General features: G+C 37.2%; 3 protein-coding genes across 8 annotated transcripts; 2 read left to right on the top strand and 1 right to left on the bottom strand.

Annotated features, from left to right (window-relative positions):
* The first annotated feature begins 18,423 nt into the window (after window positions 1-18,423).
* Window positions 18,424-19,740, top strand: LOC131145923 (aspartic proteinase CDR1-like). The gene has a single exon (XM_058095098.1). The coding sequence runs from the start codon at window positions 18,424-18,426 to the stop codon at window positions 19,738-19,740; it is 1,317 nt and encodes a 438-aa protein (XP_057951081.1).
* A 7,499-nt stretch (window positions 19,741-27,239) lies between these two features.
* LOC131146110 (protein MIS12 homolog) lies at window positions 27,240-65,337 on the bottom strand. 5 transcript variants are annotated; one of them, XM_058095457.1, is made up of 9 exons: window positions 64,892-65,331; window positions 64,153-64,291; window positions 64,018-64,075; window positions 55,353-55,472; window positions 46,807-46,872; window positions 35,314-35,409; window positions 35,071-35,209; window positions 27,559-27,696; window positions 27,240-27,457 (listed from the first exon to the last, which is right to left on the bottom strand). In XM_058095457.1, exons 2-9 carry the CDS (start codon window positions 64,272-64,274, stop codon window positions 27,387-27,389), a joined length of 810 nt encoding a protein of 269 aa, XP_057951440.1. In that variant the 5' UTR covers window positions 64,275-64,291; window positions 64,892-65,331; the 3' UTR covers window positions 27,240-27,386. The 5 variants fall into 5 exon arrangements, with proteins under 5 accessions (XP_057951440.1, XP_057951442.1, XP_057951441.1 ...); XM_058095459.1 differs by lacking the exon at window positions 46,807-46,872 and having other exon boundaries at window positions 64,892-65,328; XM_058095458.1 differs by lacking the exon at window positions 64,892-65,331 and having other exon boundaries at window positions 27,559-27,675; window positions 64,153-64,440.
* Window positions 65,338-114,783: 49,446 nt separating this feature from the next.
* On the top strand, window positions 114,784-119,933 carry LOC131146112 (enolase 1, chloroplastic). 2 transcript variants are annotated; one of them, XM_058095462.1, is made up of 7 exons: window positions 114,784-115,404; window positions 117,080-117,387; window positions 117,611-117,765; window positions 117,851-118,168; window positions 118,914-119,060; window positions 119,149-119,199; window positions 119,459-119,933. In XM_058095462.1, the coding sequence occupies exons 1-7, from the start codon at window positions 114,977-114,979 to the stop codon at window positions 119,522-119,524; spliced, it is 1,473 nt and encodes a 490-aa protein (XP_057951445.1). In that variant the 5' UTR covers window positions 114,784-114,976; the 3' UTR covers window positions 119,525-119,933. The 2 variants fall into 2 exon arrangements, with proteins under 2 accessions (XP_057951445.1, XP_057951444.1); XM_058095461.1 differs by having other exon boundaries at window positions 119,149-119,933.
* The last annotated feature ends 21,262 nt before the right edge of the window (window positions 119,934-141,195 follow it).

A 141,195-nucleotide genomic window follows, 5' to 3' on the forward strand; every position in this document is an offset into this window, starting at 1 on the left:
GATGTGCTCAAAATATGTCTTCAGGCATGAAGACCAACTGAAGTTGAACACAACTTCAACTTCTCTATAGTCACCGCCTTAGTTAACATATCTGCCGGATTTCTATTACCTTGGATTTTTTCAAGTATCAACACACCGTCCTCTATCAGAGATTTGACGAAGTGGTAAAGCAATCCAATATGATTAGTTCTGGAATGAAATGCTAAATTCTTTGCCAGATGTATCGCACTCTGATTGTCACTGTACAAAACATTCATTTCCTGCTTTAATCCAAACTCCGTTAACAAACCCTGAAGCCAAATCATCTCTTTACTGGCTTCTGTCACTGCTACATATTCAGCTTCTGTAGTGGATAAAACAACAATCTTCTGTATCTGTGACATCCAACTAACAACTGTTGAGCCAACAGTGAATATGTACCCGGTGGTGCTTTTGCGATAATCAATCTTACCTGCAAAATCAACATCTACGAATCCTCGGATTTTCATATCACTTTTTCCAAAACATAGGCACTTATCAATAGTGCCACGAAGATATCTCAAATCCACTTTACTTCTTCCCAGTGTGTCTTCCCTGAATTTGACATATACCTGCTGACAGCTCCCACTGCTTGGCCAATATCTGGTCTGGTACCAACCATAGCATATATTAGACTTCCAATGGCTGAGGCATATGGAACCTTAGTCATGAAGTCTTTCTCTTCATCTGTATGGCGAGACTGATTCTTTGAGAGACGGAAATGACCTGCCAATAGTGTATTTACAACCTTGGCGTTGCTCATGTTGAACCTCTTTAAAACACGGCTGATGTACTCTGACTGAGATAACTGCAACGTGCCCAGTTGCTTATCTCTAGAGATCTGCAACCCAAAAATTTGTTTTGCAGGACCCAAGTCTTTCATATCAAATTCCTCTAACAGTTGCTTCTTCAATTTCCTGATCTCTTCTATATCTGATCCTGCGACTAGCATATCATCGACATATAACAGTAGAATAATATAACTAGCACGATACCTTTTGAAGTAGCAACAGTGGTCGGCATTACATTTCTGAAAATTGTTCCTCTACATAGAGCTGCCGAATTTCTTGTACCATTTTCTAGAAGCTTGTTTGAGAACATACAAACTCTTTCAATTTGCATACAAGATTTTCTTTGCCTTTTTTTGAGAAACCTTCTGGCTGTTGCTATAGATTTCCTCATCAAGATCACCGTGAAGAAATGTCATCTTCACGTCTAACTGTTCAAGATGTAAACCCTCTAAGGCAACAATACTCAAAACAGATCTGATGGTTGTCAGTTTCACAATTGGTGCAAAAATGTCGGTGTATTCTTTTTGCTCGAAGCCTTTAACTACCAACCGAGCCTTGTACCTCCTGGGGCCGTCATGCTCCTCTTTGATTCTATAAACCCATTTGTTGTGAAGAACCTTCTTACCATTGGGCAACTTAGCTAGTTCTCATGTTTTGTTGGAGTTAAAAAACTTCATCTCGTCTTTCATTGTAAGCTCCCACTTGCTCGCATCTCTTGCCTGACATGCTTCAACATAGCATTCAGGTTCTCTTCCATTTGTAAGAAGTAAATGGTTCACATACCTCCTGTTTAGTATGTGTTGCCGAGAAGATCTCCTAATCTCTAGTGCTGGAGTAGGAGGTGGTGGTGCAACAATCTACTCCACATGTTCCTCTTCCTGAGGAATCTCGGTAGTTTGCTAAGTATTCTCTGTGTTCTACTGACGTGTCCTTACACCTTCTAAAACATCATCCACATCTACAAAGGTTGTTTCAGACTCTATAAACCTGGTTGTGTGTCTATCCTTGTATATCATCTTTTCATCAAAAATCACATCTCTGCTTCTGATCACCTTTTTGTTTTCATCATCCCAAATGCGATATCCAAATTCATCTCCACCATAACTGATGAAAATGCATTTCCGGGATTTCGGATCCAACTTATTCCTAACATACATGTACATATACGACACAACCAAAAAATTTCAAATGTGAAAGTCTCACCTCTTTGTTACTCCAAACTTCTTCAGATAAACTGTAGTCCAATGGTACTGAAGGATTTTTATTGATCACATAAGCTGTTGTGTTGACTGTTTCTGCCCAAAACATTTTTGGCAGGCCTGACTGCATACGCATGCTTCTGGCTTTCTCTGTTAACGTTCTGTTCATTTGCTCTGTTACGCCGTTGTGTTGAGGTGTACCTGGCACAGTTCTTTCCATTATGATACCATGCTCATAGCAGAATTTCTTGAACTCGGTGTCAACATACTCTCCACCGTTATCTGTTCTCAGCTTTTTGATTTTCAAACCAGTTTCATTTTCTACCATCGCTTTCCAACTTATTAAAGCATAAAAAACATCAGATTTATACTTCAGGAAGTAAACCCATACCTTCCGTGAATAATCATCGATAAACGTGACGAAGTAATGCTTTCATCCTGTAGACGAAATGGTTGTTTGTCCTCATACATCTGAATGGACTAGCTCAAGTCTTTCTTTCTTCGGGGTACTGATATTTGTCTGGAAACTAACTCTATTATGTTTCCCAAATATGCAATTCTCACATGTGTCAATCTGAACTGACCGTAAATCACTAAACTTACCCTTTGAGTGCATTCTCTTGAGTCCTTTCTCACTCAGGTGTCCAATTCGTTGATGTCATAAGTTGCTATCATCATTTCTTGTAGTAACTATAATAGACATACATATATCAGGAGTTACATAAAGAGTACCACTTTTCTTACCTCGAGCAATTGTCAATGCACCCTTCGAAATCTTCCATTCATTACCCATGAAAGATATGCTATAGCTTTCATCTGCCAATTGACCGACTGAGATCAAATTCTTCCTCAGGTCTGGAATATGCCTAACATCTCTCAGTTTCCATACTAACTCATTCATTTTGATCTTTACTGTCCCTTTACTGGCAATGTCGCACGGTTGATCATTGCCCAGATAAACTTTACCAAAATTACCTGATGTATATCTCTCCAGGCAATCTCTACTGCAAGTGGCATAGAATGAAGCTCCGGAGTCTAACACCCAAGACTCCTGCTTGCTCTCCGAAGAGCATATCAACATCTCATCATTTTCGGAAGCAATATTTGCTTCTGTCTTTGCCCTCGTCTCGTACTCTTTCTTCTTACTTCTGCACTGGTTCTTGTAATGACCAGTCTTTCCATAGTTCCAGCACTCAATAACTTTTGTGCTTTGAGAACCCATGTCCTACATACCTCTAGGATTTCTAGATTTAAACTGCCTAGGCCTAGATCTGCCGTGGTTGTTTGATCGTCCATGCCTGTTTCCTCTGCCTTGACTCTCCATGTTCAAGGTTGAACTTGAAGTGGAGCCATGGTTCGACTGCATTCTTATTTCCTCCGTCAAAATCATGCTGACGACCTCATCGTATACAAGCTTCGATTTTCCTGCGGAGCTACTGATGGTAGTAACGACACCATTCCAACTTTCAGGCAGCTGACTGAGAATCAGTAGGGCTCGAATCTCATTATCAAACGTTATCCCGATTGAGGCGAGTTGATCAGACAACTCATTGAAGTTATTCAGATGCATGCTGAAACTTTCACCTGCAGACATGTTCATCGTAAATAGTCTTTTCATGAGACGTACCTTGTTTGCGGGTGAAGGTTGCTCGTACATATTAGAGAGTGCATCCATCAGAGACTTGGTGAATGTTATATGCTTTATATTGAATGTCACAAATTTCGACAACGTCATTCTGATGGCTCTGAGGGCTTTTCGATCAAACAACTCCCATTCGTCCTCATTCATGGATGTTGGCTTACCCTTCAATGGTAAGTGAAATTCCTTCCTAAACAAATAATCTTCTATCTGAATCTTCCAAAAACCGAAATTGTTTCCATTGAACATTTCGATTTTTGAGCTCTTTTCATTCGACATCTCGATTCACTGATCTAGAGATGGAATTAAATCAAATGGATAATGCGGTTGGATCTAGAACGATCGAAAACCCTAGAAATGGTTCAAGTCGCTAGAAAAACGGACCCAAAACGACTCCAAAAAGTTCAGTCAAAGTTTGGTCAAATATTATAATAAATTATTAAGATCTCTTTATTATGAAATACCCAAATAATATATTTTTTTCATTATTTATTTATTTATTTTAAAAAACACGTGTTTAGTCATTTTACTTCTATTTTCTTTCATTTTGTAATTTTCTAATTATTTAAGTGTGCAGCTCACTATTAGCAAAGGTATCATAAGGCCATTAAGCATTTTGCTTAGGGGGCCCCTAAATTTTTTTTAATGTTAACATTATTTATGATGTCATCTCTTCTCATACGCTTTTCTCTCACACTTTCCCACTATCTCAAAAGTAAATGAAATTGTATTTTGGAAAGTAAAATAAATGCAATTTAATTCTTTCTTTTTCAAGTCTCAATGTCTCATGACTATTTTTCACAACTATTGAAAGTTGAAACTGACTACATCTATTATGTCTTTAAATATTCTATTAACTATTACACTGCCCCTCCCTCACACGATCTCAGGCACTCTCTCTCTCAGTCATTCTCGTCTCTAATTCTCCATTACACTCATTTTTTTTTTCTATGTCTCTCTCACTCTCTGTGATATTTTCTTTTTACTTCAACGTTTTTGATTCTCTGATTTTTTGTGATTTTGCATCTCAAAAAATTAGAAAAATTAATTTTAAATAAAAATATAAAAAGCTAAATATAAAGAGGTTCTAATTAAAACATTGGCTTAGGACCCCATATTGTGAAGAGTTGACCATGGCAAAGGTTATCGAATCTTGGGGACCGAATGTTGAGTGTGTAACGACCCAAAAAAAAAAATAAATAAATAAATAATAAAAAAATTATTATTATTAATTAATTAATTACTATTAAGAAAATTAATTAAATTAAGAAATTTGAGGATTGTGGATATATATATATATATATATATATATGTATATTTAATTTTATATATATAAAAGTATATGATAAGGTTAAAGAAAGGATAAAGGAAATAAAAAAAAAAAAAAAAACCTTAGTGTTTAAGTTTTCTGCTAGAACAAAACAGAAGGAAAGAAGAGAAAAAAAAAATTCACGCGCACATAACAGAACAAGAAGGAAAGAAAGAGAGAGAAAGAGAAAGAAAAATTAAATATATTCTCTCACTCTCCACTCCTCTTCTTTCTACGATTTTGCGGTCGAGTCTCGTCCAATTGAAAATTCGAAGATACCACCGAACTCCATTCTTCGCCACCGACATATCTACCGAAGTGGATTTGTCGTAGGAGTAACGTGGGCATATCTCGTGGGGTAAGCCAAATTCTCATTCTTATCTCAATTTTTCCTAAATTTTAAGCCAAATGGGCGATCGGACACCACCACAAGAATCCAGGAATGATTCTCTAGAAGTCTAGCGGAGTGAAATTCTCGTGAGGTTATTGTAGAAATAGTCCAAAATTAGGATAAATGTGTTATTTAGAAATTAATTATTATTTAATTATTATAAATTAAGAAATGTTAAAATAATATTTTATTGGGGTTGATTTGATTGAATCAGGGTTCGGGTAAGCGTCGCGGGTATAAGTTTGGGAGCCCTGCAAGCGTAATTCAGGGAATCAGGTAAGGGGGAATAAAATTATATCAGTATTTTATTAAGGTGAATCGGTTATTTACGAGCATACGAAATTTATTATTTATCTATATGATTTTCATAATAGCCTGATTACTGGGAAAATGATGATTTTGGTTTAAGGTTATATTTGGGATAATTGTTTATGATATTAAAATCGTGTGGCATGAGAACAATTACTTTCTAATAAATTGAATATGAATTTCTGTGGTATTTGGGCTTACATGAGGGGTTGTTTGGAATGATGATGACATGAGAAATGTATTGTTATGTTTGAATCCTATGTGGAAATGTATTGATCTGTGGGGATATTGTGTGGAAATGTATTGAACTGTTGGATTACTGTGTGAGAATGTATTAATCTGTTAGATTCTTGTGTGGAAATGATTTGATGCGTCTGTGTGAACTAACTGGTGTGGTTATTCGTATGCATCTCAATATAACGTTGGCATGAGGAGGTTATTATATTGCCTATATATAAATGATGATGTAACGTTGGCAGGTCGAGGAGCTCGTTGTATTGTTATTTATATGGGGTAGGACATTGGCAGGTCGAGGAACTTGTTCTACTGATGTATGACGGGTAGGTCATGGGGATTGGATATTGGTGAATAATGGCACCTGTGTGGGCCATGTTATATACCCTATGTGGGTAGTGGTGCCTGTGTGGGCCACGTTATATCCTGTGTGGATAATGGCGCCTGTGTGGGACATGTTATATATCCTGTGTGGGTAGTGGTGCCTGTGTGGGCCACGTTATATCCTGTGTGGATAATGGCGTTTGTGTGAGCCATGTTATATACCCTGTATGGGTAGTGGTGCCTGTGTGGGCCACATTATATCCTGTGTGGATAATGGCGCCTGTGTGGGCCATGTTATATACCCTGTGTGGGTAGTGGTGCCTATGTGGGCCATGTTATATCCTGTGTGGATAATGGCGCCTGTGTGGGCCATGTTATGTACCCTGTGTCGGTAGTGGTGCCTGTGTGGGTCACGTGTAGATAAGAAGTACGTAGGTGCCTGTGTGGGCCACGTACTGATATGTACGCAGTTGCTCTGTGTGGGCCATGTATTGAGGATATTGGAAGATGAAGTATGAGATGCATGATTCCTGTGTAGATGTGTTGTGCACATGTGAATTTAATTATAGCATAAAAATAATGGTATAGCATATTGTGAATGCAGGTGTGTGCATGCAGCGAGGTAAACATACCACCAGGGGCTTGCTGAGAAAGGCGAGTGCTCTGTTAGGTAGTTTCTTGGTATCAGTGCAAAGGGATGCTACTTGTATGGGCGGGTAGACATCCCGATCCTCGGAAACCTTCGCCTTTGAAATAATAATTATCTGTGGGCTGGCGGCGAGGTAATACTTCACCTAAGGGCTTTCTGAGTAAGGTGAGTGCTCTGGTAGGTAGTTTTTAGTATCAGAGTAGAGGGAAGCTACTTGTATGGGCGGGTAATCTTCCCTATCCTTGGGGACTTTCGCCTACATAAAAATTATGTACTTGTGCATATTGGATGTGTGTATGATATTAGGGGCTCGAGTGCCACGTGTTCCAATCACCTACATCTGATACCATAATTATCATGCACGCAGCGGAACATAAATAAATAACCTCAAAAAAATACCAGAGTTCTATATAGTAACCCAAAAACAAATACTACAACATCCAGATATCTATACATATATCAATATCTCACAATACCCCAAAAAAAGAAACTACCACAAAGACAGTCCCTGCCTAAGCCTTCAAACTCGGTCTCCAGAAGAACCTGAAAATTTGTTAATCTACTAGGGTGAGACACTTCTCTGTAAGGGTGGAATAAATTATAACAGTGTGTGACAATTGAGTTTTAATATTTACATATCAAAATAAACTTCTTCTCATATAATATCAATAAAAACTGAGAAAATATACCATTAATAACATCCCCAATATCTAATATCATACACACATCCAATATGCACAAGTACATAATTTTTATATAGGCGAAAGTCCCCAAGGATAGGGAAGATTACCCGCCCATACAAGTAGCTTCCCTCTGCTCTAATACTAAAAACTACCTACCAGAGCACTCACCTTACTCAGTAAGCCCTTAGGTGAAGTATTACCTCGCCGCCAGTCCACAGATAATTATTATTTCAAAGGCGAAGGTTCAAGGATCAGGATGTCTACCCGCCCATACAAGTAGCATCCCTTTGCACTGATACCAAGAAACTACCTAGCAGAGCACTCGCCTTTCTCAGCAAGCCCCCGGTGGTATGTTTACCTCGCCGCATGCACACACATGCATTCACAATATGCTACCGACATAGGGTACATAACATGGCCCACACAGGGGCCATTATCCACACAAGATATAACGTGGCCCACACAGGCACCACTACCCACACAGGGTATATAACATGGCCCACACAGGCGCCATTATCCACACAAGATATAACATGGCCCACACAGGCACCACTACCCACACAGGGTATATAACATGGCTCACACAGACGCCATTATCCACATAGGATATAATGTGGCCCACACAGGCACCACTACCCACACAGGGTATATAACATGTCCCACACAGGCGCCATTATCCACACAGGATATAACGTGGCCCACACAGGCACCACTACCCACACAGGGTATATAACATGGCCCACACAGGTGCCATTATTCACTAATATCCAATCCCCATGACCTACCCGTCATACATCAGTAGAACAAACTCCTCGACCTGCCAATGTCCTACCCCATATAAATAACAATACAACGAGCTCCTCGACCTGCCAACGTCACATCATCATTTATATATAGGCAATATAACAACCTCCTCATGCCAACGTTATATTGAGATGCATACGAATAACCACACCAGTTAGTTTACACAGACGCATCAAATCATTTCCACACAAGAATCCAACAGATTAATACATTCTCACACAGTAATCCAACAGATCAATACATTTCCACACAGTATCCCCACAGATCAATACATTTCCACACAGGATTCAAACATAACAATACATTCCTTATGTCATCATCATTCCAAACAACCCCTCATGTAAGCCCAAATATCACAGAAATTCATATTCAATTTATTAGAAAGTAATTGTTCTCATGCCACACGATTTTAATATCATAAACAATTATCCCAAATATAACCTTAAACCAAAATCATCATTTTCCCAGTAATCAGGCTATTATGAAAATCATATAGATAAATAATAAATTTTGTATGCTCGTAAATAACCGATTCACCTTAATAAAATACTGATATAATTTTATTCCCCCTTACCTGATACCTTGAATTACGCTTGCAGTGCTCCCAAACTTATACCCGCGACGCTCACCCGAACCCTGATTCAATCAAATCAACTCCAATAAAATATTATTTTAACATTTCTTAATTTATAATAATTAAATAATAATTAATTTCTAAATAACACATTTATCCTAATTTTGGACTATTTCTACAATAACCCCACAAGAATTTCACTCCGCTAGACTTTTAGAGAATCATCCCTAAATTCTCGTGGTGGTGTCCGATCGCCCATTTGGCTTAAAATTTAGGAAAAATTGAGATAAGAATGAGAATTTGGCTTACCCCACGAGATATGCCCACGTTACTCCTACGACAAATCCACTTCGATAGATATGTCGGTGGCGAAGAATGGAGTTCGGTGGTATCTTCGGATTTTCAATTGAACAAGAATCGACCGTGAAATCGTAGAAAGAAGAGGAGTGGAGAGTGAGAGAATATATTTAATTTCTCTTTCTCTCTCTTTCTTTCCTTCTTGTTCTGTTCTGTGCGCGTGAATTTTTTTTTCTCTTCTTTCCTTCGGTTTTGTTCTAGCAGAAAACTTAAACACTAAGTTTTTTTTTTTTTTTCTTTCCTTTATCCTTTCTTTAACCTTATCATATACTTATATATATCACTTACATATATACTTTTATATATACATATATATATAATTAATATATACATATATATATCCACAATTCTCAAATTTCTTAATTTAATTAATTTTCTTAATAATAATAATTTTTTAATTATTTATTTATTTATTTATTTTTTTGGGTCGTTACAGAGTGCTTGCGCATGGTTGAAGGCAACATATTCGATTTTAGGACAATAAATTAGTGTGCTTCAATTCCGTCTATAATTTCTACTATTACAAATTACAGGTTTTAGTTGATTGCATAATTCATGGGAGAAAATATATCTCCTAAACTATATAATTAACTTACTAAAAATATTGACTTCAACTTGTAAAAAATGATAATTATATCTACCAAACTATCTTCCCTTAACAAACAATGTAATGGATAATTATAATGTATACGCCCCATGAATGGTTAGTCATAAATATTTTTTAGACAAAATTACCTTTACAGGTCGAAGGAATATGAATGAGATGAGATGTACATGGAGATGGATGGAGATGGGCAGTTGAAAAGCATATTTAAGTACAATTGCCGCACACAGAGTAGCCAAAGAGTAAGAAGGTAGTACGCCAGACTTGACCATGTTAACATTGTTGTAGAGGTTGACGTCAGCGCGTCATGCTGACGTGGGCTACCTAAGCCAATTACAACAATTACATTGTTGTAGAGGTCCACGTCGGGTTAGATCCTTCTTATATCTTCTAGAAAGTTAAATTTATTATTTATTATTTAACTAACTAATATACATTTAGTCCTTATTTAGGAGTACTTAAAACAGTGTTTATAGCACTTATCACTTAAAATAAGCACTTTTACAAACAAAAATAAATAAATATGGCTATTTGAGTGGAACATAGCTATTATTCTGATTTGTGTTTGAATATATCCTTGGTTGAATTGGTTATTTTGTTCCATTGAATTTCTTTTTATTTCGTTTGCATCATTATCGTTTTCTTGACTTCTTTTTGTCTTTCCTTCGTTGTTTCGTGGCTTGATTTAATTGTTTTCATTGATTTAGTTGCGTTTGATTTGTTTGAGATTAGTTCATTAAAGAACTAAAAGAGAAATCCTGAGTGGTAAAAGGCACGAGTGTGTGAGCGTATCAGAGGGAAAAGCCAAAAATATATATATATATATATATATATATATATATTGTGTCAAAAACATAAGCGTTGAGTGTCATTGTTTGGAGGGTAAACACGTAAGAGAGTGAGTGAGGAATTTTTTTTTTTTTTCTCTCTAATATCCTTTTTGCAGGTTTGAAATTATGAGTAGAATGGTGGTTGGCGCTGAAACTTCCAGCAAAGATAGCAAGAATGAGAACCCTCCACAAGACTCATTCTTCACCTTGTAAGCCATTCAACGGCAATTTGAAAGACTCAATACGGTTTTTGGGGAGTTCAGAGATAGATTGGATAAACAAGACTCTGCAATTGATGGACTGAGAAGAGGGCAATCCAATGAAAGACGGCGAAGGCCACATACTCCTCTGATTGCTGAATTTGAACATGATATAGGTAGCAATGAAGCAAGTGATGATGAACATGACGGTATGGGCAAATTTGCTTATCAAGGTGCTAGGCAAGAGAGACAACCTCGATGGGAGCCAAGGGGTCAAGATAACATCAATAGAAACATTGGAAGCATCAAAATGAAGATTCCTCCTTTTCAAGGAAAAAATAACCCAGATGTATACCTTGAATGAGAGAGATAGGTTGAGCTTATTTTTGAGTGTCAAAACTACTCCGAAGAAAAGAAGGTGAAATTGGCAGCTGTGGAGTTCACTGACTACGCATTGGTATGGTGGGATCAAATTCTTCTTAGTAGGCGTAGAAACATGGAAAGACCTATTAAGACGTGGGTTGAAATAAAGGCGATGATGAGGAAGCGATTTGTACCAAACCACTACTACCGAGACTTACACCAACGTCTTCAAAGCCTTACCCAAGGTACCAAAAGTGTGGAGGACTACCACAAAGAGATGGAGATGGCTATGATTCTGGAAAATATTGAGGAAGATAGAGAAGCTACAATGGCACGATTCTTATGTGGGTTGAACCAGGAAATTGCTAACATAGTGGAGCTGCAGCACTATGTGGAGTTAGAGGACATGGTGCATATGGCAATGAAAGTAGAGAGGCAACTCAAACACAAGGGTGGAAATAAGCATGCTACAACAACTTCGGCTTCCCATTCCACATGGAAACTGGATTGGGGGAAATCAAAAGAAGAAATGGTTGTTTCCAAATCCAAGGAGGAGAAGGGAAAAGGCAAAGACAAAGTCGGCAGCCATGAAAAAGGTAAAACTTCTTCTCAACCTAGTAGGTACATAAATACCAAGTGTTTTGGGTGTTTGGGGATTGGCCATATTGCATCACAATGCCCAAATAAAAGAGCAATGATTATGAGAGATGATGGTACTATTGAGACCGATGATGAAGAGAGTGATCATGAGTCTATGCCTTCACTAGAAGATTCAAGTGATGTTGAGTATGCTATTCATGGCGAGGCATTAGTAATTAGGAGAGCTTTAAACATGCATGTTAGCTTTACCGTGATCCCAAGAGGGGGGGGGGTGAATTGGTATTTTTAGAATTTAACCCCTAGGTGTTCCTCCTAACAGCAGTATGTTCACAATCCTATGGTTAATCTAATGCGAATAATGTAAATATATTAGAAATTAAATGAAGCAGTTTAATTAATCGCACAAGCACCAGAAAGCAGTAAATAAAGGGTGACACGCAAATATGTTATCGAGGTTCGGCCAACTGCCTACGTCCCCGCCTTGGCTAACCAGCTCAAGGATTATCACACTAACTTGCTCACTTGAACGGGTGGAGCGGCACCTATACAAACCAGGTCAAATTATCACAGGGCTAACCTCAACCTTTACACCAATCCTTACCGAGATGGATTACCGCCCCCTCAGACCACGCCTGAAATCTCTCAGATATATAATCAAAAGGTACAATATATGGGTGCTTTCACGTAAAGCAAATTTGTACCACAAATGCGCACAAACACAAACACCACAAATGATTTAATAATGTAAGCTCAGTGTGGTCTAAGTAGTTCAACTTTCAAACAATTTTTCTATCAGTGTAGTGCGCACGTGAGAGTGTCAATAATAATCTGTGTATTTCAGAGTATTCAATCAAACGTGTTCACACAGAATATCAAACAAGCCTTAAGAATGTCAATCAGTAGAATATCTCAATCGCACAAATATGTATATGCTTGGACTTGCAAATTATATATGATCTTTGTTTTCAGCAAAAATATACGAGTAAATATTGCAACAAAGATGTTTCACCTCAAACAAAAATATCTCCTCAAATGGTTTTCAAAATAAAGAGCAATAGATATTTGTAAATGGTTTTAAAAATATTTTGCAACCAAAAGCAAATATGAGCTTCTCAAGCTATTGCAACAAATATGCAATCTCAGAAGGCTTAGTAAAGTTTTCTTAGGATGAACTTATTGGCTAAGTCCCCTAAGAATCCTTTTGGGTCAGCTCTCAACAAAAATAAATCAATCTCACAACCAAGAGAGAGCAAACCTTCCTATCTAAACATCAAGAAAACTTACAGATGATTTAATGAGTTTTGAATGTAAGCTAGAGTGTATTTGGAAGAATATGAGCAAATGGGAATCAAAAGAGAGTGTTTTTGCTTGAGAGAAATTTTCTTAATCTTTTTACTAATCGAATGCTTAATTCTCCCAAATGAAATAGTATATATAGACATACCAAAATTTTTGATCGTTGGGGACCTATTAGGGATTGTTGGAAAAGTTTAATGACACTTAAGGCATTTTAACTTTGTTTAAAATTTATTTATCCGTGGTAAAAATTATGGCAACCCGAGAGGTCCGGTCGACCAAAAATGTTTCGATCGACCAGGACTCAAATGGTTCGGTCGACCAGGAGGTTTTTGAACTGAGGGCTCGGTCGACCGGAAGTGGACGATTTCCCAAATTTCTGAGGTTCGGTCGATCGAGCCATTTTGAACTACCTGGTTCGGTTGACCAGACCACTGAAAAATTTCCCGAGGACCCTCCGGTCGACCAGGTAGTTGGAGTACAAAAGTGGTCGGTCGACCGGGAGGTCAAAATGTTGACTCTCAGGTGGTTTGGTCGACCGGGGTCAAATGAACTGTAAGGGCTCGGTCGACCGGACCGTGGTCAACATGTTGACCCGGATCGGTTTCGGTCGACCAGGAGAAAATGACCTGTGTGGGTCAGTCGACCGAAAGTACAAGACTTGCACATTTTTTTTCCTTTTTCAAGCATGCAATCACCTAAGTCAAATATTCAAACATATGTATGCATGAGTGAGTGTCCTAGGATCATTTTGTGTCCTAATCTAAGACACCGAAAAAATCTGGTGTCGGTCGACCGATACTATTTGGTTTGAGCTTATAGATTAAATCATGCATGTGTTGTGTGTGCTTATTACAAACCAAATAACCTAATTTACTATTACAGGTCAAATAGACCACTAAATATATTACAATTGAAAATATGAACTGGTCTTCAAGCTTTGAGCTTTCTTGTGCCATTGATGATATGCTAATATGAACCTGCACATGAGTTAAATATTTATTAAATACAGGAGTATTTGTCATTATCAAAATCGGGCGTGACCTATAAGGTCAACAATGCATGTGGTGAAAGATGAAAATGTAGAGCAGCGTGAGAATATATTTCATACTCGATGTTACATCCATGATAAGGTGTGTAGCATGATCATCGATGGAAGGAGCTGCACTAACATAGCTAGTACCACATTAGTAGAGAAGTTTGGGTTGCAATGCATAAAACATCCTAGGCCTTACAAACTTTAATGGTTGAATGAGTGTGGAGAGGTTAGGGTGAATAAGCAAGTGCTGATTGTATTTTCAATTGGAAAATATTCTGACGAGATTCTATGTGATGTGGTCCCTTTGCATGCTAGTCACATCTTATTGGGCAATCCATGGCAATATGATCGACGTGTCACTCATGATGGGTTCAAGAATAGATATTCCTTTATAAAATATGGGGGGGAGTGTGACTCTTGTACCATTGACTCCTAAGCAAGTGTATAAAGATCAAGTGAGATTGAAAAGAATAAATGATGAAAAAAAAAAAAAAAAAAGGCTGAGAATAAAACAAAAGGAGAGGCAGAGAGCATTTAAATTATAAAAAAAAAAAAAAAAAGAATGGTAAAAATGAGGGAAAAACAACGAGAGAGAAAAAAGTGAGTTTGTATGCAAAAGAAAAAGAGTGTATGAAAGCTTTTTATGCACAAAGACCTCTAGTTGTACTCATGTACAAGGAGGCATATTTGAGCACTAACGAACTCACCTCTTCCTTGCTTAGTGCTGTTGTTTCTTTGCTGCAGGAATACAAGGATGTCTTTCCTATAGATGTGCCCAATGGTTTGCCACCAATTAGAGGAATTGAGCATCAAATTGACTTCATCCTCAGGGCTACGATTCCCAACCGTCCAGCCTATAGGAGCAGCCCCAACGAGACTAAGGAACTTCAAAGACAAGTTGAGGAACTGCTTGCCAAGGGGCATGTGAGGGAGAGCATGATTCCGTGTGCGGTACCCGTGCTACTGGTACCAAAGAAAGATGAATCATGGAGGATGTGCGTTGACTGTAAAGTCATCAATAAAATCACTATAAAGTATCGTCATCCTATCCCGAGACTAGATGACATGTTAGATGAACAGCATGACTCTTGCATCTTTTCTAAAATTGATTTAAAAAGTGGCTACCATCAAATAAGAATGAAACTGGGTGATGAATGGAAAACTGCATTTAAGACAAAGTACGGTTTGTATGAATGGATGGTTATGCCCTTTGGTTTGACCAATGCACCTGGTACTTTCATGCGCTTGATGAATCATGTGTTGCGTGCATTTATAGGCAAATTTTTTGTTGTCTCCTTTAATGATATCCTAGTGTATAACAAGAATCTTGATGATCACTTGGATCATTTGAAAGGTGTGTACTGGATGTTCTTAAAAAATAAAAATTGTTTGCTAACCTAAAGAAATGTAATTTTTGCATGGAAAATGTTATTTTCTTGGGTTATATGGTGAGTGCTAAAGGCGTAGAAGTGGATGAGGAAAAGGTGAAAGCAATTGACTCGCTCTGAGTTGTAGTTCAAAGTGCAGAAGTGTCAAATTGTATCAAGGATGAGTCCAGGATCGTATTCCACAGGGACCACTGAGTATCAAAGTATTTATGAAAGTTTAGTGAAATCTTATTGCTGAAAAATGGGGTTTGAAAATCTTTTTGATCTTTTACGATTTTGAAAACAGTAAACAAAGTGAGAGAAGCTTGAGTAAACAAACTATCAAAATGAGATTGAAATTTTATCAATTTTTCAAAAATGCAAATCTAATAACATGACCAAAACTAAACAGATTAACCAAAATAATTTTACCAAACACTCGGGTTACGAGTTCAATGTATGTTTGCTTCCACGGTTTACTAATTTCCTAGGCCTTACTCCTCTTATTGTTAATACAATCAAGGCATTAATAAGATAAAGTTTTATTACTAAAGTTCGAGTAAATTTGCCACATCCAAACGGAAGAAAATAAAAACTCTCATTAAGTTTCAACTAAATTTCATGTAAAAATTAGTTGATGAAAATCTTAGATTAAATCAAGGTTTTAATGTGTTTAACGTCAACAACAAAACAAGAAATAAGAGTCAGCGATTTATCAACGATGCCTTCAAATTTTCGGTTTTAACCAAATAAAAGTTTATCAATAATATCATAGGAGAACTAACAAACCATGAAATGCAAACAACATTGACCCACAACCCGAGTTACCGAACTTAGCCCCTCATACTTGCGATTCCAATTTTTCGAGTCAAATTAATTCCACAAACCATTGCAATAATGAAATAAAAAAATAAATTAATTAACAGAACAATATTTTAGATGTATACTAAAACTAAAGAACTAATTAATCTAACCTAAAATCATTCCAAACATTATGCTAAATGCATACTAAATAACAAATTAATTCAACATTGAAAGCATTCAACATAACAGAATAAAAGAACAAGAATCTAGTTAAACCATAGACTACTCAAATAATAAAGTGAAGAAAAATATTCAATCTAATATTAAACTAGACAAATAATGTATTCAAACAACCATAAAAAAAATATTAAACAAGAGAGAGAGAGAGTTCTCCAGAGAAGGAGGAGGCCGTGAGGAGTTCTCCAACACAACAGCTACAGCTGCTGTTCTTCCTCTTGCAGCAGTGCGCAGGCCCCCAGCAACCCCCCACACGGCTCCCCTTGAAAACCTCCCAAAAAAGCCAACTAGTTGCATGGCCGGTCAAATCAACTCATTTATTTATTTTATTTTTCTTCTTTCTTCTTTTTGTTAATACCTAATTCATTCTTAACTTTTAAAGCCAATTTTGACCTAGTAAATGTTTGTATCTCTCAAAACTCAAAACATGAAAGTTGTAGAGCCCTTTTTCATATTTCCCTAGAATTTTGAATCATCTTGATCAGAGTTTGGACGAGAAAGTTACGCACAAATTACGAACTAGTGCCGGTTTTGGCTCTCGAAAATTTTTCTACGATAAAAAATTACAAAAAATTCATAAATTGTTCAATAGAACTTAAAAATGATAAATAGGGCACATTTTTAAAATATTAAAAATAATTAGGTATTTAATTAAAAATATAAGCCCTAATTACCATATTAAGATGTCTAATTATGCAGTTTTAGTGCATAATCACATCCCCTAACTAACGTTTTGCTAGTTTCTAGCAAATAACGTGAATGAATTTCAAGGTAATGCCCACAACTACGAACTCCAGCAATCATGAAATCAATACACATGCAACAAAACCACACCGTTTCATATACAAGAATATAATTGAATTTCACACAAGCTCGTCCATATTCAATGCACACGACTCCGAAGAACGTCACTCATGTAGGTTTCATCGTTTAAATGTTATTCAAGAACAGTACACTCACATGAAGTTAACCAGTATCGGGAAACATGCACCTCAGTTTTTCCTTTTTAAAATTTAGTGATCAAGTGAAATAAAAAAAAAAATATTAAGTAAATAAATAAAATTTTAATTTTACATATCCTTAATATTTGATGTATAGTAACCAATATCAGGAAAGTGAACCATACATCGAATTGTATCCGACATCGAGAAACGTGAACCGCACATCAAACCATACCAGGTATTGGGAAATATGTATCTCAATATTTGATTTTTTTTTATTTTTTAATCATATTAAAATAATTTTTTATTTTAAATAATATTTGATATAAAAAATAGTAAAAAATAAATTTATTTTTTCAAAAAATTGTGAATGATGGAGAATTATTTTTTTAAATAATTTTTCTCATTTTTTTATTATTATTGAATTTAATTATAGGATAAAAATATTATTTTATAAATTTATAATTTTTTATTATAATATTTGAACATATAATAATAAATTCCCCACGCCCCCCCCCCCCCCCCGGGCGCGCGTCCTTTCCCACCACCTTTTTTCCCCCACGCGCCATCCCTTTTATCCTAAAAATTAATATTTTGTCTACAAAATATTACTAAACGACAAAACGCGGCCGTCCATACATGAAAATCAACACTCAAGGTCAGAGTCGATGAATGGGGATGGATGCCATTGCCAACAATGTATATCCGGCTTAACAATTTGAATATGCAAGTTGGGATATTCCATTCTCAAACCGCCTCAAGGTCGAGGCCCTGGATAGAAATTAGAGCCTACTCCATCTATATATATATATATATCATCATCATCTTCTTCTTCAACCCTCGTTTCTATAGCTACCCAGCATGGAGTCCAAGGCAATCATAGCACCTCTCTTCATCCTAATGATCTTCGCCGCCTCTCTCACGGAACCCGCCACGGCCACTGGTGGTTTCGCCGTCGACCTCATCCGCCGTGACTCTCCGCAATCTCCCTTCTACAAACCCTCCGAAACTCCCTATGCCCGCGTCCGCGCTGCCCTGCGCCGCTCCATCAACCGCGCCAACCGCTTCGCCGCAGCGGTCTCGAAGCCGCTGGCCACCTCCGACGGCGGCAGACTCTCCCAGGTCACCCCCAACAACGGTGAGTACCTCCTCAACATATCCATCGGCACGCCGCCGACCCAAATCCTCGCAATTGCCGACACCGGTAGCGACCTCATCTGGACGCAGTGCGCCCCTTGCACAAACTGCTACAAGCAAAACGCGCCGCTCTTCTCCCCCAAAAAATCCTCCACGTACAAAACCATCTCATGCACCGCCACCGCCTGCACGAACTACGACTCCCACCAGTGCGGCACCAACAACGGCTGCGAGTACTCCGCCCAGTACGGCGACCAGTCCTACACCATCGCCGTCCTCTCCACCGACACCGTCAACGTGGACACCGCCGGCGGGAAACCGGTTTCGCTGCCCAATACCATATTCGGGTGCGGGTACAACAACAACGGTACTTTCGACGAGAACGAGTCGGGCATCGTCGGCCTCGGCGGCGGCTCTTACTCTGCCATCGCCCAGATGAACTCCATTATCGGCGGCAAGTTCTCGTACTGCCTCCTGCCCATCGGCTCCGGAGGGTTCAGCAAAATGAACTTCGGCGACGACGGGGCGGTCTCCGGCAGCGGACCGATTTCCACCGCCATTGTTTCGAAAGCGCCGGACACTCACTACTACGTGACTTTGGAATCCATCAGCGTGGGAAGCGAAAAGGTAGACTTCGTTTCGAATGCGGCGGCGGTGGCGGCGGAGGAGGAGGGGAACATAATCATAGACTCCGGTACGACTTTGACGTTTTTGCCGGAGGAGATGTACGACAATTTTGAGAAGGCGGTGAAGGCGTCGATTGATTTGGATCCGCTGGAGGGTACGGAAGGGCTGCTGTGCTACAAGAGCGAGAAGCACATTGATGTGCCGGTGATAACGGCGCACTTCGCCGGCGCTGACGTGGAGTTGAATAGCGTGAACACGTTTGTGAGGACGGCGGAGGACACGGTGTGCTTGAGTTTTGTTTCGAGTTCGTCGCCGGCGATATTCGGGAACTTGGCGCAGGTGAATTTGCTGGTGGGGTTTGATTTGGATGCCAGGACGGTGTCGTTCAAGCCCACCGACTGCTCCAAGTTGTGATTCCCCTTGAATTAAGTTGTTCTGCGTACGTACCTCAATTTTAGTAGTTAATTATTGGGTACTTTAATTTAGAATAATGCAATGTTACTCATTTGTGAGTTTGGAATTGATGAATTGTATCTTGTTTGGCAAGCTGCATGATTGTGAGGGTAGTCTTTCCCGGACACACTAGTTTAATTAGAGAATGGTCTTTGTGGAAGAAATTGTTATAATAGCAACTAATCATTTGATTAATATTGTTGCTATGATCTACCGAGAGTAGATTTTAATTTTTTTTAGTATAGTGTGATTTGTCACGCCAAATATTTGAATATATATATATATATATATATATATATAGCTTTTCGATCAAAAATCAACATTCATAAATTGCTTATTGTATTTTATGGGAATTTTAAAACCAAAATCGGAGTTTTAAGAAAAAGAAAAGTCTAATTAGGTGCCACAAGTTGCCCCCGGCCCTTACTAAAATCGTGTCACATATATTTGTGTAAAGTCGAATTGTTCACACACCATAATTCTAGTGTCATAAATTATTACAATATTGAGCACAATGGGTATGCTAATATTCATAAATAAAGATAAATTAGGAAAAAACACATTTGCGCTCTCTAAATTATACCTTTAATTACAAATATTTTCTCAAAATTTTTAAAAATGTCACTAATATTTTCTCATGGATTAAAGATTTGAAGACTTAAATAATTAATCTTGAAATCTATTAAGTGTATAAAGACACAAGTGAAGATGTTAAAGTAAGATCAAGCTCAAAACTCATGTGACCCCGCACGATTTTATGCTTTATAGGTCACATGGTTTTGGCCTTCCTTTTTGGCACATGTTTGGTCTCCAAGTTGAATTGTAATAGTTTAAGCATGAGTGTTTATCTAGTAAGTTGGAAAGCATTAATTGTGTTAGAATTGGCAAGATTGTTTAATGTTTTGTCGAATAGTGAGAATGTTCAATGTCTATTTATTTAAACATGGCTCTCCTTCGTGGTAAGAGAAGGTTGGCCCTTCCTGACGGGTTCTAGATACTCTCTTCCGTGGCGATTGGCAACTGCCAACTGCCAACTGCCAACCTGCGATTGGCACTGGCGACTGACGACTGGCAATTGTCCACCGGCTGAGGAAATATTAGTCAGCCCGTTACCGCACAACTGGATACACTGTACCAATCAATTCTTGCCATGTGGAAGGACTTATTTATTTTAACTCAACAGAATATTATTAACATACTTGAGACACAGATATACATCATTCGCCTTGGAATATTAATTAACATGCTGTCTGATATACTCACGGAATATTTTATTCTTGAAATAAAATATAGAAAAATAAAACGAAAAATATACTTGTCACAAGTTCATAATTGGAAATTTTTCTTAAAATCCTTCCTATGATTTAATTAAAAATTTTAAAATTATCTTATAATTATATTATAATTATCAATTTTTAAAAAAAAATTTAACACTATGAAAAATTATAATAAATTATAATGTCATTAGTTTTTTATATAAGTATTATTTTATAGATAAAAATACTCTTAATGATAATATTCTTTGTTAAAATATTTACAACTACACCTATCAAAATGAATAAAAAGTCATTAATCCGAACCGAATCCAACCCGCCTAAACCAACTTATAAGCGATCCGCACATTAATTGAGGCAAATAGGGTTTAAACCTTTTTTATCTGCCTCTAATTAAGTCGTTTGGCAAATTTAATATTTTATCTAATTGGTATCCGTTGTGAAACAGAGTGTGTAGCAGATTGAATACAAAACAATGGAGAAAATTAACTTTCTATTATTTCTCTCTGATCGTATTACAGACTGAAAACAATCTCTGTATATATAACTAGAAGAAGAAGATAGAAAAGAAAGAAAACAAAAGAAATAGAAAAACAGAATGAAAAAAACTAACTCATAAAACTAACATAATTGTTGTGCTATAATAGTCCCGCTCAAGATGATGTGTAAATATTGTGCACATTCATCTTGGATAAAAGTAATGCAAAAGCTTGATAACCTAAAGGTTTAGTCATTAAATCTGCAATTTGATGAGTGGAAGAAACATGCAAAGTAGTAATAAGACCCTTTTGCAATTTCTCACAAACCAAATGGCAATCGATTTCAATATGTTCAGTTCTCTCATGAAATACTGGATTACTTGCTATGTGAAGGGCTGCTTGATTATCACAAAACAAGAGAATCGGTTGATGATGAGAATGAAATAAGTCGGCAAGTAAATTTTTTATCCAAATAATTTCGCAAACTATGAATGTCATTGATCTATATTCAGCTTCAGCTGAAGAACGTGAGATTGTTTGTTGCTTTTTAGATTTCCATGAGACAAGAGAATCCCCAATGAAAACACAATATCCACTGATGGATCTGTGAGTATCCAAACAGCTAGTCCAATCTGAGTCTGAAAAAGCTTTTATATGAACCTTTGATGATGATGGAAAAAATAATCCTTGGCCAGGAGCAGATTTGAGATATCGCAAGATTCGCATAGCAACTTGTAAATGAGGAATGCGAGGGTTATCCAAAAATTGATTAAGATGATGCACAACAAATGTAATATCTGGTCTAGTGTGAGTCAGATACAACAATCTTCCAATAAGTCTACGATAAGCTGAAATATCATCTACCAAGTCACCAATATATTTAGATAATTTGGTATGAGGATCCATAGGAAATGAAATAGATTTTGCAGCTAGCAATCCAGAGTCTTAAATTAATTCTAAACCATATTTTCTTTGTGATAAAGATATGCCTTTGTTCGATTGGGCTATCTCCATTCCAAGAAAGAACTTTGTAGGCCCCAAATCCTTCAACTTAAACTCAGCACTTAGTGAATTTTTAACCTATTGAAGAAGAGTTAGATCACTGCTAGCTAGAAGTATATCATCAACATACAACAACAAGGCAATGAAGGAATTTCTAGCTTTCTTAGTGAACAAAGAATAATTAGCCTTAGATTGTGAGAAACCCAATGTGAACAACACATAAGTAAACTTAGAATTCCACTGCCTTGAGGCTTGCTTCGAGCCATATAAAGATTTTTGCAACTTATACACTCTTTTGTCCCATTTGCTAAGAAAACCTGGAGGAGGCTTCATAAAAACTTCCTCATCTAAGTCTCCATACAGAAATGCATTGTTGACATCAAGATGAAATATATGTCAATTGTGCATTTAATCTTTCTTGTGACAGTTGATTGCAAATAATTTTTTATATGTTTTAAGTTTTGAAAAACTTCTTTTTGCAGAAACTACTGTCACAGGTATCGTTAATAAAATTCTATAAGCAATAAATGCATTTGGAAAATGCATGGGGAATAGGAGAGAATAAAGAGGGCATGGGTTGAGTGCGTTGGGAATTAAATGTGAGAGAGAAATTTGTAAGTTGCCATGAGAATGTGAGGTTTTCGCGGAATGCTTTTTGAAAATTAAATAACTAAGAGATTTGGTATCTTTTAAGATTTACAAAATATATTAAATAATCCAAACCTACTTAATATAAAATATATATAATTATGGGGCCCCCAAAATTTTGGGGCCCTAGGCAAGATATCCAATGGCCAATACCGTGAGTCGGCCCTAATCATATCGTTGCTAATGCACGCTTACTAACAGATAGTAATAATACTAAATAACTGACACTACATAACTGCTAACCAATTACAACTTTGATTCTCAATGGAATCAATACTAGCGATTTGTTTTAGAGTAAGCGAAATAGAGCACTCTCTTAATATCTACATGCTTTGTTATCAGAGCATGATATTTATTTTTTCCCAACTCTTCTGCAGAACTGAGTGTGAGTTTAGAGTATGTTCAGTAATAGTTAGAAAATTTTAAGGAAAAAATTCTTATAAGGAGGGGAGATTGTAGGAACCCAACCTGAAAAAAAAAAAAAAAAAAAAAGGAAATGAATATAAAAGGGAAAAATAAAAGAAAAAAGAAGGAATTGGGCAAGTCGGGACCAAAACAGGCAACGGTTTTCCAAGCTGGAGGAAAACCGGCCATAGTTTTGAGTCAACTGGGTCAGTCAACCACAAAACCGGTGACGACTTTGTGGGAACAGGGAAAATCGGCACCGGTTTTCTCCTAGGCTGCCCACCTATAAATAGAAGTGAGCTCATTTTTTTAAGAAAACTCCAAAAACTCTCTTTTGGAGCTCTGCTATGGTTTCGGGTTTTCTTCATTAAAAGACTCCTACGGGCCCCCTAATGCTCCCGGATCACTCTCTTACCTTTTGACGCATAGGATCTCGTAGTTTCACCAATTCGAAAAGCTAGGGTTTGCGGTTCTTCGTCCGTTTCAGTTTCTATTTCGAAAACATGTAAGGGGATTATGTTAATGCAGCATTTTAATGATTTTGAATCAATGGAAATGTTTATAGAGTATGTATATTTATGTTTTCTGTTGAGGTTTCTAAAACCAACCGTTCAAAAGACCTTTTTCAAACCTAGGATATACGGTATTCTATTGAAGTACAAATGAACGGTGAGAAGACTGGTTTTATATTTTTAAACTATAAATATTATGTTTTCATGGTTGCCTACGGGCTATGTTTTTGTTATGGAAAATTGTGTGGCAGGTGAATACTGTTTTGAGATTTATGGTAATACTGGAAATGAGATTGAGTAATACTGAACTTTTGTGAAACATACTGGAACTATTTGAGGAATGCAGGGACTTTATGAGAGGGCTGAGGCCCGAGGTTGTATAAAATGGCGCGAGGCCGAGGTTTATAAAATAACAAAGTTTTAATCAGAGGCTGAGAGTCGAGTTGTAACAGAGGGCCGAGGCCTGAGGTTGTATTAAATGGCGCGAGGCCGGGTTTTATAAAATGACATGTTTTATGTGAAATGAGTTTTAAAATACAACTTAAATTGCATGATATGCTCTAGGAACCCTAAGGACCCAGTTGTTATGTGCACGATATCGTTGCTAGAGAGAGAGGTTCACCATTTGATCGTGTGCGCCCACACTAGACTCTAGAGTGGTGTAGGGTGGTCATAGCCGATTGACCCAGGTAGAGGTGTTACCTTCCCTGGAAGTAAGTACCAAGGAGCGGTAAGGCAATCGGACCCGCAAGCGAGCTTGCGGAAGCCTACAAACGTAGTTAGCAAGGAGTGACTTGGCTTGGATTGATCCCCCAGGTTTTTGTCCAACCTTCGGGCAGCACAACCCTAACCACGGGGGTTTATACATGGCGTTTAATTCCAGGGAGAGTTTTTTACGCATATATGTATATTTACGTAAAATGTGGTAATTGTTTTCAGAACTGATTTCATACTATGAGAAATGAGTAATGAATATACATACTATTTTCAGTTAAAAGAGAGAGATGCAAGATTACATGTACACTGAAACGCATGTTCACCACACACTGTCATTAACTTAATCTTCCTTACTGAAAGGCGTCTCGCCCTGTATACAACATATCTTTTCAGGGAATCACAGAGATCGAGTGTAGCAGAACCAGGGGGGTGGAGACTAGAAAAAGAATTTTCGAAACTCCCTTTATTTTTTACTTAGACCATTTTTTTCACCCAAAAAAAAAATCCAAAAATGAACCAATTTGATTGCTTTGCCTTTGTTAATTTGGCCTCTTTGACATGAAAACCTCTGGCTGAAGAATAATTTTCAATTTTTGACTTAAATAGGCTATTTCAATGTTTGAGTGTCAAAAATATATATGAAAAAAAAAATCATTCTTTTTTTTCTTATCCTTTTTTCCTTATCTTATTAGTTGCTCTTTTGTCTGATTAGGGTTTTTTTGCATTCAGTTTTCATCTCCATTTTTTTTTCTCATTTCACTCCTGACTCATCCTTTACCAAAGCAAAATAAAATATTCATAATGTCTTTTTTTCCTTTTTCACATGTCATCTAGACGCATCTTCAACAAAAAGTGTATCCATCCAAAGCATAAAGACCTTACCATGAGCAGTTTTGTATTTATAGAAATGATCAACGTGACATTACCATGTTTAATGTAAGAGAAGAGAAATTTTGTATCGTAAAATCAATGTTACTTCTAGTTCATACAATCTTGACCTTCAATTTCAAATGTATCTACATGGTAAAATTTGAAGGGGATTCGACAGATGATCAAGTGATGTGGCGTGATTAGAATATTTTTTTGGCTGGGCATATATTAGGGTTTGAGTATGTCAATTTTAATGTCTCAACTACCAGTGCTGCATTTGAATCAGAGCTGGTAAACCCTAAAATTGTGGAACAGTCATAGGCCTTAGCTGCGGGAATGCTGACACTTGCTGCAGCGTATAACCAACCTCATTTCCCATGGGTTATGGGGGCCTGCTGCCTTCAACTATAAATAAATAAATAAAATGCAACAACACAGGATGGCCTCCATAATCTGAAGTTCAAACTGATTTCGTGTTTCCCAAATCACAAGAAAATATTAATAATAAAATGGCAGATCAATCTCAGGACCTCAGCTTCAAAGCTGGTGAGGCCAAGGGCCAAGCTCAGGTGAATTCATTAATCAAGCTTTACTTTAACTTTCTTTGTGCCTTCCACACAGACACACACTTACATAAACATTTGGCTATTCCTACTAGGATTATTGGTCCGAGTGACGTTAAATTTTTATGATAAGCCAAAAATAAGAAAGCCGAACTATATTTCGCTACATCTTCTCCATATCAAATATTGTTAAGAATACAAGGATTTCTTTCTGAAATAACTAAACATGAAAAATAAGTTTCTCCGCATGTCTCTTTCCTTTTCCTGAAGTTTTCAAGTTACAAACAAGATTTCAATAAATAGAGAGGACAAAAATGTATGCATTAGCTTAAACATGGTGATGATTTGGTGATACTCGCATTACAATAGTTAACATTGGTGATGATTTGCCACTCTTTCAGGTCAGGAAGGACCAGATGAAGGACAGAGCAAGGGATGCTACTAATGCTGCTAAAGAATCATGCCAACAGGTTTAAAATATGAATTGATCTGAACCCAAAAAAGATATTAACTGAAGATCTTAAATTATGTTAGTAGTGTAATTTAGGTCCTCTTTCAGCTCTAGAATTTTTACTTTCATTTCTAGCAGACCATTCAAATACCTTATTTCTCATGAATCATGTTAATGATGCGGTTTATCATAACTGTAGGCTGGCCAGGCTATTAAGGCCACGGCACAAGGGGCTGCTAATACTGTGAAGAGCACAACCGGGATGGACAAATCAAACTGATCGATGAACTCACCTATCCATTTATAATTTTATTTATTTATTTGGTGCATTGAATTCTTTCATTATTCGATTTGTCTCTGCATTTTTTTTTTTTTTGTGATTCCAACCTTTCTTTTTCTGGTTATTGCTCAGAAAGGCTCATAACAATCTCGTCCTTGGACAAACAGAGCGCTGTGTTGCAGAATTTTATTCATAATTAGCCCTTGATGCTTTTATGTGCCTTTTCTCCCTTAAAACTCATCACTGGCAATCAGAAAAATTAATCAAATCATAAAATTTACTCCACAGCCCATGGGCAATCACAGTTCAAATCATCCACTTGGATAGCATGAAGAATATTTTCTTAGCTACAGAAAACATAACATATTTCCAAGTGCCAAACAGATTACACAACAATACATACAGATCATGACTCTCCTAGTTTATTTATATCAGCCATGAATTCTTGAAGATCTTCCAACGTTGCTTTGAATGGTCCTAGAAATCAAATAATCACAACATAGACAGGGATTAGTCTCACTGAAATTCAATCAACTTGAAGTGCCACAACAGAAACATCAAGCTGCTGTATTAGTTACCCTCATTATAATTTATCATAGGCAAATCATTGTTTCGGTTGTACATCTGTGCTGGTTTCATTTGTTCAATCACTTTCTCTTTTCTGGTCTTCCGCTTCTCCATTTTTGTACGAAGCTCTGATGCACGTCCAAGCATCTCTATCAGAAACAACAATGTATTTATAGATTTGTCTCTACAATAAATGACCAACTGAAGACTCAAAAATAATGAAAACCAGAAAGTACATGAATGTGGAAATTAATGCAGTACACAAAATGATCATAGCAGCATAATGGCAGGTAGTGCACAGTCACTAACCCAAAGCTCGTCTTTACAGCAGTATAACAAATGGAAAGGTGCAAGAATCAGCATAAGATTTATGCCACTGGCCCAGGAGTTAATGGCACAAGTCAAACAGACAACTCATTTAACAAACTCTTAATACATAGACATATGTGCATGCCTGCAAACACACACACGCGCACGCGTACACACAAATGTTCCCAAAAAATTTGTAAAACATTAAAACATGCATGCATGACTTGATTTTAAGTTCATAAAAATTAATGTGCATGCATATACACACAAAACAGTTTTCTCCCAGTGTTCCTTCTCCCAAATACCTTAAAGCAAAGGTGGCATACTTTCAGAAGGTGGTCAAACCTAATGCACCAAAAAAATACCAAACGAAATGTTCCAAATAACATATGGGAAAAAAGAAAAAACATGCAATTTTTTTTGAAAAAAAAATATCCTGCTCTGATAACAAAGCATGTAGATATTAAGAGAGTGCTCTATTTCGCTTACTCTAAAACAAATCGCTAGTATTGATTCCATTGAGAATCAAAGTTGTAACTGGTTAGCAGTTATGTAGTGTCAGTTATTTAGTATTATTCCTATCTGTTAGTAAGCGCGCATTAGCAACGATATGATCAGGGCTGGCTCACGGTATAGGCCATTGAATATCTTGCCTAGGGCCCCAAAATTTTGGGGGGCCCATAATTATATATATTTTATATTAAGTAGGTTTGGATTATTTAATATATTTTGTAAATCTTAAAAGACACCAAATCTCTTAGTTATTTAATTTTCAAAAAGCATTCTACAAAAACCTCACATTCTCATGGCAGCTTACAAATTTCTCTCACATTTAATTCCCAACGCACCCAACCCATGCCCTCTGTATTCTCTCCTATTCCCCATGCATTTTCCAAATGCATTTATTGCTAATAGAATTTTATTAACGATACCTGTGACAGTAACTTCTGCAGAAAGAAGTTTTTCAAAACTTAAACAAAAAAAAAAAATTATTTGCGGTCAACTGTCACAAGAAAGATTAAATGGATTGACTATGTTATCAATAGAAAAAGAAATACTTGAAAATCTTGAATATAAAACTTTTATTAGTGATTTTGCATCTCAAAAAGTTAGAAAAATTAATTTTAAATAAAAATAAAAATCAAATAAAATATTGAGGGCCCCTAATTAAACCATTCGCCTAGGGCCCCATATTGTGAAGAGCCGGCCCTTGATATGATGTCATTGAGATGTACACAACATTATACACAGAGAGAGAAGAGACCTGTCATCTGTGATTCGATTTCCAACTAAACACTCTTAACATGGTACCAGAGCATTGTCCCAAGACCAAAGTAGCCCTTAAAATTTCACAACCCTGTGCATGTCAGCCACCGTAGGAGGTTTGTCCACACAACTGGAGGCCTGGAACAGCTTCAGCAGTAAAACACAGCAGTTGCAGAAAAATCTACATGACACTGCAAGGTCAGAACCATAAAAACCCTTGAGATTGGCAAAACCAACTCTACAATTGCCCACAAACACTTCCAAACTCTAGATCCTAGAATCCCATAGCCAGAAAGTCCCCCACATGCCCTCAAGTGCCAATCAAAGGCTGACGGTTCCGAAGCCACGACTGGCACGTGAGGCTTCATTAAGCACTGGCTTTGAGCTGATTTATTCACATGGTTTGAATCCCTCCACAAACCATGATATCAGATAATGGGTCATGGATTTTACTTCAAAGATCCAACCCTTTTAGCTGTTCACTCACTGCACTTTGTTAATGATTGTTTGATAACATTGCAGGTTGTCCATCAGTGGTAACTGAGTTCATTAGGGCAGTGGCAGTTATGTCGTTGTATTCACAATTCATTCTAGTTGTTTACTTTGTTCATTGTTGGGTGTGTTGGGATGGAGTGCATGAAACCCAAAAGTATGTTTCCCTCGTTGTTGACAACCAAGAAATTAAATACAAGTAATTATCTGTAGTGGTCTAAAGCTGTCAAAATATATTTGACAAGCTTAGGCAAGTCCAAACACTTGTTTCAATATGGACATAATGAGGACAAAAGGAAAAGAAGCATTGGCTCAGGAAGATGTGTTGATTGTATCCTTTCAGTGGTACCCAATTGAATCCATGACTGCATGGATGTGTATGCATCTCTAGATGTATGCAAGGAGTTTTGGGATTATGTCAAACTCCTATCTTCCACTAACATAACTGGAACATGCAATCTGTCCCTGGAGTACTTCTAGCTACAACAGGGAGACAAAAGTTCCAGAGTACATTGCAAAGATGAGATGTATCCATTGAGGAACTCAAAATTGTGCAAGTCTGCAAGATTCGAAAGCAGAGGGAGCATCTGATACTTCTTTGGATTTTGGTTTATAGTAAGTCTTAAACCGAGTTTGAACTCATATGGTCCTAGATCCTCATTTACTAGTTCAGCTATTGGAGAGCAGTATACCATATTTGGTCTTAGAGGAAGAATGTTTAAATATCTTGCAGCATCAGATGTCCTCGCAAGCTTCTTTGCCCATTGCATCTCTTCCTCAGATAGGTAATCCTGCAGCTCGTTTGTCATCCTACATCCTTCACTAGTTCTTCAGTCATTGATTTTGCCGCCACTAACCATATGAAGATATAACCAACTCCTATTCTAAAAATCTACCTCATGTTATCCTTGCTGATGGGTCCACTACTACAGTTAAGGGAATAAGGATAATATATCCTACCCCCTCTATATCTCTCTCACTGCTCATATTCTTAAGACCTTTTTTTTAATCTCATGTCTATTAGAAATATTTCTAATGAATTGTTCCATAATATTTTCCTCATTCTGCTGCCGTTATTCAAGATTTGAAGAGAGAGACGATTGGGCGAGGACATGATGCTGGTAGACTTTACTACTTTGACTCATCATTCCTACTTTGAGCTTTTTTAATATTCTTTACATGTGAGTCCTGTTAATTAGGAAAGCGCCATCATGTTCCATGTGCTTCCCATGCTAATAAAAGGACAGTTAGCCTTTCATGTTGGTTTATTTGATGTTTGGAGTACTAGTTGCATTGCATCAAAATCAGGTTAAGATATTTGTTGATGAATACTTAAGGATGACTTGGTTTTACTTAATAGAAGATCATTCTGAGTTTGTGCGGCTGTGCCTTCTGTTCTGAAATAAATTTTTGTTTGGATTTACAATTCAGATACTTCATAGTGATTATGCTAACAAGTATTATACCAAATTAACTACCTAGAAGGCTAAAATCAGTATGATTCAAAAATCATCTTGTGTCATTCCAAAATAAAATGGAGTTGCAGGGAGGAAAAACAGACAAAATGACTAATACCTACCGTATCAAATGAATGTCCCCAAAGTGTTTTAGAGTGATATCATGCTCACTGATTGGCTCTATTATTGGCAGAAGATCATTCTCCTTGGTGTTAAAATACCCTACTCTATTTGCTTAAAAAATGCTCCATTGTTCTTGCCACCTCCCCATATGAGTGTGTGACCTTTGTCCATCAGTTAACTCCGGGAGTGGATAGTCAGCTCCTTGTGATATCAAATTTATTTTTCTAGGCTACTTTTGTACTCAAAAGGGATATAGTTGTTATAGTCCTGCTTTGCATCACTTAGATGTTTCTAGTGATGTTACATTCTTTGTATGTACACCATATTATTCTGATTCATTGAGTGCTGGTGACCTTGATGGGTCCTTTCCTCTACCTAGCCTTCCAAAATCAGGCCTATTATCTCTGCGTAGTCATCCTCCTTGGTCCCCATCTCTCTTGAGTCATTCTAGTCATCTGGATCATCCTAATTTTGCAGGTTTACGCACAAAAATGACTCAAGGGAGGAAAGCTTGCTCTAGATCCTAATGCTACAGCTTTCTTTTCCTCATCTAAGGTCTAACGATCTAGCTTCTCATGATATTGACATTCCCATTGCTTTCTGAAAAATGAAACACACATATTCCCAACATCCTATCTCTAATATTGTCTGTTCATGATTTCTTGTCACCCTGGTTTTGTTACTTCCATTCCCAGGTTTGTCTTAAAGCAGTGGTTTTAAACAGCGGTAGTGGGTAGCATAGCATAAAGGTAACAAGCATAGTGGGAAGTGAGAGTAGCAGCTGTAACAACCATGATTTTTTTTTTCAAGCATATATAGTTATGTATATTGATCTATTTGCACGTTTTAAGCTCTCAATCCTTCTTAAAAAGAGTTTTAGTGCATTTTGGATCATTTAGCTTAACTTACTAACATTGTTTAGTACAGGCAATAACTTTTACATTTGTTTTAAACTGCCATTGAGAGAAAAATTATATATTCTTTTCACTTTTTCATTAATTATGTGTGATAGATTAATTAATAAAATAAAATACATTATACACTCCATTAATCTATTAGAGACATAAGACATACAAATAATACAATATTTTAAACCAGTTCTGTTATATTATTTGTTAAGGTAATAAAAATCTAATAAATTTAGACTAATGAGTTATATTGTATAACTATATCCTAAAGGCTGAAGTTGAAAAAAAATAGAAAAGAAATATTAAATTGCTAATATTATCAAAATATTTTTTGAACAAAATAGTGTTCATAACTTCATATTAAATTTTTAATTAATGCATCTCTTTGAATGTTAATAAAAATAAATAATTTTGTTGCTCAAGGCAAGTCAACATTGGTGTGTCAACTCAAAAATATTTAGACGTGAAGCAAATCAGCAATCTCCCAAAGCATGCTTGGGTAGGTTAAATGCAATACTGCTTGAGTTTGACCATCAGCGATGTATGGTATGTCACTCTACTACTATTGGTAGGGTTTTCTGGTTGTGTAAGTGGATGACATATTGATTCTTGTGATGATGATCAGGGTATCCAAAGTTTCAAGAAATTTCTACCCCAAAAAAATGTTAAACTAAAACATTTGGACTATTGAAATAATTTTTGGACAAAGAAGTATCCACAACTCTAATAAACAACTCTAATAAAGATCATCCTGTCAGATGAAGTACATCATAAATATTTTAAGATGACAGTGAATTGTCGGATATAAAGCTGTTTATACACCTGTGGATCCTAACAGCAAATCATTGCCGAATGTGGGTGATTTGTTGGCTGATCCAAGATGATACTAAGGACTTATCTTGAAGTTAAACTACCTCATTGTTACACATCCAGATATGTCTTTTGCAACAAGTGTAATGACTGAGTTTCTTGATCCTCCCTGAAGAAGTCACTAGGATGTTATTCATTTCTTGTGATACTTTGAAATTCACTAGGGAGAGGTCATACAAGGATTGAAGTCTTGCTTGGGCTAAAAAGGCATACAAATGCTGATTGGGTTGGTCATCCTTTAACAAAAGGTACACAACAAGGTCTTTGTTGGAGGTAACATGATATGATATGCATCATATGCCAAAAGAATAAGAAATAGAGTGTGGTGGCTTGAGTCATTGTGGTGTCAGAATATAGGGCCATGACCCACGCTGCATGTGAACTAGCTTGCAGAAGAACATGTTGGAAGAACTGGTTTTCTGCATTTGCAGCCTAAGGAGTTGATGTGTGATAACCAAGCCATTATTCATCTTGTCTTCAATCCAATCTTCCATGAGAGAACAAAACACATTGCTACCCCTCATTTGAAGTCCAATACCAACTTTCTGATTTGTTCATTAAAGCCTTGCGGGTGCTCGGATTAAATCCATTTGTAACAAGCTAGGAGCATTAGTATTTTTATGGTAGGTTTGTGAGCGTGAGCTATGAAGGGTATGGTGGTCATTGTGATGTATATGGCATATGAATGGTTTATAAATAGAGTGAAGAAAACTTATCACTGATTAGGTTTTCTAATTTACTAAACACACTTAACACAAGTGAAAGCCTGTATTTTTAGAGGGAATCTTTAGTTTCCCAAATAAAAGAATGCAAGATAAAAAGAAGAGCACTAGAAAATCCAATCAATAGGAAAAGACTCGCAAGAAAATTTCCAATAAGCAACCAAAACCCAGTCATCCCCCCCCCCCCAAAAAAAAAAAGAACAACCCAATACATTCAATAAAAGAATCAAATTGCTGGTCGCTCTTTGATTCTCATTGCCACTTCATGAGTCAAGTAATTGATAATAATAGTAAAAGTCTGACACAAGGATGGATAACTCAATGAGCTCTTTTTAACATAATATTATTAAATATATACCAATTTTATTTTTTTCCCAAATTTCACTCAAGCTATTATTAAGGAATACAAAACCATAATCATGAAAGATGTGCAGCTATCTTTTAATTTTTCCAATTTTATTCTCTAAGAAAATTAACATATATCATGAATAAATTGTTGCCCTGTTATTTTTAGCAATGTGCTTCAATGATTAATAGCTCTTGCTTGTAGTTGAACATCATCAATCATTTTATCTTTTTTAATGACTTGAAGTCAATGCTTTTGATAAAAAGGATCAAGTGAAAGTACAGAATGAGTGAATGACACCAAGGACTCACCAAAGTAGGCTTACTTTGGCTTACACTCTCTAGATTTTTTGTTAGAATACACGCGCGCGCATATTCAAGTTGCACCTTATCTGAATTTAAGCATGAACTACTTCAAACCATCAACCAACCAAAACAAATTAAAACAACAGGATGAGGGAAAACTTTGGAAACTTCAAAGCCTTGTTTCAATGAGCAAAATGCTCTCTTAAGTTATTATAGTTTAGAAATGCATTGCGCGTTCCAAAGAGATAATTGGAATTGGCAAATCTTTTTGTACTAATGGTGTCTGAGAAAGAAAAAGAGATGGGAAGAAACCATTTGAGCAAGGGATTAAAAAGGAATAATAGAGAGTATGCAAGGGCATAAATAGATTAGAAAATAGAATTACATATCTGGAAACTCTTCCACATATCAATAGATTTCAATAGTAAACACATTACATCATATGCTTAAACATAGGGATAGGAACAACAAAAGCTATCAAAACATAGCGAGTTTATAAATAATTTCACTGCCCCCCAGTGCACAGAGAGGGGGATGATGAAAGGAGAAAATACATTGGAAATTGGAACAAACAGACACCAAAAAAACTAAATCCTATGACCTTTAATTTAATCATTTCCTGAAGTAGAGGGCTTGTTCCTTAAATATTTCAAACCAACATTAGCTAAAGCACTTGCCCAAGTGCATTTAAAATACCAAAAAGAAAATCTCTATATTTTATTTACCTTGTAACATCTCATGAGAGGGGTTTTGTTCATACAACTGTAATTCCTCATTGATGGAGGCATCACAGTGATTGCTTATAATAGATTGTTTTTCTAATGCTTGAAGTTCACAGTCGAGCTCTGCAGATTCCTTTCCAACCTGAGTAGAAAATTTCCATTTGGAGGGAAATTAATGTGGAAATAAAAAAATAAAAAAAACAAACAGCTAAAAAGAAAAGAATTGGCAGAGTTTGTTTATGTTACCATGGAAAGCTTGTCCCTCAAGGAATCCAATTGCGCATCCAGCTCTGGGTCACAAAAGGCATCTTGATCTATTGAACTGTCACCGGGAGATTCATTCTAGAGACATTTTAAAAAGTTTTTTAATACAAAATTTAATATAAAAAGATAATATCAAGAAAAGAACATTTATTCACAGTAAGTCACCAGCATTGCATTATTTCTCAGAGACATTTTACATAAATTCAACTTATTAATACCATTTGCTGATAGCAAAGCATGAGATGCCTTACCAAACTTCCCAACTCTTATTGCATACCCAATCTTCCATATGTTTGTTGTCCTTTCTTAAACTATGTACCAGCCCCCAAAATTTGCTGAATGGTGAAGAAGCCAATTACTATTTTCTTTTTAATTTTAAAGTCCAAACCAACCTATCACAATTTCTGTTAAATATTTTAGTTGAAAATGAAGTCCACAGGGCAACAAGACAATGTATTTGAACGTCAACAACTTAGCACAGGAAGCCAATATTTTTTTTTTTTTTTTGAAATAGAAGAATTATTAAGAAGGTAAAATAGAGTACAAACGAGGAGAACAAGAACACCTTCAAAAGGGGGAAAAATACGTACAGACAACCCTTCAATTAATTCCTTTGCAAATCCTTCAAAGAGAATGTAAAATAGAATGAAAAGCAAGGAAGACAACCCCATTTCCAGCCAAGTGCCTTGGCAGGACTTAGTCTTAAAAAAGTCAGGATTATTTGAATATCTCAGAGGAGTTTAATGATAACGACACTAAATTTGGATGGAGGATTTTGATAATTATTTGATATTGTATATAGAATTACAAGCTCAGAGTACACATGACTTCAAAGTGGGCATTGGTTCAGCTGAAACAAAGCTAGCCAAGCCAGGCCCACAACAAAACCTACAGCCAAAGAATACACCAAGCTCATCCTAATGGACATTACCCAAAATAGGCAAAGCTCAAGTCACCCGAACTTTGGGTAAATCTCAAGCCAAACCCCTGCCATAACTCTGTATCCCAACTCACCCATCTGCAAGCTTCATGTCACCTCAAAGTATCTAAAGATTACACCAGGTAATTCCCATTCTTCTTAATTTCCTTCTTAATTTTTGCTGGGGATAACTTGATGATTGTCAAAACTGCATGAATAACATCTTATTATGCAATTGGCACTGCTTTGGTTCTTTGGTGGACAAATTTGGACTGAATGTTAACAGAGACTTCTCATTGTTGCTAAAGTCTCCAGTATCATAAAATAAAAATAAAAAAATAAAAAATGGCTTTTGGAGTTGACCAAGAAACTAATCAGCTTCTGTTGTTGAAATTTGAGACTGTCTGAACTTCTTGCCTAGACGAAGCTAAGCTTCTGTGAACGGTTTCTTATAATAACTCGTTTAGCTTTGCAGCCTGGAACTTGACCAAGAAAAGCACCCTATAGTGGTCTGGTACTCTGCTGTTTGGTCCAAGGAATCTATACCAAGATCCTCTTTTGAAGCCTGGATTGCTTCTTGGAACAGGTTGGAGTACCCTGGATAGGATCTCAGCCTGGGGAGAGCACTCCTCTCTCTTCCATTTTTGTCATCATCTACTGAGAGTAGAACGCATCTTTCCTTTGAATGCAATCTGATAGGAACAATCTACAGGAAGGTTTCTTCAGCCCTGAAAATTTCCAATATGAATTACCTTTGGGAAGATTAACTTCTTAGACTTTCTGGTTAGGGAAACAGCAATCTGCAACTATAAGCAAACTTTCTCGGGCAACCAGTATCTACCATGTTTGGGGAGCTGGAGAGTCTAATTTTTGAGCCCCCTGCAGCCAGTCCTCAAGCTATTCTTTATAAGATTGTTGCTGATGTCAATAGTAGAGATGATGGTGTCAGGAAGTTCGCAAATTTCTTTTGATCTCCTTTGTTGGCTATTCGTAGTATGTTGTCTCCCCTTGTGCCAACAAAAGGACAGTTGGAGACCAAAGAGCCTTCAACAGGGCTTTCTATATCTAGTTATCTACTCTCTCCAGATGCCTAAACGGGCCTCACTGATGAAACAAAACAGGTAAAAGGTAAGTCTTTAGTCCGTCCCCTATCAAAAAGTGGGAAACATCTCGCCATCAGTTATCTGAATCGCATAGGTGATAACACCAGAGGAGCCATTCGGTGACATAAGGAAGGAACATGAGGAGGTCTATACCTACAAATCTACTTATACATGTCCAGAATTAGACCCCTTTCTTATCATTCATAAGATCTTAATTAACATAAACTCTTTGCCATTCACATATTGAAAGCAATGTCTAGTCTACATTTATTCAATGTAATAGACACCATTTAGTCACATTATTGTTCGGTCGGAAACCCGTGGAACTCATACTAGGAAACACAGATAAGTACAATATTTTAATAAAAATCAACAAGCAAGCGCCCAATACTGCAGCCATAAACTCATCAGGACTCCCATTAAGATGATGAATCAGTGCTCCATCTTAATGTCAATTCGCCTTTGTTCAGGAACCAGAACAAACCAAATTACAGTACTCATCAGTATGACACTCAATTAATCATGTCCAAAGGTTATAAATTCCATAATTTTCTTGTGAGTAGCCATAATTTTCTTAAGATTATCCCATTCATGAAGCCAGGAGTACCAGGAGTCTTATCAACACTGACCTCCTAACTAATATTAGCAGGTGAAAAGCCCTTTCAGAAAATCCCACAATTCTTAATAATGAGACAAACAACAACATCCAAATAAAACTTCTAATGGAGCTTGATTACCAAAACTTCCTTTCATCAACAATAACAAATCAGCTTCACGAACAACAGCTCCTTCAACAATCACAAAATGTTAATGCTAACTCAAACTGGTGACTAATTGACAAGTAAGTCTCATACCAGCTGATTGCAAACTAGGCTTAAGAAACCTTGGACCATACTTGGTCATATAAAATTCTCATGTGATTAATTACCACCCACAGTTCATATCAACTGTGCGAGAAGTTTTTTCTACAGAAATAAATCATGAAAATTTGCTGCTAGTCACAGAAAACTCATGTGATTAATTACCACCTAGAGTTCTCCACCCTATCACTGTGCACGAAGTTTTTCTACATAAATAAATCATGAAATTTTGCTTCATCCATTAATGGCAATCAAGATAAACCCTCAAGTCATTCACGGAAAGAAACTGTCCTCACTAAAGTCCCAGGTTTTCAAGGGAAATAAGTCAAATAACACAAATGCAAGCCCTGAGAGTAGCCACTTCAATGTTGAAGGTTAGGACTGTGTCCAAGTCACCCCTCCAATGACCCCAATTGACTGCAACTGATGGCAGCAGGATCAATTGAGGGCAAGAGGTCCAGCCAATTAATAAATTTGAAATTCAATGATTGAATAAATTCTCTCATAAGGGGAAAACAGTGGTTACTGCTTTTGAAGAAACATGTTTCTCAATTGGGATATCTACCAAAGATATAGGTACTTGAGCTCACTGCAAATGTTCAGTAGTTGTTCCAAAAAACTGATAACCAACTCAAGCTTCCAGATAAACAAAAATCTGGGCATTAAACAAATCCAAACTATTGTGTGGTTTCAAACATGATGTGCTTCGGAAACTGTATGTAGGGATTCTTGAAAGGTTGGATAGAGCTTGTATTGTACATAAGTAACTGATGATCTAGAGAGGGTATGGGGAGGAGAAGTAGGCAGTAGGAAATCCCTAGGATGCTAAAGAATGAGAGATGGCAAGTAAAGGAACCATCCCGAGCCAGAGAAGGTCCAAGGTTGGGGAGATTCCTCACTCTCTCTCCCTCTCTCTCTCTCACACACACACACACACACAAAAACACAAACACAGAGAATAATTGCTCAAGTGCCAAAAAAGAACCCAACTCAAGCACATGGAGATACATAAAGGAGAAGAAAATGTTTTGGAGTTATCTTCCAATAACTAAATGCCATGTTGAGTCTTGATCATTGAGCAGGAGATGAATTGTTGATTCAACAGGGTGGCAGTATATGTTCAAGGTAAAAGAGTATACGAGGAATGCATGTCATATGACACATGAGGAATGTTTAGGCATCCTAAGAAGAGGTTAAGGGGTTTGAGACCCCATGTAACGAAGCTTAGTTTAAGCCAACCAAGCGAAGACTATCTGGAACATCCCTAAGAAGGATTGGTTTGGCCTTGCCACATGTAGAAACCCGAACCCAAAAAATAAAGGAAATCAATAAGAAAGAAGAAAGGAAATTTTAAAAAGGGAAAACAGTAGGACTCGTCAACGAATCCCCTGTTTTCATCGACGAGTGGCCTTCTGTGTCTCATCAACAAAGTTCAGGCGTCGTCGACGAGGAAGTACCAAGAGGAATTTCAGGCATAAGGATCGTCGACGAACCCCTTCTCTCATCGACGAACGCCCTTCTGCAACTCGTCGACAAAGGCTCTAGTTCGTCGACGAGTTTGGCCAAGTCAACAACCTATAAATATGATTTTTCATTTTTTCTTCATTAAGAAATCAGATATTTCTTTCTCTCTCTCTCTCTAAACCGACGTCCCTCACCTTCTCTCTACGATAGTCCGCCGTTAGTTGCCCAAATCGACGATCGGAAGTTACCACGAGGATCTGGGGGAAATTCTCTACAAGTCTAGCTGAGCAAATTTTTGAGCAGGGTCTTTCCGGGCATCACCCCAAAGTTGAGGGTTTTTGGGCTCTGTATCGCTGTAGGGGGGGATTTAGGAGCGTTTTGGGAACTCTCTCAGTAAATAGGTAAGGGGATTAAGTTAAGTCAAGAGTTTATTAAAGTTGAACCGATTAAAATGCTATATATGTATATTTATGTTTTCAGTTGTTATTTCGAAAACCAACCATTCAAAATGGATTTTCAAACCTAGGATATATGACATGGTATTTTGAGTAAAAATGAACGGTGAAAAGTTTGGTTTGACATTATAAACATGATATATTGTATATTGAAATTGTGTGGCAGATGAATACTATTTTGAGGTTATTGTATAATCGACTTTGTGAATGTTTGCGAAATATTGAAACTGTTTGTGAAATATACAGGGATTTGATATAGCGGCTGTGAGCCGAGTTTTATATGACAGAGGAGGGCCGGGAATTGAAATAGCGGCTGTGAGCTGGGTTTTATATGACGTTTGAGGGCTGAGTTTTATAATATGACAAGTTCTATACAAAATGAGTTTGAAATACAATTTTCTTACTTAAATTGCATGATATGCTTTAGGAACTCTGAGGACCAGTTATGTTATGAGCATGGTACCGTTGCTAAAGATTCAGTATTTGACCATGTGCGCCCACACTGTTCTGGATAGAAGTGTAGGGTGGTTTCAGCCGATTAGCTTCAATAGAGGGTGTACCTTCCTTGGAAGTCCGGATCAAGAAGTGGTAAGGCAATTGGACCCGCAAGCAAGTTGCGGATGCCTGAAGTCATAGTTAGTGGCAGATGGATGATTTGACTTTGTCTGGGTTGATCCCCCAGGGCTTAGTCCAACCTTCGGGCCACACAACCCGTACCATGGGAGAAGTAAATGGTGTTTAGTCTCAGGGAATATTTTTTATGCATATCTGTAGATTTATGTAAATGACGTTACTTATTTACTGAACTGTTTATACTATGGAAATAAGACGAGTATTTTCAACTATGTAAAGTGAGTACAATGTAAAATAGTTATTTTCGGTTAAATGGAGGATGAATGTTTTCTGTAAACACTAAATGCATGCTGACCACACACTGGTGTTAACTTAATCTTCCTTGTTGAGAAGTGTCTCACCCCAATATAGAAATTATCTTTTCAGGACCATCTCAAGGTCGAGTTTAGCGAACTCCGGGGCGGGGTGATAGCCAGTTAGTTTTTGTGAGTGCCAGTAAGAACTCTACTGTATTTAAGTTGGGTTTGAAGCCCTTAAGTATGTAATATGGGTGTATGGACTGAGTTAGTTTTTGGTATTGTATTACAGTTTGTATTATGAGCATCGGGAGAGTCTAATTTATATTAGGTAATGGATGTTGGAGAATGTTTTATTTATTTCCGCTGCAATTATATAATGTATATGGTATCAGGTACACAGACGTCACTAAAGTAGCACCCCGAGCCCACGTGGCGGGTCAGGGCGTTACAAGTGGTATCAAAACCTAGGTTTGCTAGGTTCAGCAGACTTGGAGGATTAATGATTACTAGAGTATAAGTTGAGATAGGAAGGGGTAGATTAGGCAAGTTTTGGTCTGGAAGCTTAGAGACAATAATCCTTCGACAGTCTTCTGTGTTTTTCCTGGAATGACGATTTCAGGAAAACCATGGTAAATCCATCGATAGTTTCGTTTCTGGGTTGAGAAACTGAAACTTGGAAATTTAAAGGGAACATTAGGTTGGTTGAGTATATGCGTAGTGCCAGTGTTATGGATAGAGGCCGGTACCTTGATGGCTTTGTAGCAAAATTGTGTAAATGATCCCTTTAATTGCAAACTCACATGTTATATTATTTTGTCATTCCATACTTGCATCAACCATGATAAATGTGGAATTTCTAAGTCGGTTTCTATCCTATCTTTAGGATGGATTCCAAGGGAAAGGATATCATGGTTGGAGGGGATAATCACGTGGATACCTCCAGTGAAGATGACGTCGAAGCCTCGGCAGTGCTGCACAGTATAGCACGACAGGCTAGGAAGGAAATCTGGAGGAATTCCTAAGCAGGATCAGCTATCGGCTAATAGAGGCTGCATGTTCCAGCAATTTACCCGGATGAATCCGCCGGCGTTTCCAGGAGGAGAGAACCCGATTGCAGCTAAAGATTGGGTTCAAGAGATGGAGGAGTTGTTAGGTGTACTGGAGTGCCCAGAGGAACAAAAGGTGTGGTTTGCCACCTTTAAATTGATGGGGGAAGCAAAGAGATGGTGGAGATCGGCAAAGCTGGTGGAGGAACAGCGCCCAGGGCATGCATCTATTACCTAGAGCCGTTTCAGGAAGGGTTTCTTCGACAGATACTTCCCTATTGCCACCCGAGAGGCGAAGGCAGAAGAGTTCTTGCATCTGACCCTAGGGCCCATGACCGTGCAGCAGTATGCATCCAAGTTTGTGGAACTATCTTGTTTCGCTCCGCACATGGTCCCAGACGAGTCAAAGAAAACTCGGATGTTTGAGAGAGGTCTAAGGCAGGGTGTACAATCACAAGTAGTGGCGTTATTGACTCGGAGTTTCTCTGAGCCGATAGACAGGGTCATGGCAGTCGAGACTAGTATTCAGGAGTGGGAGAGAGCAGCAAACCAGAAGAAGAGGCCCTTGCCTAAGGGGTTTCAGTCTAGCACTAGCCAGAGTTCATGGAGGCGGCTTGGTAATTTTACGGGCCAGCAATAGGATATGGGATCTCGAGCCCTTCCAGGGAATTCTTAGCATTCTACCTGTCCCAGGTGCCATAAGAGGCATTGGGGCAAGTGCAGGATTGGATCAGCTAGCTATTATCAGTGCAGTAGGGGGAGGACATTAGGCGCGGGACTGTCATGCAACATTGAATTCACACCTCCACAGCATCAGTATGGGAGAGGTAACCAGGCACCACGAGGTGGTCACCAAAGGGGCACCTTCCAGGCATGGGTGTATTCTATGACTCCAGGTGACGCCGAGCACACAGGAGATGTAGTTACAGGTAACATTTATGTGCTTTCAAATAAAGCTATTGTGTTATTTGACTCAGGTGTGACACACTCATTTGTATCTCAGGGATTCATTAAACTGAACAGAGTAGAAACACAACCGTTAGATGCCGAGTTAGTTGTGATCACACCGACAAGGTCAGTGGTGGTGTGTAACAAGGTGATCAGGGATCACCCAGTGGAGATTCAGGGGAGAAGGCTACCTGCTAGTCTAATCGTTTTCGATATGCATGGATTCGATATTATTTTGGGGGTGGATTGGCTAGCATCCAGTTATGCGAGTATCGACTGTCACAGGAAGGAGGTAGTGTTCAAACCCCCAGGGGAGCAGAAATTCAAATTCATCGGATCGAGTGTGCACTCTGCACCACAGATCCTTTCAGCGATGTAAGCGAGAAGGTTACTTCTGGAGGGTTGCTAGGGGTACCTTGCATATGTGAAGAAGCACCAAAGGAATGACTAAAACTGGAGGATATCCCAGTGATAAGGGTGTTCTCGAATGTGTTTCTTGAGGACTTACCGGGATTGCCTCCGAATCATGAGGTGGAATTCACCATTAAGTTAACTCCAGGGATGGCGCCAATTTCTAAGGCTCCATACTGAATGGCTCCGGCTGAACTAAAGGAGTTGAAGGAGCAGCTACAGGAACTTCTTATAAGCAGAAGCTATTGAATCTTTTCTACATTAATTTGTTCATATGTACATCCCAATATATAAAACGATTACCTATTCTAAACAAGGAAACAATTCCCTTACTGAATAATATCAAATCCCCCATATTTACCCACTTTCTTAATTTGTGTATTATTTACAATGATACTTGGGATTGGGATTTTAACGCTTCCCCTCAAGTTGGATCATAAATATTAATCATCTCCAACTTGCTAATAAGATTATCAAAGCTCTGTCGTCCCAACCCTTTAGTGAGAATATCTGCAGTTTGTTCCTTGGTTGGTACATAAGTCATACATATAATTCCTTCTTCAATTTTCACTTTAATAAAGTGTCTGTCCACTTTCACATGTTTAGTCCTGTCGTGTTGAACTAGATTGAGAGAGATGCTGATAGCTGCCTTATTGTCACTGTAGAGTTTGATAGGAAAGTTCATCGGGATCTGTAATTCCTCCAAGAGTTTTCGTAACCACAATCCTTCACATGTCCCTTGAGCAACTATCCTGAATTCAGCTTCAGCACTACTACGAGCCACCACATTTTGTTTTTTGCTTCTCCAAGTTACTAGGTTTCCCCAGACGAATGTACAATAACCTGTGGTGGACCTTCTATCTTCCACTGATCCTGCCCAATCTGCATCTGTAAAGATCTCTACTCCCTTGCTTTCACATTTCTTAAAGAAGAGTCCTCTTCTGAGGGATCCCTTGAGATATCTAAGGATCTTGTATACAACATCTAAGTGGACTTCTTTTGGTGAATGCATGTGTTGACTTACTACACTGACTGCAAATGCAATATCTGGTCTAGTATGTGATAGGTAGATTAGCTTGCCAACCAATCTCTGATACCTCTCCTTTTCTACTGGTTTTCCACAGTCTTCAACCCTTGTTACTGTTTCCATCAGCGTTTCGCTGGGTTTGCATCCCAGCATACCAGTTTCAACTAGGAGGTCAGTAACATACTTTCGCTGAGAAACACTAATTCCCTTTTTCGTTCTCGCCACTTCCAAGCCCAAAAAATACCGCATCTGTCCCAAGTCTTTAATTTCAAATTCAGCAGCCAAAACTTTCTTCAATCTCTCCATTTCTACAGTATCATCACTAGTAAGGATTATATCATCAACATACACTAGTAGAATTGTTCTCTTACCTACTTCAGACTGTTGGAAGAACAGTGTATGGTCTGATTGCCCTTGTTGATAACCTTGATTCTTTAGTACTTTTGCGAATCTGTCGAACCATGCTCTAGGAGATTGTTTGAGGCCATATAAGGATTTCTGGAGTTTACACACTCTGTTTTCTTCACCTGTTTCACTGAATCCTGGTGGTATAGTCACGTATACTTCCTCTTCTAATTCTCCATTTAAGAAAGCATTTTTAATATCAAGTTGTTGTAGTGGCCAATCTAAATTGGCTACTAAGGACAAGAGAACCCGAACTGTATTTAAGTTTGCCACTGGTGCAAATGTTTCAGTATAGTCAATGTCGTAAGTCTGTGTAAAATCTTTTGCAACAAGTCTGGCTTTATATCTTTCAATTGTACCATCAGATTTATATTTCACTGTGAAGACTCATTTATAGCCCACTGGCTTCTTCCCTTTCGGTAGATTTGTCAACTTCCAAGTTCCATTTTTTTCTAGGGCTCGCATTTCTTCCATGACTGCCTCTCTCCATTTCGGTATTTCTAGAGCTTCCTGAATGTTCTTTGGCATTTTCATCCTGTCAAGGTTAGAGACAAACGCACGATATCCTGTAGACAAACTTTTATAAGACATGTATTTAGACCAAGGGTATTGAGTACATGACCTGGTTTGTTTTTTGATTGCAATAGGTAAATTGATATCATCAGGTGCAGGATTATCAGAGGAAGACTCAATTACCAAATTGGGATTGGGCATGGGCTCATGGTTATTCGGAGCCATCACCGGTTCCAACGCTCTTGGTGCCTCAGGTATGAAATTCTCCCTATCCTTTGTTTTCAGCTTTCTTGAGAAAACGAGTATGTCTGCGTTGTTTTGCTCTCCTGTATCTCCCCCTGAGGGTAAGTGTTCTATTGTGTTTGGCAAGTCAGGAAGTAATGCAATGGAAGGCTCGATAGATGGGTCAGGGAATGGAGTAACCAGAGGGAATGACGCAGATTCAGTAGTAAAGAGGTCAAAGAACCGATCTTCACTCCATTTGTCCCCTTGAAGAGAGGGCTTTGGGAAATAAGGAGTAGTTTCAAAGAAAGTGACATCAAGACTAACAAACAGTCGTTTTGAGACCGGATCATAGCATTTGTAGCCTTTCTGGGTAGGCGAATAACCAAGGAAGACACATTTAATGGTACGAGGATCCAATTTATCGCGATGGTGTGCATGAACATGAACAAAAGCAATACAACCAAAGATTTTCAGCGGGAGACTAAAGGGGAGTCGAGAGGAAGGAAAGTGTTCCTGGAATTTTTGAAGAGGGGTGACAAATGAAAGTGCTCAACTCGGCGTTCGATTAATGAGATGTATGGCTGTTAAGATGGCATCACCCTAAAAATAATGTTTCATATTGGTAGTAAACATTAATGTCCGGGCTACTTCAAGTATATGTCTATTTTTTCGTTCAACAACCTCATTTTGTTGAGGGGTATCCACACAAGAACTTTGATGAACAATCCCATTTTCTTGAAGATAAGTGCCCAGGATAGTATTAAAAAATTTCGTACCATTATCAATATGTAAAATTTGATTATGAGTCTGGAACTGTGTATGAATCATGGAATGGAAACTGATGAAAATGAAGCGGACTTCAATTTTTTCTTTCAGTAAGTAGACCCAACAAAGACGAATATGGTCATCAATAAAGGTAACAAACCATTTTGTATTGGTGCGATTGAGGGAACGTGAGGGACCCCACACATCACTGTGAAACATAGTAAATGGGCGAGATGGTTTGTATATGGATGATGGAAAAGAAGTACGACAATGTTTGGCAAGCTCACACACTTCACATTGAAACTCAGAAGCCATTTTATTTGAACAAATAGAAGGAAACAAACGTTTTAAATATTGGAAATTGGGATGACCCATCCTTGAATGCCATAACAAAAGTTCACTATTTCTAGAAGAAGATGCAAAATCACAAATTGCAGTATTACATAGTTCACTCAAACTTGCCTCCTCAAAGTAGTAAAGTCCCTTATATGCTTTAGCAGTGCCAATCATCTTCTCCGGTGATAGGTCCTGAAAAACACAATAAGAGGAAACAAATTTAGCCGAACAATTTGAGTCTTTTGTTAACTGACTGATGGAAAACAGATTGCAAGATAACTTGGAGACATGTAGAACAAATTGTAAAGTTATAGAATCAGATATGCGAATACTTCCTTTTCCAGCAACTGGTGAGAGAGAGCCATCTGCAATTTTTACCCTCAAATTCCCGACATATGATGAGTAGGATGAAAAACATAGATAAGACCCAGTCATATGATCGGATGCACCCGAATCAATTATCCATGGAGATTTGTAACAGGATGTAGTATTTAAAGCTAACAGATAATTACCTCGGTGAGCCAGGGAACCAGAGGAAGACTGACCCAATGTTTGAATTGACGAAATCATTTTATATAGCTGATCCAATTGTTCAGGACTGAATGCAATACTGGGAGAGGTATTGGTATCTCCCTGTAATCTTTCAGTTGATCCGTCAATGCTGGCCTAGTACCCACAATTTTTTTGGTATTGTCTCGACTTCCAGTTTGCCCGTTTTCCATGAATCTCCTAGCAGGTATTTTTTAAATGACCTGTTTTTTGGCAATGTCCGCACCATAATATACCTTTTTGTGGTCGTTTTGATACAAGAGCCGAGACATCTGGCCCAGCATGTCCAGTGTGCTCATCTATTTTTTGGGCGGATACGGGTACAGGAAGGTCCAGCCCAGCAGGTTCATTTTGAGGCCTTAGCATCACACGCCTCCTGTTCTCCTCCCTCCTAACCTCTACGAAGACCTCTCGAGTTGAAGGAAGAGGTCGCCGGCCAAGGATCCGTCCCCTCACGTCGTCGAGCTCTCGGTTCAGGCCGGCAAGGAACTCAAAGACCCTCTCGTTTTCGAGCCTCCTTCGGTATCGTGTACTGTCGCCGGAGCACTCCCACTCCTCGTTGATGCTCAGATCGAGCTTGACGAACCAAGTTGTGACCATGGAGTTTTCGAACCTCCATCTTTGCAAGGCTACAACGTCAGTAGGGTCTGGTTTCCTCCGTTCACCGATAAGATAACCTAGCTTCCCTTTTCCCTCAATCACCAATTTCATGGATTGAGCCCACTCACGGAAATTTTTTCCGTTTAATTTTTCCAAGGAGAGTGGAAAGGTTGTGTTATCTAGCCCATTCGAACCCCCAACGGATGTGGCCTCTAAGTCACCATTGATATTTGCAGAAGAGGTAAAGCCTCTGTTGTTAACGGTGTTGTTGGCCATCGTTTAGCTAAGGTTGAGAAACCCTAACTCTGATACCATATAAGCAAAAGCTATTGAATCTTTTCTACATTACTTTGTTCATATGTACATCCCAATATATAATACGATTACCTATTCTAAACAAGGAAACAATTCCCTTACTGAATAATATCAAATCCCCCATATTTACCCACTTTCCTAATTTGTGTATTATTTATGATACTTGGGATTGGGATTTTAACACTTCTGGACAAGGGTTTTATCAAACCGAGTGTATCACACTGGGGAGCGCCAGTGTTTTTTGTGAAGAAGAAGGATGGGTCAATGAAGATGTACATTGATTACAGGGAAATTAATAAGGTGACAGTGAAAAACAAGTACCCGTTACCTCGTATTGATGATCTATTTGACCAGCTAAAGGGCACTCAGGTTTTCTCTAAGATCGATCTGCGATCTGAGTATCATCAGTTGAAGGTGAAATCAAGGGATGTATCGAAGACTGCCTTCCAGACCTAGTATGACCATTATGAGTTTTTGGTTATGTCGTTCGGTTTGACGAATGCGCCTGTAGCATTCATGGACCTAATGAACAGGGTGTTCCACGAGTACTTAGATTAGTTCGTGGTGGTGTTCATCGATGACATCCTGGCTTATTTGAGGAGTCCTGCAGAGCATGAAGCTCATTTGAGGCTAGTACTTCAAGTACTCAGAGAGAAGAGGTTATATGCTAAATTTAAGAAATGCGAGTTCTGCCTGAAACAAGTGGCATTTCTGGGACACATAGTGTCCAGGGAAGGAATTTTAGTGGACCCAAGCAAAGTAGAGGCAGTAGTTGATTGGGCAACACCAAAGAATGTGCATGAGATTAGAAGTTTCTTGGATCTGGCAGGGTACTATCGCCAATTCGTCGAAGGTTTCTCCAGGCTATCGGTCCTTTGACACAGGTTATGAGGAAAGACGGTAAGTTTGAGTGGATTAAGAAGTGCGAGCAGAGTTTTCAGGAATTGAAGCAACGACTAGTCACTGCTCCAGTGTTGACCATTCCACCAGGGTATGGTGGATTTGTAATCTACAGTGACTGTGTCTTCATGCAGCAGGGAAAAGTTATTGCGTACGCTTCTCGCTAACTCAAGGAGTACGAAAAGAACTATCCTACGCACGACATGATATTGGCAGCAGTAGTGTATGCGTTAAAGATCTGGAGGCACTACCTATACGGTGAAAAGTGCGAGATCTTCACTGATCATAAGAGTCTTTAATACTTTTTCACTCAGAAAGAATTGAATATGAGGCAGAGGAGATGGATGAAGTTGATAAAGAACTACAACTGTACAATTAGTTACCGCCCAGAAAAAGCTAATGTGGTAGCTGATGCTTTAAGTCGGAAGTCGATGGGTGCGTCAGTTTCAGCGGTTGTGGCACAACATCAGATCAAGATGGACCTGAAGAGGTTGGGTGTAGACATAGTGGACGGGGATTCACAGGCGATCATGGCCAGTCTAATTATTCAGCTAACCTTACAGGAGAAAATTAAAGCCACTCAGACAAAAGATGAGCTAATCGAAATTATGGAGAAAGTACGAAGTGAGCAGCAACCAGACTTCAATATTTCAGAGGATGGAGCTCTTAGATTTCACGCCAGGTTGTGTATGCCTAAACGACGCAGGGATTAAGAGGACTATTCAAGAGGAGGCTCATCGCTCTCTCTATACTGTTCATCGTGGAAGTACGAAGATGTATAGGGATTTGCGAGAATCATTCTGGTGGAGTAACATGAAAAGGAAGATTGCCAGATTCGTGGAACAGTGTCTGATATGTCAGCACGTAAAAGTAGAACACCAGAGGCCAGCGGGACCACTTTAGCCACTTGATATTCCTAAGTGGAAGTAGGAGCATATCTCGATGGACTTTGTGTTGGGGTTGCCTTCGACGGTGCATGGGCAGAATGCTATTTGGGTTATTGTGGATCGGCTGACGAAGACTGCACACTTCGTCCCGATCAGAATCAGTTACTCTATGAATAGGCTGGCAGAGCTTTATGTGCAGGAGATTGTACGACTTCATGGCGTCCCGATTTCCATTGTTTCAGATCGAGATTCACGTTTCACTTCTCGGTTCTAGAAGAGTTTGCAGGACGCTTTGAGATCTCAACTCACTTTCAATACTGCGTTTCACCCGCAGATGGATGGACAATCCAAGATGACCATTCAGATTCTAGAGGATATGTTGCGGGCGTGTGTGCTGGATTTTTGGGGTAGTTGGATCCGGTATCTACCGCTCGTTGAGTTTGCGTATAATAATAGTTATCAGACCAGTATCGAGATAGCACCATATAAGGCTTTGAATGGTCGCCAGTGCCAATCTCTGTTGTACTAGGATGAGGTAGGCGAGCGGCAGATTTTGGGAGCGAAATTAGTTCAACAAACCTCTACAAAGGTCGAGCTTATTAGGGAGAGGATTAAAGCAACACAGAGTCGGCAGAAGAGTTATTCGGATACTCGCCGACGAGAGCTGGAGTTTGAGATTGGTGACATGATATTTTTGAGGATTGCTCCGATGAAAAAGGTGATGAGGTTTGGGAGGAAAGGCAAGTTGAGCCCCCAGTACATTGGACCATTTGAGATCTTGAAAAGGATTGGTTCAGTGCCTATCGAGTGGCGTTACCCCCAACATTGTCTAGAGTTCATAATGTTTTCCACGTATCAGTGTTAAGGAAGTACGTGTCAGATCCTTCGCACATGATAAGTTATGAGCCTTTGGAGATTGGGGATGCTCTAGCATACAAGGAGGTACCAATTCAGATTCTGGATCAAAAAATATAGGAACTGCGTACTAAGAATATATCGTTAGTGAAGGTACTATGGCGTAATCATGCTATTGAGGAGGCTTCTTGGGAGTTAGAGACAGAAATACGCCATAAATACCCACAGCTTTTTAGAGAGGTTTAACTCCAAACAGACCAGTACGGTTGCACAGGTAAGTGTTAGTTTTATTTGCAGGTCAAGTAAAGTAGGTGTTAAGTTGTTAGTTGTTTACGATTTTGTATAAGGATGGTCTTTGGAAGAGTTTTGTATGATATTGTAATCTCAAGAGACATTACGTGTAACCACAGTATTCCTCTGCCATAAGTGAGGGTATTTAATAAACTTGGGACGGGCCGCTATGAGAATGGCTACCGACTTTTCGATAGAAAGGGATTGCAAATTAAGATTATGATCGGTATCAGTTAGCAATTTCAAGGACGAAATTTTTTTAAGGAGGGGAGATTGTAGAAACCCAAACCCAGAAAACAAAGGAAATAAATAAGAAAGAAGAAAGGAAATTTTAAAAAAGGAAAACAGTAGGACTCGTCGATGAATCCCTTGTTTTCATCAATGAGTGGGCCTTCTGTGCCTCGTCGACGAAGTTCAGGCATCGTCAATGAGGAAGTACCGAGAGGAATTTCAAGCATAAGGTTCATCAACGAACCCCTTCTCTCGTCAATGAACGCCCTTCTGCAACTCGTCGACGAAGGCTCCAATTCGTCAACGAGTTTGGCGGAGTCAACAGCCTATAAATATGATTTTTCATTTCTTCTTCATTAATAAATTAGATATTTCTCTCTCTCTCTCTCTCTAAACCGGCGTCCGTCGCCTTCTCTCTATGATATTCCGTCGATCGTCGCCCGAATCGACAATCGGAAGTTATCACGAGGATTTAGGGGAAATTCTCTACAAGTCTAGCGGTGCATATTTTTGAACGGGGTCTTTTTAGGCATCACCCCAAAGTTGAGGGTTTTTGGGCTCCGTATCGCCGTAGGGTGGGATTTAGGAGCGTTTTGGGAACTCTCTCAGTAAACAGGTAAGGGGATTAAGTTAAGTCAGGAGTTTATTAAAGTTGAACCGATTAAAATGCTATATATGTATATTTATATTTTCAGTTGTTATTTCGAAAACCAACCGTTCAAAATGGATTTTTCAAACCTAGGATATATGATATGGTATTTTGAGTAAAAATGAACAGTGAAAAGTTTGGTTTGACGTTATAAACAGGATATACTGTATACTGAAATTGAGTGGCAGACGAATAATATTTTGACGATATAGTATAACCGAGTTTGTGAATGTTTGCGAAATACTAGAACTGTTTGTGAAAAATACAAGGATTTGATATAGTGGGTGTGAGCCGAGTTTTATATGACGGCCGAGGGCCAGGATTTGATATAGCAGCTATGAGGCGAGTTTTATATGACGACCGAGGGTCAGGATTTGATATAGCGGTTGTGAGCCAATTTTTATATGACGGCCGAGGGCCGGGATTTGATATGGCGGCTGCGAGCCGAGTTTTATATGACGGTCGAGGGCCGAGTTTTATAATATGACAGGTTTTATACGAAATGAGTTTGAAATACAATTTTATTACTTAAATTGCATGATATGCTTTAGGAACCCTGAGGACCAGTTATGTTATGAGCACGGTACCGTTGCTAGAGATTCAATATTTGACCATGTGCGCCCACACTATTATGGATAGAAGTGTAGGGTGGTTTCAGCCGATTAGCCTTAGTAGAGGGTGTACCTTCCCTAAAAGTCCGGACCAAGAAGTGGTAAGGCAATCGGACCCGCAAGCAAGTTACGGATGCCTGCAGTCGTAGTTAGCGGCAAATGGATGATTTGACTTTGTCTAGGTTGATCCCCCAGGGCTTAATCCAACCTTCGGGCCACACAACCCGTACCATAGGGGAAGTAAATGGTGTTTAATTCCAGGGAATGTCTTTTACACATATCTGTAGATTTATGTAAATGACGTTACTTATTTACTGAACTGTTTATACTATGGAAACGAGACGAATATTTTCAACTATGTAAAGTGAGTACAATGTAAAATAGTTATTGTCAGTTTTAATGGAGGATGGATGTTTTCTGTAAACACTAAATGCATGATAACCACACATTGATATTAACTTAATCTTCCTTACTGAGAAGTGTCTCACCCCAATATACAAATTATCTTTTCGAGTTTAGCGAACTCCGGGGCAAGGTGATAGCCAGATAATTTTTGTGAGTGTCAGTAAGAACTCTACTATATTTAAGTTGGGTTTGAAGCCCCTGAGTATGTAATATGGGTGTATGGACTAAGTTTTTGGTATTATATTACAGTTTGTATTATGAGCATCGGGAGACTCTGATGTATATTAGTAACATAGAACTCCGCTAATGGATGTTGGAGAATGTTTTATTTATTTCCACTGCAATTATATAATGCATATGGTATCAGGTACACAGACGTCACTAAAGTAGCACCCCGGGCCCACGTGGCGGGTCGGGGCGTTACACCACATGCTTTTATAATCAATATCTGACACATGCATTGCAAGTCCAACCTCTTTTAAGAGTGCAAGCATTAGATTCTTTTGGCAAAGTTAGGAGTTTATCTCTTCTTTTGCCTCAAAATCTCGTTAATTGGAGAAGGAAAAAAGTGGGCCTTTTCTTCCCTTTTTTTCTCTCCCACTCCTCTCCACTTCTTTTCTCTTCTTTCCTTCTTATGTGAACCAAACAAGAGAAGTGAGGAAACTATTTTTTTTTCTTCTCTTTTTCCACCTCTACCCATATGAACACATTCTAAAAGAGAAGTATGTCTTCGATCAAACAAATGTTATAAAATAAATGAAGTAACCGCACCCAATACAATATGCTGCAAAGGCACATCATTTCACCCCAAGATATATAGAAAAGAAAAGTGTGACATTCTTTTATTCCATGATAAGCATGTGACCTCGTGTCCTTAAATTTAATGATCAGATGAATCCTGAATTTTTTTTACAACCATTCCTAACACCTGAATACACATACACAAGTCCACATAACATAGATAATCGTCACTTACCTAGTTTGGTGTTACTCAATCATTCATTCAATGCTGCTGCAAGGGCAGGCTATTGTCTAGTCCAACAGCAATTAGATGTCCTCTAATACAGACAAACAATGGAGATTACCAATGACACAAGTTCACTAAATCAATTGATCTAGGAGTGATAGTACATTAATGAAAACAAAGAAATCACAATCAATCCAATGGTTATCCTCAATCCACGCAAACCACTTAACATCATTTTTTGAATTTTCAACAAGTATTGTTCTCCTAAATGAAGATCATAGCATTGTCATTAGCTTCATATCAAAAGACATTTCTACCCACTTCTCCCATTAATATCTCCTACTTATTACTCAATGTAAAGAATTGCATCCCTTGGCACTTCTTTCTAAGAGTTAAGGTTCATGGCTCATCCCCTCAATTGAAGGGAGCCAATTCATCATGGCATCATTTATGCTCTAGAAGCATTTAAAAAATGTTGAACCTCTCACATCATAGATAAAGCCTAGTTCATCCATGCCCCTTCCATTGTTCTTTGTGATGATTGTCATTTTGTCACATGGAGCCCATGGTACTCAAAACTCAAAAGAAATTATTGGTTATGACAACTGTCATCCACTCTCTTTCAATGAATATATGGCCAGAACTTCTAATGCTAAAATATCTAAATTGCTGCTAAGCTAGTGTACCACTACCACGCAATGAATTTTCATTGTTTCACATCCTGCATCCTAGTGTTCCAAGAATGATTAGAAGTCTCTCACTGCAAAGTTAAGGTGAAATTCCTAGTGTTTGTTTTGTTAAACAGCTCGACTTACCTACAGAATCTTCGAACATGCATAGGGTCCAATATCCACCATTCCACAGCCGCAATTACTCCCTCTGTAGCAGCATATGCCACTATCTCACCACTAAACAATTATATGCCTCTGATGCAAACACATCGAGATTAATTCTCATACAGTTGTGCAACTAATACTTTAATTGTTGTTTGATACATTTAACTTCATACAAACAATATTTTCTGAAAGATTTGAAGTATAATTTGTTCCAGTCTTCTGTTTGATACATTTAACTTCATCCAATCAATATTTTCTGAAAGATTTTAAGTATAATTTGTTCCAATCTTCTAGTGCCTACTAATCCTAGAAGCCTACACAAATTCAAAGGTTAATAGCAGATATAGATGCACCACAGACAACTGCTTAATAGAGAACTCAACTATTTTACATAAACCTACCTATTTGATAGCCAAAACTGTTCGATAGCATAACCATCATTGCTAGAAGGGGGACTACTCCAAAGTAAAATGAAGGCAAAGGCATTATATAGCTGCAGAGGCAGCTCAATAGAAAATGCAACAAGTACTATATTCATCTTGCAATACACAAACGAGTATGACACAGAAAATTTACAGCTTTGGGTAATGCAAATCCTTCAGGGACAACAAAACAATTCCGGAGGCAGTACTTCTCCCACATGCCCAATCGCTTGTCGAAAGCTTCTTGAATCATGTTGCGAATATATGCAATACCCTGCAAATGAATTTACAAAAATTACAAGGACCAAATTTTAGAATGGAACATTAAATAACTATAACCTAATATATGAAATCAATCCATATTTCTCATTGGGTACACGCAGACCCCACCAAGAAATTATCAGCAGTAAGAAATGGCATGGAATCTGTACTATAATTATCTAGATCAGATGAGAAATTGCATAAATAATGAATTAATGATCAGACATGTTAACGTCAATAAGAAGGGAAATCACAGTCAACACGGGACAAAGGAGAAAAGATTGGGTTTCAAAACAACCACCTTTGGTCTAAACAAGCTTCAAACTTTCTGGTTTCAAATCATTACCATGTGAACTGAGAACTCCTAAGCTTTGTAATATATTGCCACATCCAATTTATCCCAGTGCCAAAATAAGCACACATATCCATGTATTAAAATCATAATTATTTTTTAGAATACAGAAGAAATATTATTGGAATAAAGGATCAATTACAAGGATCAGAGGACAAGCAGTCCTAAAAAAGAGTAAAAGAAGAAAAATAAATACAACTAAAGATAAAGCCCTCCAGTCTCACAGCACATCAACCAGCTACGACTAAGAAAACGTGCCAAGAGCTAAGCACCATAAAGAAGCCAAAATAAGAACCCTACTCCACAACAACTTAGGTGCCAAAACCCTTCCCTTAAAGATACTAGATTACATTCCAACCAAATACACTATAGCAAAAGTAGCACATCTCCTAAGAATTTTCATTTCCTTTCAACCTCCAAAACCTTTTTTTTTTTTTATCAGTATAAGATTGTTATTAAAAGGCATTGTTGATGGTATCTTAGTCATTTAGCATTATTAGTAAGTGTTACTTTAATAAGTGAGAGTTTGTAAGGGTATTATGATCATTGGTATGTACTTTGACATATATTATAAATAGAGGGAGAGACCTACCATTGTGATTAGGTCTTCCATTTTACCCAATTATTCAACATGATATCAGAACATGAATCTAAGACCTAAACCCTAATTGTCACAGCCACCATCAAAATCGAAGCCTAAAACCATAAATCTGCTGCATGTCTACCATTGTAGAAAATTTCCAGCAACAATATAGCCCTAAAAAAACAGCCAGCAGCTGCCAGAAGCCAGAGCAATCGCCAGAAATTTCCTGGGTGACGCTGCCAGCTCAGGAACACAAAATCCACTCTAGATCTTGCAAAAGCAACACCATAAACACCCACAGACACTGCCAATCTGCCTCCCACTGCAATCCCATCTCCGGACAGTACCCCACCACCCTCACAGGCTGGTCAAAGGCTGCCAAGGCCAACCCCATGCGCCAGCGCATGAAGCCAATTTCAGGCATGTTTCGGGCCTGAATTCATCCAGCATGCTTGAATCCCTCTATAAATATATTATTAAAGTTTTTTGTGATGTTTTTTATCCATATATCTCACCTTTAATAGATGCTCTTGTGCAACACACAAGGAATGGTTGTTTGATGCTTCTTGAAGCTGTTTGTCAATGTTTATTGAGTTTATTGGGCCTGAAACAGTGGGAGTTGCTGTTTCTTTTTTATTCATATGTCATGAGCTTGTGGTTTGCGTCAGTTGTCAAAGATTATGTATGTTGGTATCGAGTTGGTGAATTCAAAAAACATGTTGTCCACTGTGTATTTTTCATCTGCTGCTCTATTGAGGTCGTATGTGTGTTGGGAAGAGTTCCCAATTCCCAAAAGTGTGTCTCCCTTGTCAGTTACTTGTTTGAGTGAACAACGTACTGTAACTGTCTCAAAGGAGGAGCATTCAAAGTTCCTACAATATGAGGCATCCCAACAAACATCTCACCACATTACATCTTTGGCTAAGAAAAGTACCCGCACCATTTGTATGTCATTTGGTATTTCTCCCACCAGTCCCTAGGTTATCGACTCTATTGCTACTGATTATATGATAGGTGTCACCAACTTCTTTCCACTCTCCAATATTTTAAAAATCTACCTCAAGTTACCCTCACTAATGGGTCCACTACTATTGTTAAGAGAATAGGAACAATAAATCCTACTCCCTCCATCTCCCTTTATTCTGTTCTCTACATTCCTAAATCCCCCTTTAATCTCATGTCTATTAGTAAAATTACAAGGTCACTAAATTGCTCTACAACCTTCTTTGCTGATTCTGTTCTTATTTAGGATTTGAAGACGAGGAAGAGAATTAGCATGGGACGTGAGGTTGGCAGACTTTACTACTTTAAGTCGCTTTCTTATCCTATTGCCTGTAGTGCCACTACCACACCAATCAAATCCATGGTTGCCCAGGTCATCCATCATTGGACAAGTTAAAACAGCTAGTTCCTACTTTGAGTTTGATGTCTAACCTTGACCATGTGTCAATTAGGAAAGCATCATCGTGTTCCCTTTGCCTCCTGAGTCAATAAAGGAGTCATTAGCCTTTCATGTTAAGTCCATTTTGATGTTTGGGGTCTTAGTCGTGTCACGTCAAATTTGGGGTTTCAATGCTTTGTTACATTTGTCGATGACTACTACAGAATGACATGGTTGTATTCAATGAAAAATCATTCTTAGTTGTTTAATATCTTTTGTGCCTTTGTTCTCAAATAAGGACTTAGTTTGATATGTCATTCTAAATACTTTGTAGTGATAATGCTAAGGAGTACTTCAATACTCAATTCACTACCTATATGACTAACTTTGACATGATCCATCAGTCATCTTGTGCCCACACTCCATAACAAAATGAAATTGCGGAGTGGAAAAATAGACATATTCTTGAAGTCACTCGAACCATATTTTATCAAATGAATGTCCCCAATGTTTTTTGGAGTGATGTTGTGCTCACCGCTTACTCTCTCATTAATAAAATGCCATATTTTGTCCTTGGTAGTAAAATCCTATACTTAATTATCTACCCTAAGGCTCCTTTGTTCTCCCTCCCTCCTTGTATATTCAGTTGTGTGTTTTTCATTCATCAAATAAATCCAAGAAGGGATATATTGGATCCTCATGCAATCAAATGTATTTTATTAGGTTGTTCGTATACTCAAAAAGGATATCAATGTTATAGCCCCAATTTACATCAATTCTTTGTCTCTGCTGATGTCACTTTTTTTGAGTCTACACCGTACTATTATGATTCCTTGAGTTCTATTGACCTTGATGAGTCCCTTCCTCTACCAAACCTTCTCAATCCTAACTTATTTCCTCCATCCAGTATTCCTACATCTTCATCCAATTTGAGTCCTTCTCGCCACTTGGATCATCCCAATCTACAAGTGTACGCACGACGACTCAAAGGAGGAGAGCATCCTCCAACTTCCACTTCGAGCCTCCAATTCCCTCGTCAAATGATCCTCTTACCCCAAGTGGTTGATCCTTCTATTATTGTTCAAAAAGTTAAATGCACTTGTACCCAACATCAAATCTCTAATTTTGTTTCTCATGATTTCTTGTCTCCCTCAAACTACTGTTTTGTTAGTACTCTGTCTTTTGTTGCTCTTCCAAAGTCCATTTCTGAAGCCTTATCCCATACTCCCATTCTGCCTAGAGGAATGCAATGATAGAAGGGATGCATGCGCTACAAGATATTGATACTTAGGAGTTGGTACCTCTTTCTCCTGATAAGTATGTAGTAGGTTGTCGTTGGTTGTACACAGTGAAGGTCAATCAAGATGGTTCCATGGCTTGATTGAAGGCTAGCGTTGTTACTAAGGGATATGCTCAAGTGTATGGCTTGGACTATTCAGACATATTCTCCTCGATTGCCAAATTTGCCTTAGTACATTTGTTCATCTCCTTAGCCACCACCTATCACTAGCCTCTACACCAGTTAGACGTAAAGAATGCTTTCCTACATGGTGATCTTCACAAGGAGGTCTATATGGAGCAACCATCTAGGTTTGTTGCTCACGGAGAGTTAGGCTTAGTGTGTTGGATCAAGAAGTCGCTATATGGTTTAACCAGTCTCCCAGGGCAGGGTTTGGTGAATTCATTGTTGTAGTACTTGAGTTTGGCCTTCAACGGTGTGCACAAGTTCATTATGTATTTTATTGTCATACTCCACCTAGAAGGATTCTACTTATTGTGTATGTGGATGATATTATGATCACTAGTGATGATGATCAAGGTATTCAAAGCCTAAAGCATTTCTTGTAGACTAATTTTCAGAGAAAGGATTTGGGACCATTGAAGTACTTCTTGGTATAGAAGTATCAAGATCTCGTATGGTAACCATCTTGCCGCAGAGGAAGTATGTTCTTGATCTTTTAGATGAGACTAGACTATACGAATCCAAACTTGTTAATGCACCTACGGATCCTAATATTAAGCTAATGTTAGATATGGGTGGTTTGTTGCCTAACCTGGGACGATATCATAGAGTTGTTGGAAAGACGAATAATCTCATGGTCACTTGACTAGAAATATCTTTCGCAACAAGTGTTGTGAGTCAGTTTCTTGATTCTCCGAGAACAAGTCATTGGGATGCAGTAATTTGCATTGTGAGATATCTCAAAGGTAACCGTGGAGAGGTCTCTTATATCAGGATCAAGGTCACACTCATATTCAAGGGTATACTCATGCAGATTAGGTCAGGTCACCTTTCGACAAAAATCCACAACCGCGTACTGTATCTTTGTTGGTGGAAATTTAGTTTCTTGAAGGAGTAAGAAACAAACTGTGGCGGTCAGGTAAAGTGCTAAGTCAAAGTATAAGGTCATGACTCATACTACATGTGAACTTGTTTGGCCAAAAAACATGTTGGAAGAACTAGGATTTCCACCTTCTCAATCTATGGAGTTTATGTGTGATAATCAAGCTACCATTCATATTGCCTCCAGCCCAATCTTCCATGAGCGGACAAAACACATTGAAGTTGATTGCCACTTTGTTCGAAACAAACTTGTGCAAAAGCTCATTACCACCACTCCTGTGAAGTCTGATTTGCAGCTTGCTAATTTATTTACTAAAGCCTTGGGGGGTGCTCGTGTTAAATTCATTTGTGACAAGCTAGGAGCATATGATATATATGCTCAAGCTTGACGGGAGTTTTGACGTTTATCTTATTCATTTTAGCATTATTAGTGTGTTAGTGTTATGTTAACAAGTAAGAGTAAGGGTATTATGGTCAATGGAATGTACTTTGACATATATTATAAATAGAGGGAGAGACCAATAATTGTGATTAGATCTTCTGTTTTACCCAATTATCAACAGGCATCAAGGGGGCATCAATCCGAAGTATAGACAGTCAACCACCTAGTAAGGTGTCACAGAAATCAAGAATTGCATTGTATTCATTCACTACAAGCCCACTATGCCAGCTAATAACTGCAGTAATCCACTGCTCTTTACTGATCCGAAAAGGTGTAATTGAATAAACACTCTCTTGTTCTTTTCATTCCAAGCACACCAAAAAATTGTGAGAGGAATGAGAGACAGAGCCTTTCTCTTCTCCTTGGTTGCCTAAATCCCTTCCCAAACCCAAAGCTCCCCTCCCAAAGAGCTGGAAGTAGCCCACCCTTGTTTGACCTCCAAAACCCATAGATATCTTTTTTTTCAAAAAAAAAAAATCTCTCAAAAGAATTGGATTGAGGGCGGACTTTGGATCAACGGTAAGGTTGCTCCTTCGTGACCAATTGGTCATGGGTTTAAGTCCAAGGATATAGCCTTTCTGCATAAAAGTAGGGGTAAGGCTGCGTACACTGTGACGACCCTCCCCTTACCCTCGCAAAGCGGGGAGCCCTATGGCCCGGGTACACCCTCCCGAAAGAATTGGATTAAAATCATAATTTTGACAAAAATATTCAAAAAAAAATTGGATCTCAAAGCAACATATCCATCTTGATTTAGCATTGAACAATGGACTGATCATAGATGATCTAAGCTTTACTAAATCGCAGTTGCATGTACAGCTCAGGTGCAATCTGCATTGAGATTTCAATGTTTGAACAGTGTTACAGTTTTGGCACAAATAAATATGGTTTATTACACCACTATACAACACTAGAAAGCAAATGCCTCCTGAACAAGACCAGATATCCGCATATAATCAATGTTCATAGAGATCATGGAATCACAACACCATTCAATGTACTCATGTAGTTTATTTAAACTGTTCCACACATTAAAAAATGGTGGCAGTTAGTGTAAAGACTAAAGAGGACATTATGCAACTAGTAACAAATATCGCGTCTGCGAATTTATTTTTTGCATTAACGAACTTGTATTTTAGAAAAAATAAAATTGATAAAAACATATATATTCACCCGCTTTTGATCCCAGAATCCAACATACTAGTGCTTTAAACAATTTTCAGAAAAGTTTAATCAAACTACATATAACATATCAAAAAAAGGATTGAATGTTATCTTAGTTTCTGTGGTCACTATTGGCAAAGAAAAGGATTGTATTTACTACTTTTCACCACTATGTTGACTATAAATTGAAAGTAAGAAATCATAAATATAGCAAAACATAAAATAAAGAATGTTCATATTTCATACAAGCACAAAATGCACTATGCATAGCTACAGAATATCTTTTTAATATCCAAATTAAGTGCAAGAAAAAAGTATTTTAAAAACTGAAGCAACTTACCATACAAATATTTATTACTAAATGAGAGAAGAAAACAGATTTAGTGAAAGCTAGTTATCAAAGTACGTACTGAATATAAAATCAATGGACCTAAAAATGAAAATTTTCAAAGCAACTACTGTTAAAAAAAACAAAAAATCTTACCTAAAATTACTTTCTATAATTCTATTTTGTTCTTTTTTTGAAGAAAATGTGCAATAACAAAGCTGAAAAGCTAGTTTAGGCATTCACACCCAATTTGACAATGTATTGACTTATAATGGTCAGCAGTCCATAGCAGCCATTATGGTACCATAGTAGACTGTAGGCCAATACAATTATGATCATGGGCCTTGAGATATCACCTTGTAATGGTCTAAGAAGCCACATGCGTTGCAGCCAATACAACCAATATGCACCAATTTTTAAACCTATGCTTCTCACTACATCATACTCGATGCATATAAACAGCTTATACTTAAGTTTTTTAATAATTCTAAGTTTTTTTTTTTGTTTATAAAAGTAACTGGAACTATAAATATGTTGAATGTCAATTTTTTCAGCTTATTCTTAGATGTGAAAAGTGTGAAGAGCCATTCATTACAGCCACAGTGTTCATCAATGATCTAAGGGTAAACATTCCAAACTCAAAAAGGCCAAAGCTTTTTCTAAGGATTTTTTCATAGAGACAGAGTTACATGGGATCTATATTTCTTGCCATAGCTTTATTCTCAACTTGAACTAATGGCTAAGAAGTACCTGAAAGTTGTCAATTTGATCAAGTATCTACAAGGAGTAAGAGATTAAAATGGATGATGCCCTCAGGATCATAATGCAATGGGCACAGAAATTTTGTTTTACCACTGTGTGATGGTAAAATATAAATCGATTTTGAAAGGATTAGTCATACAACATTCAAAAAGTAGCATGTGCTTTACAATGCAAAATGTTGCAGCCTGAGTTGAAATAAGGAAATCAGGGATTGGAAGAAATGAATAGCCATCTACAAAATAGAAATGTGCAATCAGCCAACAAAATAGAAATAAGAGGGAATGTCTTTGAAGATGGCTCAATCATGTGCAAGAAAAACTAGCATGTCTATTAGTAAGACTAATGAGCAAGGCAAATTAAGTTGACAACACTTCAAGGACAGAAGAAACGCCAAAACAAATTTGGATTCTAAGATGTGGCCTTAAACAGAGATAAATATAAAAAAATATATCTAAATAATTTATCCCAATAATGTTATGATTTGGTGACCGGGAGTAGAGAGAGGTGGTATTAATTACATCTATAATTTGATGGCATACATGCATTATAAGTTTAATATATGATGCCATAACATACACTATATATATACACACACATATATGTATAACTCATTGAAATATTAAAATAAATACTAGGTATCCAATAATTTATCCATAACTACTTCAACTAACACAAACATTCTAATTAATTAACTCATGATTAACCCATAACTAAAACTCTTTCTTTGATGTCTATCTTTTAATAACCTAAAACACCCATATGCAAATTCAAATTTCCATAACAAAAATGCACCATTATTTATTATTTGTTTATCTGATAACTTACAATAATTTATGATGAGCTGGAAGGTAAATATCTCTAACATTTAATTAATTATAAAATATACGTAAATATAAGGAATTACTTATTTATATAAAAAAAAAAAATCTTAAGGGAAACATCATACACACACGTTACTAGCCAGTATGTTTCAAACATAAATACGCTTACTTTTCCCAGCTAGCACTAACTCTCAACCTATAAGCTTTACGTAAATCGGGACACCCTTCTATTGCAACTATACCACTAACCATCAACTGATTGCAAGCGAATTGACCAAAGGCGGCGATAGCCTCCGTACTAACCCAAAGGGGAAGTTACATTTAGATCCGTAGCCATCAAATGCAGGATTAAGAAATAATTAATTAAGTAAAATATATCACCTCGTCGAGATCTTGTGCCCGATCTGTTCCCTCCGCTTTCAAAAGGGTCGATGCCTGTCTGCAGGACGATCATCAGTACAGCATACCAATGCCCGCAGAGAACATGAAGAGAGAGAGAGAGAGAGAGAGAGATACTGTTGGTAGAAATCGAAAGCGCCATCGAATAAATCGCCGACGGAATTGAGGACCTCGTTGATGAATAACTGGGGATTAAGGTTCAGGGATTCAAAAACCGCTTCGCTTTCGCTCCCCTCCATTGAGAATCATCCACTCACTGCGAGAGAGAGAGAGAAAGTTGCAAGCGAAATTAAGAGGCTTTTCCCGCCAAAAGCCTCCTCCCTCTGTTCCCCACAACCACAAACCGCTTCTCTTCGTCATTGGTTTTCTATTTCATTTTTCTTTTTTGGGATGAAAAATACGTTTCAATTTTTTAAAAAAAGTGTTGGTTAATTTAATTTTAAAAAATGAATTTAAATTAAAGAGAACTTATAACAAAACACAAATTATAATAACTTATATTTAGGGAGCTCTTAGATTTGAATATGTATCAAATTTAAATAAAATATAATATAAAATTATATTAAAATTTGCCTAATCCCAAAGGAATTATTTAAAGTCTGAAGTTCATACTCTCAAACACTACCTAACTATTCAACTCGAATATGTTAAGATAACTCAAATAAATTATTTATATGGATTAATTGTAATAAAGTTTTTTTTTTACAATATTTTATTTATTAGATAATTACTAGATTTATTTAAAGATGTTCACTTTTTAAATAAGTAATTCTATATAAATATTTTTATATTACAACTACTTTATAATAATTATTATCATGCGTAATTAAGGCGCGCCATGAGGCCTAAAACGCACCAAGGCGTTAGTGAAAATGCGCAAGTCCACAAAGGCGTACGCCTCAGGCCAAAAAACTCATCTTTTTACGCTTCAGGTTCAAGGCATACGCCACTCTCTTCTGCGACACTTCTTCTCCTTTACTCCCTCGACGAAGCCTCACCAAGCTTCTGCTCTCTCTTCGAACCTCGACGAAGCTTCTACTCTCCCTTCGAAGCCTCGGCAAAGCCTCTGCGCTCTCTTTGAAGCCTCAACGAAGCTTTTGCTCTCTCCGACGAGTCAACATTCCCTTCCAACTCTGATCTGCCTCCGACAACTCTTTTAGACGTTTTTTTTTTTCCCTTCAACGAACCCTTCGGAGCTGTCGTCTCTCTGCAGTGACCCTTGCAGTCTCTCGCCAATCGCCTCTCTCCGCAACCCTCTCGTTCTCTCTGGCACTGTTGGCTCAGCTAGCTTTTAGAAATTAGAGTTGGCTTTTAGAAATTAGAAGAGACATTTTCAATTTGGCTTTTTCTTGTGACTCAAACCTATTTTTTTAACATATATTTACTTAAAACTTAAATTTGGATATTTAAAAATTATATTTTTATATTTTTCTCTATTATTTTAAAATTTTTCATATTTTTTAATTATATATAATTTGATTTTATTTATTAATTATATACATATATAATCCCAAAATGCTTACGTGTCTCGCCTCACGAAGGGTAAAATACCTTCCCTTACGAGCTTTGCCTTTTAAAACACTAATTATTATGATCTATTTTGATTTAATTTATCAATGAACACGTATATATTCATATGCATATATTTATATATAGGATATATTATAATCATATGAATTTGGTACTTAAATTTAAAAAACACTAATCTTATATTTGGCAGAGGTTTTGAATTTGATTTCATGTAAATTTGGATAAAATATATAAATTTATAGTAAATTTTATTAAAATCCATCCAAATTTAATTTTAAGGTCTAAAATTTATGCTTTCAAATACAACAATTGAATTTTTTTAGCATGATAGGCATTTTTTATCAAATAAAAAACTTGCTTCACAAAAAACTATTGCAATATTCTGTAAAAAACTTTAGTAAAGGTTTTACAAGTAATTTTCGTAAAAATATAATTTAGGTAAGATAAAAAGAATGAATGAAAATGTAACGCCCCGGTCTATCATATGAGGCTCGAGGTGCTACTTTAGTGACGTCTGTGTACTTGACGCTATAATCATCATATAAAAGCAACGGAAATAATTAATACATTCTTCAAAATACATTACCAGAGTTCTAAACTACCTTTATACATGAAGATCTCCAATATCCATATATAGACCATAATATAACACAAAAACTATCTCAGCCCATACAACCCTAATACACATCCAAGGACTTCAAACATAACTTAATTAATTAGAGTTCTTACACAAACTCACAAAAACTAAAACTAACTATCACCCCGCCCCGGAGCTTGCTAAGCTTGATCTCGAGATGGTCCTGAAAAGATGATTTGTATATTGGGGTGAGACACTTCTCAGTAAGACAAATTAAGTGAATATCAGAGTGTAGCCAACGTGAGTTTTAATGTATACAAAATATCATCAGTTATTAATTAACCACAGTTATAAAATCATTCTTAAACCATACCCACACACATACACAATTATTTATAAGCGAAAGTTCCCGAGGATAGGGGAGATTACACGCCCATACACGTAGCTCCCCTTTACTCTAATATGTTATGCAACCTAGTATGGCTACAAGTGATACTTATCAGGGTACTCGCATTTCTTTGCAGTCCTCGGGCGGAGAGTTTATTTCGCCACAAACATTTATGCATTTTAAATCACTTGAAAATACTCAAACCTTTACAGTTGAAACATATGCATTTTACTTCCTTAGTATAAACCAGCTCAATAAATAATAACATCATTTACATAAATCAATAGATATGCGTAGAAGACACTCCTTGGGACACACCATTTACTTCCCCCATGGTACAGGTTGTGAGGCCCGAACGCCGGACTTATGTTCTGGGGGATCAACCCAGACACGGTCAAAATAACCACCTGCAAGTACGTCTGCAGGCAAGTCCGATAGCCTTACCACTTCCTAGCCCGGGTCCCTAAGAAAGGTACTTCATCCTTACACAAGCTAGTCGGCTGAGACCACCCTACACTTCTCAGTACAGTGTGGGCACACATGGTCTCGCAATAATTCCCTAGATATGATACCGTGCTCATAATACAACTGGTCCTCAGGGTTCTTAAACCATATCATGCAATTTAAATAATAAAAATTGTAGTGTAAATCTCATTTCATACAAAACCTGTCATTTAATAAAACCCAACCCCTGGCCGTCATATCAAATCCCAATATTTTGCAAATACAGTTCCAGTATGTTTCACAAACAATTCAATATTTTCACAACCATACTCAAATTCGGTTATACAATAACCCATATCTATTGTTCACCTGCCACACAAATTCAATATTTGAACATAGTCATTTAAACAACCATCATAACATAAAACCCAGTTTTCCAACGTTCATTTTATCCAAAATGCCATATCATATATCCTATAGTTATAAAATCCATTTTGAACGATCGGTTTTCGAAATAACCTTTGAAATCCTAGTATACATATATATATATATATATATATATATAAAGCGGTTTAATCGGTTCAGACGTAATAAAATCTGACTTAACTTAATCCCCTTACCTGTTTTCCTGAAGCTACGCCTGCAAGAATCTCAAAATTGTGCCTGCGGTACTCACACAAACCCTGAATTCATAAATCCTAGTTAATCAACTCAACCCCAGGTAAAATACTATTTTAACATTTTTCAGACCGACAAACTCCAAATAAATGATTAAACTCCCAAAAATATCAAATTTTCTTAATTCTCTAAATCTTACCCTAGCCTTGGAGTGGGGTCTGGAAAGCCCAGTTCAAAAATCTACTCCGCTAGACTTGTAGAGAAACGTTCCTAGATCACTATGGTGACTTCCGATTGTCGATTCAGGCGAAAAACGGCAAGAAATCAAAAAGAGAATAGACGAGGTTCGCGGGTTATAGAGAGAGAGAGAGAGAGAGAGAGAGAGAGAGAGAGAGAGAGAGAGAGAGAGAGAGAAGATATATTTTTTTTCAAAAAAAAAATCTCTTGTGGCTTCTTTTATAAGCCATTAACCCAGCCATGTTTGTTGATGAATTTAAAGTGTTAGTCGACGAGCCATAGAAGGACATTCGTCAACGAAAGAAGGGGTTCATCGATGAACCTTAAGCCTGAGATTTCCTATCTCTCGGGATTTATTCGTCGACGATGCCAGCACTTCATCGGCGAGTTAGAGAAGCGCACTCGTCAATGAAAACAGGGGATTCGTCGACGAGTTCTGCTACTTTGCCCTTTTTAAATTTTCCTTTCTTCCTTTCTCATTTATTTCTTTTATTTTCCGAGTTTGGGTTTCCACAATCTCCCCCCTTATAAAAATTTTGTCCTCGAAATTTGCTAACTACTACCGATCACATCCTTAGCTCACGATTCATCTCTATAAAAGAGTCGGTAGCCACCTACATAGCGGCCCCGTCTCAAGTTTATTAAATACCCTCACTTATGGTGAAGGAATACCATGGTTACACACAATGTCTTAGAAGATTACAATCCTATACAAAACTCTCCCAAAGACCATCCATATACGAAACTGAAAATAACTAATAACACTAAACAAACCTACCTTACGCAACCTGCACACACAACCAAACACCTACCTGTCTAGTACTGAACCTCTCTGAAAAGCTGTGGGTACTGGCGTATTTCTATCTCCCAAGAAGCCTCCTCAACTGCATGATTACACCATAGCACATTCACTAACAGTATGTCCTTAATACACAGTTCCTATATTTTTCAATTTAAAATCAGAACTGGTATCTCCTCATATGCCAAAGCATCCCTGATCTCCAAAGGCTCATAACTGATCACGTGCGAAGGATCTAGAACATACTTTCTCAGTACTGATACGTGGAAAACGTCATGAACTCTAGTCAACGCTAGGGGTAACGCCATTCAATAGGCAACTGGACCAATCCTTTCCAAGATCTCGAATGGCCTAATGTACTTAGAACTCAACTTATCTTTCTTCCCAAACCTTTTTACCACTTTCATTGGAGCAATCCTCAAGAATATCATATCACCAACCCCAAACTCTAGCTCCCGTCGACGAGTATTTGCATAACTCTTCTGCCGAATCTGTGCTGCTTTAATCCTCTCTATAATAAGCTTGACCTTTGCAGAGGTCTATTGGACAAGTTCCAGCCCCAAAATTTGCTGTTCGCTTGCCTCATCCCAATACAATGGAAATCGGCACCGGAGTCCATACAAAGCCTCATATGGTGTTATCTCGATACTGGCCTAATAACTGATATTATACGCAAACTCAACGAGTGGTAGATACCAAATCTAACCACCTCCAAAATCTAGCACACATGCCCACAGCATATCCTCTAGAATCTGAGTGGTCCTCTCGGACTGCCCATCCATCTACGGGTGAAATGCAATACTGAAAGTGAGTTGAGATCTCAAGGCGTCCTACAAACTCTTCCAGAACCAAGAGGTGAGCCGCGAATCTCAATCTGAAACAATGAAAATCGAGACGCCATGAAGTCATACAATCTCTTGCATGTAAAGCTCTGCCAGCCTATTCATGGAATAACTGACTCTGATTGGAACAAAGTGCGCAGTTTTCGTCAGCCGATCCACTATTACCCAAATGACATTCTGTCCATACACAGCTAAATGCAATCCTGACACGAAGTCCATTGAGATATGCTCCCACTTTCACTTAGGGATATCAAGTGGTTGCAATGGTCCCCCTGGCCTCTGGTGCTCTGTTTTTACTTGCTGACGTGTCTGGCACTATTCTACAAATCTGGAAATCTCCCTCTTTATGTTACTCCACCAGAATGATTCTTGCAAATCTCTATACAACTTTGTGCTTCCCATATGAACAGTATAGAGAGAGCGATGAGCCTTTTCCAAAATCGTATTTTTAATCTCCATGTCGTTAAGCACACACAATTTGGCGTGAAATCTGAGAACTCCATCCTCCGAAACATTGAAGTCCGGTTGTAGCCCACTCTATACTTTCTCCACAATTTTTATCAACTTCGCATCTTTCATCTGAGCGACTTTAATTTTCTCTTGTAAGGTTGGCTGAATAATCAAACTGGTCATGTTCGCCTGTGGATCCTGATCCACTAACTCTACACCCAACCTCTTCAGGTCCATCCTAATCTGATGTTGAACAACAACCACTGAAACTAACGCACTCACCGACTTCCGAAACCATCAGTTACCACATTAGCCTTTCCTAGGTGGTAACTAATGGTACAATCGTAGTCCTTTATCAGTTCAAGCCATGTTCTCTGCCTCATGTTCAATTCCTTCTAAGTGAAAAAGTATTTAAGGCTCTTATGATCAGTAAAGATCTCACACTTTTCACTGTATAGGTAGTGCCCCCAGATCCTTAATGCAAAAACTACAGCTGCCAGCTCCAAGTTGTGCGTAGGATAGTTCTTCTCATACTCCTTGAGTTAGTGAGAAGCGTACGCAATAACCTTTCCTTGCTGCATAAATATACACCTGAATCCTTTTTAAGATGCATCACTATAGATCACAAATCCACCATCTCCTGATGGAATGGTCAGCACTAGGGCAGTGACTAGTTGTTACTTCAATTTCTGAAAGCTCTGCTCACATTCACCAGTCGATTCAAACTTCCTATTCTTTCTCGTAAGCTACATCAGAGGACTTGATAGCCTCGAAAACCCCTCAACGAATCGATGATAGTATCCTGTCAGACCAAAGAAACTTCTAACCTCGTGCACGTTCTTCGGTCTCGCCCAATCAAAACTTCTAAATCACTTGAAAATACTCACACCTTTACAGTTGAAACATATTCATTTACTTCCTCAGTATAAACCAGTTCAATAAATAATAACACCATTTACATAAATCAATAGATATGCGTAGAAGACACTCCCTTGGACTAACACACCATTTACTTCTCCAATGGTATGGGTTGTGTGGCCTGAAATCTGTACTTATGTCCCAGGGGATCAACCCAGACACAGTCAAAGTAACCATCTGCAAGTACGTCTGTAAGCATCCACAACTAAGTTGCAGGTCCGATAGTCTTACCACTTCCTGGCCCGGGTCTCCAAGAAAGGTGCTTCATCCTTATGCAAGGCTAGTCGGCTGAGACCACCCTACACTTCTCAGTATAGTGTGGGCGCACATGGTCTCGCAATAATTCCCTAGATACGGTACTGTGCTCAGAATACAATTGGTCCTCAAGGTTCTTAAACCATATCATGCAATTTAAATAGTAAAAATTGTAGTCTAAATCTCATTTCATATAGAACCTGTCATTTAATAAAACCCGGCCCCCAGCCGTTAAATAAAACCCGGCTCCCATTCGTCATATCAAATCACAATATTTTGCAAAGGCAGTTCCAATATGTTTTACAAATAGTTCAATATTTTCACAATCATACTCAAATTCGATTATACAATAACCCATACCAATTATTCACTTGCCATACAAATTCAGTATTTGAACAAAGCCATTTAAACAACCATCGTAAGATAAAACCCAATTTCCACCGTTCATTTTATCCAAAATACCATATCATATATCCTATATTTATAAAATCCATTTTGAACGGTCGGTTTTCGAAATAATCTTTGAAATCCTAGTATACATATATATAAAGCGGTTTAATCGTTCAAACTTAATAAAACCTGACTTAACTTAATCCCCTTACCTATTTTCCTAAATCTATGCCTGCAGGAATCCCAAAACTATGTTTGCGGCACTCACTCAAACCCTGAAATCATAAATCCTAGTTTAATCAACTCAACCCTAAGTAAAATACTATTTTAACATTTCTCAGGCCAACAAACTCCAAATAAATGATTAAACTCCCAAAAATACAGAATTTGCTTAATTTCTTAAATCTTATTCTAGCATTGGAGTGGTGCTTGAAAAGCCCAGTTCAAAAATCTACTCTGCTAGACTTGTAGAGAAACGTTCCTAAATCACTGTGGTGACTTCCGATCGTTGATTCGAGTGACAAATGGCCAGAAATTGAAAAGAGAAGAGACGAGGTTCACGGGTTAGAGAGAGAGAGAGAGAGGATATTTTATTTTTCTAAAAAAAATCTCTTGTGGCTTCTTTTATAAATCATTTTGTAACGACTCGAAGAATAATGGTATTTAAATAATAAAGAGGGAGAGAAATAGAAACAGGAACAGAAGTCGGCCAACGTTTGTCAACGACGTTGCATTTTGAAGGTGATAATCCTAAGAAATTTTCTAAGTCTTGTCGACGAACACAAAAGTTTCATCGGCGAGGGTTCTTCAGGATCTCATCGACGAGGTCCCGTCTCATCAACGAGGTCCTGTATCGTCGATGAGAAGATGCCAAAAGAGGATTTTTAGAAGTCTGAAATTCGTCGACAAGGGTGCAGGTTCATTGACGAACTTTCTATAGGACTTGTCGACGAGATGACATGGCTCGTCGACGAAGGACGCAGTATAAATAGTGCTAAACTCATTTTTCTTGCGTAGAAATCTCCCTGAAACCCTCTTCTCTCTCTCTCTCTCTCTCTCTTTCTCTCTCTCCTACGACTCCACCTCCATCTCTCTTCGATTTCGGCCCCATCAGTCACCGGATCGACGATCTAAGGCCACCACGATGCTCCTGGTGGAGTTCTCTTCAAGTCTGCTGGAGCAGATCGTAAGTGGGATCGAGTCGAATTTCTTCTTAAAATCAGGGTAAGGTCTTTTTGTCAATTTTTGGCCTTCTGGCAGTTGTAGGAAATGATGTAGGTAAAGAAATATTGATATTTTGTTCTGGCGAATGTTGTTTTCAAGGTGTTGAGTGGAGAATCCTACGAGTGTAAGACCCGTTACAATAGGGAGATTTTAGTAGAAATTAGGTAAGAGAAATATGCTATGCTATGCAGTTTTAGAGTGATTTTCAGTATGAAATGTATATTTTACCAGATTATTATTCACAACATAAATTTATATAGTTTATCAATTATGTTTTATATGTTTTAAATCATTGTGTGGCTTGAGAATATAGATATAGAATAGAGACATGCTTCATAGTATTTTTCAGAGCTATGTTTTACAGATTATATAGACAGTGAATATATTTTATAGTAATTACAGAATACCATGATTATAAAGTTGATACAGATACAGTTTACAGTACCATGACATACAGTTTTACAGTTTATTTCAGAAAATACAGTTGATCCAGATACAATTTATCACAGCGTCTTGGTTTATACAGTTATTACAGAATCATGGTAAAACAAATAGTTGTATATAGAGATGTATTATATAGAATCAGACCCTGTTGGACCATTACAGATTATAGGGCACGGTACCATAGCTACATACAGTATATGGAGTGCAACCACCTATTCAAATAATACGTGGTATAAAGGTCAATCGTATAGAACCCACGAGTGAACAGACTCCCTATCAGATATGGGTTGAGGAGGGCTGATCTGACCGATGAAGTATAGTGGTTTATCCTGGTTGGCTAGCTAGGGTAGATCATGCCTACGAGTCGCACAACCCTATCATGAGGGATTAAATCATGACACACAGTTATCCATAGGGAAGTTTTCAGTTATTACTATGTTTATACAGATTTACAGAGACAGAATATATATATATATATATATATATATATATATATTAGAAGTATTTTGAGTAGAAACCTAAAGTACAGAGATGTTAAGTAACAGGAAAAGGTGATGGTTTATATTACTGGTATTGTATTTACAAATTCGGTGATACATGATTATATAATAATAGATTTTCATAGTATTGTAACTCATCTGCCACACACTAGCAATAACATATTTCGTCTTACTGAGCGTTGGCTCATCCCATTACTTTAACATTTTTTAGGTAATCCAGGCAGGCGAGCAGACTAGGCTCGCAGATAGAGGGACCTCAGTACTGCCCTGTCAGTAGAGAGTGAGTATGTTTTTGGAGTATTTCTGTATAGCCCTAGCCCAGTTGAGGGTATTTTGGGGAACAACCGTACATGTATATTTTGGGAACATTTTAGCACTCTGGTATTAAATATTTTGGATATGGTTATATGAATTCAGCTTCTTATTGCTTAGGTTGACAGTTTGGTATCAGAACATTATAAATGCTATGGTATAAAAAAAAAACCCAAATTAAATAACAGGTCGTTACACATTTACCCGGCCACGTTTGTTAACGAATTTAAAGTGTTGGTTGACGAGTTGTAGAAGGACATTCATCAACGAAAGAAGGGGTTCGTCGATGAACCTTAAGCCTGAGATTTCCTATCTCTTGGGATTTACTCGTCGACGATGCCAGCACTTCGTCGACAAGTCATAAGAGGGCACTCGTCGACGAAAACAGGGGATTCGTCGACGAGTCTTGCTGCTTTGCCCTTTTTAAATTTTCCTTTCTTCTTTTCTTATTTATTTCTTTATTTTTCAAGTTTGGGTTTCTACAGAAAAAAAATAAACATCAATTACAATTTGCTAATAATAATTTGAAATTCTTAAAATTCAATTTTACTTAAATATTAATCTAAATAATAACACTTGTACTAAAAAGAAAACATTAGTTACAAATTGTGCATGATTGAGTACCTCAATTATATAGTAATTAGGCTTCATCAAGAGCCATCCACGTTTCTCGGCATATTATATAATGAAAAAAGTATTTGGGCATGCATATACAAGCCACTTCTTCGAGAACAAAAATCTTCTGTTGACCTTATAGGTCACGCTCGATTTTGATTATGATAAATACTCATTGTATCTAATGTGTGTTTGAGGTTTTGTGCAAAAACTAAGATTGTTAAGATCAAGATGGGCACAAAGCAAGTAAAGCCTAAAGACCAATTTATATTCAGTGTTGTAATATATTTCATTTGTAAAAATTGGTCTGTAATAGTAATTAGGGCTTTGGTTTGTAATAAACTCACACACATCACATGCACGATAATACGTAAGCTCAAACCAATCATAATGCAAAAATGACCTTAGAACGACCTTAGGGTTCAGTCGACCGACACCGAATTCTTTCGGACCGACACCGAATTCTTTCGGTGTCTTTATTTTGGACAAAAATGATCGTAAGACACACACCATTGCACCTATGATTGTTAGGCACAGGAATGAAATGCACACTTGGTGCACTTTCGGTCGACCGGCAAAGGCAGTTCATTCTGCCCCGGTCGACCAAAACAAGCCTGGGTCAACAGTTGATCAAGGCCCTGGTCGACCGAACCAATGTAGTTCAAAACCCCTTGGTCGATCGAAACGCCCCAAGGTCAACAAATTGACCTTCTGGTTGACTGGGCCAAATTTGTATACCAACTACCTGGTCGATCGAGGGTCCTCGGGAGAAATCCCAACGGTCTGGTCGACCAAACCAGTCAGTTCAAAATGCCCCGATCGATCGAACCTTAGAGAAATGGGAAATCACCCACTTTTGGTCGATTGAGCCTTCAGTTCAAAAACCTCCCGGTCGACCAAACCATATGAACTCTGGTCGATCGAAATTGTTATGGTTGACCAGACCTCTCGGGTTGCCCTGATTTTTACCACGGTTAAACATTTTTTAAACAAGGTTAAAATATTTGAAATGTCATTAAACTTTTCTAATAATACCCAATAGGTCCCTAACGGTCATATCTCTTCCCATGTCTATATATATGAGATCATTTGTGCAAATTAGACAAAGATTAGCCATTTTGATTAAGAGGAATTCTCTGAAATTTCCAAATCCTATAATACTCATATCTAAGCCCCAACCACTCATACTTACTTTCTTTTATTGCTCAAACTCTCTGTAAGTTAATTGAGTACTTGATTAGAAAGGTTTGCTCTCCCATTCTGATTAGATTGATTTGATTTTTACGAGAGCTAAACCTAAGTGTTCTTAGGGGACTTTGTTAATAAGTCTGTCCTAAGAAGACTTATATAAAACTTATGAGTATTGCATATTCATTGCAATATCTTGAGAAGTTTGTATTTATTTTTGGATTGCAAAAACTTCTCAAACATTTTCAAATATCTATTATTCCTTTATCTTGAAAAATATTTGAAGAGATATTTGTTTATGTGATAAAATTTTTGTTGCAATATTCATTGACTCACATATCCTTTGCTGAATACAAAGATTGAACATCTTTTTGCAAACCAAACATATACATTACTAAAGCATCATATGATTGAGAAAACTCAGTCATTGAAATATACATATATATTGTTTGGCTAGTATCTTTGTGTGAACTATTAGATTGAGCATGTATTGTGATACAAAGATCATACTGGTTGATACTCTCACGCACTCATTACACTGATAGTAAATATATATATTTAAGAGTTAAAATACTAGACCACACTGAGCTTACATATTAAATCAAATTATGGTGTATGTAATTGCGCGTATTTGGGTACATATCTGCTTTACACGAAAGCATAATCACTATACCGATATCATTTGATTGCAAAATCTATTGTATTTCCAGGCACGGGCCTGAAGAGGGAGACTAGTCCTATAATAGTCTCGGATTGGCTTAGACCCAGTTAGGAAAGTTAGGTGTGCCATCCTGTTGAGGCGTGTAGGTTGAGGTCAGCCTTGCTAATTAACCTGGTTAAGGTTGATGTTAGCCCTATGCTAATTGACCTAATTGTAATCAGTGTCGCTCCACCCTTAAGTGAGCTATTAGTGGAATCCTAGGACTTGCGAGCTAGAGGCGGGGACGTAGGCACAGTTGGCTGAACCCCGATAACATATCGTGTGTTTGTTTATATTTCCGCACTTTACATTTATCGCACGTGTATGTTATTATGTGAATGATGCGTTTGATTTAAATTTCTGTATATCATATTTATCGGCGTATTTGGAACTGCATAGAAAGACCCTAAGTTGTAATATCTTGCTAACACTTAGTTCAACCTAGGAGAAAAGTTTAAAATTCCAATTCACCCCCCCCCCCTCTTGGGAATACACCAATTCTAACATCTTCCATTTTATTAAGTTTGGTAATACAGTCTTTCAATTTGTAAAAAGTTGAATGTTGAGTGAAAAAAACATCTTAAAAGCTTTGGATACTTCTCTTTATTTAGTGCGTAGAACTTTCTCTTTTGTGCTTCTTTTATACTTTGATACAAATTGTATCTATATTTTTTTTCACGACTTGAATGTCACCTTTTAGCCTTGTACCATCACCATTAATAGCGCTTTGATCTCGCATTTTCATCATCTGAGTAGTTTTCTTTACATGCATAAAGTTTATGTTTGTGATTCACTTGAGTGCTTACTTAGGGAGCGTTTATTATCACTATAAAAAATTAGAGAAATGAAAACTTAAAATCAAAAGCAAAAACAAAAATAAAAAACCAACAACTATTTGGTTTACATTTATAAAATTAATATAAATTTAAAACTTAATTAAAAAATGCTCATTTTCATCTTTAAATCAAAATATTGTAAAAATATGATTAAAATAATAAAATTACGAATAATATACATTAAAAATTACTATAATAAAAATAAAATTTATTATAAGTGTTTTACTTAATTGTTCTATTTTCAAATTTTACTTTATAACAAAAAGTTTATTGGACATGACAATCGAAAAATAGTAAAAGTATTTTGTAATTGGCTTTATTATTATTATTGAAATTTATTTATATTTTTATTTTAATTGTATTTAAATTCATATGATCATTTAAATTTGATTTTAATTTAAAAACATATAAAATGAATAATTTAATCTAATAAAATTATTTATGGATATTAAAGTTTCTGACAATAGGTTGACAAAATAATTGAAAACCATAAAATAAAACTTTCAGTTTTTTGGCAAATAGCTAAAAAATCGGTAACAAAAATAGAGAACTGACAATAGAAACAAACACGTTTTTATAATCTGTTGTTTTACTATGGAGAAATAGAAACAGAAAATAGAAAACAATAACGATATCAAACAGACCCTTAATTACTTGTCTGGGGAAATGTCCTACTTTATTACTCACATTTATTCTTGCTCGTCTTTAATTATTAATTGACAAAATTTTTAATCACCTAGTTTAGATCCCTCTTTGATGTCTCTAACCTGACCAAATATACAAGGCATACGCAAATTATGGAACCAAAATGTGCAAGAACATTAATTCTATAAACACAAATCTTCCTTCTACATTCTACATGATCATTTTTTTTCTTTCTTTCTTTTTTATGCTCTTGTATTCCAACCATTAAATTTTTTGAGAAAAATATATATCTTATATTTGAGAATATAGATTTTGGGTTTTGGATTTGGAATGGTTTGGATAAATTTTAATACAAATTAATATTACATCTTATCCAAATTCATACAAATTTAAATTTAAGATCTCTCCCAAACATAAGAATCGCCTATCACCAACTATGATCTTATTATATGCCAACATAACACTTTTAACACATTATGCTAATTTTAGTCATACTAAAAGCCAGAAAGCTTGGTCTCATAAGCTTGGACTGAAATGATAAAAATATAGAGGTAGCCAAGATTAATAGGCATATTGATGAGAGGTTTCAATCAAGAACCCACCATTACTCCCTAGCATAAATGCCCTTAAATTAATTCGTAACCCTCGTAAACAAAATAATGCACCCATAAATACTAAATTAAATAAGGGTGTACCTCCACTACTATAAAAAAGGTACATCGAAATGAGGTAAACATCTCATCCTCATTCACTTCTTTATTATTGTTGCAATCTAAACCTTCAAAAATTCTTGACTTAAGCATTGGTGTGATCCCATAGGGTACACTCCAAGTCCTTCAAGCTATTATTGCTTGAATCCTTACAGTCAGTCACAGTCGAAAACTAATCTATGTAAGTCATTAAGTTTTTGGAAACAATAGTTAACGTCGTCTATGGGAATCCAGGAGGTTTTCCATCTTTGACCATGAGCACATCACATAAGTCGAAGCCAAAACCCATTACCGGAGACCAATCACCCTAGTCAATTCATTCTACTCCAACAAATAATTCATTACCAAGCATGCCTTTAAGTGAATTTCTGGCTTTCCAAAGGTGGGTGGATGGCATGTTGACTATGATCCTGCACCAGAGAAAGGATCATATGGAACATGCTCCAGAGGCTACTTGAGTAGAAGCAACACCTAAATGCGAAGGCAGTGATACCGCAAGAAGTCACTATAAAGGTATCACACCCAGTTAAAAAGGTAGAAGATGCAAATAGTGTAGGTATTGATGAGCAGTGATCCTAGGAGCTAGAGGAAAAGTTTAAGAAAATTGACCAACTAGAAAATTTAGTGAAGGAGTTGCGCAACTATCCCTCTATGGGTGAATCGTTAATTAAATCTCTAGACCCTCCTTTTACTAAATAGGTAATGAAAATTCCTTTGTCAAGTAAGTTTAATGTAATACCCCAACCCCGAAGGGTCTAAGATATTTACTTTTTACCATTGATTTACAGTGAAAGTAAATAAATTCAATTATTATTAAACTAGAGCACTAATTAACCGTATTACAATAATTTATTTTCAAAAAGGAAAAATTACACAATAGATAGTCATCTGACATCATACTAATATTTATAATAAATCCTTATTTTTTTATCCCACCCGCATTGTAACGACCTGCTAAATAAACTGGTATTATTTATTTTTTTTATATTATGATAATCTACATGTTCTGATACCATACTGGGATAAACTCAATCATAAACCTAAGCAGCGAGAAGCATAAATCACATAGACATAATCATATGAAAATATATACATAATACAAAAACCAATACCAGAGTACTACATGTTTTCCAAAATATAAACATATCACTGTTCCCAAAAACACCCTCAACTAGCTAGGGTGTACAAAATCATTCAAAAAAATATACTCACTTTCTGATAGGGCACCACAAAAGCCCCTCTATCTGCGAGCCTGATCTGTTCGCCTACCTGGATCACCTGAAAAATAATTCAATACTGGGATGAGCCAAAGCTTAGTAAGACGAAATATGCTATTACTAGTGTGCAGCAAATGAGCTACAATATAAAGAAAATTTGTATTCATATAAACATGCATAACTGAATATGTAAGTACAGTATAAGTAATAGAATTTACCCCCCCTTTTTCCATGTTGCTTAACATAACAGTATCGTAGGTTTCTATTCAAAATACTTCTATTATACATAGTATATTCCCTGTTTCTGTAAAACTCTAAATGTGTAATAATAATAATAATAACTGAAAATATTCCCTGTGGCTTTCTGTGTGTCATGACTTACCCCCTCGATCTGCCCACCGGAACCCATATCTAGATGGGGAGCCTAACCTCTTCAAGGGCCTAGGTGATCGACCTTACCACGTATTATCTAAATAGGTGGTTGCACTCATAAAGTAACATAATATCTGTAGCAACAGTACCGTGCTCTGTAGCTGCAAGTCCAACAGGGTCTGATATCATATAATATATATATATATATATATATATATATCTGATTTACCATGATTCTAGAATATTGAAATAGCCATGATGCTGCATAAACTGTAACTGTAGTTCATATGTAATACTGAGAACTGTATAATCATAATACTGAAACTGCATAATCATAATACTGATATTTGTGTAATCATGGTACTGAGATTCATAAAATCATGATACTGAAGTATCGTAAAATCATAATACTAAAATATCGTAAAATATATATTCGTACTATATTCATATTCCAAAAGCCACACGATACTGTAATGCATAATTTTCATCATTTAATAAACTGTATGATATTTTAAAAATACTTAACATATCATATTTCCCTTACCTGACTACTGGAAAGCCCTTATGGAATACTAGCCTAACACCTGCAGGGCCTCCTACAAAACACCATGAAAATAATATTTGCCAAAACATAACATCAGTATTTCTTCGCCTACATCATTTCTTATAACTACCATAAGGCCAAAAATAGGCTAAAAGGCCTTACCCTGAATTTGGGATGAATTCCAACTTCGTTTTCCCGACGATCCACTCCGGTAGATTTGTAGAGAACTCCGCCAGGAACGTCGTGGTAGCTTCAGATCGTCAATCTGGTGACTGGCGGGGCCGAAAAAGAAGAGAGAAGGGAGAGAGAGACGTAGAAGAGAGAGAGGAGCAATAAAAGTGAATAAAAATCAGATTTTTAGCTATTTATAGGGCCAGATTTGTCGACGAGTCTTTCAATAAATTTGTCGACAAAGTCCTGTATTCGTTGACGAAATTCAGAGCAGCCCGAACCGTCTCTCGGTATTTTCTCATCGACGAGGCCCTAAATTCGTTGATGAAATTCCTTATATACTCGTCGACGAAGCCCTGTATTCGTCGATGAAGTCTATTGCCTCATTCTGTCCCTATTTCTATTTTCCTCTCTCTTTATCATTAAAAATAATATTATTCTTTGGGTCACTACACACATGCTTGATATGCCTGATTTCCAACATGCCCTTCAGAGTCATCTGAAATGTAAATTATGATTAGGGTGAGACGACGCTCAGTAAGTAAATAAGATTATTATTAGTGTGTGGCCAAAATGAGCTTTTAAAAATTTCGTAAAAACAATATTTAATACTATAACTTCAAAACTGCTTCTAAAATAAATGTAAATCTAAAAATTTATATATAAAACTTTTACCATCAATTATAACAATAAAATTTAATAATCATATACTGTGACCGTTAAATTAAACTTTTAACTTTAAAACTATAAAAAATATTTAATTATATACATACATATACTTTTCCTTATATGTTTCCTTTAAATCGTCATTTAGGCACAAAAATGACCCTTTTCATATAAACATATACTTTTCTTTCAAATCATCATACACTTTGTGCACGTAATTAAATATGTATACACATATATTGTAAAAACCACCTTTAGGTCTGTTAGCCGTGAGTCATGTTTACCCCCATAACTGGGTTGTGCAGTCTGAAAACTGGACTTAACTGGCTAGCTGACCAAACTAAATCAACATACGTAAACATTAAGTGAGATTTTCCTTATTAAGTCCTAGTTTGGAACCAAGTGTGCACTTAAGAGAAATCCACTAACATAAATAACCACTCTGTAAACAGTGTGGGTGCACTCTGATCCGTTTAAACTTTAAGTTGCGGTACCGAGCATCTGTAATTTTGAACTTCCTTTGCCATAAAGGGTTTTAAGACCATCTTTTTATAATTGATGCAATTTAAAATAATCTTGTGAAAATCTCATCTTTACTCATATTTTCATGTAACGTAGAAATAAACTCATGCCACACAATTTTTGTGTTAAAAATATATATAATTTTTTTTTGAATAGAAAGAAATGCTGAAAATTTACCCGAGGGGATTAGAACATTTCTTAACCTAAAATAAATGCAATTATATTAAAGATAGAATTGGTATAATTAAATATGTGTAAAAAATAAAATCATGGAAATTTTATGGAACTAACTAACATAATTGAAATTTACTTATAAAATAAACTCGGGTATGAATTTTAAATAAAAAAAAATAACATAATCAATTTTACTTACCTCTTCTTTTACCTTATGCTACAAACACAATAACTATCTCTAAGAAATAAGATCGGAAAGAGTGGGTGAGTAAGAACTTACTCAAAAATTCTCTTTCCACCACTAATTCTTTCACTCACTAATCCTTCTCTTCTTTGGAAAAATTGTTGTGAAAAATGAAGGTTGAGAGTTTCCTATTTATAGGAAAATTTTGGGGAAGAAATGTAATTTGTAAAAGTGTGGGGAGAGGGGTGAATTATAATTTTTTTTAAATTAAAGAATGGGTAAGGGATGGGCTAGATATGAGTTGAGATTGGGATAGGGATGGAGGTCATGTGGGAGTGTTTGCCACCACTCTCTTTTAATTAATTTTTAATTAATTACTTACTTAATTAATTATTTATTTTATTTTATTATTTTTATTTTTTAAAAATCATCATCATCATCATCATCATCATCATGATTATTATTATTATTATTATTATTATTATTAAGCCATGTTTTAGTTTTTTTTTTTTAAGAATTAAATTCAAAATTTGAAAACTCAAGTGGGCCCCACATGGTCTTGTGAGCCCCACACAATTTCTAGACCCAAGTGGGTTTTACGTAACTCTCATAGTCTTCATACGCTTTTATGAGTCATACACAGTTTCGAGACTCATGTGGACCCCCACACGGCTTCAGGACTCATGTGGGCCCCACACAGTCTTGTGGACCCCGCATAGAATACCTATATTATTATTATTTTATCGTATATTTCTACAAATTATGTCAGTCAAAATATTATTTTATGTACTTATTTACGTATACAAACAATGTCTACCCTGTTTTATCCTATAAAATTTCATTTTGACCAAGCCGACCTCCAGGGAGCGACTAAGCCGCAATGGTCTCTAAGCATTTGCTAAGGTCTTTCTTAGGCATCAAACATAGAATCAAAGATCCTAACAAAAAAATACTTTCGTTTTGATACTAACTAAATGACCATTATAATTATTCTACTTTTTTTTTTTTTTGGAGTTATTACATTTAAGATGTTGAGCATTGAAGGGCATGATGGGCTATCAGATCCTTTAGACCACCTTATGTAAAAACCCCTAAAACAGAGATATAAAAAAAAATAAAAATTAGTGGAGTGATTTCCAAAAAAATAAAAAATAAAAAAATAATAAAAATAATAAAATAATAAAAAATAAAATAAATAAATAAATAAATTAATTAAATATTTAAATATTTAATTAATTAACTAATTAATTAATCGGATTTAAAAGAAAAAAAAATTAATTAATTAAAATTTATTTTTATTTTTATTAATAAAATATATTATTATTATTATTATTATTATTATTATTATTATATTTACCTCTTTACCTCCTGAAGCTTGTTGAAGCTTCAGGAGATTCAAGTTAAGTATATATATATATAATTATTATTATTCTTCTTCATCTTCTTCTTTTTTCTTTTCTTTCTTTTCTTTCTCTGTAACTCTCTGAATACTCTCTCTCTCTCCTCACGTTCTCTCTCCCTCTCTCCTCGATTTCGTGACGGATTTTCGTCCGATCGAAAATCCGAAGATACCACTGGACTCCATTCGCTGCTGCCGTCATTTCTACCGGAGCGGATCGATAGTAGGAGCGGCGTAGGCATATTCCCTAGGGTAAGCCATTTCCCCCTTTTTCTTTAATTTCTTGCAAAATATAAGCCCAATTGACGAACGGACACCACCACGAGAATCTAGGGATGATTCTCTACAAGTCTAGTGGGACGGAATTCTCGTGGGGGTGTCGGGCCAAAACTCCAAATTTGGGGTGCGGCCATTATTAAGGGGCTTATTTTTAATTAATTAGCATTAATTTAGAAATGCTAAAATATTAAGCATCTGCGACTGAAATAGGATTTTTGAAATTTAGGGCTCGGGTGAGCGCCACGGGTATAATTTTGGGACCCGCAGGCAAAATTTGGAAAATTAAGTAGGGATATTAAATAATAGTTTAAATATTAATTTGAGGTATTTGGAGCCTAAGGAAGGCTAGATGAGTATTATTTTGGAGAAATAGATTAATTAATTAGGGAAAAATGTAAATTGCAGGAATTAAATTTCGGGCGCTAAGGGCATAGGATTTGGGTCCTAAGGAATTTCTCAATAGCCAGGTAAGGGAATAAACTAAAGCAGTAATTTTCCATACAAATTATTATTGATTATGAGTAAATTTATTTTCAGAAAAACATATGTTATATTGTGTATTTCGAATGAAATGTACGATTGGGAAAATACTGCTGTGATGATTAAAATGTATATGTATGTATGAGATGTAAGGAATTCACGATTTTAGAATATGAAGAATGACTTTTAATAGCATATGTGTGGCATGAATATTATTTTATGTGAAATGTATTATGATGTGAAAGATTTTACGAACCAAGCAGTTATGGTAATATGAGTTATGTTGTGATAAATGATGTATTTTCAGTATATATATACCTGAAACAATTTTGGCGCGAGGCCATATATTTATGTTATCGGCACGAGGCCGTATTTATGTTATTGGCGCGAGGCCATGTATTTATGTTATCGGCACGAGGCCGAATCTATGCTATCGGCACGAGGCCATATTTATATTATTGGTACGAGGCCATATTTACTATGATTTTGGCGCGAGGCCATATGTATGATTTCGGCGCGAGGCCGTATCTATGTTTTCGGCACGAGGCCGTAATGATGTTATGTATGATCATGTATTATATGTTTTCATAACCAGGATGTTAGTTTAGTTCAGACCAGGAGCTCGGTACCGTAGCTATGGGTTCATTTTGGCACGAGGCCTTATTAGTGCTACCGTCCCACGAGGGGATGGGAGATGGATAGTCGATGTGGCTTTCAGTAGAGTGTGGACGTCCACCTGGCAGTCCGGACCAGGGTGTGGCGGGCTCATCGTACTTACAGACATATTTGATTCGGCAGTGGTCGGCCAGCCATTGTCGGGTCCCGCCTTCGGGCTGCACAACCCGTCATGGGGGGTAATACATGACACTAGCTAGCTATTCATCCTGTGTTTATTTTCAGTACTACAGTTATAACAAATGATTTTATGTATGATATGAATTATTAACAGATGTGAAAATATATGTTTACCCAGTACGATATGATGATGTTTATGGAGTTATGAAATGTACTATATACGTATAAATGCATTAAATATTCATGTTGCCACACAGCTGTATTTAGTTTATTTTCCCTTACTGAGAAGTGTCTCACCCCTAATATTATTACATTTTTTAGGAGTCCCTGAGAGACCGGCGGGTCAAGGCCGCCGTTGAGATTAGTGAGATTACCCCGTGAGGAGGGTAAGATTTTGTACTAGGGTTAGAATTATTTTGTGTTTGACCCTAGAGATATTTTGATGTATGTGAGGATGTATAGAATGCTCTGGTATTATATTTTGTGACGGGATGTTTGAGATTTTATGTGTACTGCTGCTAGGTTTTTCGCTGTGTATGACAGGTGTCCCCGCTACCCACGAGTTCGGGTTGACCATTTTGTTTAGTATGTGATATTTTATGTTAAGAAATTCAGGGACGTTACACCTTGACACCCTTAGAGTACTGATGCAATCGCCAGGCGCGCCTGACGCAACCATGTGTTGAGCATTTGTAATAACTTTAAAGGGGAATGCTATGGCATGGTGTCAAACTATAAAGCCCAGTTCCATTAGGTCCTTTTCCAAACTGGAGTAGAAGTTTATAAGGCATTTTGTCAGCAATTGAAAAATGGCAAAAACTTTAGCCTATTTGATGAGTCTTGTCCAATGGGAGAAGGAGACGCTAAAGGAGTTCATGCATCGCTTTGTTAGTGCTACTTTAGAAATCTGAAACTTAGATCAAGAGATAGCAGTAATAGCTTTGACAACTTCAACCAGGGGATTTGATTACGTGTTAAAGTTGCGTAATTAGGCGTTTAAATTTATGAATTGAAGATTATAATTTTAATTAAATGCCTAATTATGTTCAATATTTTAACATTTCTCTCAATTTATAATATTTAGCTTTTATTCAATAATTTATGATTTTTTGGTATTTTATTAATGCAGGGTAATTTATGAACATTAAAGCTAACATTACTTCGTAATCTGAGCATAACTCTCTCATCTGAGATTCGATCGAAATGATTCAAAATGTTGTGGAAAGCAAAGAAAATGTTCTACAACTTTTGTGTTTTAAGTTTTAAGAGCTACGGGATGTAGGAAGGTCAAAATCGGGCTTGAAAGTGCAGAACCGACCATGTGTTAACAAAAGAAAAAAAAGAAAGAAAAAGGGAGAGACTCAAATGGGTTGGGCCCCACAGTGATGTGACCATGTGATGGCAGCCCTTGCCATGCGCTGCAAGGAGCCGGCTTGCTGAGGGGTTTTGAATTGGGTTTTGGCATTTAATATAAAGGGGGTCACTTTAGGGTTTTTGGCATTAGGCTTTTAGCAAGACTTTTCTTTAGTTTTTTTTAGGGTAGGCTTTCTTGGAGGCAGGAGGCAGCTGGGGACAACGTGGGCAAACGTGCTGCTGCTGCTACGTGCTGCTCTCTTCTCCTCTCTCTCTCTCTCTCTCTCTCTTTGAATTTAATTTTATGGTTAAACTTTAGTTATTTTTATTTAAAGTTAAAGTTGGGATTGAATAATAGTGTTTATTTTAATTTATTGTTGAAGAATCCTTTTATTAGATTAATTTTTATTTATTCTCTCTCTCTCTCTCTCTCTCTCTCTCTCTCTACGTTACTTTAATATTTATTGGAACGTTGTTAATTTTAATTTGTTTTTTTCTTTCTTGCTTTAAAATATTTTACTGAACTTTAAATTGTGGTTGGATTATTCAATAGTTTGTTCTAACATTTTTATAGGATTTAAATATTTACTTTGAGTATTCTTTTTATTGAACTTAGCATTTTTATTTTGTTTAATCTTGTTCGGGCTTGTTATTAAATTCTGTATTTTTATTTAGTTGAGCTTTATTTATTAATTAGTTTAGTTTGTTTTTATTCAGTTGGATGATTGCAGGGTTTATTTACTTCGTTATTTTGGTATTGAGTTTGGCATCTATTTAGTTATTTTTATGCATGTTAATCTTTTAGTTAGGGTTTACGTTGTTTTAAATTTCATTGCAAAAATCTCAAAAATTCTAGGAACCTAAATCTGAAGTGTGTTCAGTAAAATTTGGGATTACTCAAAATTTGGAATTAAACTGCATTCCTTGAGAAGACAATCTAACCCTTGGGCTAATTATTACACGACCGAACTCTTATACTTAGGATAACTTCCGAACTGCTCATTTTTAGGGTGAGTCAAGTTTTTGGCGCCGTTGCCGGGGAATGCTAGATTTAGTTTCAAATTAGTGTTTTTCCCTTTTATTTTTATTTTCTTCATGAAAAAAAAAAAGGTTTTGAAAAAAAAAAAAAAAAATAAAATAACATAAAATAAAATATGGTTGCGCTTGCACCACACAATCTTATGGATTTTTTGCAGCCTACATGCACTACTGCACCATCTTACATTGCTTTACCTAATAACGCACTTAATTTCATGATTCAGCGTGGGAGGACATCATTGATACCTCAGTTCTACGGGATGGAATCCGAGTGTCCTTATCGGCACTTGACCAAGTCTGAGTTGACTTGCAATATTATTTTTTCTAGAGCTAGAGCTAATGAACTTACTAAATTTCGCTTATTTCTTGCCTCTTTGAAGGATGAGGCGGAGATGTGGTTTAATTCTTTGAGACCTCACTCTATCTTTAATTGGGCTGATATGGAATGTGAATTTCTACATAAATTTTGTCCCTCATAGATAATTCAATTTTTATAGGAACAAATCATTCAGTTTATGCAGAAGGGTGACGAGACATTTCGGGCTTGCTAGGAGAGGTTCAAGGATCTGATAAATATTTGTCCACATCACGGGTTTGAATCATGGAGGTTAGGCAATTATTTCTCTACAACTTTTACTCCTGATTGCAAACAATTTATCTAGACTATGTGCAATGGAAAACTCTTCAGTAAGGAATCATATCAGACACTATCATTCTTTGATTACTTAGCTAAAAGTGTCCAACAATGGAATACACGATATGATCAAGCACCAATGGCAGTACAAACTCTCAACGCAATCAGTGGTGGAGGAAAATATGAGCCAACATATTATCCAGATGCTCCTTTGCATCAGTATCAGCCACAACAGATCTATTAGAGTTACACACTTCTAGGATTTCAATATAATGAGGCTCCTGTTCCACCGACGATGTCTTTTAAGATTAACATGACACAAATGGCTAATACACTTTAGGAATTTATGCAAATTAATACTTAGACAATAAATGAATTGCAGGACACCATTAATGAAATGAGCACATAGTTGAATATCTTAGAAAAAAGGGAATTTCCGGTAGAACCTCAACCTAATCCTAAAGAATACCAGCAGCAGCAACAACAAATACATAATGTTTCTCTTGACACAGCAGAGGTCGTTATCACTTCGAGAAGTGGAAAACAAGTTACCCAACCTAAGATCCTCATCAAAAGACAAACAATTATCTTGACACCTAAAATTACAACTGAGACAGATGAAGTTAAAGAAAAATAAGAGGAAGCGAGCCTAGAAGTGAAGAACTAAGTTAATGAGGATACCGAGACTAATAAGGAGTACCAACCCGTGGTACCTTATCCTCAGTGATTGGCAGTCGTGGAACCGTCACTCCTTACCGGAGTAAATGTCAAGAGATGCAATGCTGAAACAAATCCCCGCAGTGGTAAGGTAATTGGTACACCCGATAAAGGATATTGATAGATTATGGATGTTGGGGATGTGACTCATATTTTGCGTGGAGCACATGCACCGGGAAAGTTACATGAAACGAGGAACAAGATCAAGAGAGAAGACTATAGGATAAGGGATAACCATCGACGATTTGGACTATAACCATCGATAGTTTTAAGCAGAATGCAGGGTACTACTTCTCGACTTCAAACTGTCGACGGTTTTAGTCAACGCATGTCATGTAATGCAAATCGGGTGGCCAGTAGATTGGGTAGATCGAAGATTTTTCCTCTGGGGATCGCTATAGGGATGGTTTAGATAGGATCTAAGGTTCTTGTATGCTTAGGGTTCATATATAATCAATGTTTTGTAACCCTAATGTAATTTTGACATTGTTCATAGTGAGAATTAGAGTTACTGCTCCCGTGGATGGGTATATTGGAGGTTTTTCCTTCGGGAATCGATACAAGGATGGTTTAGATAAGATCTATGGTTCCTGTATGCTCAGGATTCATATATAATCAATGTTTTGTAACCCTAATACAAGCTTGACATTGTTCAGAGTGAGAATCAGAGTTGCTACTCTTATGAACGTAGGCAAATTGTCGAACCACGTAAATCTTGTGTCTTTTGATTGTTGCTTTCTTTCTTCTCATTACTGAGTGCTTGCTTCTTTAGTATTATTCATCATTAAGTGATTGCATTGGTTATTTGTTGATTAATTCGTGAGTGTGTGAAAAGGGCTTCCGTTGCGCATGCGCGAACAACAAGTGGTATCAGAGCTATTGTTTCACAATGGCTGGGGTCTCTTTGATGAAGTTCGATATTAACATGTTTGACGGAACTGGGAATTTCAAACTTTGGCAAAGGAGAGTGAAGGACTTGCTAGGGCAGCAAGGGATGGTGAAGGTTCTATACGGAAAGAAGTCAAACGATATGAACAATGCAAGTTGGAAGGAGCTAGAAGTAAAGGTTGTGTCCATTATTTGACATTGTTTGGCTGATGATGTGATGTATCATATCATGGATGAGGAATCGCCGGCTGTAGTTTGGCTAAAACTTGAAAGCTGGTACAGGTCGAAGTCGCTTACAAACAAGTTGTATCTTAAGTAAAATCTTTATTGGATTAAGATCGTAGAGGGTTCGGACCTAACTCAGCACATCAACACTTTCAATCAGATCATTAGTGATCTGAAGCGATATGATGTGAAGTTCGAGGAAAAGGATAAAACCTTGATGCTATTGAATTCCCTACCGACGTATTCCACATACAAGAACCTGGTTACAACGTTGACTTGGGGGAAAGAAACCTTAGAGTTGGAGGACATCACGAGTGCAAATCTGGGGCTCCATCAGAGGAAGAAGGACAACAATAAGGGTTCACTTGTTGAAGGGCTCATGACAAAATGGAATCAGGATCGTGGGAGGAGCAACTTCCGGGTGGATCGAGCAGCCATAGGGCTTGGTCCGAATCGAGGAAGAGGAAGAATGTACAGTGTTTTAAGTGTGGGAAAAGGGGGCACATATGAAAACTAAGGTGTAGTCCTAAGAGGGGGGTGAATTGGATTTAAAAATTTTCTTTTAATTCTTTTCAAGAATCCTTAACTTCTTTTTCTTATTTTAATGAATTCTTTACTTCTTGTTGATTTATTCAAATAATAAATACTTAAAAACAAAATTTAATCCACAACCAACAAAGTACTTAACCAATCAATCAACTAATCAATTTTCCAATCATCCACAATTATCAAACTAAGATAGACGATTCAGTTTGTGTTTGTTTGCAGCCCTGTAGTTAATGAATTTGCTTTCTTAAATGAGGTGCAATATAAAAACCAATACTCTTTCCAAAAGCTTAGACATTAAATAAACTTTCAGTTTAAAGAGTCTTTGTGTGACGCCCTAATTTTCGTACAAATTTTTTTTATAAACAATAATAAATAAATATTCACTCATCATCCACAACATTCACAAATCGGCCACGTCAACAACCCTATTACCATTCATATGACTCGACCAACATTGGGTACCGGGTTAAAAGTTATTTCATTATACAACCTAATAACGGAAGACAGTATACATATCATTCAGAATACAATACCCAGAGTATCAACATACATATATGTACATACCCATCACATACCCAAAAATAACTCAACTCTAGGGGAATTACACCTCCCCTAGTCCAAAAAACTCACCCTGTGAGTCAGGGTCCCAACTCCCTATGATCATGGAGCTCTATCACCTGGCCTATCCCTGTTACTTGAAAAATTTAGATAATTTGGGTGACACACATCTCAGTAAGAAGGAATATATTATTTACAGTGTGTGACTATATGAGTTTAGTTGTAACACACTTACTTTTCAAATCAACATTTCATTTGAGAAAAATACACTTATAAACATATTCTCATATTCATATAGATATACAACACAAGATTTTATAAGCTTTAAAACCATTTCTCAAATTCAATCATTTCAAACACATATTTACCCGCAAAGTTCCTGAGAATAGGGAAGATTACCCACCCATACAGGTAGCTTCCCTCTGCCTTAACACGTTATGCAGCCAGGTATGACCACATCTGATACCTATCAGGGCACTCACCTTACTCAGTAAGCCCTCAAGCGGAGAGTTTCACTTTGCCTAAATTATTTATATTATTAACTCACACGGTTCCATTTCTCAATTTTACCATTCTCTATTTCTCAATTTCCATTATTTCTTTCATTTCTCATTTTAGCCCGTTTATCATTCTTTCACTTTCCGTTTCCATTTTACTATCCAGCTCAAGAGTATCCTTGGTACTTAGTACCAATATCGCGTATGTAACTCATGGCTACCTTGAGGATCTTTCTTTACACGCCATGCTTCCCCCCATGGTCAAGGTTGTGCGGTTCAAAGGCTGGATATACTCATATTACATATCGCGTCTGTAGTACGACTGGTCGGCCTATAGCTCTGATCCAGACTCAAGGGGCACAACAACTCTATAAAATAGCTAAGTCGACTATCTCACCACATGCTCCAAGAGTCTGCGTGGTTGCACTACACCACTAGCAATGGTACCGTGCTCAATATCACAACCCATCATTAGGGTTTCCATAACCATCCATCAGGGTTTACTACCACATACCCGCAATCATTATGCGGTATTGACATTTCATCAATCATATTTCAATTCCATATTGCAGTATTCATATTTCCCATTTTCACATTTCAGTATTTCCATATCAATATACATAATTATTCTCATATCAGTATATCTCAATTCATTTCAATATAAATGTTCTCATGATTTTCTCTGCATATTTCATCATCTCATAATAGTATATATCGTGTTTCACGTATTTCAACATTTCTCAAAATACCCGTATCATTAATTCGCAAAATCTCACTTTTCATGCAAATTATTTCTACTCACACATAAATATCATATTTCATTATTTTCCACTAATCACAACAATAATTCTCATTTCAATATTTTCTCAGAAAGTACTCATCGTTATACTTCACATTTTTCAATATACATCATATATCACATAGTTTTCATCTAATATTTATGATATATTAATTTCACACTCCAAAATATCACAATTTAATATTACTCAAATGCCACACAATTTATCTAATATTTATATCATAATAATTTTCAGACAAAATATCATATGCTCATTTTCACATATTAATTTAGACAGTGATTTTAAAAATACTACTATAATTTATTCCCCTTACCTGGCTTACTGAGAGTCTCGTTAGAACCCCAAATTCTACGCCCTTGGCGCTCGAAACTCAACTCCTGCAATTTGCATTTTCCCTAGATTAATTAACTCATTTCCTAAAAATAATACCCATCTAACCTTCCCTAGACTCCATATACCCCAAATTAACATTTAAATTAATATTTAACACCCCCACTTAATTTTATGCCTGTGAGTCCCAAAATTACACTCGCAGCGCTCACCCGGACCCTAAATTTCAAAAATCCTACTTCAACCTCAGATGCTCAATATTCTATCATTTCTAAATCAACACCAATTAAATAATAATAAGCCCCTTAATAACGTCCTTATCCCAAATTTGGGGTTATGCCTACGATGACCCCACGAGAATTTCGCTCCGCTTGACTTGTAGAGAATTATCCCTAGATTCTCGTGGTGGTGTTCGATCTTTGATTGGGCTTATAATTTGCAAGAAATTGAGGTAACAGCAGAAATTAGCTTACTCCAGGAGATACGCCTACGCCGCTCCTGCCATCAATCCGCTCCGGTAGAAATGATGGCAACGGAAAATGGAGTCTAGCGGTATCTTCCGATTTTCGATCGGGAGAGTATCCGTCACGGAACTGAGGAGAGGGGGAGATAGAATGAGGAGAGAGAAAGAACTTGGAGGGCTGGTCCTGCGCAGAGAAATCCTCTCTGCATCTTTCTCTTTTCCCTTTTTGAAATCCTCCTGAATCTTTAAGAGGATATGATTTACATATATAATATAAAGTAATAATAATAATAGTATTTAATTAATATTAATAATATATTTTATTAATAAAAATAAAAATAAATTTTAATTATTATTTTTTTATAACTTTAATTAACTAATTAATTAATTAATTAAATTTTTTTTTTTTTGGAATCACCCCACTAATCTTGTATAGTCATTTTTGGGGTTATTACATTCTCTCCTCCTTAAAAAAATTTCGTCCTCGAAATTTGCTATTCGTCTGCTTCCCATCCTTAGAGAAAACACTTCCAATTTTATTAATTACCCTCACTTATGGCGGAGGAATACCGTGGTTACGACGAGGGTTCTAGGAGATTACAACTATTCAAAATTCTCCCAAAGCCATTCACGTTCCAACACTAAAAACTCTATCTATCCTACGCTACACTATACAAATAAAAATACACAGTATTATTCCTTTTATTCTGACTAGTTCAACTCTGAACTCCACCGAATAAGTGTGGGTATCTCTGGCGCATCTGATCCTCCAGTTCCCAGGAAGCCTCCTCAATGGCATGATTGCGTCACAAAACTTTTACCAGTGGAATTTTCTTCATGCGTAGCTCCTCTTCCTTCCAGTCAAGAATATGTATTGACACTTCTTCATAAGCTAAAGTATCACCCAACTCCAGTGCTTCATAGCTGATCACATGGGAGGGGCCTGAGATGTATTTCCTCAGCATGGAAACATGAAATACGTCATGGATCCTAAACAGGACTGGTGGTAATGTCAATCGGTAGGCAATTGGACCTACTCTTTCAAGAATCTCGAATGAACCAATATACTTAGGGCTCAGCTTACTCTTCCTCCCAAACCTCATAACTCCCTTCATCTGTGCCACCTTTAAGAACACGTGATCTCTTGTGTCAAATTCCAATTCTCGCCGTCGAGTATCTGCATAACTCTTCTACCGGCTCTGTGCTGTTTTGATCCTGTCTCTGATGAGTCTGACTTTATCTTGAGTCTGTTGTATCAACTCTAGCCCCAATATCCGTCTCTCCCCAATCTCATCCCAGTATAACTGGGATCGGCACCTCTTGACATATAATGCCTCATACGGTGCCATCCCAATGTTGGCCTGGTAGCTGTTGTTATATGCAAACTCGACCAGTGGCAAATACTGCATCCAATGACCTCCACAGTCCAACACATGTGCTAGCAGCATATCCTCCAGAATCTGCATTGTCCTCTCCGTCTACCCATTTGTCTGAGGATGAAAGATTTGCTGAATGACAACTGAGAACCCATGACCCCTTGCAGACTCTTCCAAAAACGAGATGTGAACCTTGGGTCTCTATTTGAGTGTAATAGTACTATTCTGTGGCATATGTGTTTGAGGCATATGGGTGAGCGTGTAATGAAGGAACTTCACAAGAAAAATATTCTGAAGAGGGTAAAATCATGTAAGCTGGAGTTCTATAAGTATTGTGTGCTTGGGAAGCAAAATTGAGTTCAGTTTATGACAACCACGCACAAGACGGAAGGAGTACTGGACTATATTCATTCGGACGTTTAGGGACCAGTGAGAGTAGCATCATGAGGGGGATTTTTGTATTCTGTGAGCTTCATCGAAGATTACTCATGAAATGTCTGAGTTTAGTTTATACGACACAAGTCAAAGATGTTTGCAAAGTTTAAACTTTGGAAAGCTGAGGTGGAAAATCAGATCGGGAGAAATATTAAGTTCCTTAGAACAGAAAATGGAATTGAGTACACAAAGTCAGGTTTTAGAGGGTTCTGAGAGCAGCATGGCATAAGGAGGCATTTTAAAGTACGTTGGACACTGCAACAAAATGGTGTGGCAGAAAATATGAACCGAACCCTAGCTAAAAGGGCTTAGTGCCCAAGGTTGCATGCTAGGCTTGCAATGAATTTCTGGGCCGAGGCGGTTAGTATGACTTGTTTCTTGGTAAATAGATTACCAAGGGTATCACAAAATGTAAAAGTTGCCAAGGAGATGTGGACAGGTAACGAGGTAGACTACTCCGGATTGAAAGCATTTGAGTGTCTAGCCTATGTGCATATTCCTGGAGAGGATAGATCTAAGCTTGAGGCAAATTCTAAACGGTGCATCTTTCTAGGATATTAGAAAGGCATGAAAGGGTTCAAGATGTGGGATCTAGTGGCAAAAAAGGTGGTGATCAGCAGGGATGTGGTTTTCGATAAGAAAACCATATTGCGGTGTACTCAAGAAGAATTAAAGAAACAGGTGCCAAAAAATCACAGTAGCAACGAGCATGCAATTCAAGTGGACTATATTGCGGTGTACTCAAGAAGAATTAAAGAAACATGTGCCAAAAAATCGCAGTAGCAACGAGCATGCAATTCAAGTGGAGTTAGAGACTTAGGGTAGACATGCATGGAGTCCTAAAATGAGAGATCAGCCGGTGGTGTAGGCAGAGTTAGAAACTTAGGGTAGAGATGACAATCATCAAAACACAGGGAGTTCTAGCTCGGATAACTAGCATTCGTGTTGTAGCATAGTTGTAGACAGACCCAGATGCGTCGTCAAGCCACCCCCTAGGTACGATTTTGACGATCTAGTGTCTTATGCACTTATCACCACTACCAGGAATCCTATTACCTTTTCAGAGGCCGTGCACATCTAGGAGAAGGGTAGCTAGATAGGCACTATGGTGGAGGAGATGGAGTCGTTGCATAATAACCAGATGTGGGACTTGGTGGAACTTCTAGCTGGGAAGCGGGCAATTGGATGTAAGTGGGTATACAGGAAGAATGAAACAGTTTTAGAAAGGGAAAAAGAGAAGTACAAAACTCGCTTGGTAGCAAAGGGATACTCGTAGAAGAAGGGAGTAGATTATGATGAAATCTTCTTCCTTGTGGTCAGGCACACTTCTATCGAGGTAGTGTTGGGATTGGTGGCGCAACATGATATGCATCTCGAGCAGATAGACGTAAAGACGACGTTCCTCCATAGTGATCTAGAGCAGCTAATTTACATGACACAACTAGAAGGGTTTAGACAACCTGGATAGGAGCACTTAGTATACAAACTAAAGAAGTCACTGTACGGGCTAAATCAGCCTTCGAGGTAGTCGTACAAGAGGTTTGATGCCTATATGACCTGCATTGGCTATAGAAGGTGTGAATGCGATTGCTGTGTCTATGTGAGGGGTCTTGTGGATGGGTCTCTCAATTTTCTGTTTTTATATGATGATGATATGCTGATTGCTGCTAAAGACATAATTGAGGTGAATCGGTTGAAGACTTTGTTGGGAAAAGAGTTCGACATGAAAGACTTGGGTGCAGTCAAGAGGATACTTGGCATGGAGATTTTCAGGGATAGAGCTGCAGGGAGACTATGGTTTTCTCAGGGCGACTATGTAGAGAAGGTGCTGGAGAGGCTTAGCATGGCTAATGCTAAGCAGTGAGCACACCTTTGACAAGTCATTTCAGGCTGTCTACCACCCAATGCCCAAGGACGTACGATGATGTTTGTGATATGTTAAAGGTACCCTATGCTAGTGCAGTGGGGTGTTTAATGTATGTCATGGTGTGTACGAGGCCGGAACTGACACATGTTGTTAGCGTGGTGAACAAGTTCTTATCGAATCCAGGTCAATAGCACTGGGATGCTATCAAGTGGATTCTCAGGTACTTGAGGGGTACAACCGGATATAACATCATGTTCAGTGGACAAGAGAGTGATTCGTCAAAGGTAGGGTACGTGGATGCTGATTGGGCAGGAGACTTGGATGATGGGAGGTCTACCATAAGGTACGTATTTACCCTTGTGGGAGGACCTATTTGTTGGAGGTCTATGGTGCATCTACTCGTAGATTTATTTACTATTGAGTCAGAGTACATAGCAGTGGTTGAGGCTGCCAAGGAAACGTTGTAGCTTACAAGATTGGTCAGAGAGTTGGGTGTCTAGCAAGGTGGAGTTTGGCTACAGTGTGGTAGTCATAGTGTCATCTACTTGGGGAAGAATCAGGTGTACCATGCGAGGACAAAGCACATTGATGTGCGATATCACATGGTCAGGGAACTGATTGCTTTAGGAGAATTTCTACTTGAGAAGGTTTATACGTCTGACAATGTGGCTGATATGCTAACAAAATTGGTCACAGTGGACAAGTTCAAGCATTGCTTGGACTTGATCAATGTCTCCAAGTGCTAGATGGGGATACGGTCCTAATCTACTATCCTGGGTGGAGCAACGGTTATGCGTTTAGATTTCCAAAGTGGTGAATATTTGCCAAGGTGGAGATTTTTGGGGATGTGACTCATATTTTTAGTGGAACATATGCACAAGGAAAGCTACATGAAGCGAGGAATAAGAGCAAGAGAGAAGCTGTAGGAAGAGGGATAACAGTCAACAATTTGGGTTGTAACCATCAATGATTTTAGTTGGCGTACGTCACGTAAGTAAAATCGAGAGGCTAGTAGATTGGAGGTTTTTCCTCTGGGGATCACTATAGGGATGGTTTAGATAGGATCTAAGGTTCCTATACGCTTATGGTTCATATATAATAAATGTTTTGTAACCCTAATTTAAGCTTGACATTGTTCATAGTGAGAATCAGAGTTGCTACTCCTATGGACATAGGCAAATTCCCAAACCACATAAATATTGTGTCTTTTGATTGTTGTTTTTGTTCTTCTCATTACTGAGTGTTTGCTTCTTTAGTATTGTTCATCATTGAGTGATTGCACTGATTGTTTGTTGATTAATTCGCGTGTGTGTGAAAAGGGCTTCTGTTGCGCATCCACGAATAAAAATGGAAGTTTAGCCAACATAATTTTTTGGTCGGTTCTATAAGAGATTAAGATAGGAAAAGAACATCTGAAGCCTATCTCAACACCCTTAGTCTGATTTGGAGGATACATGGTTCATCCCTTGGGCACAAACACACTTCCACTGATTATGGGGACGCCCCCACAACAAGTCATGTTAATGACAAATTTCCTAGTGGTGGACCATCCTTTCATCTATAGTATAATATTGGGAAGTCTTGCACTCGATATGGCTCGAGTTGTCACTTTTACCTATCACCTAAAGGTCAAAATTTCCACCTCGAGCGAAGTTTTGGAGGTAAAGAGAGATCAGATGGTGGCTTGCAATTCCTATGTAATGGCCATGAAGGGCATAATCAAAGGATGAGAAGCCTTAGCCATAGAAGACCTAGATGTAAGGGGTGCAAACCCATAAATCAGCACACTAGAAGAGGATTTAATCAGCATTCCGATAGAGGAAGACAACCAAGAAAAATTGTCCAAGTAGGAGCCCAACTATCAAATTCATTGAAAACAAAACTTATGAGATTACTACGTGAGTATGCAGACATCTTCACCTAGTATGCTGATGATATTCCCATAAATGATCCCATAGTTATTGAACACAATCTCCAAGTGGACCCTCACTATCACCCGGTAAAGCAAAAGAAAAGGAGCTTTGCTCTTGAACGAATCAAAGTAATTGACGAGAAGATATCGAAGCTCTTGAAAGCTAATTTTATTAGGGAAGTTAACTACCCTAAATGGTTTAACAATATGGTACTAGTAAAGAAGTAAAATGGCAAGTGGTGAACCTGTATTGATTTTGCTGATTTGAACAAAGCATGCCCCAAAGATAGCTTCCCCCTTCCTCAAATTGATTAGTTAGTAGATTTCACATCTAGTCAAGTGCTATTGAGTTTCATGGATACATACTTAGGATATAATTAAATTTGCATGCTTCCTTAAGGATGAAGAAAAAACTGCTTTTGTCACTGAAAGAGGACTTTACTGTAACAGAGTAATGCCATTCGGTTTGAAGAACGTAGGAGCAACTTACGAGTAGCTAGTGAATAATATTTTCAAAGATAACTTTGGAAGTACCATGGAGGCTTATGTGGATGGCATACTGGTAAAGATTTTAAAATATGATGATCATGGGAAGGATTTGAGAAAAAAAATATTTGAATTACTTCGTAAGTATAGAATGAGACTAAATCTAACCAAATGCACACTTAGTGTTTCAGTAGGGAAGTTTTTAGGGTTCATGGTTACCCATAGAGGGATAGAGGTAAATTCTAATAAAATTCAAGCTTTGATGGAGATGTATGGTCCACAGAGCAAAAAAGAAGTACAAATCCTAATCGGAAGGGGTAGCATATTTGAGAAGGTTTGTATCTTGTTTAAGAGATAAGTGTTTGCCTTTCTTCAAGGTGCTTTGCAAGGCAGGAAAATTTGAATGGGGTGAAGAGCATGATAAAACCTTTACAGAGTTAAAATAGTACGTCGACTCCCCATCCCTTTTAACCAAGGCACTTGTCAGAGAAGACTTGTATTTGTACTTCACCTTTACTCATGGTGTAGCAAGTTCAGTCCTGGCTCGAGAAGAAGGTAGACAACACAAATCAATATACTACACCAATAAGGCGCTATGGGGAGTAGAGATAAACTACTCACAACTAAAGAAAGCTGCCTTTGCGGTTCTGTGTGTAGCTAGGAAGCTGAGGCCCTACTTCCAAGAGCACAAAGTTACCGTGTTTACCCAACATGCCTTTAAGACAAATCCTTTAACATCCAAAGTTGTCAGGAAGGATGATGAAGTGGTCGGTTGAATTGAGGGAATTTGACATCCATTACAAACCAAGGCCCGTGAACAAGGCACAAGTTTTAGCCCACTTCATCATTGAGTAAAATTTTGAAAAACGTGGGAAATGCGTATGTTTGGATACTTCATGTGGATGAATCTTTAAATGGAACAAGAGGGGGAGCAGGGTTGATTCTTACATCACCAAATGGGTCTGAGGTGCATCATGCACTAAGGTTATAATTTGCTATAGTAAATAATGATGCAGAGTGTGAAGCTTTGTTGGTAGGGTTGCGAATTTCAACATCCCTTGAGATGAGAAAACTCTAAGTTTTGAGTGACTACCAGAAATAACAGAATCAACAACAGCAGGGATTTCAACATTACAGATAAAGGCAATCTCCTCTTGAGGAGCCTTCTCTTGAGCATCGCTAGCATTCAATTACATTTTTTAAGTCCACCACCTGCTCTCTAGACTCCAAAGTCACCCTATGCATTTCACTAACTTTGTCCTCCAGGGTGAGATTGATTATTGCAAGCTAAAAAAAAGCATAGGCAAAATATGCATACAACATATATATATATATATATATATATATATATATATATATATATATATATATATATATATATATACTGTTGATTAAGGTGTAATCCCAAGAGGGGGGGTGAATTGGATATAAAAAAAAATTCACTTTATTTTCTTTTACACACTTCTTATAAGTTTTCCAACTACTTCTAGTTGCTCAATTATGTGTGAGTATGGAAATCCTATCTATGCATGCAATTTACTCAATTTAAATATAACGCGGAAAATAAAGAGTAAAAGGAAGAGAGAAGACAAATGTGATTTTATGAGGTTCAGCTGACTTGGCCTACGTCCTCGCCTTGAGCAACCACTCAAGGATTCACGAAATACCCTGCTCCTTAAAGTGGGAAGGAACTTCCCTTACAAACCGCTGCTTACAAGAGGTACAGCTCCCTCCTTATCCACTGCTCAAAAGAGGTACAACTTCCTCCTCACACCTGGTTCACAACCCGAACTGTGTTTACAATGAAATCTTAAAACTAACACTCAAAACAATGCTTCTAACAAAAGCTTGTGAGTACAATTCAATTTCCTAGTACATTAACATATGATATAACTTGAAGCTCAAGAATATATGAAAAACGATACAATCGTTTGATGTATGATATGTGTCAACACACAAATTCGTATTTAATCAAAACTCCTAAGTGAAAATATATTTGGAATGCTTTGAAGTCTACTAGGGTTCTTGATTCACTTTGTAAAGATGCTCAAGTATATTTGAAGTGAGCTATTTAACAAAAATTTGACTTGAATACAACTCAATCAAAAATCACAAAGTTTTCCTTCAAGTTCCAATATTTTAATCAAAGTAGGTTTTTTAATAAGAAGCCCAATGAACAATATATATGAATATGTGTTTATGTATTTCTTGAATTTCAAATCAATCAACCAAGCTAACAAGTTTTTCTCAAAACATGATCTTCCCGAAAATCAGTTTTTGTATGTGAATACACACTCAAGATCAAAACCTCTTTCTAATGATAAACACGTAAAGAGATGAGAGGTTCTTGAAAAGTAATAACTTGATAGATCAAACCTTAATACTGGATCAAAGTTTAGTTGGATGAATGAATGCCTTTTTGATTTCAGTAGAGATTTTCCCAAACGAAGATGGAAGAAGATTGAAGTGCAGAAAACCGACTCTAGGGTTCAAATCTTGCAATGAGAAGTATGTATTTCTTGTCGTGTCCCTTAGCTTATGTTCTAGGGTTTAGATATTCATAATATATATTATATTACCCTTAGAATTAATCTCAGCCGTTGGATCAATAAGATACTTCGCGTGTCTTTTTAATAAAGAGCTGATTTTTAGGCTTTCCCGCGAGTTTAGGCAACCAAACTCGACTTCAGGCTCTTGAAGTATCAACTTCAGGCGCCTGAGGTTCCAAGGTCAGGCGACCGAAGAGCCTCGGCCAGGTTCTATCTTCTTCATTTAATTCTTCAGGCGACTGAACTTAATCTTCAGGTAACCGAAGAAATTCTTCAGGCTACTGAGGTTTGAGTTCAGGCGACCGAACTCCCCATTCTCTCAAATTTTCATTTCTAACTAAAAGACCTGCTTGGCTTCTTTTCTTGGGTCTTTCATAAAATATATTTTTCATGATTTTGAAAACATTTCAAAGTCCATGAGAGTTTTCTAATGATGTACATGAAATGCATGAATCCTAAAACCATTCTAAGTTATAATGAGCCTCAAATTAAATCATATGAAAATGTTAATACATGAGTTCTAAATACCTTTTCCCAAGATATTCTTGAACTTTGTCGCTTGCATCTTGATTCCCATACACTTTGAGTTCCATGGATCTTGCCGAGATGTGTCAGCTTTATTTTATGGCTTCCACGACTTGTTATCTTTTCGCGCATGCTTAATATGATTCCTATTCACAAACTCAATGCACAGATCAAATACCAAATGATTTGTCATTATTAAAACAAGATTGGACTCGTAGAGTCAACAATCTCCCATTTTTTGATGATGACAAATGCACGAGCAAAAATATATATAATGGGTTAGGCCTAACAAGGCTCCCCCTAAATTAATGCATCAATTATTCAATGAATGACAATATGCTCATGTTCATACACAAAGTGTTTATCCTGAATCCAAATGAAATATGAAATATGCTCAAAATGAATGTAATATGCTAGATGTCTCCCTTTGAATATCTCACCCTTTGCAAGTTAGTTTTACCAAGACTCTTTGCTTCCATTTTATTATTTTTGCTTTTCCAAATTTTCTCCCCCTTTTGACATCAACAAAAAAAATGTAAACAAATAAAGCATGAGTAGATGCAACCTTATGTTCTTTTCCCTTTAGAGATCTTAAGGTTTTGAATGTATCCAAATGTTGATACAAAATATTAATAATATTAATAATATGCACGTTCAAGTGATTAAGTCGTAAGAGATGTTGCTCCCCCTGAATTATATCATTTAATCATGATTCTAAGCAACCTCTTGACTATGCATGAGACCTAATTCACGTCGAATTTGTATAAATCTATCCTCTACAAGTGGTTTCGTGAATATATCGGCCCATTGTTCATCTGTGCATACAAACTCAAGTCTTACATCCCCTTTTTGTACATGGTCACGAAGAAAGTGATGTCGTATTTCGATGTGCTTAGTTTGTGAATGTAATATGGGATTCTTTGAGGTATTAATTGCACTCGTATTATTGCATCTTATGGGAATTGTTTCATAGCTTAATCCAAAATCCTTCAGTTGTTGCTTCATGTAAAGCATTTGAGCACAACAACTACCTGCTGCTATGTATTCAGCTTCAGCTGTGGAAAGAGCGACTGAATTTTGTTTCTTGGAAACCCAAGAGACCAAGGAGTGTCCTAAGAAGTGACAAGTACCACTAGTGCTCTTTCTATCCACTTTACTACCCGCATAATCAGCATCTGAATAACTAAGAATCTCAAATGATGTGTGCTTAGGATACCATAACCCAATGTCCACGGTGCCTATCAAATATCTAAGTATACGTTTAACAGCTAGCAAGTGAGACTCTTTTGGAGCAGACTGAAATCTTGCGCACAAACATACGCTAAACATTATATCTGGTCTACTGGCAGTCAGGCATAACAAGCTACCTATCATTCCACGATATAGTTTGACATCTACTGATATACCTCGTTCATCTTTATCTAATTTCAATGAAGTGCTCATAGGTGTACCTAGTATTTTTCCGTCTTCCATGTTAAATCTTTTGTGTAGGTCTCTAATATACTTTGATTGATTTATGAAAATTCTATGATTTGCTTGTTTAATCTGAAGTCCTAGGAAGAAATTTAGTTCACCCATCATGCTCATCTCAAATTCATTTTGCATGGTATTGGCAAATTCAGTACACAATTCTTTATCGTTAGTGCCAAAAATGATGGCATCGACATATACTTGCACTAGGAGAATATCATCCTCCTTAGTCTTTATGAACAGGGTTGTATCTATCTTTCCTCTTATAAATCCATTTTCTAACAGAAATCCGCTTAGCCTTTCATACCAAGCTCTAGGAGCTTGCTTTAAACCGTACAAGGCCTTTGTTAGTTTATAAACATGATCTGAGTTCTTGTGGTTTTCAAACCTTAGGGGTTGTTCTACATACACTTCCTCATTTATGTAGCCATTTAAAAATGCGCTTTTCACGTCCATCTGATATAGTTTGAAATCCTTAAACACTGCGTATGCTAATAACATTCGTATGGCTTTCATCCTAGCTACAGGGGCAAATGTTTCTTCAAAATCTATACCTTCTTCGTGGTTATATCCCCGAGCTACTAATCTAGCCTTATTTCTCACAACTATTCCATTTTCATCTTTCTTATTCTTATATATCCATTTGGTTCCTATGATTGACTTATTCTCTAGTCTAGGAACTAAAGTCCATACTCTATTTCTTTCAAATTGATTTAATTCCTCTTGTATGGATAGCACCCAAGATTCATCCTCTATAGCTTCACTCACATTCTTAGGTTCTTCTTTTGATAAAAATGCACAATGACTTATCATGTTCCTAAGAGAGGAGCGAGTGGAAACTCCTAGTAGTGGTTCACCTATTATTTGATCTATGGGATGATTCTTTATGTATTTCCATTCTCTGGGTGGTGCATTTACCTCAGTTGTAGTTTCTTCAATTTCAATGGATGGTTCTCTAAGTTCAATTTTCTTTTCTGAATCATTCACAATTGATAGTTCTTTTAGTTCCTTGTTTAATTCAGGATCATCTTCATCAATTCTTTTGGAAAAGGGATTTGTCTCGTCAAACACGACGTGAATATATTCGATGACTGTCAATGTTCGTTTATTATATACTCTAAAAGCTTTACTATCTAAGGCATACCCTAGGAAGATACCTTCATCAGATTTTACATCGAATTTTCGTAAATGCTCATTATCTCGAAGCACAAAACACTTATAGCCAAAAACATGAAAATATGATATGTTTGGTCTATGGCCATTCCATAACTCGTAAGGAGTCTTATTAAGTGATGGTCTATAGAACTCTATTTGGTACATAGCAAGCGGTATTCACTGCCTCGGCCCAGAACTATTTGGGTAATCTATGTTCGTTAAGCATAGTTTTGGCCATTTCTTGTATAGATCTATTCTTTCTTTCAACTACGCCATTTTGTTGTGGAGTTTTAGGAGCTGAAAAATTATGATCAATACCTAATGAGTTGCAATAGTCTTCCATGCCTTGATTTTTAAACTCTCTACCCCTATCACTTCGAATTTTGGTAATTGTGTATACCTTTTCATTTTGTACTCTCTTGCATAGATTTATAAAATTTTCACATGCTTCATCTTTATGACTTAAGAATAGTACCCATGTGTATCTTGAGAAGTCATCAACTATGACAAAGGCGTATGATTTTCCTCCTAAACTCTGAATTTGGTTTGGTCCAAATAAGTCTAAGTACAGCATTTGAAGTGACCTAGTAGTGGAGATCTCTTTCTTCTTCCTAAAGCTTGTTCTTGCTTGTTTTCCTAGTTGGCATGCATCACAGATTTTATCTTTCACAAATTTTGTCTTGGGCAGTCCCTTAACTAATTCTTTCTTAACTAATTTTGAAATTAAATCCATGTTTGCGTGTCCTGGTCTCCTATGCCAAATCCAACTTATTTCATTCATAGCAGATAAGTATGTTACACTTTGTGAAGTTAGGTTATCAAAACTTGTGGTATATACATTTTCATGTCGCTTAGCAATGAACAGTATCTTATTATCAGTTTTGTGTTCAATTATGCACTTGTCATGTTCAAATGATACTTTGTACCCTTTATCACATAGTTGACTTATACTCAATAAATTGTTCTTTAGACCTTTAACTAATAAAACATTATCAATAATGAGTGAGGAATCATTACCGACTTTACCGACACCTGTGATCCTTCCCTTAGCATTATCTCCAAAAGTAACAAACCCTTCATCCTTGAGTGTGAAGGATGTGAATTTTGATTTGTCTCCGGTCATGTGACGTGAGCATCCGCTGTCCATATACCATCTATCTTTTGAAGAAGTGGTTCTTAAGCAAATTTACAAGATACAATTAAACAACTAGCTTTGGTACCCAGATTGTCTTAGGTCAAGGAGGGTTAGTGCTAGTTTGACCTTTCACCTTCCATACTCTCCTAATTTTTACATCTTTATTTTTTAAAGGACAATCAAATTGTATGTGACCCAACCTTCTACATTTAAAGCATGTAGTATATCTATAATGATTCTTAGTTGGGACAAATGACTTTGATTCTTTTGTGAAATATCCCATGTAAAGTTGTCTTTTCCTTATATTTTCTTTACCATTAAAACCGAGCCATTCTTTTTGTAGAGAATTTCTTTGAGATCCTAAGAGCTTTTCAAAGTTGTTTTGTCCTTTGGTAAATTTACAAACAATTTCAAATTTGTCTTCAAGTCCTTTTCTAATTCCTTAATTTTCAGCTCTTTATCCTTCATGAAAGATGCATGAGATTCATTTTGGTGTTCAACAAGATTTGAAAGTTCTTTGAATTGGCTTCTTAACTCAGAAATTTTCTTTGTTTTCTTCTCAAGTATTTTAATAGTGTATAGGTATTCTTGTTTCAGTTCATCATATGACATCATATCATTTTCATTTTTAGATTCACTAGAGTAGTATGAAGATGATGAATGAGATGATAGTACCTCAAAGTCATCATGTGCCATTAGACACAGATTGGCAACCTCGTCGTCGCTGGATTCATATTCTGAACTGCTAGTGTTGTGTGTATCCCAACTGACTTTCAGCGCCTTCTTCTTTTTCCTTGAAGCTTTCATGAGTTTGGGGCACTCGGGCTTGATGTGTTCAACTTCTCGGCAATTGTAGCATGTTGGTGGATCCTCCTTCTTTTTCTTCAAGCTTTGCTCTCCTCTTTCTGATTTAGAGTTCTGAAATTTTCTGTTGAATTTTTTGTTCTTCTTTAAGAACTTTCCGAACTTCTTTGTTAGCAAGGCCATGTCATCATCCGTTTCGGAATCGCTTCCTTCACTTGAGTAGCTTGATGACGCCTTAAGTGCAGTGACCTTCTTAGCTTTGCTTTGTTCATTTTTCCTCTCGTTTATCGCCAGCTCATAGGTGATAAGTGAGCCAATGAGTTCGTCCACACTCATCTCCTTGAGGTTTCTCCCTTCTGCTATTGCAGTAGCTTTAGCTTCCCACACCGGAGATAATCCCCTGAGTATTTTCCTGATCAACTCATAAGAAGGGTAAGTTTTTCTAAGAGCATTTAAAGAGTTAATGATGTGTGTGAATCTAGTGTACATGGATTGTATGGATTCATCAACCATCATTTTAAATGCTTCATATTCACTAGTGAGCATGTCTATCCTGCTATCCTTTACTTCCTTAGTGCCTTCATATGTAACTTCTAATTTTTCCAAAATTTCTTTAGCTGAGTTACATGCTATTACCTTATTAAATTCATTGACATCTAGTGCTTTGAACTAACTTCCAATCCTCTTTAGTATATTCATTTTCAGTTTTAGGTACATTAATCTTATCAATTACTTTCATGGGAATGTGATTTCCCTTAGTCACAATTTTACAAACTTTCTAATCTACGTTCAGTAAATATATGTTCATCCTACGTTTCCAACAGGTGTAATTTACACCACAGAAAATGGGGGGTCTAGTGGATGAGTGTCCTTTACCAAATGGAGTTACACTAATGTGTGCCATGTGATCGTTTTACAAATTAACTATCAAGTCTAAGTAAACCCGCTTTGATACCAAATGTTGATTAAAGTGTAATCCCAAGAGGGGGGAGGGGGGTGAATTGGATATTAAAAAAAATTCACTTAATTTTCTTTTACACACTTCTTATAAGTTTACCAACTACTTCTTGTTGCTCAATTATGTGTGAGTATAACAATCCTATCTATGCATGCAATATACTCAATTTAATAATAATCCAAAAAATAAAGAGTAAAAGGAAGAGAGAAGACAAACGCGATTTTACGAGGTTCAGCCGACTTGGCCTACGTCCTCGCCTTGAGCAACCACTTAAGGATTCACTAAAAACCCTGCTCCTTAAAGTGGGAAGGAGCTTCCCTTACAAACCGCTGCTTACAAGAGGTACAACTCCCTCCTTATCCGCTGCTCACAAGAGGTACAACTTCCTCCTCACACCTGGTTCACAACCTGAACCGTGTTTACAATGAAATCACAAAACTAACACTCAAAACAATGCTTTTAACAAAAGATTGTGAGTACAATTCAATTTCCTAGTATATTGACATATGATATAACTTGAAGCTCAAGAATGTATGAAAAACGATACAATCATTTGATGTATGATATGTGTCAACACACAAATTCGTATTTAATCGAAACTCCCAAGTGCAAATATATTTGGAATGCTTTGGAGTCTACTAGGGTTCTTGATTCACTTTGTAAAGATGCTCAAGTATATTTGAAGTGAGCTATTGAACAAAAATTTGACTTGAATACAACTCAATCAAAAATCACAAAGTTTTCCTTCAAGTTCCAATATTTTAATCAAAGTAGGTTTTTCAATAAGAAGCCCAATGAACAATATATATGAATATGTGTTTATATACTTCTTGAATTTCAAATCAATCAACCAAGCTAACAAGTTTTTCTCAAAACATGATCTTCTCGAAAATCAGTTTTTATATGTGAATACACACTCAAGATCAAAACCTCTTTCTAATGATAAACACGTAAAGAGATGAGAGGTTCTTGAAAAGTAATAACTTGATAGATCAAACCTTAATACTGGATCAAAGTTTAGTTGGATGAATGAATGCCCTTTTGATTTCAGTAGAGATTTTCCCAAACGAAGATGGAAGAAGATTGAAGTGCAGAAAACCAGCTCTAGGGTTCAAATCTTGCAATGAGAAGTATGTATTTCTTGTTGTGTCCCTTAGCTTATGTTCTAGGGTTTAGATATTCATAATATATATTATATTACCCTTAGAATTAATCTCAGCCGTTGGATCAATAAGATACTTCGCGTGTCTTTTTAATAAAGAGCTGATTTTTAGGCTTTCTCCCGAGTTCAGGCAACCAAACTCGACTTCAGGCTCTTGAAGTATCAACTTCAGGCGCCTGAGGTTCCAAGGTTAGGCGACCGAAGAGCCTCAGCTAGGTTCTGTCTTCTCTATTTAATTCTTCAGGCGACTGCACTTAATCTTCAGGCAACCGAAGAAATTCTTCAGGCTACTGAGGTTTGAGTTCAAGCGACCGAACTCCCCATTCTCTCAAATTTTCATTTCTAACTAAAAGACCTGCTTGGCTTCTTTTCTTGGGTCTTTCATAAAATATATTTTTCATGATTTTGAAAACATTTCAAGGTCCATGAGAGTTTTCTAATGATGTACATGAAATGCATGAATCCTAAAACCATTCTAAGTTATAATGAGCCTCAAATTAAATCATATGAAAATATTAATACATGAGTTCTAAATACCCTTTCCCAAGATATTATTGAACTTTGCCGCTTACATCTTGATTCCCGTACACTTTGAGTTCCATGGATCTTGCCGAGATGTGTCAACTTTATTTTATGGCTTCCATGACTCGTTATCTTTCCGTACATGCTTAATATGGTTCCTATTCACAAACTCAATGCACAGATCAAATACCAAGTGATTTGTCATCATCAAAACAAGATTGAACTCATAGAGTCAACATATATATATATATATATATATATATATATATATATATATATATATATACACACACACACATGACATACACAGTAAGTAGCATGTCGGGCAGCAGAAGTACGACTTTAGGGAGCATCATCTTTACCTCGAAAAAGTCTTCTAAAAGAATGACATATCGGAGGGCGGCACCAGCGACGATCGAATCATGTAGACCTGATCCCTCGGATGCAGCAACTAAGGGTAGGGATAAAGGAGCTTCATCCAAAGCCACATGTGTATTGTGCAATTGGGATGTTTCGCCCTGAGAAGCCTTCTTATTGACACCACTTTTCCTTTTCTTCTTCTTGGCAATTATTTATTTGAATTTAGTCCAGTCCATGTCTGCAAAAAGGAGAGATGAAACTTAGAAATATGGAAAAAATGTAAATCCTAGTTTATGTAAAACCAAGCTGCAAGATTAGGAGGAACTGGGCTAAATTCGCACTAGACAAGATTTTACTCCTTCATCAACTGAACATAAGGGATAATTCCTTAACAAACCCCATGACGAAGCTTCTCAATAATAGCTCGTTCCATTGGTGACAAATTGGGGAGCAGGTGATGTTGATGAACTACGCAAGTTGGAGGATGAAATGTTAAACATATGAGCAAAATATGAGGAAGACGAAATATAGGTATTAATAAGAGGAGATATCATTGTCGAGAGGTGTTGACCAGGTCCGAGGTCTATGAAAATTCAATTCCCCAAAAGAGAAGAAGAACTTAGATTTCCATTGATGAATGGAAGAAGCGCAAGGGGTGAAGAGTTTGTACTTTGGAAGGCAATTGAAATAAAAAACCTCCTTCTAAAAAAAAAATGTTTTCTTATTTGATAACACAATCAAAACAACTTGACTGTGGGTTGGTAACCCTTTCGGATGAGTAGAGCCGCAAAGCACACTAGGGTAAAGTAAGAGTTGGGAGGCAACTGGTTAGGTGATAGGTTGTAAAATTGTAGAGTATTAGAGATAAAAGGGTGGAAGGGTAGTCTAAGCCCAGTCTTGAAGTAATTAGCATACAAACATACCTCATCCAAACCTTGTTGAAGGGTCAATTTAGAGGTGGAGGGCACCTTGAGGCGAATAGTGCTAAAAAAAAAAATATTAGGTGCGCAGAAAACACATATCATCCAATGCTAAACAAGATCTGACACTCTTCACACTAACTACAATTGAAGATTAACCCTAAGAAGTTTCCATTTTACAAGGCAGTGGGTTTCTAGAGAAAGAATAACGGAAAAAATCAACACTTCTATTCACCAAGAAGATAAAAAATAATACTTTTTGATAATTTTGAAGAACACATTAAGAACAACCAAGAACAATCAAAGGAAATTCAAAAACATACAAGTATAGATTCTAACATTCAAAACAAATATTACTAAGGGATGAAGACAATGAAAGAGAGAAGGAAAGAACACATACCCTCTAGTAAAAGCTACCTCCTCCTAGATGAGAAGAATACGAAGGAGAAGAAGGCTATTCATAGAGAAGCGATTGCACAACTTATGATGCTTTGTGCGCACCTGCCCATTTGATGAGCAAAACTCACAAGGCGACCCAAGAGTGAGAACGACTCAGCAAAATACGCAATATGTATGTATAAACAGGCAAATCCCCGGTACTTATATCTGGTAATGTATATATGTAAAGTGTATTTTGGTTCCGCTGCTTAGGTAATATGTATGTATAAACAGGTAAATCCCCGGTACTTATGGGTCCCTGTTAACTTTGACTGTGTATTATGGTATCAGAGTATTATTAGAGTAATAATATTGTATGTAAAAAAAAAAGGTTCTAAACTCAGGGCGTTACAACTCACCAACTTAACAAAGCACAACTCACAAGTAGATGAAAATACTTACTCACCAAGAAGCTACTCTATAGAAAAGTACAATATTGTTTGGTGAAAACTGCTTAGTAGATAAAACATAACAAAAATTTTCTCTAAAGAAAGGTGCAATTGATTGTCTGACTAAAATTTGACCAAACTAATTATTGATTCACCACACATAACAACTGAAAAAGACCCAAAATGGTTAAAGATCCAATCCAACGGCTTGGAAGAAGATAAAAGTTAGAATTTTGCTCGAAGAGAGCCAAAGAACACTAATCGGTTTGGACTTAGCCAAACTTAGTTAAAGCAGCTCGAATTGGGCCATCCTCCAGTTTTCCTGGCTCGAATTGAGCCGAATCCTTGAAACTGGCTCGAATTGAGCTACCCCCTGAAACCTGCTTGGATCGAGCCATCTTCCAGTCATATTGACTCGGATTGAGTCAACCCTTTAAAATCGACTTGAATTGAGTTGAATCCTTGAAACCAGCTCGAATTGAGCCATCATCCTATAAAATTGCCTCGAACTGAGCCAATCCCTTGAAACCAGCTTGGATCGAGCCATCCTCCATTCATCCCGCCTTGAATTGAGCCGACCTTTTAAAATCAGCTCAAATTGAGCTGATCCCTTAACACTGGCTCGGATTAAGCTGACCCCTCAACATAGGCTTGGATTGAGCCATTAGCCTTGGAAACCGGCTTGAATTGAGCCAACCATTGAGACCGACTCGGATTGAGCTGATCCCCCTGAAATTGACTTAGATAGAGCCCAAAATTGGCTCAAGATTAAGCCATACTTCCTTAAGGCGGCTTGGTGTGAGCCCAGACCATCTGGATTGGCTTTTGATGAGCTAAACGCTCCTACATAGCTCGAATGGAGCCAAAGCTCTTCAAAATGGTTCGATTTGAGTTTGAACTCCCATATGGCTCAAATTGAGCCATGATTTTAAAAATGACTCATGTTGAAATAAGTTTGCTTAAACAGCTCCAGGTTGAGTCAAATAACACACAAGATCGCTTAGATTGAGCCAAAATAGTAGGTGACCCAAAATACTCTTAAATTTCAAAACTGAATTTCTTTTATTCGAGAGTAAATGAGGGCAATTGATATAGCCAAGATTAATAGGCATATTAACAAGGGGTTGCAATCAAGAAACCACCAATACTCTCTAGCATAAATGCCCTTAAATTAATCCGTAACCCCCATAAACAAAATAATGCACCCATAAATACTGAATTAAATAAGGGCATGCCTCCATTACTATAAAAGGGGTACATTGAGAGGAGTTAAGCATCCCATCCTCATCCACTTCTTTTTTACTGTTGTAATCTAAACCTCCCACAATTCTCGACTTAAACATCAGAGTGATCCCTCAAAGTATACTTTGGGTCCTCCAAGCTATTCTTGCTAGAATCCTTACAGGTGGTCGCGATCGAAGATTAATCCACTCACGCTATTTAGTTTTTGGCAGCAACAAATATATATATATATATATATATATATATATATATATATATATATATATATTGCTAGGTGAAAAACAAAATGTTTCATTAAGTAAGTTAGATGCCACAAACCAATATTGTCTTTGCACGTTTTTTCTCTCTCTCAAAATTTGCATATTCATTTTTTTTTTCATTCTATTTCTACGTACTCCGCTAAATATACAAAAAGAGTGATAAAGTACAAAATCGTTTAGGTTGCATTTGATTTTCCAAATGCATATTTCCAAGAACAAATTAATTTTAGTACTTCGTTACAATTAGGTATACACAAATAAATTAATAAATTAAGTTGTTACTATAAAGATGTTCTAATAAATAATTCTATATAAATATTTTTTATACTACAAGTACTTTATAATAGTTATTATATGTCTATTTTAATTTAATTTGTCAATAAGCACTTATATTTATATACACATATCTGCATATAGATTGTAACAATATGTGTTTGACATTTAAATTTAAAAGTACTTATCCTAGGAGGGATTTTGTATTTGAATTTGTATAAAATTGGATAAGATGTAATACATATTTATATTAAATTTTATTCAAATCCATCAAAATTCAAATTCAAGGCTTGAAATCTATGCTATCAAATACAACAATTGTTTTTTTTTTTTTTAGCATGATAGGTATTTTATGTTAGATACAAAACACACTTAACAAAAAACTATTGCAATAATATGTAGAAGTATTTAGCAAATGTTTTACAAGTAAATTTCATAAAAATAGAATTTAGGTAAGATAAAAAGCATGAACAAAAAATATAAATATCAACTACAGTTTGCCAATAATAATTTGAAATTCTTAAAACTCAATATCATGCGAATATTAATATGAATAATAGTATTGTTTACTAAAAACCAAACATCAAGTACAACTTGTCCATGTGTTTGAGGTCAAGAATAATTAATTAAAAAAATATAATTCAAAATCTCTCCCAAAGGAACCATCAATTTGCCGACTAAGATCTTATTCTTTGATTTTTTTTTCTTTTCAAAATATACAAAATTTTTATTTTTATTTTTTAAAATTTATTTTTATGCTAGCAATCTCTTATGCATAAATAAATAATAGTCTACATAATTTAAAATGCATATTTATTAGAATCTTTTAAAAAATAGATAGGCATAATAATCACTGAGTACATTATTAAATGAGATTAATAATTAAATTAAATTCAAATTTAACTTATTTAATGGTTTGATTTAGAGATGGTACAAAAATTATATTTACAATTTAAACAGTCAAGTTCAACATTTACTTTATGGGGCCCACATTTTAAAAAAAATTATTTTCGACCCACCCACCCAAAAAAGTTGACACATGCACCCACCTACACCCTCTCCTCCTTCTCCCGCTGTCCGGCGCCTGCGTCTCCAACCTCCCAACACAACGCCATTTGAAAGATCGCACCTCGTTCTCGTCGCCCGTCGGCGGATTCTCCCACGTCCCTCTCCTTCATAAACCCTATATCCCACCCATTCTCTCTGAATTTTCTCTCTTCGTAGAAATGGCCTTGGCTACGCCCTCTAACACTCTCCTCCACACCCATTTTCTCCCGAGCAAGCACTCTGCTGTTCCATATCTCTCTTCTACGGTGCCCTCTTCGCTTTCCCCCTCTAATCGCCGTCCCCTTGTCGTCCGGAGCTCCATAGCCGTCTCGCCGTCGCCGGCCCTGAAGGCCTCCGGAGAGTGTGCCGTGAAGATGGTCAAGGCGAGGCAGATCGTCGACAGCCGCGGCAATCCGACGGTGGAGGTTGATCTGGTTACTGATCAGCTTTACCGTTCCGCCGTCCCCAGCGGCGCTTCCACCGGGATCTACGAGGCCTTGGAGCTTAGAGATGGCGATAAGAACGTTTATGGAGGTAAAGGCGTGCTCAGTGCCGTGAAGAACATCAATGAAATCTTGGCCTCGAAACTTGTCGGTGTTGATGTCAGGTAAAAATTTGTCGAGATCACATGAATATTTATCGTGTAATTGTGCTTTTGATGCTTCTGGAAGGAAAATTACATTCATATTTAGCTCGTAGGGACAGAAAATAGCTTCTGTGATGCCAACCAAGTAGTACACACACACACACACACACACACACACATATTTATATATAATATTTGCTTTTTGAAAAAAAAAAAGTAGGAAAGATTTAATTTTGTCTACATGTTTGATGGTTTGTGCTATAATGGGTTTCTTTTCAACTTAATTTCTCTTGCTAATACTGCTGCAAGCTGGCCACTCAAGCGCGCCCAGATGTTATTAATTTCTTTTATGGTGATCTTTTATCCCCTGGAGCAATACTCATCAATAATGTTCAGTATCTGGGTGCTGTGATGCTGTCTGATCGGCAGGCTGTGAGCACTATCTTTTCTTTTACAGTTAAGAGCAATGCAATTCTTTTTTTTTTTTGTTTTCAAAAGCAAGAAAAATGCCTATTTTTCTTAAAAAATGATACTACAATGAGGCCTCAACGTTGCCATTAGGAACTTGTTATGGACTTAAAATGTGCTTGAGCTTAATTTAGGTCTAATATGGGTGCTCACGAGGCAACTGAGTTTGAGTCACAGCAAATGGCTGAGAAGTACTTTACAAAAGTAAAAGACAAGCATAAAATAGTTTGGTTGTCATTAACTAGGCTTGCTTCAGTGTTGGGGATGTTGAATTTTGTGTTAACACTCAGATTGAAGTAGTTTAAACAAAATCTGGCAGGATTGCACATTTTAATAAAAAGAATCTGGTAGGAGTGCGCATGCTAGTACTATCGGGGCAATTCTTTAATACTAATTATATGAACTACTCTGCAGAGCAGCTAGGGGGTTAGTGCACCTAAGCCTTGCTTTTTCTGGGAAGTGTTGGAAGATGAACACAGTAACTTAATCTCATCTTGATAGCATGCTTAGGAACTTGTCCAAGGGCATTCATATACATATGTGTCAACCTCAAAGTTCTATTATAGAGCTAGCCATGTTGCTCGGCTTGGTGGCCTTTGAGGGAAAAACAGGATTCCTTGGAGAAATAGGGAATTTGTAGTCTGTATACGGAGATCAGTAAGAAGGCTTGTTTGTTTGGCTCAAATTCAAATCCCACTACACTGCACAACCAAACAATTACGGCATTGCCACAATCTTGTGCTTAACCAGGAGATTTAGCCTAGTTTGTCACAAAGGTTTGGCCCCTGAGGCAGTTTGGCAGTTTAAATTCCTCATGAAGATGCTTACTTGCCATCTTGTTGATAGGTTTTATAAGCTTGTGGTTTGGTTAATCTTCGTAGTTTTAATAATCCAAAAAAATATAAACATAAAATAAAAAGAACCTTGGACTTGAGCTGACAGCATCCATGCATGAACTTTAATGTATTATTAAACCAACTATGTAGTTCAGCTTATGGTTGGGTTAATCTTTGTAGTTCTAAGAATCCAAATAATACAAAAGCATAATAAAAAGAATCTTCTACTTCAGTTTGTCACCTTCCACTCAAGAAAGTTATTATATTATTAATCGGTTAAAGAAGTTTTCCCCATAAAACTTGATTTCTTCATTTATATTGTTTTTTTGCGGGCTGATGTGTGTCTTTGTAGAGTTTATGATTTTTACTTTTTCCATCTTCCTGTTTATAAGAAATCAAGCTGAAGTTGATGCCATAATGCTGGATCTTGATGGAACTCCAAATAAGTCAAAATTGGGTGCAAATGCCATACTGGGAGTATCACTTAGTGTGTGTCGAGCTGGTGCAGGAGCAAAGGGAATACCCTTGTACAAGCACATTCAAGAATTATCAGGAACAAAGGAGCTTGTTATGCCAGTTCCAGCTTTCAATGTGATAAATGGAGGCAGCCATGCTGGAAATAATCTGGCTATGCAAGAATTCATGATATTACCAGTAGGTGCAACCTCATTTGCAGAGGCACTCCGCATGGGGAGCGAAGGTTAGTGAATTAAAATTTTGATGATTGAAGTTGTCTTATTTCCTGGTTGACATCTTGGTGCTAGTCTATCAGTTAGTGCTCAGTTTTTAATTGGCTGATTGCAGCCCTTGGAATTTTAATTGCATTTTGCTTTATATATATACAACCTCATAAGGTTTATATGCACTAATCCATGACTAGTGGTGAGAAAGTTCATTGACTGTTCTACATTTTGGGGGAACAGTTTATCATACACTAAAGGGAATAATCAAGGCAAAATATGGACAAGATGCATGCAATGTTGGAGATGAAGGTGGATTTGCTCCTTCTGTTCAGGATAATAGGGAAGGGCTGATTTTGCTCATTGATGCAATTGAAAAGGCTGGTTACACGGGGAAGGTAGGTGGTATTTGTTCCCTTTCTTTTTTCTTTTTATCATTTAAATTTCCTTATAGCATTTACGGACGGAAAATGAATAATGCAGATAAAGATAGGGATGGATGTTGCAGCATCAGAGTTTTTCACTAAGGATGGGAAATATGATCTTAATTTTAAGAAACAGCCAAATGATGGGGCTCATGTGTGCACAGCTGAGAGCCTCTGCGAACTCTACAAGGAGTTTGTCAAAGATTTTCCTATTGTGTCTATTGAAGATCCATTTGACCAAGATGATTGGAAGTCTTGGGCTTCACTCCAGTCTTCAGTTGATATCCAACTTGTAGGAGATGACCTGTTGGTTACAAACCCAAAGAGAATAGCTGAAGCAATCCAAAAGAAGGCTTGCAATGGTTTGCTGTTAAAGGCAAGTGTCAATATCGTAATGCTGCTTATTGTTATGTCATATATTGGGACTCTGCGTGTGTGTGTGTGTGTGTGTGTATGTTTTTTTTTAATATTTTTTCTTAGCTCTTGTTCTTTGAGCTTTGACTTCTGAGATATGTCACTTTATTTTGAATTTCATTATCATCGGGGAACATATCCTGTAATGGAGAAGCCTTTAACTTACACTGTTCATTTTGTTCATCTGCGAATATTATAATAGTTTCAGAATTACATGTTCTTTATAAGTTCACATATGGAATCGTTATCACTGTATTTGCATAGTGCCTTTTATCACTATATTTGCATGAACAAATCAGCATTGAAGCAGAAAAGCGGAAAAACAGAGGCATGAAAAATTTGTGGGCTTGTATGCTATTAACAATTCAGGCTCCCATGCTAAATAACTTTCTTATTGGTATGTTTTAGCCGTTTAAACTGCTGAGATGAATGGAGTTCTCAGAGTTTCAACGGAAAAATAAGAGACCATGCACATTGTGCTTATTGAGTGTTAAGAAGTTTCTTTTTTTCAGATAATATAACAACATTAAAAACAAAAGAAAATAATTTCAAGAAGTGGATAAGATTGAGTTGGGCATTTAAAGTTTTCTTCTAGGGATTTGAACTGTTTGCTGATCATACCTGATTCATGCTTGATCATAGTTCCCTGTAACCACACACGCCACACTCTTGCTGAAATGAACTCATCGTTAATTTTCCAATTGCAGGTGAACCAGATCGGCACAGTAACTGAATCCATTCAAGCTGCCCTTGACTCCAAATCTGCAGGATGGGGAGTGATGGTCAGCCACCGGAGTGGTGAAACAGAGGATAACTTTATTGCTGATCTTTCTGTTGGTTTGGCAAGTGGACAGGTTTTAGCAGCTGAACCTTAAGCTTCTGATATATGCTGTCTTTTGATGGTGTTGTATGATTTTAACCATTGTGCATTGTGTTCAATAGATCAAAACAGGAGCTCCCTGCAGAAGTGAGCGGTTAGCCAAGTATAATCAGGTAACATCTGAATTTTTTTCTTCAATTATCATGGATCTTTCCCCTCTCTCGCTTACTCATGCTCATAGTGTTTACAACCCTTTGATGCTGGCGCCTGATGCAGCGTCAATGTCTGAAGAGATTTCTGCCAAACACAAACTATGCTCATCTGTTCATAGGATTTTGAGCAAATATTTGATTTTTTAGGTCCATTTTCTTTGCCAAAAAGACATGACCAATTAAGCATGTCTTATATTCCATTCTTTCTTTGTCATTGCAGCTTCTACGCATTGAAGAGGAACTTGGAAGTGTGTGCTATGCTGGCAAAGCATTCAGATCGCCATAGGGGAAAAAAAAAAGAAGAGAAGAGAGAGAACTTGCCCTTTCTTTTTATTTTTTCTTTTTAATTTATATAATTAAAATAAGGTGCTGGATCATATTCATCATCATGAAAGCACTTGGGTGAGTTACAAGAGAAGTTGGGGGGTGCTGGAATATGTTGGAGTTTTGGTAAATCCAAATGGCTCAAGTGGCATCCAGAAGCGGCATTTTGGTTTTAGGGATTAGAAACCATATATTTTCATTTAGAATGTAACATCTGTAGTCATTGTTTCACTGAATAAGGTGGTGATCTTGGTTTTGTTGTATTTGCTTGGTAGTGTATGGAATATGGTTGCAGCTTAAAAGCTTGAGTTTGTGAGTTCGTGAGCATTATGTTGTACTTTAATTCAAAAAAATTGTCAATCTTCCCAAAATGTGGCCCTTTGTGTGAAATAGACTTTAGGAAATCACAGTTCATTAGTGAAATCTAATTCGTGAAATTCCACTTTGATTTCAATCTCCAAATCGAATTTTCCTATATTCATTTTTAGCTTGAAATTTACTCATGTTGCCTTTGAGAACATGAATTTCGAATCCTGAATTGTGCAACCATAACATTGCATTGTATTTAAGAGAAAAGTCATCTGAGTTGCAACTTCTGCTCACAAAAAAAGAAAAAAAGAAAAGAAGAAGAAGAAGCTGTGGTTGGAAATCACATAAACATCTTTTTATATGAGGAGCAAATAGGAGAAATGAAGAGTATTCATATTTTATAAATATATGTCAACTTTATGCTTGCAACATAACCCATATTAGTTTTCACTAAAGCCTCTAGATGTGGATGTAATTACTTTTTATTTTGAAATTTGATTAGTTCATATTTAACAAATTATATTGAGCTTTGTGTTTTCAATGTTCTTTAGGATATGTTTCCTCTATTTTTTTTTTCTATGAATTCATTTATATATATTTCATATCATGTAATTCTTTATTAGAGAAAAAAATGCTAAAATTTTTTAAAAATAATCATATTAATTGTCAAAATGGGCACATACAACTAATATCAAGTTGAGAATATCATTTTAGATGCCTCTCCTTATTTTTTAATATAACAAGAGTGAGATAGCGTTGCTTAGATCCCTCAATGCCTACTGGGGATAATCTAAGCAATGTAATAATGCTATTAGCTACCACTTGTATCTTTGAGTGAGTGTAATGAATTTGTCATTCATATATGTGTTGTGATTGACAACTTTAATTCGATGAAAATTCTATGATTTTATGTATAATATAAGCAATGATCAATTGTGGGTATGGAGGAAACCAATGAGGATGTCAACAAACCAACCAACTTGAAATAAAGAAGTTGAATTCTTTGGACAAGACTCCATATGCTTGAAAGTTTGGATGAGGAGTTTGTTGAAGCAGCACTTCTTCTTGGGGAGGGTCTACGTACTCCTTTTAGAAACACGTTCATAGGGTTTTGTAAATCAAATGAAGTGGCTAATGCAATATGAGTCTAATAGCAAAAAACTTGGCGGCGTTATATCTTTTGAAAATTCCCCATTGTCCATGAATATTAGATGTGGAAATCTGAAGGGCAAATGGATACACTTGATTTTGGTTGTAATTATTTCTTTGCTAAGTTTGTGTTGAAGGATTACTTGGACATAATCCTAATGGAAAGACCTTGGAATATGTAGAGCCATTACTTTGTCTTGGATTCATCCCCAGAACTTTCAGTGCATTTTTATAACTCAAATTTTCGGAGAACCATTGCCTTCTATTTTGTTTAGCCAATCTTCTTAGTTTCATAATCAATTTGTGACAACATTGATAGGATTTCTAGGAACTTCATTTGGTGGAATCGCATGGGTGTTAATTTTGTTAGTCAAGATTCAATTACGAAACTTAAAAAAGAAGGGAAGATTAGGTTTTCGAAGCACTCATAATATAATGTAGAGTTGTCAGGGAAACTGTCTTGGGTTATCTTATTAGAGGTTGATAACTTCAGCCGAGTAGGTTTGTGGAAGACAAAATATTTGAAGGAAGATTATCTTTCTTCTCATATATATCCCATTGGCCTCCTTGTCATATATTTGGAGGTCAATAATGAAAAGTTTTGGACTTGTTAAACATGGATTTAGGTTCAAAGAGGGGGAATGCTAGATATTATACCTCTTGAAAGTAGGGTGGAGATTGTTGATAAAGAACAATACCTAAAAATTGGGAAATATTACTTTTAATGGAGTTGACAAGGATTTCAGTAATATCTACTCTTTGATATATCCAAATTCCAAGGATTTCATTATATTCACATCATTAGCCCATTGAGAGCGGATAGATGATTTTTTTAATTGCTTGTTAGTAATGGGATTTCATTGCCTTTCGCCAAATTAGCTTGGAAAGAAGTGGCTTCAGTTTTGGAAGTACAAATTCCCTAAAAAAGTTAACGATCTTTATTTATTTATTTTTGGATTACATAGGAACTCCAGCCACCAACAAGCCCTTCGGACTCCCTGGTGCGGCACCAAACCTACGGATCAGCGTTTCCCCTAGGTCTCACTGATCAGGTAAAGTCCGGAATGCTGACACGACTTCCGCGCATCAGTTGGATGTTCGGCCAACCTGACCCCCGGGACACATCCATTACCATCCACGATCCCCGCTAGCTCACTGAAAACTCTCACCATCCACGGTCCCCGCTGGCTTATAGAGTGAACTCTCATCATCCACGGTCCCCGCTGGCTCACATAGTAAATTCTCACCATCCACAGGTACCACTAGTTCCGTGAGTGTATCTACCTAGAATTGAACCCCCGATACTCCTTCTTAAGTGCTGATGCCTTTCCACCGCGCCATGCCCGTGGGGGTCTTTAACGATATTTATTTGACTAGCATATTGTGGTCAATTTCTATCTAATGAATATCATGTGAAATTAATTTTATTTGACTCAGATTGTTGTGCTTGGTGTAGGGATCAAGTTGAAGATATTCTGCATCATCTTTACAACTGCTTGAGAGTTGAGGAAGTTTGGTTTGGTTCTTATTTTATGCTTCTCCATCAAGACTTTCATTCAAGGTCTTACTATCTAGTTAGAGGAAAATCTTCCTATACCATCAAAAGGAAAATCCTCTTTTGCTAAAACAAAGGCCTTTATAATTTCTTGTTGGAAAATTTGATGAATGCAGAATGCTAAAATCATAGAAGGAACACATTCTTCAATGCTTTTTCAATTGTTGTAGAAAAAAGCCTTGATGGAAGCCTATGATATGACTTTTGTTATTTGTCACAAAAATTTGTCTTCTTCTATGCAGTTTAGATCAGTTGAATGGAATCCTCATAATAATGTCTAGACAAAGATAAATTTTGATGACAGTTCGAGGCAATCCAAGGCAAGCAGGAATTGGTGGTCTTCATAGGGATCACTTTGGTAAAAGGGTAGTTGGTTTTTATTTATTTATTTTGTTGGCTTTTTGAGTTTGATTCTTGTTTTGATGCTGACAAACCATCAGTATCTTATGCGTGCATTTAGTGTGTGAACAAGTTTTCATTTCAGTATGAACATAAGATACTGGAAAATGGAAGCCAATAGGGACATAAAGCTCACACACTCCTAGTGAATTCCATGAAAAATGAAGAGTAAAAGAAGAAGACATTTTAATTTTAGTTGTATTGCATTTAATTTTTATATTTTTGGTCCGTAATAATGCATTCATTTGCATGATATGTTTGAAAGCTCATAACGACCTGAGGTTGACCATAGAGGACCCAACACTTGCACCCAAAACCTTTTTCGAAAAATTCTAAAATCATACAAAGTTTTTGGAATAGTTTGAGTCAAATTATGGCTTAAACTGAGGAAGTAAGTGAACTTGGTCGATCGACCAGTTTCAGTATTAATCAGCTCAGTCGACTAAACCTTGGAAAAGTCAACATTTAACTTAGCCCGATCGACCGACCTATTTTGAATTAACTTTCCTTGGTCGACCGAACTATAAAAATTTACTTTTCCACCTACTTGGTCGACCGAACTTATAGTTTAAAAACATCTTGATCAACCAGACCTCATGAATGGTCAATCAACCTTTTGCCATGGTCGACCGAACCTACAAAGCGTTCAGAATCGCCTTCCTTTTGGTTGACCATCTTGTTCAATTGGTCAATCGAGCTAAGCCTGAAAATTCAAAATTTACACAGGTTGGTCGATCGGCCCTTACCCTTGGTCGACCTAACATCTCGGGTTCAGCAAGTTCAACAATGGTAATTGGGGTTAAAATTTAATTAGACTTTTCTAAAATTCCCAATATGTCCCCAACGGTTATATTTTGAAGGAAGTCTATATATACCCCTTCATTAGCCAAGATTAGCAACTTTGATTAGCTTGAAAAGCCTCTCAAATTATTTCTTAATCAAAGTTCCCCAAAATATTTTTCATTACAAAAATCCTTCTTTGCGGCAAATTTTTTATACTCTCTGTGGAGACCCAGAAAATTTAATTTATGAGAAAACAAGGAAAAGGAAAAATAAAGAAAAGAAAAAGAAGGGAAAAAAATTTGAAGGGGTACACAGTAGGGACTTGTCAACGAGTGCCATGCGCTCGTCGACGACGCTCGTCAACGAGAAGATCCCGAGAGAGGGAATTTCAGACCATTAAGGGTTCGTTGACGAACCCTTAGTCTTCGTCGACGAACACCCTTCTTTGATTCATTGACGAGTACACATGTCTCGTCGATGAATACACGTGGCCAACATCCCATATATAAGCTAAAATCACATTTTCAGTGGAAGAAATCATTCTCCCTCACTTTCTCTCTCTAGGTTCGGCTCCTCACCCCTTCTCTCTTCAATTTCGACTCCGTTATAGCCCAATTTGATGATCAGGAACCACCACGAGGATCTAGGGATGATTCTCTACAAGTTAATTAGAGCATATTGTTGATTTGGGTACTTGGGCATCACTCCAAAATTAGGGTAAGGAAGCCATTTTTTTGAGTTTTTCTAATTATTTAAGGAATATGGGCTAAGGAATGTTAAATAGAGAATGTTTTTGGGGTTAATGTGACTGAATTAGGGTTTATAAATACAAGGGGTTTTGTGCGTACACTACAAGCATAGATTAGGATCCCTGCGGGCGGGCTTATTTTCAAGAATCAGGTAAGAGAAATATGTTATGCCAGTTGTTTTAGAAATTTTTACTAGTAAAATATAATATAATATATAATTATGTGCTTTTAGAATATGATTTTTGGATAATTTAGCAGTATGACATTATGGGAATGAAATTATGTATTTTCAGAAAAATTCAGAAATCTAGATTCTAGAAAAAATTCTACATATTATTTATATTTCTTATACAACGGGAAAATATAGATTATAGTATATAAGTTTTATTTAATTGTGTGGCATGAGAAATATCAATTTAGTACAGAAATTTACACAGCTTTTACAGAACCATGATTATACAGTTTTTATAAAACCATGATTATTAAGATATTACAGAACCGTGAAATACATATATTACAAAATCATGGTATTATAAATACTATAGAATCATGATATTTCAACTTATATAGAATCATGGTGGTTATTTCAGTTTATACAAAATCATGGTTATTTCAGTTTATATAAAATCATGGTAAAATAGTAATATACAGACATAGTATTATATAGTATCAGATCCCTAATGGACCAGAATAGATTATAGAGCACGATACCATAGTTAATACAATATAGATAGTGCAACCACACATCTTAGATGGAGTATGGAATGATAGTAGATTGTGCCTTAGAGGAGAGAAGAAGAGCTCCCTGGTAGTTAGGACTAGGTTGAATAGGCCAATCGTACTATAGAGGTTTACAATTTGACTTACCCTGCTAGGCCAGCCAGAGTTAAGTCCAGCCCACGGGCCGCACAGTCCGAATCATGCGAGGTTAATTCATGATATACAGTTATCCATCCAGGGAAATTTTTACAATTATATATGTATGTAGATTTACAGAAAACAGAAACTATAAATATTATAGCTAAAAGATGATTAATTAGAAAATTCAGAAACACTTGTATTTTAAGTAACATAGGTGTGAGTTACTAAAATGTTATCTCAATTACAACTTGATTAGTAAATGTATTATTCATGTAAACTCATTTGCTACACACTCGTAATAACATATTTCATCTTACTGAGAGGTGTCTCACCCCAGAAATTCAAACATTACAAGAAATTCAGACCAACGTGCGGAGTGAGCTTCGAGATAGAGGAGACTTTAGTACTGCCCTAGTTGCAGGGCAAGTGTTTTATTGGTAGATGTATTTTGAGTAGTCCCTAGGAGTTCTTGTGGATTTTTGGAAGATGTATATGTATATTTTTGGGAAATACTGAAACTCTGGTATTGTAAATAAGGATTAAGTATTTTATGTTTTCCGCTGCATAGATGGTATGATTTATGAACAGGCATCTTTGGTATTAGAGCCTAGGTTGTTAGGTTCTGTAGACTTTAGAGCACAGCTGAAAACAATACCAGAGTATAGGAATATATTTTGAAAAGGATAGGAAATGAGAAGATTAGGATTTTAGTGAGCCTATGTTGGGAATTAAGATGAGAATTTAGGGTTTTGGTTCTGCAGTCTGGAGGCAAAAACTTTATGGTGGTTTCTGTGATTTTATTGGAATGACGATTTCAGGAAAACCATGGTAAACTATCGCCGGGTTTGTTTCTAAATTGCAGGACTGAATCTTAAATTGATAATAAGGACGTTAGATTAATTGATGATATGAGATTTTAGTTAGATAAATATATTATTTATGTTATGAAGATAGGGTCCTCAGATTATGTTTATTCTCTTTTTAGGATGGACCTTGGGAACAGCAGTGCTCATGCTAGTGGTGATGATGGTGCAGGGCCCTCTAGTATGGGTAGCAGTGATTCAGATGCAGTCCTGTGTAGTGTAGCTCAATAGGTTATGACTGAGATAGTACGAACTTCCAGGGAGTAGGGATGCCCATCAAGGGATCAAGGATGCACAATCCAACAATTCACGAGCATGCATCCTCTGGAGTTCTTAGGGGGAGTCGACCTCGCTGTTGCAGGAAACTGGATATGGGAAATTGAGAAAATACTGACGGTGTTACACTGCATTGATGAACAGAGGGTCATATATGTCACGCATAGGTTGACGGGAGAGGCTGAGTGTGGTGGACAACTGTGAAATTACTAGAGGAGCAGAGGCCGATGTTAGTAGTCGTGACATAGGACCGATTTAAAGAAATTTTATTTGATCGCTACTTTCTTGCCATCATCAGAGAAGCCAAGGTAGAAGAGTTCCTGAATTTGACCCAAGGGCATCTTACAGTTCAGCAGTATGCGGCGAAATTTGTTGGGCTGTTGTGTTTTGCCCCATATATTGTCCCAGACGAGGCTAAGAAGGCAAGGAAGTTTGAGAGGGGCTTGAGGCAAGAAATCTATGAATAGGTGGCCATTTTAAAAGTGGAGGATTTTTCAGAATTGGTGGACAGGGCCACTGTAGTAGAGGAGAGCAGGTAGAGGGGTACTGGGACGCAGAGCCACAAAAAGAAGCCAATGCGTCTCGAATTTCAAGTGGGTTCCAGCCGGGGTCCATGGAGGGGAGACTGGTATGATGGAGGTTAGAGGCAAGTGATGGGGAACCATGGGTATCAAGGCGAGCATATGTATCCCATCTGTCCTAGATGTGGTAGGAGACATATGGGAGAATTTTGTGTGGGAGAAAATGTTTGTTATCATTGTGGGAGACTCGGATATGTCGAACGGTTATGTCATGGGCCATTGATCAAATGACTAGCTCCTAGACCATTTTTGGGGAATAACCAAGCACCTTGAGGAGGCCAGCAGAGGAACACAGTCCCGACGAGGGTCTACGCGTTGACGTCGAGAGATGCTGAGACTACCGACGACGTCGTGATATGTACTATTGTTGTTTTATCATATAAATTTGTTGTTTTATTTGACTCAGGGGCTACATACTCTTTTGTGTCATGGGGGCATATCAAGTTATCTAGGGTAGAAATGCAGGTGCTAGATACTGAATTATCAGTAGCTGCACCGGCGGGATTAGTAGTGAGGTGTAGAAGGGTGCTTAAAAGTTATCCAGTAGAAATTCAGGGAAGAGTGTTACAAGCTGATCTCGTAGTATTAGAAATGCAGGGGTTTGACATGATTTTGGGTATGGACTGGCTAGCGGCAAATTATGCCAGTATTGATTGTCATAAGAAAGAGGTGATATTTAGGCCTCCTGGAAAGTAGGAGTTTAGTTTTGTGGGGTCGTGCGTGCGTTCCTCGCCACATTTAGTGTTAGACATACAAGTGAAGAGACTACTCCGGGATGGTTGTCAGGGGTACATAGCTCGTATAAAGGAAATGCTAGAGGGAGAATTGAAACTTGCTGATATTCTATTAGTTGGGGAATTTTTCAAATGTTTTTCCATATGAGTTACCTAGTTTACCACCGGATCATGAAATTGAGTTTGCTATAGATTTACTTCCAGGGACAGCACCGATTTCTAAAGGACCCTAAAAAATGGCTTCAGCCGAATTGAAAGAACTAAAAGACCAGTTGCAGGAATTATTAGACAAAAGATTTATTAGGCCTAATGTATCACCCTAGGGAGCGCCAATTTTATTTGTTAAGAAGAAAGACGGGACGATGAGGATGTGCATTGATTATAGAGAGATAAATAAAGTAACTGTTAAGAATAAGTATCCTTTTCCCTCTATAGATGACTTGTTCGATTAGCTCCAGGGTATACTGGTTTATTCATAGATTGATCTACGCTCTAAGTATCATCAAGTGAAGGTCATGGCAGAGGATATCTCCAAGACAGCATTCCGAACCCGGTATGGACATTATGAGTTTTTGGTAGTGCCATTCGGAATGAAGAATGCTCCTACTGTATTTATGGATCTGATGAACAAAGTCTACCATCAGTACTTGGACCAGTTCGTAGTGGTTTTCATTGATGATACACTGGTCTATTCGAAGAGTTTCGAGGAGCATGAGATGCACTTGAGGCTGGTACTTCAGATGCTCAGAGAAAGGAGACTGTATGCCAAATTTAAGAAGTGTGAATTCAAGTTAGAGAAAGTTGCATTCCTTGGGCATGTGATATCCGGGGATGGAATCTCTGTAGATCCCAACAAGATAGAGGTGGTGGTGAATTGGGTGAGACCAAAGAATGTTTAGGAGATAAGAAGTTTCTTGGGACTGGTGGGATATTATCGCCTGTTCATAGAGGGATTTTCTAGACTATCAGAACCTTTGACACACCTAACCAGGAAGAATGCTAAGCTTGAATGGAATGATGATTATGAGCAGAGCTTTCAGGAGTTGAAACAACGACTAGTCACCACACCAGTTTTGACCATTCCATCAGGGGATGGAGATTTTGTGATCTACAATGACGTAACCCTGAAAGGACTTGGGTGTGTATTGATGCAGCAAGGAAAGGTTGTGGTATACGCTTCTTGGCAACTCAAGGAATATGAAAAGAACTATCCGACGCATGATTTAGAGTTGGTTGCAGTGGTGTACGTCTTAAAGATCTGGAGGCATTATTTGTATGGTGGGAAATGTGAGATCTTTAGAGCCATTATCTGTATGGTGGGAAATGTGAGATCTTTACAGATCATAAGAGTTTGAAATATTTCTTCACACAGAAAGAGTTGAATATGAGACAGAGGAGATGGTTGGAGTTAATTAAAGATAATGTCTGTATCATTAGTTACCACTCAAGGAAAGCAAATGTGGTAGCTGATGCCTTGAGTTGGATATCAGGGAGTGCCTCAATGTTAGTAGTGGTGATGCAGCATCAGATTAGAATGGATTTGGAAAGACTTGGGGTAGAGCTAGTAGAGGGGGATCACCAAGCAGTTATTGCTAGTCTGGTACTTTAGCCGACTTTGTTGGAGAAAATTAAGATCACTCAGATGCACGACGCAGAATTAGTAAAGATTAGAGATAGAGTACAGAGTGGATAGGGGGTTGATTTCAATATTTCTGATCATGGTGCTCTGAGGTTTTGTACCAGACTGTGCGTACCTGCATATGCTAAAATTAAAAGAACCATCCTAGAGGAGGCGCATCAATGCTTATATTTCGTACATCCTGGAAGTACTAAAATGTACAGGGATCTTTGAGACTCCTTTTGGTGGAGTAATATGAGGAAAGAGATAGCTGAGTATGTAGAGCATTGTTTGATGCGCCAGCAGGTAAAGGCTGAGCACCAAAGACTGGTGGGACATTTGCAGCCACTTCACATTCTTGAGTGGAAGTGGAAACATATTTCTATGGATTTTGTTACAAGGTTACCACTGACATTACATGGATAGGACGCCATCTGAGTGGTCATAGACTGATTGAGGAGGATTGCCCATTTTATTCCCATCAGAATTAACTACTCCTTGAGCAGACTGGTGGAGTTGTACATACAAGAGATAGTTAGGCTGGATGGCATACCGGTGTCCATTGTATCGGATAGAGATCCACAGTTCACATCGTAGTTTTGGAGGAGTTTACAGAGGGCCATGGGTTCTAGGTTAACGTTCAGAACAACATTTCATCCTCAGACAGATGGGCAGACGGAGAAAACAATATAGATTCTGGAGGATATGCTAGGAGCATGTGTGTTGGACTTCGGGGGCAGTTGGATACAGTTTATGCCACTAGTTGAGTTTACTTATAATAACAGCTATCAGGCCAGCATTGGGATGAAACCATATGAGGCGTTATATGGAAGGAGGTGTCGATCCCCATTATACAAGGATAAGATTGGGGAAAAATAGATTTTGGGGCTAGAACTGGTACAGTAGATTCATGATAAAGTCAGACTTATTAGAGACATCATCAGGGCAGAACAGAGTCGGTAGAAGAGCTATGCAGACACTCACCGATGAGAGTTGGAGTTTGATGCAGGGGATCATGTATTATTGAAAGTTGCACTAATGAAAGGGGTTATGAGATTTGGGAGGAAAGGTAAGCTAAGCCCTAGGTATATTGGGCCATTTGATATTCTTGAGAGAGTGGGTCTAGTTGCCTATAGGTTAACTTTACCACCGGTTCTGTTTAGAATTCATGACGTAATCCATATATCCATGTTAAGGAAATACGTCCCAGATCCCTCCCATGTGATCAGTTATGAGGCACTAGAGCTTGGTGATGCCTTGTCTTACGAAGAAAAGCCAATGCAGATTTTGGATCGGAAAGAACAAGAACTTCGTACAAAGAGGATTCCACTAGTAAAAATACTATGGCGCAATCATACAGTTGAGGAAGTTTCATGAGAATTAGAGGAACAGATGTGGAAGAGATATCCACATCTATTTAGTGGAGCTCGGAGCTGAGCTAGTAATAAAAAAAGTAAATGACAATGTATGTATTTTGACTTGTATAGTGTTAGGCAGGATAGGTAGTGTTTTTGGTTTTAGGTTATGAATGGTTTTGGGAGAATTTGTTTTGAATGATTGTAATCTCTTAAAGCCCACCCTTGTAACCACGGTATTCCTCCTCCATAAGTGAGGGTAATTTATAAAATTGCAATGTTTTCCCTTAAAGTTGGAAATGTGATAGATACAAAATTTCGAGGATGATATTTTGTAAGGAGGGGAGAACGTGGAGACATGAAAATTTTAATTTATGAGAAAATAAGGAAAAAGAAAAATAAAGAAAAGAAAAAGAAGGGAAAAGAAAATTTGAAGGAGTACACAATAGGGACTCGTCGACGAGAGCCCTATGCTCGTTGACGAGAAGATCCCGAGAGTGGGAATTTCAGACGATTAAGGGTTCGTCGACGAATCCATTGTCTACATCAACGAACACCCTTCTTTGATTCATCAACGACACACGTGTCTCATTGACGAGTACACGTGGCCAACAGCCCATATATAGGCTAAAATCACATTTTCAGCAAAAGAAATCACTCTCCCTCACTTTCTCTCTCTAGGTTCGACTCCTCACCCCTTCTCTCTTCGATTTTGACTTCGTTATAGCCCGATTTGATGATTAGGAACCACCATGAGGATCTATGGATGATTCTCTACAAGTTAATCGGAGCAGATTGTTGATTTGGGGTACTTGGGCATCACTCCAAAATCAGGGTAAGGAAGCTATTTTTTTGAGTTTTGCTAATTATTTAAGGAATATGGGTTAAAGAATGTTAAACAGAAAATGTTTTTGGGATTAATGTGTTTGGATTAGGGTTTATAAATACAGTGGTTTTTGCGCGTACACCGTAGGTGCAGATTAGGATCCCTGCGAACTTATTTTCAAGAATCGGGTAAGGGAAATATGTTATGCCAGTTGTTTTAGAAATTTTTACCAGAAAAATATATAATTTATATATATATATGTATATATATAATTATGTGCTTTCAGAATATGATTTTTGGATAATTTAGAAGTATGACATTGCAGGTATAAAATTATGTATTTTCAGAAAAATTCAAAAATTTGGATTCTAGGAAAAATTCTACAGATTATATATATTTCTTATACAACGGGAAAATATAGATTATAGTATATGAGTTTTATTTAATTGTGTGGCATGAGAAATATCAGTTTAGTACAGAGTTTTACATAGCTTTTACAGAACCATGATTATATAGTTTTTATAGAACCATGATTATTCATATATTATAGAACCATGAAATACAGATATTGAAAAATCATGGTTATTTCAGTTATACATAATCATGGTTATATCAGTTATATAGAATCATGGTAAAACAGTAATAGACAGACATAGTATTATATAGTATCAGATCCCTTCTGGACCCGAACAAATTATAGAATACAGTACCGTAACGAATATAGTATAGATAGTGCAACCACACATCTTAGATAGAGTGTGGAATGAAGTCGATTGTTCCCTAGAGGAGAGACGAAGAGCTCCCTGGCAGTCAGGACCAAGTTGAGTGGGCCAATCGTACTACAGAGGTTTACAGTTTGACTTAACCTGATAGGCCAACTAAAGTTAAGTCCAACTCACGGGCCGCACAACCTGAATCATGCGGGGTTAATTTATGATATACAGTTATCCATCCATGGAAATTTTTACAGTTATATATGTATGTAGATTTACGGAAAATAGAAACTATAAATATCATAGCTAAAAATATGATTAAATAGAAAATTCAGAAACACTTGTATTTTAAGTAATATAAGTGTGAATTATGATATGTCTTGCCCTAAAATGTTATCTCAGTTACAGCTTGATTAGTAAATGTATTATTTATGTAAACTCATTTGTCACACACTGGTAATAATATATTTCGTCTTACTGAGAAGTGTCTCATCCTAGAAATTCAAACATTTCAGGAAATCCAGACCGACATGCGAAGCGAGCTTTGAGATAGAGGGGACTTTAGTACTACCCTAGCTATAGGGTAAATGTTTTATTGGGAGATGTATTTTTAGTAGTCCTTAGGAGTTCTTGTGGATTTTTGGGAGATGTATATGTATATTTTCGGGAAATATTGAAACTCTGGTATTGTAAATAAGGTTTAAGTATTTTATGTTTTCTGCTGCATAGATGGTATGATTTATGAATAGGTATCCTCGGTACCACCTTGGGTTCATAATGTTATAGTGAAGATCATTATGGGCATCAGAGTAATAAATGTTGTTGCAAAAAGAATATATAAATGAGAAAAAAATGGTAAAAATTTGGGGGTCGTCACACTCTCCTTCTCTCTTTACTTTATTAACAAATCTTTTGGAAAAGTGCATTTTAATTTTTGGAAATTCATTTTCATTCAAAGCATAATACTCTCACTTATCCTTTAATCTTTGAAAATAATTTTTGAGAGTATTGTATGAGTTTCTCCCAATTATTTTCATGATAAATATTTTTGGGAGAAATTATTTATTACACAAATATTTTTCTTAAGCTTAAACTCTAGATTCTTCAAAATAAATTTAAACCCTAATAAGAAATTTTCTCCAAAAATATATTTAAAAAAAAATATAGGAGAATCTAGGGTTTTGTTCTTCAACAAATTTTGCACAAATAAAAATATATGAATATATATAAAAGATAAATATGTTCTTCAATAATATATGAAATACTTTGCCAAAACCTTTTCCAAAACCTCCAATCAATTGATTTTACAAAAGCATTTTCAGAACTTCAAATGGTAAAATCTATATAATAAAAGTAGTGGAGGATTTGTAAAGGGTTTATCCTCAAAACAGGGATACACCGAAGATGAGAAATTGCAATCTTTATGCAAATAGTGGTTAAGCTTATTGCAACCTCTCTCTGATATCAATTGTTGGAATTGGTGTGATCCCAAAAGTGGGGGGGGGGGGTGAATTGGGTTTCAAAATATTTTGACTAATTTAAACTATGCGTCTATTCACCACATATCATATCTCATTCAAAAGTACAAGCGTGTGTGTAAAATAATTTAAGCAGTGAAAACAACGTTTACATTATCTTATTCAAATTCTACAGGTGTATGTAAATAGTTATGACAGTAAATATGAACAAGTATACATGTGCGGAAAGTAAAGTACATGAATTTAAATAAGAGAGAGAGAGAGAGAGAGAGAGAGAGAGAGAGAGAGAGAGAGAGAGAGAGAGAGAGAGAGAGAGAGAGAGAGAGAGAGAGAGAGAGAGAGAGAGATTTGTTAACGAGTATGTGTGCACGCAAATATACATGAGGAGCTTAAGCCCACTCTTAGGAAAAATGAACAAGAGCTAAATGCCTATATTTTCTTGCATGCTAAGTAATATTTTTAAGGATGAACAGGTGATGGATGTGCTTGAATGAAATCCATCCTTGAATGTTAATGTACTTGTGTATACCTGAGACTATACCGGGGAGTTTAAGCCCCATCTTTACGAAAAGGATTAATAACACCTGCCCCATGGACTCACACTTTCATTCTTTCTACTTTTTGAGTCCAAATTTTTTTTGGCATCTTGAACATCATATCCTGCACTTAATGCATCAATAATTGATATGGATTATTTTGGGGGCATATGATCACCTTGCATATGAATTCTGGTGCATGCGTGATTTAGGAATGATTTTATTGATGAAATAAAATTATTTAACATGTATCCAGTAAATCTGTTAAGAATAAAAAGTAATTAATAGGCTTTAAGCACGAATTCAAATTGATAGTGGGAGCATATGAAATTAAAATTATATCTTACTGTGCTCAACAACATTATAGGCTTAGATCTGTTTTGAAATTTTTTGTGGTTTGTGTACTTTAAAGCATGATGCTTTTATTGAAAATTTTAAATGAAAATATACAGCTTGCCGCGGTTCTTTGATTTGCCATATAATCCCTATTTTTAAATTTAATTAATATCTTTGGATCTATACTGTAGGAATCTGAACCCTGAAAAAAAAAGAAAATAAATATATAAAAGAGAGAAATAAAGGAAAAGAAAGGAACAAGAGGGAAATTGGTTTGACAGGACCCAAATCGTCGACGGTTTTATAGAGTTTGGGAAAAACCATTGCCGATTTCAGTTAATAAGGGAGGGTCAACTGCCAAACCATCGATGATTTTGTTAGTGTAGGGAAAATCGTCAATGGTTTTCCTACGAGTTTGCTTACTTAAGGGCTAAGTAAGGTATATTTTTACATAACTTCAAAATTCTCTCTCTCTCTCTCTCTCTCTCTCTCTCTCTCTCTCTCTCTCTTTTTACTCTCACTCTCTCGTGGCTCTCTCTCTCCTGCAGGCTCACTCGGATCCCATTATCACTCTCCGATCACTTTCCTTTTCTCTCTCGACTTGCGGGTTCACTTTCGGCGACGGGATCAGAAAGCTAGGGTTTTTGGTTTCGGAACGTTAGCAGATTCTTTTTCAAAAATAGGTAAGGGGCCTAAGTTAAATCAGGTTTTTATTAAATTTGAACCGATTAAACTATTATATATATATATATATATATATATATATATATGTATGTATGTATGTATGTATACTTATGATTTCAAAGGTTATTTTGAAAACTGATTGTTCAAAATGGACTTTACAAAGATAGGTTATATGATATAGTATTTTGAATAATTGAATGGTGAAAAGCTTGGTTTTACTTTACAAATTAGTGTACTATGAGGTACTCCTCGATTGTTTAATGGATTATATTCAAATACTAAAGTTATGTGGCAGGTGAATAATCGGTGTGGTTTATTATATAACCGAATTTGGGTATGGTTGTGAAAATATTGAATTGTTTGTGAGAATACTGGAACTGCTTTTGCAAAATACTGGGATTTGATATGACGATTGAGGTTTGGGTTTTATTTAATGGCTGTGAGTCGGGTTTTATTTAACGGTTAGGGATTGAGTTTTATTAAATGGTAGGTTTTATACGAAGTGAGTTAATACTATAGTTTTTGTTACCAAAATTGCATGATATGGTTTAATAACCCTGAGGACTAGTTGTATTGTGAGCATGGTACAGTTGCTAGGGAATTACTATTTGGCCATGTGCACCCACACTGTACTAAGAGTGTCTTTCCTGGGGACCAGACCAGGAAGTGGTAAGGCAATCGAACTTGCAATTGGGTTGTGGATGCTTGCAAAAACACTTGCAGATGGTTACTTTGACTGTGTCTGGGTTGATCCCTCATGGCATAAGTCCAGCCTTCGGGATGCACAACTCGTACCATGGGGAAGTCAATGGAGTGTTAGTCCCAAGGAGTATCTTTTACGCATGTCTGTTGATTTATGTAAATGATGTTATTTGTTTACTGAACTAGTTTATACTGAGGAAGCAAATGCATATTTTTCAACTGTAAAAGGTGTGAGTACATGTATGTGAATTAAAATGCATAAATGTTTATGGTGAAGTAAAAATCTCTATCGGAGGGCTTACTGAATAAGGTGCATGCCCTAGTAAGTATCAGTTGTAGCCTCACCCAATTAAAAAGAGCAAGGATACCAATAGTATCAGAGTAAAGGGGCATTACATGTATGGGCGTGTAATCTCCCCTATCCTCGGGAACTTTCGCTTATAAATGTTTATGTGTGTGTAAATATAGTTTGCATGTGTTTTCTCAGTTGATGTTGATATACAAATAATTATATTTTGTATACATTAAAATTCATGTTGGCCACACACTGATATTAACTTAATCTGCCTTACTGAGAAGTGTCTCACCCCAATATACAAATCATCTTTTCAGAACCATCTCGAGATCGAGCTTAATGAGCTCCGGGGCAGGGTGATAGCTAGTTTCAATTTTTGTGAGTGTCTACAAGAACTCTAATGTGTTTCCATTATGTTTGATGTCCCTAGATGTGCATTATGGTTGCATGGAATGAGTTGGTTTTTGTATTGTGTTATGGTCTGTAATATGGATATTTGGAGACCTTTGTGTATAAAGGTAATTTAGAAGTCTGGTAATGTATTTTGGATAATATATCATTTATTTTCGCTGCATTTATATAATGAATATAGTATTAGGAACTTAGACGTCACTAAAGTAGCATCTCGGGCCCCACATGGTTGGTCGGGGCGTTACAGGTGGTATCAGAGCCTAGGTTTGCTAGGTTCGGTAGACTTTAATAGTGGATGATTACTAGAGTATAGGTTGAGATAAGATAAGGATAAGAGTCGGTAGATTAGGCGAGTCTTGGTCTAGAAGCTTAGATACGGTAACCCTTTGAAAATCTTTTGTGTTTTTCCTGGAATGACGATTTCAGGAAAATCATGGTAAATCCATCGACGGTTTCGTTTTTGGGTTGAGAGATTGAAAATTGGAAAATTAAGTAGGAATGTTAGGTTAGGTGAGTATGTGTTAGTATCGGTGTTGTGATTAGAGGCCAATACTTAAATATGACTAAGTGTATGCGAGCAACGAAAGGTATTATGGTTTGTAGGAGGCAAATCGTCAACGGTGTCCTGGGAGGAATATAAAACTGTCGCCGTTTTTCTTCAAAAGAGGCCTTTGTAATTCAGATTTTCCGTCGACGGTTTTGGGACCCTATAGAAAAACTGTCGACAATTTTGTGGCAAGATTGTGTAAATGATTTTTTTTAACTACGAACTCATATGTTATATTACTTTTTCGTTCAATACTTGCATCCAACATGATAAATATGGAATTTATATGTCGGTTTCTATTCTATCTTCAGGATGGATTCCATGGGAAAGAACATTATTGCTAAAGGGGATAATCATGTGGAGACTTCCAGTGAGGATGATGTTGATGCCTTGGCAGTGCTGTGAAGTATAGCGCGGCAAGCTAGGAAGGAGAACCAGAGGGACTCTAAAGAGTAGGATCAGCCACCGGTTGATCGGGGTTGCACTTTTTAGCAGTTTACCCAGATGAATCTGCCGACATTTGTAGGAGGAGCAAACCTGATTGCAGCTGAAGATTGGGTTCAGGAGATAGAGGAACTGATGGGTGTGCTGGAATACACGTAGGAGTACAAGGTGCAGTATGCCACCTTTAAATTAGTGGGGGAAGCGAAAAGGTGGTGGAGATCGGAAAATCTAGTGGAGGAACAACGGCCAGGACCTGCGGCTATTACCTGGAGCTGTTTCAGGAAGGTTTTCTTCGATAGATACTTCCCTACTGCCACCCAAGAGGCTAAGGTAGAGGAGTTCCTGAATCTGACTCAAGGACACTTGACCGTACCACAGTACGCGGCCAAGTTTGTGGAGCTATCTTGCTTTGCTCCATACATAATCCTGGACAAGCTGAAGAAGGCCCGAAGGTTTGAGTAGGGTTTGAGGTAGGGAATACGCGCACAGGTGGTGGCATTGTTGACTCAAGAGTTTTTATGAGTTGGTGGATAAGGCCATGGTAGTTGAGGCCAACATTCTGAAGGGTGAGAGAGTAGCAAACCAAAAGAAGAGACCCTTGCCTTAGGGATTTCAGACTAGCACCAGTCAGGGTTCATGGAAGCGGCCTGGTAATTTCATAGGCTAGCGGCAGGAGATGGGATATCAAGGCCATCAGGGGAATTCACCGCATTCTACCTATCCCAGATGCCATTAGAGGCATTGCAGCGAGTGTAGGGGTGGGCTAGCTGGCTAATACCGGTGTGGTAGGGTAGGGCATATGGCGCGGGACTGCAGCGTGACATTGAATTATATGCCTCCACAACATCAATATCAGGTAAGTAACCAAGCACCCCAAGGTGGTCACCAGAGGGGCACCACCTAGGCGCGGGTGTACTCGCTTACGCCAGGAGATGTGGAGAACGCTAGCAATGCGGTGATAGGTATTATTTCCATTTTGTCAAATAGTGTTGTAGTGTTATTTAATTTAGGTGTGACATACTCTTTCATGTCTTGGGGATTGGTTAAATTATTTGGGGTAGAGACTCATTTGTTAGATGCCGAGTTAGGTGTGGTCATGCCGACAGGGTCAGTTGTTTTTTGTAGTAAGGTGATCAGGGACTACCGAGTGGATATTCAGGGGAGAAGACTGGCTGTTAGCTTAGTTGTTTTTGACATGCATGGGTTTGACGTTATTTTGAGGATGGATTGGCTAGCATCCAACTATGCAAGCATTGACTACCACAGGAAGGAGGCAGTGTTCAGACCTCCAGGGGAGCAGGAGTTTAAATTCGTCGAGTCGTGTGTGCGTTCTGCACCACAGATCCTTTTAGCGATTTAGGCAAGGAGACTACTTCTGGATGGAGGCTAGGGGTGCCTGGAATCTGTAAAAGAAGCACCGAAGGAAGGACTTAAGCTGAAGGATTCCCAGTGATAAAGGAGTTCTCGAATGTTTTTCCTGAGGACTTACCAGGATTGCCTCCTGATCGCGCGGTGGAGTTTGCCATTGAATTAAATCCAGGGACAACACCCATTTCTAAGGTTCCATACATAATGGCTCCGAATGAATTAAAGGAGCTAAAGGAGCAATTACACGAACTTTTTGACAAGGGATTTATCAGGCCAAGCATATCACCTTGGGGAATGCCGGTGTTGTTTGTAAAGAAGAAAGATGGGTCAATGAGGATGTGCATCGAATAGAGGGAAATTAATAAAGTGACAGTAAAGAACAAGTATCCGTTACCCCGTATTGATGAATTTTTTGACCAACTACAGGGCACACAGGTTTTCTCCAAGATTGATTTACGATTTGGGTATCATCAGGTGAAGGTTAAAAAAGAGGATGTACCAAAGATGACTTTTCGTAGTAGGTATGGTCATTACGAGGTTTTGGTTATGCCATTTGGTTTGACCAATGCTTCTGCAGCATTCATGGACCTGATGAACATGGTGTTCCATGAGTACTTAGATCAGTTCGTGGTGGTATTCATCAACGACATCCTGATCTATTCGAGGAGCCTTACAGAGCATGAAGCTTATTTGAGATTGGTACTTCAAGTACTTAAGGAAAAGAAACTATTTTCTAAATTTAAGAATTGTGAGTTCTGGAGAGAATAAGTTGCATTTCTGGGGCATGTGATGTCCATGGAGGGAATTTCAGTAGATCCAGGCAAAGTAAAGGCGGTAGTTTATTGGGCGAGACCTAAGAATGTGCATAAGGTTAGAATTTTCTTGGGTTTGGTAGGATACTATCACCAATTCGTTGAGGGGTTCTCGAGGCTATCAAATCCTCTGACATAGCTTAAGAGGAAGAACATGAAATTTGAGTGGACTAGTGAATGCGAGTAGAGCTTTTAGGGATTGAAGTAGCGACTAGTCACTGCCCCAGTGCTGACCATTCCATCAGGAGATGGTGGATTTGTAATCTACAGTGACGCATCTCAGAAAGGACTTGGGTGTGTCTTAATACAACAAGGAAAGGTTGTTGCGTACGCTTCTCGCCAACTCAAGGAGTACGAGAAGAATTATCCAATGCACGACATGGAATTGACAACATTAGTTTATGCGTTAAAGATCTAGAGGCACTACTTATACGATGAAAAGTGAGAGATCTTTACTGAATATAAGAGCATTAAATACTTTTTCACCCAGAAGGAATTGAACATGAGGCTGCGGAGATGGCTTGATTTGATTAAGGACTATGATTGTACCATTAGTTACCACCCAGGAAAGGTTAATGTGGTACCTGATGTTTTGAGTCAAAAATTGGTGGGTGTGTCAGTTTTAGCGGTTATTGTACAACATCATATTAGGATGGACCTGAAGAGGTTGGGTGTGGAGTTAGTGGAAGGAAACCACCAGGTAATCATGGCTATTCTGATTATTTAGCCAACCTTACAAGAGAAAATTAATGCCGCTCAGATGAGAGATGAAGAAACGATAAAAATTGTGAAGGAAGTAAGGAGAGACCAACAAACTGACTTCAATGTTTCTAAGGATGGATTTCTTAGATTTCAAGCTAGGTTGTGTGTACCTAACGATGCGGAGATTAAAAATAAGATTTTGGAGGAAGCTCATCACTCTCTCTATACTGTTTATTTAGGAAGTACGAAGATGTATAGAAATTTGCGAGAATCCTTCTAGTGGAGTAACATGAAGAGGGACATTGCCAGATTTGTAGAACAATGTCTAACATGTCAGCAAGTAAAAGTAGAGCATCAGAGGCCAACGAGACCATTCAACCACTTGATTTCCCTAAGTGGAAGTGGGAGCATATCTCAATGGACTTTGTATTGGGGTTGCCTTCAGCGGTGCATGGATAGAATGCCATCTGGGTAATAGTGGATCGACTGACAAAGACTTCGCACTTCATTCCAATCAGAGTCAGTTATTTTATGAATAGGCTCACAG

The sequence above is a fragment of the Malania oleifera genome, chromosome 13 (genome assembly GCF_029873635.1).
Source record: "Malania oleifera isolate guangnan ecotype guangnan chromosome 13, ASM2987363v1, whole genome shotgun sequence".
Taxonomy (NCBI): Eukaryota; Viridiplantae; Streptophyta; class Magnoliopsida; order Santalales; family Ximeniaceae; genus Malania; species Malania oleifera.

What these genes read in the sequence shown, in the direction of transcription:
- LOC131146112 (XM_058095461.1), top strand. Translation starts at nt 114,977, where the DNA reads ATGGCCTTGGCTACGCCCTCTAACACTCTCCTCCACACCCATTTTCTC. An exon ending in CTTGTCGGTGTTGATGTCAG is followed by an intron (nt 115,405 to 117,079) that starts GTAAAAATTTGT and finishes CCTGTTTATAAG; the next exon opens with AAATCAAGCTGAAGTTGATG. An exon ending in TTGGTTTGGCAAGTGGACAG is followed by an intron (nt 119,061 to 119,148) that starts GTTTTAGCAGCT and finishes TGTGTTCAATAG; the next exon opens with ATCAAAACAGGAGCTCCCTG.
- LOC131146110 (XM_058095457.1), bottom strand. Translation starts at nt 64,274, where the DNA reads ATGGAGGGGAGCGAAAGCGAAGCGGTTTTTGAATCCCTGAACCTTAAT. An exon ending in GACTTTACTACTTTGAGGAG is followed by an intron (nt 35,410 to 46,806) that starts GCAAGTTTGAGT and finishes AAATGTCTCTAG; the next exon opens with AATGAATCTCCCGGTGACAG. An exon ending in CTCTCATGAGATGTTACAAG is followed by an intron (nt 27,697 to 35,070) that starts GTAAATAAAATA and finishes TGTTTCTGATAG; the next exon opens with AGATGCTTGGACGTGCATCA.
- LOC131145923 (XM_058095098.1), top strand. Translation starts at nt 18,424, where the DNA reads ATGGAGTCCAAGGCAATCATAGCACCTCTCTTCATCCTAATGATCTTC.